This window comes from Simochromis diagramma, unplaced genomic scaffold (assembly GCF_900408965.1).
Source record: "Simochromis diagramma unplaced genomic scaffold, fSimDia1.1 OVJJ01000483.1, whole genome shotgun sequence".
NCBI lineage: Eukaryota > Metazoa > Chordata > Actinopteri > Cichliformes > Cichlidae > Simochromis > Simochromis diagramma.
The window spans coordinates 6,323,532-6,467,710 of NW_024386835.1; the positions used below are offsets into that span (position 1 = coordinate 6,323,532).

General features: G+C 40.1%; 5 protein-coding genes, 1 long non-coding RNA gene and 1 pseudogene across 11 annotated transcripts; 2 read left to right on the forward strand and 5 right to left on the reverse strand.

Moving 5' to 3' along the window:
- Positions 1-14,407: 14,407 nt before the first annotated feature.
- Positions 14,408-23,546, reverse strand: LOC120731795. Of its 2 annotated transcripts, XR_005695415.1 has the most exons (5): positions 22,917-23,109; positions 22,537-22,802; positions 22,334-22,420; positions 22,036-22,215; positions 14,408-16,156 (listed from the first exon to the last, which is right to left on the reverse strand). It is a non-coding gene; the product is annotated as an uncharacterized LOC120731795 (long non-coding RNA). The 2 variants fall into 2 exon arrangements; XR_005695414.1 differs by lacking the exon at positions 14,408-16,156 and having other exon boundaries at positions 20,948-22,215; positions 22,917-23,546.
- Positions 23,547-30,295: 6,749 nt separating this feature from the next.
- LOC120731788 (rac GTPase-activating protein 1-like) lies at positions 30,296-38,497 on the reverse strand. 3 transcript variants are annotated; one of them, XM_040029036.1, is made up of 17 exons: positions 38,278-38,497; positions 37,834-37,927; positions 36,488-36,690; positions 36,114-36,268; positions 35,793-35,862; positions 35,591-35,644; positions 35,356-35,433; positions 35,116-35,233; positions 34,818-34,969; positions 34,539-34,703; positions 34,337-34,432; positions 33,949-34,147; positions 33,654-33,759; positions 33,362-33,494; positions 33,066-33,174; positions 32,739-32,847; positions 30,296-31,786 (listed from the first exon to the last, which is right to left on the reverse strand). In XM_040029036.1, exons 2-17 carry the CDS (start codon positions 37,916-37,918, stop codon positions 31,711-31,713), a joined length of 1,908 nt encoding a protein of 635 aa, XP_039884970.1. In that variant the 5' UTR covers positions 37,919-37,927; positions 38,278-38,497; the 3' UTR covers positions 30,296-31,710. The 3 variants fall into 3 exon arrangements, with proteins under 3 accessions (XP_039884970.1, XP_039884969.1, XP_039884971.1); XM_040029035.1 differs by having other exon boundaries at positions 37,834-37,942; XM_040029037.1 differs by having other exon boundaries at positions 34,818-34,966; positions 37,834-37,942; positions 38,278-38,495.
- A 5,572-nt stretch (positions 38,498-44,069) lies between these two features.
- Positions 44,070-51,408, reverse strand: LOC120731787 (annotated as a pseudogene).
- A 181-nt stretch (positions 51,409-51,589) lies between these two features.
- On the reverse strand, positions 51,590-63,076 carry LOC120731786 (ellis-van Creveld syndrome protein). 2 transcript variants are annotated; one of them, XM_040029033.1, is made up of 20 exons: positions 62,593-63,076; positions 62,375-62,488; positions 62,062-62,148; positions 61,346-61,569; positions 61,166-61,250; positions 60,968-61,066; positions 60,757-60,885; positions 60,490-60,651; positions 60,151-60,367; positions 59,284-59,432; positions 58,999-59,097; positions 58,711-58,923; positions 56,701-56,810; positions 56,386-56,584; positions 56,077-56,289; positions 55,819-55,954; positions 54,738-54,828; positions 52,244-52,370; positions 52,052-52,148; positions 51,590-51,964 (listed from the first exon to the last, which is right to left on the reverse strand). In XM_040029033.1, the coding sequence occupies exons 1-20, from the start codon at positions 62,770-62,772 to the stop codon at positions 51,816-51,818; spliced, it is 2,880 nt and encodes a 959-aa protein (XP_039884967.1). In that variant the 5' UTR covers positions 62,773-63,076; the 3' UTR covers positions 51,590-51,815. The 2 variants fall into 2 exon arrangements, with proteins under 2 accessions (XP_039884967.1, XP_039884968.1); XM_040029034.1 differs by lacking the exons at positions 62,375-62,488; positions 62,593-63,076 and adding an exon at positions 62,314-62,337.
- Positions 63,077-63,314: 238 nt separating this feature from the next.
- On the forward strand, positions 63,315-80,718 carry LOC120731784 (limbin-like). 2 transcript variants are annotated; one of them, XM_040029025.1, is made up of 23 exons: positions 63,315-63,849; positions 64,543-64,615; positions 64,889-65,070; positions 65,182-65,238; positions 65,340-65,526; positions 65,624-65,724; positions 65,853-65,918; positions 66,063-66,197; positions 66,386-66,525; positions 66,699-67,023; positions 72,629-72,868; positions 73,047-73,222; positions 73,448-73,607; positions 73,728-73,904; positions 74,008-74,306; positions 74,595-74,769; positions 75,580-75,723; positions 75,940-76,167; positions 76,315-76,547; positions 76,626-76,713; positions 76,841-77,016; positions 79,837-79,938; positions 80,179-80,718. In XM_040029025.1, the coding sequence occupies exons 1-23, from the start codon at positions 63,625-63,627 to the stop codon at positions 80,573-80,575; spliced, it is 4,086 nt and encodes a 1,361-aa protein (XP_039884959.1). In that variant the 5' UTR covers positions 63,315-63,624; the 3' UTR covers positions 80,576-80,718. The 2 variants fall into 2 exon arrangements, with proteins under 2 accessions (XP_039884959.1, XP_039884960.1); XM_040029026.1 differs by lacking the exon at positions 66,063-66,197.
- Positions 80,719-81,168: 450 nt separating this feature from the next.
- Positions 81,169-83,870, forward strand: LOC120731794 (cytokine-like protein 1). Its single transcript, XM_040029045.1, has 4 exons — positions 81,169-81,522; positions 81,607-81,651; positions 81,976-82,122; positions 82,221-83,870. Exons 1-4 carry the CDS (start codon positions 81,376-81,378, stop codon positions 82,320-82,322), a joined length of 441 nt encoding a protein of 146 aa, XP_039884979.1. The 5' UTR covers positions 81,169-81,375; the 3' UTR covers positions 82,323-83,870.
- A 7,178-nt stretch (positions 83,871-91,048) lies between these two features.
- Positions 91,049-93,043, reverse strand: msx1a (muscle segment homeobox 1a). Its single transcript, XM_040029046.1, has 2 exons — positions 92,611-93,043; positions 91,049-92,405 (listed from the first exon to the last, which is right to left on the reverse strand). The coding sequence occupies exons 1-2, from the start codon at positions 93,041-93,043 to the stop codon at positions 91,987-91,989; spliced, it is 852 nt and encodes a 283-aa protein (XP_039884980.1). The 3' UTR covers positions 91,049-91,986.
- Between the last annotated feature and the right edge of the window lie 51,136 nt (positions 93,044-144,179).

The following is a 144,179-nucleotide window of genomic DNA, read 5'->3' on the forward strand; positions in this document are numbered from 1 at the left end:
TGACAGTGTCCTTTTCCCCCCCCTTTTTTTATGCAGTAGTGGTTGTGGTTTCGGGCATATCTTGATGACATGTATAGCTCCAATGAGACTTTGTACACTTTCAAAAGGTCTTTTGTGTGAGTGTGTGTGTTTCAGAACCTGGTTAAGGGTCTGACATTGTAAGACATGGAGAATAGACTTTTGTTATGGAAAGATCAAAGGCAGACTTGTCATTGTGAATTCTTACATCTCTGTTCTGCTGGAAGCTGCGGGCTTCTGAGTGCTTCTTAAAGCGCTACAAAAATTGTGTGTTTTGCATGTGGGAGTGAGCATGCTTTAAAGAAGAAGAAATCATCAACTGGATTCTTCAGAGAGCAAAAGTTTATATTCTCGTACAAGTTCGGCATGTCCAAAATCACTATCTGGTTCTCTGGCATACACGCAACATGGTCACATTGTTCTAAAACAGATGTGCCAATAACGGTAATGCATTACAACAGAGCAACAAGTGGAAAGAGGCTTCTCCAGGATAATATACGGTTATATATAATATACTCCACCATGTCGGCTTTTTATGTCCAAAATCATCTTAACTGGATGAGAGTGTGGAGTGTTAAGTTATCAGCCCATGCTGGTAAGCTTGCTACGATGCTGGAGCCATAAAATGTGCAGGTGGAAAGCTCTGACACTCATATCTGCTAATTAGTGCTAATGTAAGAGACTAATAAAACACTAACACTGGGGCACAAACTTCTTAGATAATCAGCACCCTGCAGTCAGCCATAATTTTAGTGAGATAATCCACTAAAATGCTCTAAAAGGCACCACAACCAACAATAACAACACACACACGCACACACACACACACACACACACACACACACACACACACACACACACACACACACACACACACACACACACACACACACAGTGAAGAGGTCCACTTTAATGACTTGAAATAGTGAAGGTGAGGCCAAGCAGATCCCTGTGTTAGGACCCTTATCTCCAGCATCCAGATGGATAAGTTTCAATAAATAATCTCAGTCAGATTTGTTATGATGGGGGAATCTATTCATGAAAGCCAAAACTGTTTTGGTACCAGAGTACATTTTTCATGGTTCACAGTTCGGCATTCTAATCCGCGAGTTTATGAGCATTGACTCTTTTTTTGGAGTCAGTCTCAAGTGGCACCAAGAGAAACTGCAGTCCTTGCCATTTCTGCCAGAATAGCTGGCCTTTAAGTAAAAGAGACCGGCTTTTAATAAACTTGTTCTAGAACGGTATCTCACATTGTCAACAGCCACAAAATAATTTAAGATTTGGTAAAGAAAACACAAACACAAAAAGATTTTTAGCTATCCAGTTTAATGCATGTAAACTGGATAGCTAGTCATTTGCATATTTATGAAAATGTTGCCTGCACTGTGACAGATGCATGTGTGCAGCAGCCTTTGGATCCCTTAAAGTAATAAAGGAGAAGCTGTATAAAGCAGTTTTGATTGATAGATATTTACAGATTCTACCAACAATTCTACATCAAACACAGAGTTTTTATTTTTTGAGTCATTGTCTGAGTCCGTCATTCCTGATCATATGAGTTTAGTGCATAGTTGATAATTGTGGCTGAGAGTAATGTAAATGGTAAATGAACTGATACTTGCAAAGCTCTGAGCTCTACTCTAACTGAGCACTCAAACCATCATTCAGCCAATCACACACATTCATACAAGTGTTTTATTCTATACCCAGCACCTTGTCTAACACACACATACACATTCCAATGGATGCATCAGGGGAAACTCAGGGTTCAGTATCTTGCCCGAAGATACTTTGACACGCTTTGACATTTGACACTAACTTTCTGATTGGTAGACGACCCACTCTACCTCCTGAGCCATAGCCAACCCATCTTCTGTGGCAGAACGCCACTTATCCCTCTAAAATGATTGACTTGGACCGCACAGGGTCGAGTAACTAGTTAGCATGTCACAATTTCATTCATTATCGGAATTAACCAGACAAATTGCTCCACCAACTAAGAACGGCCATTCATCGCCACCCACAGAATTGAGAAAGAGCTATCAATTTGTCAGTCCTTACTGTGTATGAGTCGGGTGAACTGCTAATATTTGTCCAAGTTAAAACACTGGAGAATCATGAACAATTGTTCCACTGGAGGGCATGATTCCTGCACCTTATTTCATGACAAGCATCATATATATACACTCATATATACCTCAGTCAAATGTCAGCCTCATTTTAGCAGTGAAAGGAACTTCGGGGACCAATGAAACCAGATGAATTCTTCTACAGATAACAAATGTACAGTACAATTTAGGTTTCCCTATCCATGGTTGTTGAGATATGTCAAATGATAGATCAACAAATATCAACATCAGATCAACAAAAAAGCATATAGTGCTAATAAAAGAGAATAAATTATTTTTGTGCTACACATTATCAGAGACAGTAGTCACAATTTGTCTTTTCATAGATGAAGGCTGTAGCAGCTGAGGAAAAAACATTGAAAAAGCTTGAGTATCTTAATGTGATGCTGCAAAAGAAGAGGCAGAGACAGACACCGAAGTAGCATTTGATAAACTGCACCAGAAATTAGCTTGTTAGACATTAATTTGCTCTCATAACTAATGTCCTCACAGCAGGACCGGTCTGTATGATCATTGCTTGTGTCAGGTCTATAACCTCAAGCCAAAGCATAACTTTTGCTCTATAGGTTCCCAGAACCAATTTAAAAATGGCCCAGATCTCCCCCTGGTAAGTCTATTCATTTGCACTATGCAAGCAGCATGGCAGACTTATGACATAACCATAATGGCTAATGTAATTAGTCTATAGTTATAAAAAGAATTGCGGTAATGAATTGTTTAATTCTGGAACCAGAGTAATCCGTTTTCCCGCTAAGTTCTAATATCTCATTGTAACACATCCTCTCTTAGAGGAAATACTTACTTGTTGAACACTGGAGGTATTTGTAGTGCCCAGTATGAAGGACAAATCCTATATTAACACATAAGCACACCGTGGTAATAACAGTCACACAATCATGCACAAATACACACATACAGAAGATAGCATCATAACTCCCTGTCTTGTTGGGCCTGTCTGTCTGATCTCCCCCTCAGGCGAGAAGAAGAGGGGGCAGAATGGAAGGACTCTGGGTGGGAGTGCCTCGGGTCTTTTACCAAGGGGCCCATATAGACTCTTCTGTCTGCTGGAGGGTGAAATGAGCCCAGGCAGAGCATACTGAGCAGTGGCTGGTGTAGCGAGACAAGACAGGAGGTTCTCCCACCTTTAGCCCTCCTGCATGTTTTCCAACTGATAAATTGCATATCTGGTCTAGGTGTGTGGAGCCGGGACGGTCCATCAGTTTTTTGAGTTGTGAGGCACTCAGCTGGTGAGTGTGTAGGATCGCCGTGATGCTATTGGTGGTGGCTGTGGACATACCAGCTGAAAATTCACTGATTCACTTGTGTTGCTCAACACCAATCAATAAAGCTCAGTAAACTAAAAGGAATGAAATATATCCTTTCCTCTACTGATAACAGATATTGGACATTCAGTATATTATGCTGCCGTAGAGCATGGATAAGCCTAGAATTGTGCAATTCGGTGGTAAATGTAACCTACAAGTAAATAGCTCTTTTAGAAATGTACAGAAATCTTACTGAGGCTATTTTATGCGGCACAATAAACTACAAAATCTAGTACTGTTAACAACCCAGTTCATCACCTCTCCCCAAGAGCAAAAAACCAACAACTTTCATCAGATTGATTTAGATGCAAATGGTGTACTCACACATGGTAGAAAATGACACTTGTTTCCTATTTTCTTATTTTTCCCCCCTCTGTGCACTGCTTTGCAAATTAAGTGGAGTGTTTGTGACAGCTTGATGCTGGCGGAAGCAACAGCAAGCAGAGCTTTGGATTGCAAATGTTCCCTGAGGGGGCCGGCCCCAGTTTGATATACTTAATAAACTTCAAATCCGACAGGCTGGCAGAGGCAGCACGCTTCTGCTTATTTCTCTCCCTTCCCATAGTGAGATATGGGGCCCTGTGGAAATGGGAATGGGAAAGTTTAGACAGTTTTTTAGAACAGATCAGCCAAGGAAAGTGTGTGTGTGTGTGTGTGTGTGTGTGTGTGTGTGTGTGTGTGTGTGTGTGTGTGTGTGTGTGTGTGTGTGTGTGTGTGTGTGTGTCCTTGTTATGGATTATTGAGCAATACACTGTAGAGGTAAGGGACACGATATTTACGCATTATTAGCAAAGTGTTAATAAAAGCATGCATGTACAGGGGATGAGCAATTATATATTATATAATATATAAAATATCTCCTCCTAAACTTTCATATTATATCGTTTGTCATCAGTTTGTCATATAATATTCAGGAAACTTTCAGGCAAGTGAGAGATGCTGATTAAACTGTAGCATTTTCTGATGGTATCATTTTATATTTGTTAAGGTTTTTGCATTAACCATCTGCACAGTAGCTCTACTGTCAGTTTGAACAGTTTGAACCCTAAAAAGATTAAGAATCACCACATTACTGGCTCTGTGAGGCTATAGTTAAGCACAATTAAGTGCAAATATTAGCATGCTAGAAAAAATGCCAACAGTGACAACTGCTTCAATGTGACTTTTTTGTAGTTATAATAAAGATAGTGAGAAGGTGAGGCAGGTTTTTACTTTATGGACAAAGTATTTTGTAGTGGGTGCAGTGGGGAAAAGAGTCATCATCATAATTTATGTCACAATGCCCTTTTGATAGATTTACACAATTGAATTCAACATAATATAAGCAGGTATTACACAAGCTATCATATCTGATTTTGAAACCTTACGGTGTAAAGGTAGAATTCAGTGAGTACGCATCAATTTAAATTTATATTTCTGTCTGCTACCCTTAATGTAACCAATCTCTGACCATCAGAGATTGGCAGTAACGCGTTACTGTAATCAGTATGTGAGAGTGCCTCATGACAATGTGCGACGTGCGTGGCAGCAACCAACGTGTGCAGATCAACAATGGATAACATGGAGTGCGGGAGAGAGTATGACCATGCAGCGTTTAAAGCGTGGACGTACTTACATTACTTTAAGCTTTAGTTACCATTAGCGTCCGCTGTACACTCTGCGTGGGAAGAAAACTTCTTTCTACAGCGAAAAATTAAACTTCAAATCTAAGTGAGCATCTAGCAAGCCGCCGCGGGAATGTGAAATTCACAGAGAAACCCCTGGATCCCCTCAGTGACATGACCGCTGCTGCACCGGGCAAACCTCCACCAGCCCCACTCCTGCTAAACAGGTGAAAATAGATTTAAGAGCGACAGGATTTAGTGCTGCTGAGTCTTTGATTTTATTTACTTTTTTGCTGTGTTTAACTGTCATCTATTTGAAAAAGTAAGTGTAAACACAAAACATTACTATATTTTATATGCTGGAATATGCTGAAAATAAGTTTAAATGTTAAAGAATTTCTTCAAGTTAAAGACAGTTTCATATAATTTAATTTTTGCTTAATGCAATTTGCATAAAATTAAAAGATTAAAACTCATAAAACAATTTTTAAAAAGAGGCTTTCCATTTGATTACATTTTATATGATGGATTATGCAGAAAAAATAGAATTGGGCTGAAAGGTCTATTGCTTTATTATGTATTCAGGTTGTGTATCATCTATTTATTTTTTTAAGCAACTAAGTAACTAATTACTTTTGAAAATAAGTAATCAGTAAGGTAACAGGATTACATTTTTGGAGAAATAATCAGTAATTAGTAACTAATGACCTTTTTCAAGTAACTTGACCATCACTGCTGACCATGAACACCACATCTGCTCTGTATCAGTCCATAAAGTATAAACTTAAGCACAATGTTGCAAAGTAACCTCTGTAGCCTGCTCTAAACTGTACTAAACTATCCAGCATTTTTATTTATTTATTTATTTTTGAACAAAATGTAAGCATATTTGAATTTATTTTGCAAGACATTTTCATTTTACAATATGAAAGAAACATAACATGAGTTTCACATCGTGTATACAGCAGATCCAATATCTTTTCAAAAAAACTAAAAAATAAATTATTACATTCCAAGTAGGCTTTTAATTTCTTGTTGGTCAAAGGTCACTGAGCAGTCCTTACCTTTAAAAATAACCTCATCTTCTTCTCACATCCTGTCTTTCTTACATCTTTAGTGTATCAGATCCCTATACACCACCTCCATTTAGTTTGATGTCTAGAAGGTGCCTAGTGAAATAACTCATCTCAAGCATTTGACCTCACACAATGCATGAGCTAGTATTATCAGTAAACCTTTATTAAAACTCCCATTCTTTACAAAGAAATCTGCTCACTTTAGGCACTCATGAAGTTGCATATGCATATATATATACAGCCCATACATAAAGTGTGTATTAACACGCTTGCCAAGCCTCCTCTACATCTGTAAGCACCACCACCATGGCCCATTCCAAAGTGAAAACTTACCAGCAGGAAAGTGCCATAACATAATCCTGCAACATCTCTCAGGAGTTCCTTTTAATCCCCTCCTACTAAATTAAAGTGAGAAATTGAATTAGAAGCTTTTCTTGTCCAATAATACAGATTTAGAACAAAGTATCTGATAGAGAGCAAATACGTAGTCCCCTCTATTCTGACATATCCTCAGAAGTCTAATCTCTCACGTACATGCTGTGTTTGATGTCCAATTAACCAGAATGCACACAACTGAATATCCCATTTAAACCCCATTATCTAGACAAGGGAAATGCTCACAGCTACCTCAGAGTCTCCTGTCAAAATGCCCATGTTCTGCATTTCCAATGATGCCAGCTATTTCCAGACTAAAAGAAGAGATAAAGGCAAGCAGTAAGGAAGGACAATGATGCTGCCAGTTGCAGTATAAATTAACCAATCAACAGATTGAACTCAGGCTTCACAGCTCATTATCCCAAATTCATGACGTCCCTAATTAGAGTCAGTGAACACAAACTATTTAGATGATAAGGGCTGATTTAGTGGTATATTGTACAAAGAAAGAAAGTTTAACAAACATGTTTCATGAGCTATGCATACAACCTTGTGAACCTTGAGAAACATCATCAGTCTTGTTGTGGAACAATTTTGACCAACTCTTCCTGATTGCTTCAAGTCATTGTGGTTCACAGGCATTCTTTATGCACAGCACTCTTGAGGTCAAATCAAAGCAGTTAAATCGGGTTGAGGTCTGGACTTCAACTGGGCAGTTGCAACCTTGTTTCTTTTCTTTTCTTTTTCAATCATTCTGTTCCAAATATGCTTCTGTGCTTGAGATCATTGTTGTGTCGCATGACTCAGTTTCAGCCAGATTTCAGCCAGATGACCTCACATTTAGAATACTTTTCTTATACAGAGGTGTTCATGGTCGATTCAATGATCGTGAGTTGCCCACGTCCTGTGAATGCAAAACATGCCGAAATCATCACCTCCGCTCAACTACCATTGTTGACAGCTGGTATGAGGTATTCATGCTGATATGCTGTGGTTTGTTTTCTCTAAAGGTGGCGCTGTGTGATATGGTCAAACAGTTCCATTGACCGAAATTCTTGATCCAGAAGTCTTGTGGTTTGTTCAGATGCGACTTTACAAATCTAAGGCATGTTATTGATGCTTTTATAGAGAAGAGGCTTTCTCCTGAAAACTCAGCCAAACATCCTATACTATCTGTCTTTTTGTCACTGTACTGTAAAATTTCACATTTAACATGGTAAGTGAGGCCTGTTGAGTGTGTCTTGAGTTTTCTGTGGTTTTTCTAAGAATTGTTTCTGTGAGCACTGAGAATTTGGGATGCCCATTCTTGGAAAGATTGTGTTATTGTGTTAGCACGAATGCTCCGGACCAGAAAACTGCTAAAGCTACTGGTTCCAAAGGAGTGTTCGCATCATCAATAACTTGACGATGAATTCATCAAGTTATTAGCTGTTACTTACCCTCTTAAGTAGGGATGGGTATCGTTTAGGTTTTATCCGATACCGGTGCCAAATCGGTACTTTTGAAACGGTGCCGGTGCTCAAACGGTGCTCAAACCAGTGCTTAAAGAATGGAGAACACAAAATTGGTCCAAAAACCTCTCATGTTCAGCTGGTTTTTGTAAAAAGATAACAATGTTAGCCTTTTCTGCAGCTATGGGGCATATATGGTATCACTCTTGGCTGGAAGCAGTGCTTAAACAATGGAAAAAACACAAACTTTGTCCAAAAACCTCTCATGTTTAGCTGTTTTCCACTTTTTCTTTGGTCATTTTAGCCTTTTTGGCCAGGGTGAAGGGCGTACCTGCCATCAAACAAGAAGACAGCCGCATGTAGCTATGATGATGTTTGCTAGTTCACCTTACATGCATTAATGTAATAACGTGGTTAGCCTACACAACGTAAATTACACACGAACAACATTAAGCTACTCACGCAGAGAAGAACGGCTGCTGCTGCCGTCATCATCCGTCATCATTTCTGCTACACTGGCAGGGCTAGGGGCCAGGACTCTCCTCTTCGGGTTTTTGGGGGATGTTGCTAACATGTTGCTCCGATAAAAGGCACCACACCCGCAGTAGATGTGCTCGGTGTGAGGTCTCACAGCAAGCTATGAAATACGGCGCATTTCTCGGCTTTTTAAAAAAAACGCTATGCGTCGCCAGGTGTTTCATCGGATTCGAGGTGTTACCTCCTTTGACAGTATCACAGTATCAGCTTAAATCACTTGTTGCAGGCTGCTGGGTTTGCATATTTTGCTGTGAAGTACAGCCAGACTTTTGACTGCTTCGGCTTGGGCATTTTGAATGTGTAGCTCTGCTCTAAAAGAACGTACGTACCTGGACCCGCCTACTATCCTCGGAAACGTAAAATGATTGGCTAGAAGTGTATCACAGCTCAGGAAAAAAAAGCACTGAAATAAAGCACCGAAATGTGCGCTGCTTTTCGGTCTGGTTACTACCGTTTATGTCAGAACTGGTGCCATCATGGCACCGGACACCAGTACCCATCCCTACTCTTAAGTCCTACAGAAGCAGTACATGTGTGCTTAGATTAGTGTGCTTAGTTTTTTGCAGGACTGCAGAGAGTCTTGTGTAAATTTTCTTTTTCATAAAATGTTTATAATGTACTGAAAACAAGTGTTTCACACAAAAAGGGCTAATGACAAGTAATTGTTCTTTTAATGTTTGCTGACAGAGATCAATTTTACACATTAGGGCTATAAGCCAATACTTTTACCATCCCTGTGGCCTTTCTTTGTGGGACCTTTTTTCATGTCATCCCACTTGTCTAGTCTCACCCTGTCAATCATTTCCTGTCAGTCTTTATTGTCATTTGTCAACTGATGCCAAAATTCCCTTGAAATCTGTTCTATTACTGATCTCCTTTTTTAACCATGACAGACATCCATAGTTTTTAGTTGTGACTGACAGATAGTGCTCTCTCCATATAGCCTTACACAGTTAAGAGAATGGAGGCCATGAATGTGTATTGCATTACCCGCTGTATGATTAGAATCTCTAAAAGCAGAATTTCAAGCATGCTAGTGACCTTTCTGCTTAATGCTGCAGAGCCAATGCAGTAAGTGTCTGAAGTCTGGGTGATGGGAGTTTGGTAATTGTGAACCTCTCTTCTCTTCTCTCTGCTGGCTGTTGTGAGGGGAAGCAGTGAGCGTGTGCAGAGGTTGTGAAAAGCCCTACCATTCCCTCTAATAAGCCCCCCTGGGACCTACATGAACACAGCTGCAAGTACGTGCGAGCCGTCTGTGAAGTGAGAACACCAGCTACTTTTAGGGGGACGCTTAGCGAGGCAAGTGTGAACATTCACGCTTATAGAATAATGACCTAATATCGCTCTCTGCTCTCTGACAGGTTATAGCCAAACGCAGCGAGGTTACAATAAGATGTCAGATTCGATGATGGTTCAGCACTCAGTGCAGTATAAAATGTTGCCTTCCACAATAGCTGGAGTGAGGAGATTTGAATGTCTAATGTGGTAATATTAGGGAAGATGCTGGTCTAGTGCAAAGCTTCATTCAGCTGCTGGGGAAATGTTCTCTAATTTAAGTTAAAAAGGATTTAAAACAACTTTTCCACTGGCTTGACAGAACAGTCCACTTCATCAGAGGTTTCATCAACGACTGACTTTAGTCTGCTGGTATATTGCATGTACGGCGTGTTGCTGAGATTGAGTGCCTTTTTATTTTTAGCATTAAATTATTATTCAAGTATAATTGATGAATCACAGAATGCCAGGAACAAAGTTGTCTTTAGAAGAAGAGCCGTGAGAAAGCTGAGTCACTGAGGTGCAATTTACTTCTACATCCTGTTGTGCAAGTTTCCAGTGACTTAAGTCCGCATGCATATGATTTCTACTTAACTCTGGCTGTTGACACACAATCCTTTACCACAGCTTGTTTTGGTTTCCAACCAAGGCAGCCAACAAAGGCGAGCAGAAAGTCAACATGTGTTGAAGACGGGTGTATGAGGGCATCAGTATAATTAATTTCCTGGGAGCCTTGGCCCCTGAGCTCCAGAGCCTCTTTCTCTCGTTTTATATCAGGTCCAAGTATCTTCCCCCTCAGAGCTGGTAGTTCTGCTGCAGGGGTCTCCTGTCTTATCGGTAGCCCCGTCTTATCTCGAACTTGTCCCTGCAACCTGACTGTAGGAAGATTAGCTCCCTGCCTCTTGTCAGCTCCCGATTTTTTCTTCAGTGAAAACAGAAAAGAACCCAACATAAGCCAAGATTAAGCTGGTACTATGGGTGTGCTAACTGTGTTTTCCTGTGAGTCTTTCAGAGCTCAGGTGGGTAGTTTAAAGGTTAAAACTGTTTAGTTTAAGCCTTCACTTTCACCAGGTAATTACATAGAGAAGACTAGACGGAAAGCTTTCTTGGGAATATGTGCTACTTTTCTATACACCTGCTTTCTGTTCAGATGACGATCGGGCCCTCCTAAATGTAGATTCAACTTGGATTCCTGATGTCAGACTCTAATAAAAAATACAAGACAGGGAAATGAGTTCGGCGTAAAGTTCACTTTTTACCAGCTGTACAGAACTGTTGATCGGGGTCAGCTGCTGCCTCTGAGCTGTCAAAATGAGAGGGCTAAAAGAAAGACACTGACTGGACATGAGATCACAAGCTCAGCCAATTAGCAGCTGAAAGGCTGGAGTTGAACTCTGACCCTGATTGCTGTAGTTTTATTCTGCAGAGACATCTCATTTTGTTCATTAAGCCGGGTGTGGTATATTCTCTTCCATCTACAGCTTACAATTACACAAGAATCAGAGGCAGGGCAAGGCTTAAAAAGGTCCAATCTGAATTTTACTTCAGGAGTTTGGCATTTAAAAGAAAGAAGGCTTTTTCCTGACCAAAAGTATGGCTGTATATTCTGCTGGAAGGCCTCTCTGACCCTTTAAAACCTTTAACTTCTTTGGTCTATCTGCACTTAGTCATCATGACATTGATATGTTGCAGAATTTACAGTTTTGTTTTGTTTTGTTTTTGGAGAATATGGGATTTTGTGATTTGGGAACAGTTTTTTTTAGCATATTGTTTCGCTAAAATTGACTTGAATTCAGCTTGTCAGTTGATGGGTTTGCGTTATAGCTGTGTAGAACTGCAGGTAACCCCCAAAACAAAGCATATAGACTTTCTAACTTTCTATACATGCCTTAATCACAGCTTAACTGTAACATAATAGCAACATAACCGCTCTAGGTATGCAAAGAAGGTGTCTTAGACTCCACTTTATAATAATGTCACACTATTAAGCATTATTAACCCTTTCATGCATGAATTATTTAATATAAGTATTTTTATTCATCTTTACGCATGAAAAGATTAATAAAAAAAATACTTGAGAAAAAAATCCTGGTTGAGGTTGTCGTAATTCATGCATGACAGGGTTAAATAACAATATTTATAATGAAACACATTATACATCTATAGTAACATTAAACAACCAGTGGGTGGCAGAGTATGGAGTGACACATCAGTGTCCAATTTAGTGGTTATGTGCAAGTATACCATCAACACTGACACAAATACAAGAAAACAGTCTTTGAATAGCTGTCCACTGTAGTGACCACTAGGCTTAAGGTATTAGTAATGTATTAGCAAATGCTTACTTCATTATTTATATAACATTATTCCTAGGCCTATCAGAAAGAAATGTATAAATACAGACTAAGATTATTACTAGCAGTGATGTAGCAGCAGTGATAGCTGTACATGGTGCAACAGTAACAGATGGATAAACATATCTATATTTATAAAAGGAGAAGTAATGATATATATAAATGATGAATTAAGCACTTGCTAATACCTTAGTAATGCCTTACTAATTCTTAATAGTTTAACATTTTTATAATGTGCTACCGATACATGGACTGTTTTATTGATCACTGCTTGTTTTTGTAGTACGGCCTTAGCTAAATTATTATGCTCTGACTTGGAGATCCAGGTAAATTTGCAGAAGCTATTGCTGTGAGTTTTTCAGAGTGAACAAGAAGTCAGGAAGTCAGGAAGAATGATGTTATTTTATTAGAATGCAAACTTTGAAAATGAAGAAAACTTTTACCGTCCCCTACCTTCAAATTCTTCTCTTTAACATCAGAAAGGAGATGGGGAATTGAAACTAAAACCCACTTAAAAAAAAAAAGTCCATCTGTCTCAAAGTGAGAAAAAAAAGACAGCCCTGTCCGAATTTGCTGATGTGCACGGAAATTTGGAATCACTGTGAATCTCATGCAAGTGTCTGTTTCCCCTAAATATAGCCTTGGTTTATTGACAATGTCAGTGGACAAAGCCAGCAGGGGTTTGGTTCAGCGGGATGACCGTTTGATGAGCATGTACAATGTTAGCAGACAAGTCATTTAATCTCAGGAAGGGTGGCTAAACCATGTAAAGTTAACACCAAATGTTCTATTTGAAGAAGGCATAACAAGGCAGCTGAATAATCACCAGCAAATAATCCATGTAATAGACATAAAAATACATGATTAGCTGGTTTCCCTGTTATTAGAGTCGAGTTATTTGATGAAATATCATTGGTTGTACAACAGTTTGATGAAAAGGGGTCAAACATATGCTATATCGACAAAGGTTCTTTTTTCTTTGTATATTGTAGGGTCTTTACCTTACAATGCAAAGCACATTAAACCAACTTTTGTTGTGATTTGGTGCTGTTCATATATATATAAATAAAATCAAATTTAATCAAAATTGAATTAAATTAAGATGTTTTCAGTCCTATTGCCATAGGTGTATAAAATCAAGCACCTACCCATGCAGACTCACTTTACAGAACAATAAGTCACTCTAAAAAACTCACTGAATTCAAAGGTGCTACTGTAATAGGAAACTGTTATTGCAGCATGTCAGTTTATGACATTTCTTCTGTGTTCTTCTTTCTTCTGTGTTGGAAACAACAGCAACTCAGCCACAAAGTAGCAGACCATGTAATGTTACAGAGCACAGTATGTAAAAGTCGCCAACGTTCTACTGACTCAGTAACGGACACTTACAAACCTTTACTGGCATTAACATCAGCACAAAAACTGTGTGCTCAAAACTTCATGACTTTACTTTCCTTGGCAGAGCAGCTCCTGTACGTGGCCCAGTACGTTTGTCCATATTGTATACTTTTGACACTGAAATGTCGTTCCCCTTCTGCACCTTCTCCTTGCCTACACATATCTTTATTTTGTGTTTAATTCTGCTCTTAACATCTCACATATGCAGCAGAGGCTTTCAAATTTGAACTGGTTGCGTCATTTTCAAATATTTTAGCCATCTGCAGGAATTCTCAACAACACAAGTGGGACTCGTACAGCACGGCAGTGGCTAACAGTCAGTCTGCTGTGTTTGCACAGGTAAACTGTTCGAAATCTTTCATGCTCTCTGTTTATACTTCGTCGTTTTCCCTTAGTTATTTTAATTTGTCCTCATACAAAACAAAAAAATAATATGGAAATTCAATTTACATTAAAATGAAAATTAATAATTAATAATAAGATGAATATCAATTAGATGAGATAATGAGATGGAAATTAAGATAAAAACATAAATTATTGGTTAGTAATTTAAAAAGAAAAAGAAAAAGACGCAATGGAAAAAAAATCACTTAACTTCTTCAAAATGATGTTTATATCCAAATTTCCAATATTAAATCGATATATCTAACAGTAATGCTATATAGCTGCATGTTAAATACTTTAGGAAATATTTTTCTTGCAGTCACATAAGTGAAGGTGAGTCAGGTGTTTACTGGACCAAAAACAACTGCTGTGTGAGCAGGTGGTACAGCTATCAAACCTCACACCACACAGTGTCTCATTTTGCCCACACTTCAAATCTAAGAAGCTGACAGAAACCATTCAAGCACAAAAGGAACTCTTAAAATGAATAAATCATTTTAATTTCAGACACACAGAAAATCGGGCCTATACAACATGAACTGGTAATTAATATTTTGCAATTCCCACATGAAGTTACTTGTTTGTTTGTTTTAATTGATGAGCTACATTTAAAAAGTCTTTTAGGTATTCTCACATTCACTTTTAGATATCGATTTAAGTTGGAAACAACATTTTGCGATTCCCAGCTAATTTTATGTTTGTTACGCTGGAATTTAAATATAACCGAACTGTCATCATTTAAATAACACAGGGACAAAGTATTGCTTCCTTAAGTAATAATTTTCAGTGTTTGTTGTCAATGAAGTGCATTCAAAGGTGAAAAAAAATGCTGGGAAAAAAAGAAAATAAAACATGTGTTGCTTGCTACCACATGCAAAGCTTTATACATGTGGTTCTATTTTGAGACAGAGACAAGAGACAACTTTGGGATGACTGACAAGTAGCAGCTGGAAGGGAGGATAATGTAAGCCTGGAATACAGCGTCACAGGAAGACTGGTGTCATTCAGAACAGCTAATTAAAACAAAGCCAGCAGTGTTAATGAGAAATGATTGGTGAATGCTCGGCAGCTCTCATTCCTGTCAGTTTAACTTTGACAAAGTTATCATCAAAGGAAGACTTGATGATCTCAAGAAAGTTTGTTGACGAAAGAGGCTTGCCAACCCGATTGGAAAGAATTTGAAAAGCTCAGTAAAATGTAAACAAAAACAGAATGTAATCATTTGCATAACCTCATATGTTATTCACAATAAAACAGTAAAATATATTCAGATGTTTAAATTGAGAAACTGTAAATGTAATTTAGTTATATATTTTTGCAAATTGGGTTTAAAATTGCATCATAAAAGAAAGTATTCTCATTCTTATTCCGACTATTGTCTACAGAGTGGCCAGTTTACCTAAAAATAAATAAATAAATAAATTAAAAAGTCATGATTTTTATTTCCCTCCTCATTTATATGCATGTATTTGGCTTGGACAACAACAAAAGACGTGCTTTTTTAAAATTAAAGTTTCTCTCCACTCCACTCATGCTATTTCCCAAGTGTGCAGGTTGCCTTTAATATATGAACAGAAGCACAAACCCTCATTTTATAATTCAAATTAAGCAATTAAAGCACAGTAACAAATTCTCTTTCAACTGTTTATGCAGGAGCTAGCAGGAAGAGCATGGCTTATAGAAACTTAGAAACTATTATGGATTAGACTCTCACATGCAATGAAAGGAAATATAGGAAGCCCATGCAGATATTAATACGATATTTTAAAACATCTCAAATCTTTTTTTTTTTTTTTAAATGTACATTGTACCATTGACAGTAGAACATTTCTAAAACCTACGCATACAACATGTTGCATTAAAGCCACTGAAATAAGAGGATGTGAGTCAACCGAAAACACCAGAAAATATCTTAGCTAGCTTTTTTTTCTGTCTCTTCGGGTTGTGGTAAAGACACGGCCCAATATTTCTCATAAATGAAACAAAAACAAATTTTGTACGACTTTTTATGAATTGCTTTAAATACATAGTATAAATAAATAGATATATTTATTGTATGTATATAAAGCATATTTATTTGTATATAGATAGATAGATAGCACCTGTTGTCACTAAAAGCGGCATCTTTCACATACACAGTCATTCAATATGTTTTATCATATCAGGTAGCATGTATTTTCCTCTTAGAAAAAGGAACCAGATCCAGAGATCTGCATATCTTCAAAACCTCTGCTAAACCGACTGATTTTGTCTTGCAAGAGGTCTCTTTCTCTCAGTAGGCTTTGCAGCAGGTTGTTGCAGCAGGAACATAAGTCTGTTGAATTCGACTGAAATTGCTCGGTCTGGCACATGTCTTCTATCACAGAGGTGTTGCAAGGAAACTGATTGATATCCTCTTTTGAATAAACTGGAAATAAGCATAATTTGTGGGTCATATTTGTTTTTAACTTTCCATCAGAAAACATGTTACAGTACTTATGATACATTTATTTTCCATTATAAATATATATTTGTGTTCACAACTTACCGGCAAGGCGCAGGGAGATATTGAGGATGGCTTGTAAGATACATAATACTCCTAAAGTTACAATCCCCATCCTCAGGAGTCTTCTTTCTGTAAACATACAGATAAATACATAGTACATTCACAATAGTGAGACAGCTTTCTGATTACTTCAAAATCGTGACTGTTTCTTTTTTAGTTTGCATTTTTCTCATATTCTTACCTGATTGAGCAGAGTTGATGCTGCTTGTTCCAGTTTTGACCTTTTTTCCTCCAAGGTCATGTATGGTGGAATACTCAGAAAGCTCTAATTCTTCTGCCATGAGGTTAACTTACAGTGAGATGGGTTAGTCGTGCCTCAGTTTCTGTGTCCTGGCATCTGTTGTAGAAAAAGAAAAAGCTGCTCTTGATTTGAGGAAGTGTTTTCATTGTGGTTTTATGTTGATGAGTCAGCCTCTTGAAAGATTAAATTCAGATTTAATTTTAGTTTCGAAAATTATGTTTCTGTACATAGTTGATTAATCACATTTATCTTTCTACTTAATTTATAATCCATTTGCATAAATACCCACCTGCCTTTTAAAGACTTCATTCTTTATGCATTTTAAAATGGTCACAAACTCAACAGAGAACCAATTTGTTAAGGTCTTGAACCAGGCTGGTCAAATTTGCTATAAATTGATCTGCAACAGCAAGCAGTTCATTTTGTTTGTCAATCAGTGTTGTCAGCAGATTTCAGTCTACAGTTATGATTTTGTAAAGGACAAAGGTAAAAATGTTTATTGCAAGAATTTTGATATTCAGGTAATATCACTTACACATACTTGTGATGTTATGATCTCACACTGTTCTGGTTGCAGAGACTTTTGCCGTTCAGTCATTTGGTCAGCTTCTCCTTCTGGACTGTGATCCAAACTAAGACTTTATCAACAAATACCCACATATCTCAGCAATGAAATTGGGAATGGAAAGCCAAGGGCCATGGGGAAGAGTCATAATGATTTGACTGATCACCTACTTCTCATCTACTGGAACCATCAGCAAAAAGAAGAAAGAAAAGAAACACATCACGCAAGAATGATCTTGATCAAAAGAATTCAACAGATTTATTGAGCACATTTACTTATACTCCCCTACAGCACAAATCCTTTTAATTTGGGTACTCAATATACTTTCTCCACGTTCCAGCCTCAAGCCAAGATTTTCATTTTATCATTGAAATGTTGCCATTTATACCACTGATGGAACAGATTTAACATTTCATAGTTTTGAAAAGCTCTAAAAAAAATTAGTTTCATACTATTTTTTTCAATATTCTTTTATTCTTTTTATAGCCATAACACAGATTTCTCTCATGATTGCATGCAATTCTTAAAGGTATACATGCATGCAAATTGTGTTTACATATGCAAATAATTCAAATTAACATACTCTAAATATGTTTTATAAATAAATGTAAAACTTATAACATAACCCTGTGCAAAAAAAAAAAGTCCTCATTTAAAAATTCTTAAATATTCTTAACAACTAAATGTAAAACAGATGTACAGTATAAGGTAAACACAACAGTTGGATAGTGTAAGCCAGGAACACAGTGTGACAGGAACACTGGTGTCATTCAGAACAGCTAATTAAAACAAAGCCAACAGTGTTAATGAAAAGTGATTAGCGAATGCTCTGTAGTTCTCATTGCTGTCAGTTTAACTGTGACCAAATTATCATCAAAGAAAGACTTGATGATTTCAAGAAGGTTTGTTGGCAAAAGAAGATTATCAACCCTATTCTGGAAAAAAAAGGGATGCCGAGTAAAATGTAAATAAAAACTGAATTTAAAGATTTGCAAATCTCACAACCCCAAATTTTATTCACAAAAACACCCATCAAAAACACACTTTACATACTTCACAAGTATGTAAAGTTTATTTATTAAGCGCAAGCAATCAGACAAGCAATCACAAAGTGGTGTACACAAAAGGCTAAAATAAACATGAACATTAAACTCCCAGGACCTGGCGTCCACATATGTGGACATCACATTTTGGGTTGTCTAGACCAAAATACTAATTTTGCTCTACAAGGGCCTGATATCCACTTACGAGGGTGTTGTACTTCCACTGTTCTATCAAAATGTAAAGCGAATGTCCTCATATATGGAAACAAAAATCAGGTTAAAAAAAACAAACATGTAATTTTTTTGTTTTTACATTCATCAGGTCCTAATCAGCCCAAATAGCAAAGAAAATTAAAAATGCATGCCATGAAAGAGTTTGGGTCTTAGGAGGTTAAGTGTGAAAAAAATGAAATAAGATATAGTAAAATAAACTGGTAGTTTCAAAATAAGTAAAACATAATTCAATAAAAAATTCTCAGGAAAAGGCCTGTTTGAAAAAAGTTTTAACTGCTTTTTAAAATAATGCACAGAGTCAACTAATTGTAGTTTTGATGGTAAAGTGCGCCACAGCTTTGGTGCCACAAGCTCAAAGGGTCTGTCGCCCTTAGTTATTAGTCAGGTATGGGGAACAACAAATTCAGAGTCTGTGAATGGAGACGACGAGAAGCAGTGTATTTTGTAAAAATCTGAGATAAATAATCTGTGACCTGGCCATTTAGTGCTCTGTATGTTTAAAACAAGAATTTTTAAACGAATCCTAAAATCTACTGGGAGCCAATAAAGAATATAAAATAGGAGTAATTTGAACTTGTTTGCTAGAACTTGTTAGTAGTCTGACTGCAGCATTTTGAATAGCTTTGAGGTGTGAAAGAGAGGATCTGTTCAAGCTGGTAAACAGAGCATTAAAATAATCTAAATGCGATGACATAAATGCAAGAACTATTTTTTCCAGTTCAGCTGAGGCGACAATATGTCGCAATTTTGAAATGTTCCTTAAATGAAAGAAACAGGAACAAGACAAAGATTTTATATGCAAGTCAAGGCCCAAAGAAGACTCAAATATTACTCCAAGATTTTGAATGTTGGTATTAGTAGTTGGACAAAAAGAAGCAAGAACCCGACTGATTTAAGAATGTAGTTCAGGAGGAGCTATAATCATGGTCTAAGGTTTGTTAGTGTTTGAAACAAGGTCATTGCTAGAGAGCCAATCAGTAACCTGAGTTACCCAGTGGACTAAGCTGGACAACCTATCCAGCTAATGAGGCTTAAAACACTGTCATCGGCATAGAAATGATAAGAAATGTCACTAAAAAATTGAAAAATGCCAGCTAGAAAGAAGAAGCACCTAGAAAGAAAATAATGCACGCAAACCTGAACCCTGTGGAACCCTGCAGGTTAGGGAGGCAATGATAGAGGTGAACTTGTTTGTTCTAACAGAGAAGGTCCTGTCAGATAAGTAAGAAGAAAACCAGTCTAAGGCAGAGCCAGATACACCAGCCAGAACATTCAGCATATTAAGTAGGATTTTATGATCAATTGTATCAAAGGCTGCACTGAGATCAAGCAATATGATTACAGAACAATTCCCTGCATCAGAAGCCATTAAAAGATTATTATAAACCTTCAAGAGGGCGATCTCAGTGGAGCGCTGCTTTTGAAAGCCAGATTGAAAAAGGTAACAAATCTTTAATTTGCATAGTAAAGATCTGAACTGATTTTCTACAAGTTTTTCTAATAATTTGCTTATAAGTGGCAATTTTGAAAATAGGCCAATAATTACCAGTAAAGTTGGGATGAACATTCGACATATTTAAAATACGATGGAACATGACTTTGCCTCAGTTCCACATGATAGACAGCAATGTGGGACCAATGCTGGTGAGTCCCAGACAGTAGAAAAGCAGGTAATGTATCTAAGGAGCATGACAAGAATTTCATTTTACCTATTACTGTAGTTAAGTCATTAAGTGTAATTGGAGGGAAAGAAAAGTAAATGACCCAGGGCACTGAGGACCATCATAAGGGAAGCTACTTGAGGAGATTTTGGATCTTAAACCCATCACCTTATTTACAAAGTGATTGAGAAATGTATTGCAATCATCGTCAGAAAAGAACATAGCATGCTGAGTTGGAGGGGAAACAATCCTGTTGATAATCTCAAATAATACCCTTGGATTATTCTTATGGAAATGTATGAGATTATTGAAATAAGAGGATCTAGCCTCTTTCACTGACTCATTATATATGTGAAGAAGCTCTACAAAGTATTTGTGATGGAAACTTAGACCCGTGGACTTCCACAGATGTTCTGCTCTTTGACGGGAATGTCGAAGATCACAAGTTTGATTATTTAACCAGGGTGTGCAGGAACTGACAGAGCAATGACTACTGTGGTTTTGTGAGGAGCGATCTGATTAAAAGTGGCTATCAGTGTTCAATACAAGACTTAACAAGGAGCTCAACATGGTCACAAAAAGTTATAAAATTAAAAAGAAAACTTAGAAATGATAGCTATCAATAAAGCGCCTGTACCTAATACAAACTTGGGAAAAAGTTTAAAAGTTTAAGAGTCCATAATGCTCAGGAAATTCCTAGTGGTACTATTTGATGGGTCCTCTGCACGAATGTTGAAGTCCCCAACAATGATGACCTTGCCCAACTTAATAGCAGAAGTCTGACAGAAAAGATGCTGCAGACCCAGGTGGACCATAAATTGAAATACCATACATGGGTTGATCTCTTCCAGTTTTGATCATAATCATCTCAAAAGAGCTGTAACAGCTCGAAGAGATCATCTGGCATAAAAATGTCTTTTTAAAAATCACAGCTGTTCCACCTTCTCGTCCAGAGATCTGAGGTTCACAGAAAAATGAACAGTCTGCAGTGCATAGCTCTAAAAGATGTGAGACTTCATGCTGCCATGTCTCAGAGATAAACATCAAATCAAGCTAAATATAAGCTAAATTATATCAAATATAAGACTGTTGTCAAATGAGCGGGCATTGAAAACTCATTATTATACAAAATTTCAGTTATGTGAAAACAAAAAAAATTTAATTATCATCATTCAGAGTAACAACAACATTTAAAGTTGATATAGCAAATTCCATTAAAAACACTTTCTAAATTCTGCTAGTACCAAATAGCCAACATTGTTTTTTGCTGTTATTTAGTGTGTTTGTTGGCCACACATACATGCAAATCCAATATTCTTTAACACAGCTTGGGTCGGGTCTCTACCACCTACTGGTAGAAGCATCTGTTCTTTGGGTTTCTGAATACACCACCAGCCAAAAACTAAACTGAGCACATGTTGTCACTAAAAACGTCATCTTTCACATACACAATCATTCAACACATTTTATCGTATTACTAAAGTGGCATGTCATTTTTTTTATCCATTAGCAAAGTATTAATATATGTACATAATAAATTTTGCATTAAATATGCAACAATGTAATAAAAGTATTTACCTGAGTGCAACTGTTAATCACTGCTTGACTCTTTCAAAATATATATCTAATTAAAATGTGGTTGGCTCTTGTTTTTGTACCAGAGATTTCAAAGTGTGTAAATGGATGTAGTCGTCTGACTTAAATGACTTGTTTCAAATTCCTGAATGTTGTCTGCGTTCATCTTCAAACTAACAAGAAATCTAAAGAATTGGAACCAGATCCAAAGATCTGCATATCGTCAACATCTCCAGGTTTACCTCTGCTAAACTGACTGATTTTGTCTTGCAAGAGGTCTCTTTCTCTCAGTAGGCTTTGCAGCAGGTTGTTGCAGCAGGAACATAAGTGGGTTGAATTCGACTGAAATTGCTCGGTCTGGCACATGTCTTCTATCACAGAGGTGTTGCAAGGAAACTGATTGATATCCTCTTTTGAATAAACTGGAAATAAACATAATTTTGGGGTCATATTTTTTATACTTTCCATCAGAAAACATGTTACAGTACTTATGATACATTTATTTTCCATTATAAATATATATTTGTGTTCACAACTTACCGGCAAGGTGCAGGGAGATATTGAGGATGGCTTGTAAGATACATAATACTCCTAAAGTTACAATCCCCATCCTCAGGAGTCTTCTTTCTGTAAACACAAAAACAGATAAATACATAGTACATTCACAATAGTGAGACAGCTTTCTGATTACTTCAAAATCGTGACTGTTTCTCTTTTAGTTTGCATTTTTCTCATATTCTTACCTGATTGAGCAGAGTTGATGCTGCTTGTTCCAGTTTTGACCTTTTTTCCCCCAAGGTCATGTATGGTGGAATACTCAGAAAGCTCTAATTCTTCTGCCATGAGGTTAACTTACAGTGAGATGGGTTAGTCGTGCCTCAGTTTCTGTGCTGTGGCATCTGTTGTTTCTCAAATGTGACGAGTTGCCTTCACGTTATTTTCTAAAGAAAAAGCTGCTCTTGATTTGAGGAAGTGTTTTCATTGTGGTTTTATGTTGATGAGTCAGCCTCTGGAAAGATTAAATTCAGATGTAATTTTAGTTTTGAAATATGTTTCTGTACATAGTTGATTAATCACATTTATCTTTCTACTTAATTTATAATCCATTTGCATAAATACCCACCCGCCTTTTAAAGACTTCATTCTTTATGCATTTTAAAATGGTCACAAACTCAACAGAGAACCAATTTGTTAAGGTCTTGAACCAGGCTGGTCAAATTTGCTATAAATTGATCTGCAACAGCAAGCAGTTCATTTTGTTTGTCAATCAGTGTTGTCAGCAGATTTCAGTCTACAGTTATGATTTTGTAAAGGACAAAGGTAAAAATGTTTATTGCAAGAATTTTGATATTCAGGTAATATCACTTACACATACTTGTGATGTTATGATCTCACACTGTTCTGGTTGCAGAGACTTTTGCCGTTCAGTCATTTGGTCAGCTTCTCCTTCTGGACTGTGATCCAAACTAAGACTTTATCAACAAATACCCACATATCTCAGCAATGAAATTGGGAATGGAAAGCCAAGGGCCATGGGGAAGAGTCATAATGATTTGACTGATCACCTACTTCTCATCTACTGGAACCATCAGCAAAAAGAAGAAAGAAAAGAAACACATCACGCAAGAATGATCTTGATCAAAAGAATTCAACAGATTTATTGAGCACATTTACTTATACTCCCCTACAGCACAAATCCTTTTAATTTGAGTACTCAATATACTTTCTCCAAGTTCCAGCCTCAAGCCAAGATGTCATTTTCATTTTATTATTGAAATGTTGCCATTTATATCACTGATGGAACAGATTTAATATTTCACAGTTTTGAAAAGCTCTAAAAATACAAAATTAGTTTTTATACTGTTTTGCCTGACACTAATACAGCTATAATGCTGCAGCCTTAAGGGATTTTTGTTTTCCTTCTGCAATCACTTGCATGCAATTCTTAAAAGTATGCTTGCATGCAAATCCAGACATATCTTCATCACTGCATTCAAAGCTAGTTGTGTTCAAAAGACTCCTTCATGGCTTTAAACGGAAGACAACTGACTTACCTCTGAATAAATAATGTGTGACTGTAGCAGAGTAATGCAGTAGTATTACTGCTCTATATAAATATACAATATCAAACCGAAACCAGCACTTTTTGCAACAAAAAAATGTCTTCAATGAAAAAAATCTTGTCCTGTCACTGAGGTAAACACACTCGCTACATAAGTCAACAATTTGAAGAGGGTGCGCGTGCTTCATAGTGGGTAGTAGAAAGAGGGAATATAGACTTTGCCCATCCTATTGTTATAATCTGTCTGCAATGCGATGGCAAGATTCAGGCAAAAGTTTTTGCAGAGCAGCATGCAGTATCACCTGGCATTAAGAACCCAGCCTGATATCCTTCAGCAGCTTTGTCACCAAATACACCTCCATCCATCGCATGTACAGTTAAAAAAAAAAAAAGAAAAAATGAAGAGAGTATGGAAAAGAAAAAAAATTGAACCGGTGCTTTTATTCCCAAAGACTTGATTGCCAATTGAAAAGCAACAGATGTTTGCCCATGTGAAACCAACTGATGGGTTGCATTCTCAATGGCAGTGATTTCCATGTAAACACATGAAACTCTTTGAGAGAAGAGATGGAGCACAGAAGTGTTTTGTTCATTGTGTTTCAAAGCCCAGTGTTAGGCTGCACAGCTGACAGACAGTGTAGCTGGTGTTTCACGGTCATTCTCTTTGAACGTACAGTATACAGTTTCCTAACAACACCAGGTGAATATGGAAAACGTTTTTAAAAAAAATCACAAACAGCACTAAATAATGGATAGAAAGATAAATTTCCCATGAGACATATTTTACCTAAGTCCTTTACACAGAGAAGAAGAAGCCTGTTATAATGTAATAATAAAATGAAATAAAGCTGTGGCAACAGTAACAGCTCTTGGAAATTAGGGACTGTGAAATGAAATTAAATACGTGCTAACATATTACTACAAGCTGAAACTAAATCGAAGATGCATTTCATAGATATGTTTTAATTAAAAGGAATTATGCATTTGTTGAGTGTTACAACATAGAATAGTCTGTGTAAAACACACACACACAGGAAATCCCACAAAAAACTGACAATAGAGACAACTGTCTGTTGAATATGCAGCTTTAAAGAATTTTCAATCATTTTTCCACCCAAAGTTTATTTTGTTTTAAAGGAGAAGGCAGCTTCTGACCAATCAGCATCTTCAGAGCTACCAGAGTCAGGGCACCTGGCTATCGTAGTGAGTCTATAGGTTGTATGATCTATTCTATACTGTTTAAATAACTGTATAAAACAAACTACGCACTGACTTGTATACAGTATGTTTTACATCATTAAGATGCTGAAAATCTGAAACCATTATTGGCACTAACAGGCCCTAAAGAGTGTGTGACTCACCCATGCAACATCCACAGTAATATCCACAGACTAACCAGTTAACAAGCTAACAAGCACTGACTTTACTGTCTGTCTCTCTATAAGCCCCGAGGCTCCAAAGCAGTCTGTTTGGTATTCTTTGTCATACATGCTGCAGTTTGGGATGAACAAGCTAGTATCAGCACCAATGGAGATAAGTTGAGTGTACAGTTTTGTACGGGTTTGTACTACTGAACCGCCTCAGCAGCAAGCAAATACAGGGAGCCAAAGAGGAAAACACGATTACGTTAGACACAACCTGTTCTCCTGTTAAAGTCTGTGATGTCTCCAATTTTAATTGCTGACAGTTAATTTTTTAACCGTAAAAAAACTAAGTAGGCATTAGACAGGTAACACTTTTGTAAGTAAAAGCATATCTGGTGTCCTATTGTACAAACTTAGATGATATATCAAACCTCCAGGTATACCAGTGGAAAAGATGTGGCTGAGTATAGCATTATCCATGTTGTCATCTAACCATGACTAATCACAGCACTCTTATATTTTGTCTTTCAAAATGTGGAAATGCTATCTCAGTGTTTTTAAGCTTACATAACAAAGATTGTACATTTGACTGGCATAACCTTCTACCCAAAATGTAGTGGTATGCAAAAACTTGTGTCATCATATGCAGGATCAGCCACCGCCTGTCAACCTCAGGGCGAAGCTGTAACAAGGTACATGTGAATTACACATGTGATGGGGCTCCTACATACACTGACGCCTGTTAAGCTTACATTTATGTATGAACTCTGATCCAGCCAATTTAATTTTCCCCAGAGGTGAAATGCTTGGGAGGAAAATGCTAATATATGTCACCTGAGTAGACTGCCACTGTCAAAGCAATACTTTATCATTTCAAATTAAAGCTTGAGTGCTGCAAATGATACAAATACTGACAATGCTGTACCACTCCCATATCCTCCTAACAACCACATGGGAGTCCTACATGATAGAGATGTGGAGATGGGTGAAATTAATGGGTGTGTTCAGACAGAGCAGCACTGCTTCGTGACATGCAAGTGGATTACAGGAGGCAACAGTGCATTCTAGTGGCCAAGAGGAACATAAGTTGCATTGGGTTGTAGTTAGTGCCAGAATTCTGGGGAAAAGACGCTTTTCAAATGACTAAAACAGTGATCCAATGTCTTTGTATTTTTGATATTACATGTTTACAGGTTTCCTTTTTAATCAAAAAATCATACCGTCATGCTGCTAAGGCTCAACTTTAACTAACCTGGCAAAACCAATTGGTGATTGGTAGTGCTCTCACTCATGACTAGAGTGAGAGCACTACCAAAAAAATAAATAAAAGATGATTTTGGGCTGTGTGGCTTTGAAAGATACAAGTATATCATACGGTATTTATAGCTGTGTCCATCCATGCAGAAAAAAACAATCCCAAAATCAGAGGCAGAGGCACACACACTGCACACATGGTCACTGCGCACATTCACTAGCAAACACTGAGCCTTTCATGCATACCGCCGTCTCCCAATATTCCATATCATGCACCTGTGCACACACACTTTCACATTCAGTTAAATGTATTCAGATGCACTGGTGCAGGAGGACACGCAGAAGGATCCAGCAGCACACGTACAGTTATTTTAGTGTGTGTTTGCACACAGAGCTGGTTTTTGAAAAACAATACATTTATCGTGGAAACAATAGAAACAGAAGTCATAGGTGTGCAGGTGTGTGTGTCTGGATGTATCCACTAGTGCTTACACTGTCATTCAGCTGGCAGGAACCACATATATCAATGTAGCAGGTATTTGAGGGACTGCTTGTAGCCAGCATACTAAACAGATGCCTCAGTATATTTAATATTATTTAGCCTAAAATGTTTCTCAGGGTTTTCAAAGCACTCTTGGCAACCAGCTCTATTTTTTGCAAACCATCGCCTACAATTTGGTTAGTGTGCAATGCCGACTTCAAATACAGAGTCTGCGTATATCATGTGCAACTTTGTCTACCATAAAATCGGTCAGGATGACCGACAATTCGTCTTCTGCGAAAGAAACGAGCCTGATGTGACATGTTATTTCTCATTAGTGGCGTGCAGCTCACTCCTTTCCCTCTTAAAACAAATATTCTGCCTTGAACATGTGCGTGACAGCTGGAGATGAGTACTCAGTTAAGTGGAAGAAAATAAATCAAAGCACAGTTGCCATCTTTTCGTGATGATTTGTCTAATTCTTGTGCGTCCACGCGGGGGAGGGGAGGAGAAGAGATGGAGAGGTAGCAAGGGAATGAGGAAGAAGAGGTGGTGTGTGTGTGTGGCATGGAGATTTGTGAGAGTGTAAGGTGGAAAAGATGGGCACAGAGCGAGTCAGAGAGACAGAGACAGAGAGAAAGTGTGTGTTTGGACCAGCTGCACAGCAAATCTGTTTATTCTGCACAATTTGGCATCAAACACAACAGACTGCTGAGTGCTTGCTACTGCTTGTGGTGCCCCATTAAAATGGAATTTATTGCTGCCTTAAGAGCAAGCCCGAATTACACATTTTTCCCTCTCTGCTCCGTTCTTCTTTCTCTCTCATTTGCACTTTTTTTTCTCCGGCTGTGGTGATGGCAGTGCCTCCAATTCTTGCACCACCTGTCAGACAAGTCAGAACGGCTCATTACAGACCCAAACAGGCAGGTATTGTAGGCATGCCCACCCATAAGTCAGCCATCACCACCATCTCCACTGTCACCTGAGTGAGTAGCACTGAGACATCACTGGAAAGAACCTGGAGTTTTCATGAATGCCATGATAATATTGCGGCATGCAAATGCTATATAATACTTGTGTTTCATTTTCCAGCACGTCTCCCGCTTATTTCGTTGAAAAATGTCATCAAAACGCGCAGGCCAGCTTATAATGATCAAATATTTGGTTGAACATCAGTCTGCGAACGTTTCCATTAACACTTGTAACCAGAACTTCTGCGGCAAAGCGAGCACGAACTCTGTGCCCACATCACGCAACATAAATCTCCTCAACCAATGATAAATTCATATTTAATGACCATTGCCATCGTCTGGGAAGGAGGTGCATTCTTTCATTATTGCCTCTTTCCCCTGCTGCTTGGTTGAGATAATTGATTTCTCTGTGGTAACAAGGTATCGACCACAAATGGTAGCCAGCTAAGACAGCGGTTCGATTCAAAGGAGGGGTGGAGAGGGAGTGGAGTTTAAAAAAAAAAGAGAACAAGGGATGGAGCTGAAGACGAGAGCGCAAGAGTTCTGAAAGTCAAAAAGCCACACAATTATTTGCAGTTAAGCAAACACGGGTGGGTGTAAATTGGACAATGATTCTTGTCCTGTTTTCAGGCTTTTTAAAGGCAGAACATAGTTTGGTATTTCAGCTGTTCGCAGTGCTGTGCATTTAATCCGCCAAATGGAAAGCATATTGATCACACAATCTGTCACATAATTCATTAAAAAGAGTGTCAGAAACAAATCTGGAGGACCACTTTTCAAGCACATGCTTAGCCTGCTAAAGAAGCAGTTTATTGGCCCCGTTTACGAATATGCACGACCGTACCTTTGCTCGGCAAAACACCTGAATTAACAGCTGGTTCAGCCCAGCTCCTTTTCTTGATATGATTTTAAAAGTATACCTCAATGATGCCTTGCCTAATTCACAAACAGGTTTTCCACTCTGAAGATCAAGTTCTCAAAACACAGAATTAACGTGTACAGAGCATTTCTCTGGTGCTTTACTTGACTTTTTTTCCTTCAGAGATGTATTGATTAGATGCGTTATTAGATGTTCGGATTTGACAGTCATCCATTTCTTTGACATCAGCCTGACCTTAAGCAGACAATGGTGTAGACGGCGTGTACATGCCACACGGCCGAAAGGTTGACACGTACACTTTATTTTCACTCAATAACGGCAATAAGTAAACCTTGTGAATTGGGTAATTTATTGATTACATTCAGTTTCCAGAGACGGTGGTGGTAGTATTGTTGTTCCCTTTGCCATCACTGCCTGCAATTCACTGTATAAATAGAGGAATTAAACAGTGTTGTTGTTATGTGTTTACCAGCTTACACTGTAATTTATTTAAGAGCTCTTAATTGGACTACTTACTCATTTGGCCCTCGCTGGTCCCATAGCAGAACGGAGCTCTATCACTGCACACTGGGGCATGCTGGAATATGGAGCTACAGAGACACACTGCACACAGCCAGCTGTTTGATGTCTGCAACCGTCGAGCGTATGCTGCACCGTACAGCATAAATAAACACACAATCCCCCGATGAGAGGACAGATCGACACACAGGAGACCTTATTTCAGGCTAATGAACTATTAATGCTGATTTGAAATTCAAACATTTTTGGAGGGTCTTTTTTTTGCAGTCATTCGAGGCTCGCTGTGTGTGAGACAGAGAATGAAAGGAAGAGAGAACAAACCAATTTGGATGAACTATGCGCACACTATTTTCACACGCACGCACGCACACACTCGACACAGCTGGGCTTAGATCTCTGAGGGGCTGATGTGTTGCTGAAGCTCTGTATTAAATGAGGCCATAGAAAATCTATGTCAATGGGTTCAGCCTGGCTTAGCACTCTCCACAGTAACTGTTAATGGAATAACTATAAGATGTATAAATGATCACTGCTTTAATTCATAATAATGTTGGACCTCATCGCCTGCCCATTCAGCCCAACAGATTATGGAAATAGCTGTAATGACTATTGGAACAATGAGCCAAATTGCATTATCATTCAGTGCCACGTCAGCTTTGGAATAGCTGGTACGGTGCTTTTGCCCTTTCACTGAAGATCTTCAATAGCAATGGCCAGCATTCAATTTACACCAGGAAAAATTAAGCATTAAACATGAAAGGTTTTAGGCTGTGCATTAATAACCTGCTGATTTAATAGGGTAATACTAATCCATGTTCAAGTATAAGAGGGTTTTGTTTAGACTGAATTACCAGTAACAAAATCATATCCTACACGTCTGGTCTTACATGCTCTACAGTCTTCTTTCAGCCGGGGTTCCTCAACCCACATGTCTAACCTCTTACACAAATACCACCTACCAACGCAAAAGAAACACTCTTTGCGTTTTATTTTTAATTCAGGCATTGACTTCCACGTTATATGAGCAAAGACAAAGGGATAAATGTTAAGATTCACAGGCTCTCTGATGAATGACAATCGTTTACACGTTATTTCATTAGAGAAAAAGAACCACATGAAGGAATACATGTACAAGGATGTATCAAATATGCATAAAATAATGCAGTATTACAGGATTCTTACAACCACAAACAGCAGGATGTAGTTTTCATAAGTCAAAATGTTTCAGTTTTTATCCAAATGAATATCTCACCCCAAATGCCTTTATTTGAACCGGTACCATCACACAGAGATTTGCTACAGGTGATGATGAGAGCAGAAGACTGACTTTTCTTATCGTTAGTCTAATGGTGCAAGAAAACTACAAATACTTCACTGTGCATACATGCAAATGAGTTTTCACAGTAATACATTAAAACAGCTGAAGCTTTATTTTGTTATGACCGCATAAATGTGAGTCACAGATCTCTTGACTTAATCATCCCACATTAGTAGAGTAACTTCTAAATATCTGCTGATATATTAAATGAAAGGAGTGCCAGGATTTCTGACTGATTACGTACATAGTATACAGTATGGTGTCTTTATAGGTTACGATTGCATATGGAAAGTGGTGCAACAGCAGCCTCTAGTGGTAAATGTTACCATGTAGAAAATACACTTTGGTTTTTACAGTGTGCAAAAAGCATTCTAATTTCCCAGCGGGTATCAGTGTTTACACAGAATATATTTTTTAAGTATTTGAAAGTTTTTCTCAAAAAAAATGCCATGATTGGTAAAGATCAGAGCGTGTCAACATGAATATATAAAACAAAACATAAAATCATTAAAACAAATGTTTAAATGATACAGCAACCAATGCTCTCAACAAGCCAATATTAGTGATTCTCACCTCTTTGTTCATTCTAGCTCTGTGTGCTTTTCATGTGTGCTGATGCATACCAATGACTTTCTTATGGTCTATGATGCATCCATGTAACTGTGGTTACAACCACATGTTCAGGGAGGGGGGGGGCAGCATTGAAAACAGCATTAAACATCACATGAAGTAGGAAATCTCAATCCCTAAATTAGTGTGAGTATGGTTGCTCGGTCATTAAAAACTCTTATAATCAGAGACGGAGCCGATAATAAAACATTAGTGATTAAAGATACAAAAAAAACAAAAAAAAACAAATCCTACATTCTCTCCATCTTTTAAAAAGAACAAAAATCTTGTTAGAAAGCTTTCTTAAAAAATATCTTCAGTAATTAAATTGGTAAAGTTATTGTGCTAAATTTGCATAGTCATATTCCAACATGATTATATAAATATACATATATATTCATTTACTGCAGTAAGTAACCTAGAAGCATAATGTAGTGAGGGGTTTTTCTTTCGTTACCATTACTTCAGCTGGGGGGAAGCAAAGAAGCTTCCCTGGCGATTACAGGCAGATGTCGCTTTGCTCTTGCTCCCAAATCTAAGGATGAAGAGGTCGGGGTTGAAGGGAGCACACAGAATTAAAAGGTTAGTAAAAGTCATGTCAGACAAACAACTGAATCACTATTAAGATTATTGTTTTCAGGGAAAACCAGGAATCAATTCCTTATATGTGGACAACTGAGTTAACTTCATTTGATTATTGACTGCTCTCTAGGCAGTCATGTTACCTACACGTGGCTTTTAGCGCCCTGAAAAACTTTCACAATCCAACATTTTCCAATTCTCTCTACCTAAAATATTGAGAGACAAATTTCTGCATATCCAATCTGAAGCCTTTAGTTAATATCATAAATGCATAGGAATATCCACAAGATGTTTTATGTCCCGCTGATTAAATGACAAGAACAGCAATGGATCTGCTCTAGTCCAGAGTCTCAGTAAGTACTGCTAGTGGCACAGCATGTTGTCGTACTTTTTACAATGTGACAAATTGAAATGTGTCATGTCTCTTGGAACCTATGAGGGAAGAAACAGCTTCACTTTTTTTAGACAAGTATGTGGATTTTGAATGCTGAAGTTCCAAAATCCTGAAGTCTCTACATGATGTTGCTCACAGGATGAGATGTGAGGTCAAATATGTCCAATATTCTGTTGTTTTGCCAGTTGATGCATCATATACAGTACCAAATAAATTATAGCCAGAATCCTTTTATTTATGTATTTTCTTGATTACTTATCCACCTCAGGGTCTTTGTAATAGTATACAGAAAAATAAACTGGAAATTTAAAATTTGTCTGTCTTTAGCTCAGAATTAAAGTGTGTGTTTTGGAACTTCCTGAAGCTTGTTATGTTGAGGGCAGAGATGTGAAAAAACTAAACCATCAGGTGCAAATTTGACTGATTTAAATTGATAACATTTCAGTCTGGATAAGATGTATGTTCAATCTTGTTTACTGTGAAAAGAATTGGAAAAAGAGAGTGAACTCACAAGGTGGTACTGGAGAGGGTGTGCTTCATGCGCTGAGACAGTGAACTGGAGGAAGGTGTTTTGGCCATCATCTGGTGCTCTGGAGTAGTTACTGGCCCCAGTATGCTCACTACAGATAAACCCATAAATCAACAGAACCTCAATTTAACAAGACAATATTATCAAATCTGTTGAGTATAAATGCTGAAAAAAAGGATTAAGGTTGGTTGATTTGATTCGATTTTTATCGTATGCCCATTTGCTCCACCAGTTCTAAAATCTAATCAAACCCACTTTTATCAGGGTATTCATTTTAGAGGAGCCTTAATGTACCTTTCATTGATTTACCTTTGTGGTTTGGAGTGTCAGTGTTGTGAGCATTGTCAATGCTTGCATTATCTGGATAAGCAAACTGGCTCCAATAGCTGTCTGGAATACTGAGCAAGCGCTCTATAACCTAAGAAGACAGGAAATAAATCCATTATTTATAGTCGAACACACTGAAGGACAAACACTGATCACTGAGGTACAACCATATACACCCACACACACACACACACACTATGTGCTACTTTATAAGACATGCATTAGAGTTCTAAACATAATGCCTATGCTGAGAAGCCAGTCCTTATTCTTCACTTTACCCTTGGTTGCCTGTTGGTGTCGTGCAGGATGGTCATAGGGTCTGGGTTAGGAACAGCATGACCTACAAGGGTGGGGCCAAACACCCTGGCCAGGTTATTTACATCCATCTTGGTGTCCACACTTCGAGACACCCTGATAATAGAAAGAAATTCAGTCTTCTTGAGCTGACCTTATGAAATCTCTTGAATCTGCATTATAATTACAAACTGTAAATCTTGTGTATTAAGCAGAGTAAATTAAAAATAAGATAAAAGGATTCTTAACACGACTAAAGAAAGGAATGAAAATTACTTCTGCAGATGGATCATCACACAGGCCAGTGTGTCTCGGTTTGGTTGAGGCAGCTCACTCATCGTCTGATACAACATAGCAAGACTGTTGTCATCATCCTGGATTTCTACAACATCCAAAAAAATAAATTAATAAATAATAAGTACATAAGATATTTTATATTCATGGATACTCTTCCCTCTATCCCAGGCAGGAAATTCAACCACTCAGTGCAAATTCAGCTCTCTTAAAATAAAAGCGTCAAACATTCAAACACATAAGAATTCCTGCAGGTCCTGCAGTCTCACAAACTCACCCGCTGCTTCCATGAAGGCTTTGTTGAGGTGGAAGGTGAGCAGTGGCTCCGGAAGGTTTCTGAGGAAGTCTTTGAGGACGCCTGCAATGACATTGATGTCTTCGACTTTGTTAAGAGGAGGTAGAGTCTTTCCTCTAATGAGCTTTTCCTTCAGCTCTTTCACCACACGCTCATGGCCAGAGACTCTGTACAGGCCAACCTGGGGTAAGGAGGAAAAAAAGAAACTAGAGCTCAGCTCTCATTGTCCAGCCTTACTGTGACTCTGCTTTACTTTGAAGTAAAATACCTAATTAGATGGAAACAATCTACTGTAATCACTTAACGGAAAGGATTGAACTGTTAACATGCAAACAACAAGTAAACAGGGCTTCAATAATGCCTTTCCCACCTCATGTAGGCCTCTTTTTTCAATCTCCTTAATGCAGTAGATAACCAAAGCAGGGATCATTGGAGCAGTGAGTGGAGCAAAGTCAGCCAGAGTAGACTACACAAGAATTATATCAATTAATTACTATGTAGGTGTGGAAAAAAAAAACAAATCATGCAAAATATATGGAATAGAAGCGATGAGACCAATAAGAACAATGTACCTCTGTGTTCTTGACAGGAGTATTAAGAGCAGTAGGATTACAGGGCATGGGACACAGGTCCCGACACTCAGGATGGGCCACAGCCCTGCAATCCTGGCAGCGAAGATACAGCTTGCCAAACTTTGTTCTTCTTCCACATGACACACAAAACTCTGACCGGATCACCTTAGTGATAGAGGGAACACAACTCAATTAAACAGGCCGGTAGGGATTAAGAAGATAGAAATATAATCTCAGTTATTTACAGTGAATTCATTTTAGTCAAGAATTTAGCCGTACTGTTTTGGAGATGAAGTGATGTTTCTTTCCTCCTTCATTAGTTTTGGGAGTCTGGAGTTGGGCTGGAAATTCTGAGACAGGTGTTCTGGGAGCCTCGCTGACAGTTTCAGAGTTGTCAGTAGTTGGTGTATCAATCCAAGATGGAGCAACTGCACATGTAAATCAAACCCCAAAACACTGAGGAAACTCACCAGTCCAAATCACTTATTTCAAGCGTACATTGGTTGTTTGGTATGATCATGTTGCTTTCAAGTGTGTTCGTAAGAGGCTATAAATAAAAGATGAAGAAAATTCTTACCGCTCTTCTTTCTGCTGCGCGTCCAGTAAGGCACGGTCTCAATGGTGGAGACAGCCTCAACAGCGCCACCATTTACAGGTACAGTGATGGTTGTTTTGGCCACAATGGATTCATTCATCTGAAGTGTAAGGAAGGAGATATTTCATACTAATTCATAGATACAATCACCTAAACTTAGGCTTTCAGATCCAGACTTTTTTAATGTTATTTAGCACATCCAGCTGCAGAGGTCAGTATTACCCTATCTGATGGGCATCCAGTAGAGCGAGGCTTCTTCACTGCCTGCAAGTGACCTTCTGAAGGTTTTCTGGAGGAACGCTGTGGATTGAAATTGAATTTTCAGAACCAAAGTAAATATCAAGAGACATCTGATGTCCCTTCTGACACTGAAACATGTCAAGATGACAGAAAATAAAAAAAAATCAATGCAAGAAAAGACTCATGTGTGCAAAATGTGATTTAAGGCATGACTCACTCGTTTCTGTCGTCTGCGCAATCTAACATTCTTCATCACAGATGAATCCCAGTCCTGCAGAAAACCACAGCATTTTACATTCACTTGGCCAATTTACTATTGATGTTTCTCAAAAACAAACAAACAAAAAAAAAAACCAACTATGCTGTCACACCATTTGATCAGCAGTTCTCATAAGATAAACCTTTAAGGATCATTTTACCAAAGAGTCATCCGTATGGTCGTAGCTGATGTCTGACAGCAAAGAAGCCGATTCATCAATAGTAGTCAGTCTGTAAGACAGATCAAGTTAGTTGTCTGTGTATATGCCAAGTTTAAGAATAACACTGTTTTAATCATGCATATGAAATTCTCTCCCTTAAAGCGTTCATGCATATGTGCTAACCTGCTACATGCAATAAAAGTTTAGCTTGTCTTTGCTCAGAGTATAGCCATTTCTTCTCAGCTTGTTTTTGTCCCTCTCCCATGCAAAGAAAAAAAGGAGAAGAAGAAGAAGAAAGAAACAGAAGTGTCTCCTTCTGACCTTCGGCTGGAGTTGAGGTTGCTATTTGCAGCTTGTGCTGCCTGGGAGTGGGCACTGAGGAAGGCCAGGGCTGAACGTTGTTCCTCACTGAGGAGGACGCTGCCACCGTTGTTCTCTGAAACCAGCAGCTCTCGGATCAGCTGTAGCTGCCGCTCCTTTTATACGCAAGGTTGAAAGAAACATGTTCATTTAGAAAAATGAATAACTGTCAGTTAGCAACAAATTAATATTGTAATCTACACAGTGAAATGGGCATCGTCATTATCTGAATATGAATCTTCATCTATTCTTTCTCCATCTAATTTCACATCAGCAATCCTGCTGGTTACATAAAGAAAGAGTAGAAAGAAAAAAAAAAACAGAGTAGCACTGACTAGCTTCTCATATACGGCCTCAGCTTTCTGCCGCCGGCGGATCTCCACGTCCACCTGGTTTCGAGCGTGTTTTAGTTTGACCTCCAAGGCTCCCTTTTCCGTCTCCGCTTTAGCCAGCATCTCCTTACTGGAAACTAACTCCTCGCCTGCCTGCAGCCATTTCTTGCGGCAATCCTCAAAGTTCACTGCCATCTGGAGGAACTCTGGAAAACAAGACAAGGGGATTGCTGTATTGCTGCTGTGCACACTATACAGTTCATTATTTTTATTACAAAATGTATGTATAAGTTCAACAAGGAAGATCTGTATCTCCTCATCTGTCCATTTTTGCAGTGTTGGCTGTTAGTCTATTTATTACATCACTTCTACTTTCCCACGCTGCAAAGCTCAATGCTAACACCATTGCTGTAGTCCAATCATCTTTCTTCAAACCAATTACCCTCAACTCTTCTTTAAATAGTACTGCTTATCTTTCATTCTCTCTTCCAGACTCCTTTGTGCAACCCACCTCCTCCCCATCCTTGCTTCATCCAAGCCTCCATCTTATCTTCAACGCCACAATCAGCATCTACACTCAAGGGGATCATGTCTTAATTCCCATCATCGCTGGGATTTTGTTCTGTTGTGATGGATCATTGGATTGTAATCGTCAAATAGCATAACTGAATTCTCTGTTACAATAAATCATGTTCAATTGCTTCTAATGATGCCTCCTAATTGAGATTTAGATCTGTTATTTATAATCTATACTATTTAGAAAGAGGACAAAAACATAAGATTGTTTGTAGTAAGTGAATAAATAAAAAATAAATGGAGATGATTGTGACTTTCTATTTATTTTACTAGATTCCAAATAGTTATTTCAATTTCTTATCTTCTTATTCTTATTTTTATATCTATTTAAGCGTTTATGACAGTATGTTTGCACTAAGCACCGCAGCAATTTCCTAATGTTGTAAACCTGCTCAACATTTGGCAATAAAACCCTTTCTGATTCTGATTTCTGATTCTGATTTGTATCATCAGGTGCGTTATCAATATTCACTAGCCTTCTATAACCCTGGCTGAGTGAACCTTTAAGTTACTAATGCAGAGGCTCTATAATCAGTGCTGCTTCTGTGTCCATACAATTCATCACACCCTCTAACAAGTACTCGGATGGGAGGAGCAGGTTGGTGTTAATAAGTTGGCTGAAATACATCCACCTTAGTACAGCTACCAAGTATAACACAATTCCAGAGCAGATGCGCTTAATGCTGTTACTTAATGCTTACAAACACAGCAGTTTCACTGAAAGGCTTCTACAAAGGTGACTAATACCAAAGCTACGTAAGAAATTAACTTACGTGGTTCAATGCTCTCATTCAGGCCGTCGACCTGGGCTCTGAGACTCTCAAACTGGTTGTACAGGTTCAATGCTGACAGCTCCATGGTGTCTTTCTGTAGATGTGTTAGCTGAAGATTAGTGAGACAATGTTCCTTTCACTTTAATTACACTTCACACTCTCAGTAATGAATCAAGTCAAAATGGGCAGTCACGTTAGACAAAAGGTTTATCGTATGACAAATAAATACTAGGTTTGTTTCCTTGTTGTTTAAGCACTAATATTGGCATTATCGTCAGTTTATTCAAACACTCGCAAGCGGCTAAGCTAACTCAATGCTAGGTTTATCATTACGATGAAGTCACTGGCATGCTGGCGCTAACTTTAGCAGGCTTGAGGTCAGCTGACTGTGCAGCCTATCGTTAAAGTAACCGAAAGAACACTGAAACAACAAAAACAACGTACCTATGCAATAAAGATGTTGTAACAGTGTGACGGGCAATGTAATGTAACACAATCCGATGCTAAGAGCGACGCTTATCCCCACAGTAACAACAAAGCCACACCTGCCCGATTAAGTTTACACATTCTTCTCCAAAGTTCAAAATCAGCGCCGCTTTTCTTCCTCGTCTATTGAAACCGGAAGTTTGTGCGCTCTGGCACCCCCATGGAACCGGAGTTGTAACTGCACCATAAATGTGCGGCTCTTTATGTCCGATACACATATGCAGGTGTTACAATCTGTAATATCCATTATATATATCGTTAAAATACATCAAATGCAGTACATAGACACATGTTTCATATAAATATACTCTATAAATTTCTTATTTTCTTTAGCCCACATAATTAAACATTTCAGTTACATAAAACATGCAAATTTTGATTTTATGTACTGTATAGCCTATATAATAAGTATGTAGTCCAATAAGTATAAAATCCAGAAAGCTACACAACATAGGGGGGGGTTCATTTACAAACACAAGTCTAACTTAGTTTCACACCCTTTTTTTCTTAGAAACAATCAATGCTTACATGCTTAAATTTACACAAAATGCCAGAAATCTGCAGTCATGAACACATTTTTCACCAACATCTCAAAAACTATTAAAGATTAAAGGTGAGTGGATGGAATGACCGCTATATTAAACAGTTTAAAGGTAATGTTTGAAAAGCACATGCCAACTCAGAGTGTAATGAAAGAAACAAAACCTTAAACAAACACTGCATTCTTGATGGATTTTAACTGACTTAGTGCAAGCAATCGTTGCCAGTACGATTGTTTATTATGTTATTATGTACTCTATGTGTTAATGTGTTGCATCATCTATTATAGGTTTCCCGTTCATTTTCAGTTGTGTTAAATACATAAATAAAAAATACAGTGAAACAATAAAACTGGGGTTTCTGACAGTATTCATCTTTGCTGAAGCTCCACATAACTGCACTGGACCACACCCACACATACAGATGTCACATTGCATATGGACAAAAATCAAGCCATGAAGTCACAGCTAAACCTCAATTTCCTCTGTATCTCATTGTAAATGTGTATAGTGAAAATAAAATGCATGCTGTTCTATCTGTAAACCTTAATAATGTGGTCTGGGTGTTCTATGAATGTTCCAAGAACCAATAAACACAAAATAGTTTGAACTGGCCCTCATCTTCCAAGATGGAGTGGCACATTCCCTCTATGTCTGATTTCCTTCCAACCTTGACCCATTCCCTCTATGTCTGGTTAAACCCTTAAAATTGTGCATTCATATCAGTGTAGCAATGTGAAGAAAATACAGGCAGAACTAAGAAGATCCAGTTTTTCTATGAAAAATTCACTATGTGTATGGAAACATTGTTATCCTTTGCAAAAAAAACAAGCTCACAAACAAAAATGCAGAAAACCTGTGCAAATTTAGTTCTTACCACTGTGTGTTTTTAGTCAACAACAATCCATATACTGCCATGCCTCTGCTTCTCTTTGCAAATAAACAAGTTTACCTCAAGCTGAAGTGGAGAAAGTGATGATGGTGTACGAAAGACGCCTGCATGAAAACAGGAGGAGATGTGATGAAAGAAATTGAATCAATCAGGACGGTTCCTCAGGTTTGTGATGATCATTTGACATAAACTGACTGGACTGACCAACTCAGCTACAAGAAAACAAAAAGGTCACCTATGTTAATCATGACATAATCAGAGAAATTAAGGGTTTAAATCTCAAGACATGTACAGATCATAGTAAAGAACAACTTTGCATGTTCTTGGTGACTGTGAACAAAGTTTTATGATAAATGAATGCAATCTATAATATTTGTGAATCATGAACACATTGCCATTAAGCTTGCATAGAGTTTCAGTGATGTTTAATAATGAATTCGTGTTCAGCACTTAGGTTTTCATATTTGTATTTCGGTTAAATATCAGTCTATTGAAAATAAAACAGCTAAAGTCAGGTGAGAAACCTCAAGCCTGCTAATTGTATGCACACAATTTAAATTTATCACCCATAACATACATCTGGACACCTGTATAGACGGCAATACTAAAGTAAATCTCACATAATGCACTCACATAATTATGATATATTTATTTAGATCAGCATCTCGCAGTAGCCATAACTTATTTTGCACACTATGCTTACAAGATCAAATTTGGCCACATCTCCCTCAACATTAGTTAAAAATAATTTGTTCATTAGATGTACAGTTTTCACAGCACTTGTAGAAAAAGCTCCTGGTAGCGCTCACACGTGAAAACCAAATTCGATTGTTGGCTCCTGCCCCCTCAACACGTAAACCTTAGCACCTTGACTCCCAGTGTCACCCAAGCGAGGTGAAGGGATAAACATGTCGGCTTTATTTATTCAGAATAAGTTTCCCATAGTTATCATATTTTAAAAAAAATAAATTTCTCATTTAGTTTCACAGTTTCGATAAGTATTTTAATAATTGTAATATTGCAATATGTAATGTATTGTAATCGTCGATTCATCACAAAATATTTAAAGAAAATAAATCATCTTCGTGCGGAAAAAATAAATAATTAAACAAAAAAAAACCCGTGTACAATAAAATTGGTGTACTGTGAAATATTGTCCGAGCGTTTAACTGCGCCTTTGATGAAGACGTTTCGCCCTTTTTCCCTACAGAATAAAATTTACCTGAAATGTATAACAAACGCCTGTTTATAATGATTTATGCCCAACTTTTAACTTTAAACTATTTTACAAACGCAAATTTCAAATTTAAAAAATAGCTATCCGTTACGCTTTTACAATAGCCTATGAAGGTTAGAATTTAAACTAAATAAGCTGCTGCATTTGTCATTTTTTATTGAAAATATCTCTCCGTAAATGTTGTAAAGTCAAATAAAACTGGCAAATTAAAGTAAATCTCTACACCGCACCAGCCTTTTTTACACAGTATAGCCTCATAAAATCGATACAGCTGTGACATTAACCAAAAACACCAAGATGTACCAGAATCCTCTTGCTATACCATGACCTGGTTACAGGGTCCAAGGAGTTTCCTTATATTGCATTCAGGGGATTCATTGACCCCAGACCCACTGCAGCTGACGACACCTTTTACGTGCTGCAGAGTCCGAGGGAGAACACCATTCCACCTCCTCACCGGACTCACCAGCTGGTATGATGGTGCTGCCTGCTGGGTCAAGCCTCCATTCTCAGGGCAGTGGAATCAGGACACTGGTTCCCTTCAGATAATGCCACTGCTGATAGAAGCAGCAGGATGAATTCATAACTGCGCAGTGCAGTACTATAATCTCTCCTCAAATTTGTCTGACGTCGGTTGATTGGACTGCTTTTAACAGTGGAACTCCATAAGGACCCAAAATATGCTGCAAAAACAACTCAAAATTATGTTCTTAATTGTTTTTTTATTGCAGAGCTCCTCCTTTCCTTTGGAAGACTTTCATTAGCAGCAAGGAATGGTGATCTAGCTGCTGCATGAATTTGGATGTCAGTGGGACAGTGGTGGTGCAGGCAAACTCTGCTTACACCTGCAAACATTTAATAATTACAAAGTAAAATGTAAAAAAAAAAGTGTTCTGTGGACCCCAACAATATGATATAGGATAAGGTTAGGCGATTGGACGAATATATCGACCACCGACGATAGTCTGAGGCTTTCACCGATCATTTTTACAAGAGCGATTTATTTATTTGCCCATGAGTATGTTTGGTAATAATGTTGGTGGAAGCTAAGAGAAGCAGTCAACAGAAAAAAATAATAGGGTTGTTTTAACAGCACCCTCTTCCAGCTGCGAACAAATTCATTCATTCATTTACTCAAACTCATAACAAAATAAATGGACTTGTGCCTGCCCAGCTTTCAAGCTTGGAGATGCTTTTCAAAAAAACATGTCCTGTAATAACACATAAAGCAAACCTGTGGCTATAAAATATAAAATGTAAAACAAGCCCAATCTTAGCTTTACAGTACTAACTACTCTAAAACATGACAATAATAGCTGATTCATGACATGTCAAACTCAGGACTTGGTGTGGGCCTGAGGACCATCACAGTATTTATTTGCAGACTGATGAAAGAGTAAATGAGTTTATTCACCTTTGTTCACTCAAGTCTGGTTTATTTAAGATAGCCCTGGTCACAAGTTGTTAAATGTAAGAATGATACACAAGTCTTTTCACTGTATAATGCTTTTAAAGCCTTAAGATGAAATTCAATTCTAAAGCACGATGCCTTGAGCACCAATGATCACTTCAGTCAAAATAAATGCCCTGCATGATTGCATATGAAAGCGGTTAAAAAATATCTGAAATTTCTAAAACTAAGAATCATTTCGAAAACGAATATTACTAGTTCAAAACTGCCTTAGACCTTTGCTGTTCTTCATGCTATGGAAGAATGTCTGTCCATGACCAATTTAAACTTAAGTGCCACAAAAACACAGCCCTATATCAGTAGTCCTGTGCATATTCTCTATAGTTACAAATGACATTTGCACATTAACATCACACACAGAGAGTAAATGCTTTTTATTATGTGTGATAAACAGGACACTAACATGATTGGCCAAAAGTTGGAGAAAAGCCACAGTTGTCCTTCCCAAAAGGTTGATTCTGTCCATCTGGACGTAACGTTTTCAGTGGGAGAAACGTTTCGTCACTCAACCAAGTGACTTCTTTAGTCTCAGCTGACTGCAGGTTTCCCCAAACTTATAAACAGTACATTCGCACAATGACTGAAACCAGCCCACTACTTACTAGATGATTGAGCATACACACAGTTGTCTGTATTTGGCTGAGATTCAGCACTTCAGCACACGTCTTCTTTTGCAGCTTTCTGAGCATCTCCTTCTGTGGACACGCCACTTCACCCATCACCACAGCAACCACCTCTTGTCCTCCACCAAGCCTCTAAAAACATACTGTTACCAACTTCACATATTATGTTAGAAAAACATACGTACACAGATAACGGTTCAGATGTTTCCTCACAGAGGAGTGGAGTCTTGCCTAGGATTTTCATCAGTTTTAAAAATATCATTGCTCGGCACAATCAAAGACATTGGTTACTACTGACAACAAGAAATAACCATTTTTTAGTAGTGGGGAGGGAGGGTAACAGTATGCAATATATTCAGTTTTAGGTATTCAGTGTTAACTGTAGCTAGGCTCAAAGTGTTAATGCTAGCTTATTTTAAAAAACAACATTGGCATATGCAAAAACCTAGGGTGGCACCACGGGTGGCAAGAGATTATTTTAGGGTGGCACATAACACCCTTGTTGATCCGCCCCTGAGTATAAGGCGGCTGTGGCACTACAAAGTGCTGTTTCTTTGTTATTTATTGTAGACTGTACTATTTTTTATTCTTTATCATGCTGTTGCAACACAACAGTTTCACTTGTGGTATCAAGAAAGTATCTATTTATCTATCTATCTATTTATTTAAACAAACAAATAATCATCATGGGCATTTTTAATATTCCTGAAATGTATAGAACAAAAGTATTAAATGTTTTTATTTTTTTAAGATTTTCACATGAGGCCACTTAGTTTGACATGCCTACCTTACTGACTGTGAGTAAATATTAGTCAGTGATATCAGTAACTTTTACATGTAGACTATGCAGTTTTCACTATAAGTTAAAAAGGCAGTTTTATTCAGAGTAAGCCACCACAATATATATACTTCTTGCTCTTTCTGTGTATATTATTGAATGCAATACAGCAATGGGAAATTATGTGTGAAATTATAAAGTTGTGAAACAGTGAGTAATTGTGCCTTGTGTCTCGTTGCCATCATCGTGCCAACTGGGATGCAACCAACAGCATCATTAATCAGCAGCGGATGGCATATCCGGGTGTAGCAGGAGCTCTTTGTGCAAGATTTAATGACAACAACACACACACACGCTTTCAACTGCACAACTTACATGTAAGTGTCCATATTAGAACAGTTTACAATTCAAAAAAAGGTTTTAGCTGGTTTATTTATTTATTTATTTTAAATGAGCATTACTTCAGAACTGTCTGAGTACTTCAAGCCCACTATAGCTGATTTGAGATAATCAGATTTGTCAGTCGATGCGTCCTTTATGTCTTTATCAATTATTCATCTTTATTTGTACATTTCCTCTAGTCATGGATCATTTGACTGCCAGAATATCTCTTTTCCCCTCTAATCAGCAGCTCTTTCTTAAATTGGATGGACTTGTTCTGTCTGCAAGTGTAACCACACACTTGAGGAAAAATGAGACATAATTAAATTTGCAGTGCAGTTCTTTTCTGCAGGATTTCCCCCATTCTCTGTGTTGCTATAAGTGCATGATTATGATATATTACATTTAGGTTTGCATTTAGAGTTTATTCAATCAGACAAACTGCTGTAAAAGGCACACACCCCTTTTAATGAGTTTATGCAGACAGGCAAGTCAACAAACATCCTTGCATCATTGAAGCATTGCACACCAGAAAACTGTATGGTGACATGTTTTTCTTACATTCGCGATCAAGTTTTCTTTTTTAGGCATTGTTTACTCGAATAACAAGTTTACAGATTTCCTCTGTCTGTCTAAAAGTTGCATGGATACTACAAAAACAATATCGACATTACAAACAAAAGTGTTATGTGCATTTCAAGACTAAAAAAGTATAAGGATGGTCTAATGCACAGAAGTTTGAAAGGAAGCACCCTGCAGATTGTGCTGAGTTAAGTCTTCTCACTGGCACCATTGGAAAGGTAATGGATCCACAAACAGCCTCATGGGGAGCACTTGGCAGGTATATAGTGCATCTACTTAGGCCCATACACTGAAGCACGACCCACTCTCTCTATACATCCTGTGTAAAGTGAAGTTTTTATGGCATGACAACTGTCCAATCCACATCAGAGGAAAATGTGCACCTAAAAGATGCAATGCAATCCAATTAGTCCTGAAAAATACTGAAGTTGAGCAGCTTACAATGTTACATTTTTGTTGAGGTGGTGTATTTAATTCAATTATCTGGTCATTGAAAGGCTGTGGTTTCCGATGAGGATGTATTAGATTACAGTCTACTGTAAGTGTGCTTTATATTTTAACCACAATAAAGGGAACTCTGCACATTACATCACAGCCTTACTTTGGAGTTCAAGCAACAGCACTCTGACAGCAAAAGCTGAAAGATAGAAGCTTTACACAGGTAGTTTTGTTGCAGAGATATATTGTTGTATCCCACTATAGATGAACAGATTTGACATCAGCCGTAATGTATTCTTTAGTCAGGGACAAAAAGTTAGCATACTTAGTTCACAGGACGTTTTCAAAGGACAGCAGAGGAATCTGCTAAGTGAGTCTGCAAAAATGTGGAAAAGCTATTGGCAAGTGAGTACTGTGAAAAGATAATGTGCATAGGTGGACTCCAAACATCCCATCAATTAAATTACAAGTGGAATCATCCACTCAGAGAGTGGTTACTGGAAAGGGCTCCCTCCTTTTTTCACTGCTCCAGAGCCAAAGCATCACGAACGACAACAAAAACAACAACAACTTTCATTTCGTGAAACCTGACGCTTGGTAAACACTCTGCTCCACAAGTCAGACACATTCAAAAATGGATTAGACAGTTTGAAAATGGGCGAAAACTCTATAAAAATATTATTTTTTTAATAACTTAACATTTTATGAGCAGTATATCTTTTAAAGTACAAGAAGAAATGTTGAAACTAAACTTAATTATAAAAAGAAATCCAACTCTATTTATAAATTACAGATGTTAAACTCTGATTTACTAATGAAACAATTATCTTACATAGAGGTGAAATAAGCCCTAGTTTGTTCTCAGGGGAACAGCAAGAACAAGTCAGGCAGTGTTCAGTGCTCAAGCATATTCACAATGCATTTTTTAACAGTGCTGTTTCTCAGAAAAGTGGAGACGAAAGGAGGGAATAAAAATAAAAAGTCCCTTTTGCATTGGCTCAGTATTACTAGTTTCAACATATGCTATCAGTTACTGTAGAACTGTTTAAAACCTTTAAAGTTAGTTACTTCCTTTGCAGTCGCTTCAGTTTAGTAGGAACATAAGTCATGAAATAAATCATAGCAAATGGGAGAAAAAAATGGCACGGGAGATGATTTACAGTGTGTATGTAACTGTACGAGGGAATGACTATATGTAATTTCCAGTAACAGTTAAAATCCTCCTGTATTTCTGAAGTAATAAATAATGATGGTGCATGCAGAGAAATAAAAGGAGGTATTGATCATTCGCAGATCATCAAACCCGCTCAAGAGTCACAGTCTCTCCTCCACTAATCTCAATAAGAATCCCATATATGGTCCTAGGCACAGCTCATAGCTGCTGAAAATAAATATATTAACAAATTAAATGAAATCAGGCAAGAAAGTGAGTTTTCTGGAAGAGGCTTCACTGGCCCATGGTGCAAATGGGAATGACGATGATGAGAATGATAGTCACTGCAGTGGCTATGAGTGCAATCAGCTTGCAGATCTTGGCCCGGCGGAGATCAGCTTCTTTACGCCTGAGTAGAGCATCGTAGCCTGGATTGTAGATGTCGTCCATCCAGAACTCCATGTTGTTCGGGTTCAGAGACTCAGGAGCCTGAGGGACATAATTCCATTTAGTTTCTATACATATTTATTATTTCACACTCGTTCCATGTTTTTATTGGCTGACCATTCATTTCCTTTTGCACTAAGACATTAAATGTGCAACACATAAATATAAATAAAGTTTGACTGATCGATATGGATGTCAGCTGACTCTGCATTAGGCACTGATATTAGGCAATCAAAAAAAAAAATCATACAACATATTTGCTTGTGTCATTTCCACACTGCTTGTGTCGCTTTAAAAGTCAGAAATTCTTGCCTGTAAGTCCAATGGTGAGATTCGTGCTTCTCTGTCATCTACAGTCCATATTGGTCTTCCCCTTCCCTCGGCCAATCTGGGGTCCAGGACCTTTCCAGAGCTTAGCCCCCCTGTGAGGCTGCTGTCTTTGTGGTGGAACAGGGATGAGTTAAACACTTGTTCCACCAGGCTGGCAGGCTTTTGGGAGAGTAGGTTAGTGGTGCTGCCCGACTGATCTGCCTAGAATAAATATGCACCAAACACAGATTGTATGTATGCTGTTTAGATGACAACACATCTTTAAAGTATTTAAAATTCCGCAAGTCGATAATGTTAGTTATGCTAAATACCACAATGTATATACATTTCAATATACTTCTTTTCAGTCTTGACCAAATCTTAGTCATCCTAAAAGTTTAAACCAATAGCTCACTTGTCAAACAACCACATAATCACAGATGTCTAGTCGGCAAAATACAGAGTTAAAAACATGCCTTTTTGAGGCTGAACATCATGTTTATACTCATGGCTGAAACTGTTATGTACATTTAAGGGCGATAAATTATATGCTTCTGAACTAATCTCTAATCTAACATTTATTTTTTGTATCATAGAAAATATAGGATCAAATACTATGTGGAATTACTCTACCTGCCCGGTTTTTCTTTGTGAAGCTTTGCCATCTTTACTTTTCGAGAATGACACAGTCCAGTCTCTTGCAGAGTTAGACACATTCAGTTGTTTGGAGTCAGAGACACTTTTCTCTTCAGGCTGGGTTTTACAGGCACGACTAGATGATGCATCCTTCTTCCCTTCTTTCACGCCCTTTGAATCTGCCTGACCTTTGCTGCTTTCTGTTTGATCTCCTGGAGTATTCCAACGGCTCCAGTCCAGACTACTGGAGCTGGTAGCGGGAAACAGATGTCCAGATGCAGACAAAGGTTGAGGTTCTGATGATTCTGAAGGAGTTAAAGGGTGGCTCATGAAAGAGGAGACACCACTAAGAGGTTCAAGCCATCTCCCACCTGTAACTTGTCCGCCACCTCCGGGTGGCTGCTGGATCTTTTCATCTAATCGCTGTAAAGCAGAAAGTACCTGGGAAATCTCAGACTTCACATCATTCAGCGATTCTAGTTGTCTTTCTATCTGGCTCATACGAAGCAGTAACTTACAGACACTGGCTTTCAGCCCATCGTCACTGCTTTCTAGAGAGTGAAAGAGCCTCTGGAGCTGACCTAACCGGCCACGTCTAGCCTCAGGGGTGTCCTGGTTAGCGGTGCTATCACTGGGGTGCAGGACTCCTGTGGAACCACACATACTAATGTCATCTAAGAAACGAAAGATAGCACTGATGTCATCTTCCCCAAACTCAGGGTCATCTAATGAGGCCATAAAAGAGAGGCGATCAGCATGAACAAGGCTACGGAGTCGCCGAGGGTCCGGTGGGTCTGTCTGTGTTGCCTGAGCTTTGAATCCATCAGCTCCACCTGGCAATCCACTATCTCCACTCTCTCCTCCTGAAGACCCCCCAAAGCCCCTACTGATAGCAGGGGTTGAACGTCTTGGAAGTTGCCCCCCTTGTGATTCTATGCCCATCCCAATGCTGTCTAGGCCTAGCCGATCCTCTAGACTGTGACTTTTACTGCTCCATGCATGCTTTTTTGTCCTAGGAGGTTGAAGGTGCCGTGGGGATGGCTCCGGGATAGAGCCGGGTCCGAAATACGTTGAGTCCTGTAGGTCATCCAAGCTTTCATGTTTAACTCGCTGCTCTGGAGTCTGGTAAACTGCTGTTGGTGATGGGTAAGGATTAGGGATCATATCAAAGCTGAGATTGTCGAATCCTTTCTGCCCTTTGTTGGGACTGGGAGACTCACTGCTAACAGTGACCTGGGGTATTAAAGGTGGCTGGTTGTGGAAGTCTTTCCTGAAGATGTTTCTCTTCTGGTCAACCGATGTTCCCTGTTCAGCTTCAAACACCTCCACGGTGGCAGAATCTCCACTAGACTCACTGTCTGTTTCCAAAGGTAGGTAGATATTCTTCATTGCGTTGTCAGAGATTTGACTGCTAGGATACAGAAGGGTGGTGTGAGGCAAGTCGAAAGACACAGCCCTCGCTCTTATTGGGGGGGAGGACACAAGTGAGATAGGATCCGGGGGAAGACTTGCTCGTTTCCGCGCTGAGTAATTTGATTTTGGAAAAAGCAAGTGCTGGTCAATAGGCTGGCCACTGGAGTCAGAGTGGGTGCGTACTCGTTCATCGACCAGGGATATTCAGCTGGTGGATCCCAGGCAGACTGGGGCCTGGGGACTGGTCAACAGGCAGGACAGTGGGAGCTCTCATTGGTTGGCTCCCTTCAGAGACCCCACCCGTCATCTGAATAAGATTGAAGATAGTTACTATGTCAGCAGCGACACCTATGGGTGATAGCCCCTGGCCTCTGGTAGAAACTCTGTCCCTGAACAGAGTGGCTGGGAAACAGGGATCCCTGCTAGCTGCAGCAAAGAGCAAACTCCTGAGCTCAATAAGGTGCTCGAGGTCAAAGCGGCTGCTGACCATACGACAAAGATCCTGGAACGTAAGCCACTGGCGCATATTGGCCAGTTCCTCCAGGATCCCCAGAAGAACTCCAGGGTATTCCTGCTGCAGGTTAGCCATGGTTGCTCACCTGACAAGCAGAAGAAAGCAGTTAGGATAGGCAAAGTTTGCTACAATTTAAATATAGCAATTCTCAAATGCAAGACAATGCCACAAAACTACTAAGTATTAAAGCCACTTAAACATGATTGCAAAGGGAATTGAAGTCCTATATTTGACCAGTCAAAAAGTGAGTGAAGATAAAATAGTTTCCCCAGGAAAGCACGTTTGTTGAATTACTTAAATCAGAATAATATACATGCTGTGTATAAATAACAAAAAACAATAGTGATGTAAGTGAAGTTATTGTAGCCTAGGCATTACTACTACTACACATTTCTTTTGTATTATTATTATAAAAAATATAGTTTACCGGTTCTAAATGATGTCTTACTCATTTTACAGTCACATTTATTATGCTGAGGTTCTTATATTAGCTTACAAGTTTCTGTTAGTTACAGAAGTGATTCAGACACCTTCCTGTACAGAGGATACTTTTTCCAGTTTTGGAAAGCGACCTTATTCTGGGGTCCTAAAATAAACGATCATCTGATCTGATGACGGCGTCACACTGCGCACACTTACCTCACTGGACATTTTTAATCCACCTTTTCTATTAACAGCTTCAGGGCATTTACTGAACAAATGAAGACCATATGGATGAACATACTGACGTGCATTTGGAAACTCCAATTGTTGCATTTGTAAATGATCTAAATATACAAACAGTATGGACCGCTGTCTTTCTTTTGTTTTTAAAGAAAAAAAAAAAAAAGACCATGACCTCTTTTGGATTAGTGTGTCAGATGGGATAAAACCAATTACAGAAAAATGCTGCAAATATGCAATTTAGGTTGTAAACACGTCGGTAACAGTGAAGCATATCCCAAGGCAAACCTAAGTGTATTTCCACTTACCTGAATCTACCAGTGCAGAATTACAGCCACGCCTGTATCCATCAACCAAACATCCAGATTTACACTGACAGAGAAACCGTATTCCAAATAGGTTTGGTGTAGCATCGTTTTAGTCACTCTTCTCACGGGCTTCTCTGCGTTTGAATCAGTGTCGAGCCCACAGCCCAGGCAGGAGAGGAGAAAATTAGAAATCAGGTCATCTTCCCACAAGTCCCTGCAGTCCCCTAAGGGACCTCAAAATACATCCAAACGGTTTCCCTTCACCACAGATCAGCGACGACACTTGTAAAGTCAACAGTACACCGACATTTCTAACTGACACAGTGCAGGAGAGACACTCTTGGCAGGGCACTGTGATGTGCAAGAGTGGGTCAGGACCTGGAGCATATTTTCTCAGGCTGCCATGGCAATAATTGGCTATGTGTGCAAGATGAGCATGAAAATAAAGGGCAGATTAAAAATTGATGTTTGCTAATTGACACTCCTTCAACTTCAAACCGACAGTGAACCATAAGGTGCAGGCTAAATTGCCTGCTGGATTGCTGTGCACACACAAAAGTGTCTGCCAGACTCCAGCCCTCCCAGAGTTTTCACCATTACTCTGCATTATCATCCATAAAGGGTTGTACTTAAAACCCCATTAGACCAAGAGAGATGCGAGGCTTTCATCGCTGAGTAGTAGCACTCTGCTACAATGAGGATGGACATCTCTAATTCATCCAACAACTCACTAGAAAAGCATCCATCATCCTGTGTACTCAGGAATCAATACAGAGAATGAGCAGTGGTATGAAAAGCAGTGTGGGTGTAGGCAGCAAATGCTTTACTGACAGGGCCAGTTGAGTAGCAGCTCTCATAGTCGGGTATGAAAGAAAGACACAATTCATCACTTTCAGTGAGTTGTTATGTCACGATACACTTAAAAATACAGAAAAGCTGAGGGAAACATTTCAGAATAACAGTATTTAAACTCTGACTTAAAACCTTTTTATGACAATACTAGTATCAACAGAGACATTTTGGCTTTATAAGAGGAAAACTATAACAACAACAAAAGAGTCAACCTTTTACAGAATATTACTGCAAGAAAATGTAAACGCTGTGAAATGATGTCAACTCTGGTGAGATTCTCGTTTTCTTTCCTTCTTCTGTTTTGAACTCTTCACTGGTGTTACTACAGTCGGGGTGAGTGAAGGGTTCAAAGCTGGATCTAATGCTGGATTGAGGGCCAGCAGGTCCAGTATCGGGGCACTCTGATCACCTGTTCAAACGCAAACAAATTAAAAAGGACATGAAAGAGTGAAATGGGAATATACACAATTTAATTGTCTGGGGTAAGGGTGGTTACCAATGTCGTCCTCTTCACTGCTGTGTTCTGGATCATGGCTCTGGACAGAAATCCGGGCCAAAGCTGCAAGCTCAGTTATGAAGCTTTCTTCTGCCTCCTAATGGACAAAGCATCACAATGTTAACACAACACATCTAAAGGATGTAAATGCACCTACTATCAAAAAGTACAGTGCAGACGAAGCATACTAACCAGTAACTCTTCTTTGACCCTTTGCATGGTTTGATCCTGGGCTATTTTCTTTTGCCTAAGCTGCTCGTAAGTCATCTCCTGATCCAGATCATATTGCTCCAGCACCTTTCTTTTGTGAAGTTCAACCCTAATACATTTGAAAACAAAGATAAATTGAAAATTATATACAGTGGTCCCTCGTTTATCGCGCGAGTTACGTTCTAAAAATAACCCGCGAAGTAGCGCGCTGGGCCATTTATATGGATACATCATAATAACATGGGAATGGTTGGTGATATTAAAGTCCTGTTTGTGGCACATTAGTATATGTGAGGGGGCAAACTCCTCAAGATGGGTGGTGACCATGGTGGCCATTTAGAAGTCGGCCATCTTGGATACAACTTTTTCAATAGGAAGAGGGCCATGTGACACATCAAACTTATTGGTAATGTCACAAGAAAAAAAATGGTGTGCTTGGTTTCAACGTAACTTTATTCTTTCATGAGTTATTTACAAGTTTCTCTTTGTTCACAGCCATTGACATGTTACCCCCCCCCCCCCCCCCAGCATGTTTACACTGAGTAGGAGATGCTCTGTATCTCATTGTACAACTGTATAGTGACAATAAAGGCATTCTATTCTATTCTATTCTAACACGTGAGGAGCGGATTAAAATTGTGTTGATATCTGGTGAACGCAGTAACCGGGTCATTGCAGCAGATTTCAATCCAAGACGCCCTACGAGACCACCCATCTCCCATGCTACAGTTAATAAACTGCTTGCTAAGTTTCGTGAAACTGGTTCAGTGTTGGATTTGCCAAAATGTGGACGCAAGAAAACTGTCACTAATGAAGAAACATCAGTGGCTGTCCTAGCTTCATTCAGCAAGAGCTCACAGCGTAGCACTCGCCGCATGTCACTGGAGTGGCATTAGTCGAACATCCCTTCGGCGGATATTAGCTACTCACAAATGGCACCCTTACAAACTCCAGCTACTGCAGCATCTCAACGAGGATGACCCAGATTGGCGCACAGAATTTGCAGAATGGGCAAAGCAAAAATTGGAACAGGACCCTCAGTTCACGCAGAAGATTTTGTTCAGTGATGAGGCAAACTTTTATGTGAATGGTGAAGTTAACAAACAAAACCACCGCTATTGGTCTGACACTAACCCACATTGGATGGATCCCTCCAAGACTGTTGGAACAACAAAAGTGATGGTTTGGTGTGTTACAACGATAGTGGGTCCATTCTTCATCAATGGAAACCTCAAGGCCACTGGATATTTGAAATTACTACATGATGATGTGTTTCCCTCTTCATGCACTGAAGCTGGCACGTTCCCTGAGTTTTTCCAGCAAGATGGTGCACCACCACATTATGGGTGCCAGGTCCGAGCATTCCTAGATGAACAGTTTCCTGGAAAGTGGACTGGTCGTCGTGGGCCAGTTGAATGGCCCCCAAGGTCTCCCAATCTGACCCCCTTAGACTTTTATCTTTGGGGTCATCTGAAGGCAATTGTCTATGGTGTGAAGATACGAGATGTGCAGCACCTGAAACTACGGATACTGGATGCCTGTGCTGGCATTTCTCCTGCGGTGTTGCTATCAGTGTTTGAAGAGTGGGAGAAGAGGGTTGCATTGACAATCCAACACAATGGGCAGCACATTGAACACATTTTTTAAGTGGTGAGAAACTTGTAAATAACTCATGAAAGAATAAAGTTACGTTGAAACCAAGCACACCATTGTTTTTCTTGTGACATTACCAATAAGTTTGATGTGTCACATGGCCCTCTTCCTATTGAAAAAACAAAAGTTGTATCTAAGATGGCCGACTTCTAAATGGCCACCATGGTCACCACCCATCTTGAGGAGTTTGCCCCCTCACATATACTAATGTGCCACAAACAGGACTTTAATATCACCAACCATTCCCATGTTATTATGATGTATCCATATAAATGGCCCACCCTGTATAATCCGGTGCGCCTTATAATCCGTTGTGCCATATGGTCTGAAAACCCCCCTGGTAACTTCTGCCTTCCTTTAGCATGTCCAGAAGTCCAACTTTTTGTGCGATGGTTAGCATCTTCCTCTGCCTTTTGGGTGCTAGGGCAGGTACCTTCTACGGTGCAAAACGTTTCGTCGACATTGTTGTGTTTGTTGGGGAGAAAACTTACAAACATACAGTACAGCACTTCGAGTCACAATGCTAGCGATCGAAATTTGACAAGCTGAACGCATTCTGTACTGTACAGGAGACACAGCACGGAGGAGACTGATTGACAATGGTCTCCAGCTGATCAGGACACAGAACACAATGTGCTGTAAAAAAATAAATAAATAAAAAAAAGCATGCAAGACTGCACGCCAAAAAAAATCGTCGAAACAGTGAGGGTACGAAAGGTGAACCGTATTATACCAAGGGACCACTGTACATGTTTTGTAAGAATTAATTTACAATAAAGTACCACTGAAAAAAAAAAACCCCAGCTCTACCAGTTTTATGTACCTCTGTTGGAATTCAGCAGATCCGGGTTTCTTGCTCCAGTTCATTAGCTCTCTCAGCAAGGCCCTGCTGCTCACTTGCCCCTCATTCACCTCTGAAGGATTGAAGGAAATGTTTACAAGAGTAAAAAGAGTAAGGTGGATTTTCTGTCTACTGACTACTAGCTGCCGTACAATTTTAAATGTAAAATTTGCCATTTATTATGCTCATTTCAGCTCTATTATGTTATTTTCTGACTCTAATAGAACACCTCTTCTTGATTCACAGATCAAAAGAAGCTTCAGTTATCTCACATTGGAAAATGGTGAACTCTATTCGATCATGCACTTCTGAACCAAGTCATTTCAGCTTCTCCATCCTCCTTACAGGAAATCATTCATAGCTTAAGCAATAACAACACATCTGACTAGCATCATCTGCTCTCTTCTGTTAACAGTTTATTTCAACCCTGTACTATCACAGCTCTTACAGTAACACACGCTACGTGTTCACAGTCAGTGCTGTGTACTGGGAGAAAATGCCTAGAGTATTGCCTCCTTTTGAGGGAAATCAAATAACCACTTTATATATGAGTTACCTATCACCTTGAAGTAGTTTATAGGTAACAAGTCCTATTCTTCATACCTTGTTACAACTAAGGTATACCAAAGAGCATCTCTGAGCACACAACACATCAACCTTAAAGTAGATTGGCTACAGCAGCAGAAGACCACAATGAGTGGCACACCTGTCAGCTAAGAACAGGAAACTGAGGCTAGGCTCACCAAAACATTGGAAATACAAATCGAGTGTAACCAACATGAAAGCACCAATCCATCCTTCCTCTTCAACCATTTTGCATTAAATAGCTCAAAGTGGTTTGTTGACAATAAGTTCATTGTACTTAATTGTCCTCCAGTCACCAGATTTCAAACCGAAAGAACTCCTTTGGGATTATTTGGAAGGGGACATTTGTAACAAATGAGAAAATTATTTTACAAATAAGAAGGCAGCTCCTTCAAGATTTCTGAGTACTCAGTAATGAATACAGGGTTACTCTGGTTACTTTAGTTTAAAAACTAAACTCGTGCTGGGTCTGTCTCACCCTGGTTTATTTTTGAATCATCCTGGCGCAGTTTTCTGGTGATATCCTGTAGGTGGGAATAGTAGCTTCGGACCAGCGAAGTAAGAGAATCTTTGGTCAAGTAAACGCTCTCTGCAGCAGCTTCCGTCAGGTGGTGCTAGTGGAATAAAAAGGTTTTAGCCTGCAACCTAATGAAAACCAACCACTGGAAGCTAATTCTCAGTTTATTAGGCATTTATAAAAATAAGTGAAATTAAATAACTTTCACCCAGGTCTTACCTTCAGGCTAGAAGCGGTCTGTAACTCTGTAGGCGGGTCTTCCCTCATTTGTTGAATGGCATAGCTTAGGGTGTTGCCTAGTACCAGCTGTGCATGGCTCTGAAGGAGCTCTGTTCCCGTTTCCAGTTCAGACAGGAACTCCTGCTGGAAGCTATTCCCCAAGAGCTGACTCTCTGGGCCCAGATGTCTCTCTGCTAGGCTGGGCCTGCCATTCTGTGACCGTTAGCAGATAACAGTGTTCAACAGAAGAATTATTAAAACACTGAATAAATTAAAAACAACTGTGTTTATATGTGTGAATTTTCCCACCTTGAGAGTTAAATTGACACACAGCGGGGTACTGGGATCTTCTATTAGTAGAGCTCTGAAATCAGTCTGAGATAGTGCCTTCAGCTTGGACAGCCTCATCTCTTTCAGCATATGTAGACAAAAGTGCCTGACCACAAAGTGCCTCTGCACCACCAGCAGAAAGTGCTCATGTTTCTTCTCTATCAGCTTTCCCATTTCACTAAGAGAAATATTACATTCCATTACTTCCTATTAACTCATAAGTGGATTTGGCCACAGTGCAGACCTAGTTTTTTTATACACTCAATATGTCATAAATATTTTTTACGATTTTACCTGTTGAGAGTGTAGCTCTGTTTGGCTACCATGTCTTGGATGATCTTCATCTGTTGTTCCCTCAGGTGTTGCAGACAGGACTGCCCTAAAGCAATCCCTTCAGTCCATACCTACACAAAGAGAAGCTCAGTTTAAAACAAGGAAAAGCAATTTTGTAAGATTCTCATGTAATTAGATCACTTGGCAGGGTTTAAAAATCGGAAGAAATTACTGTATTTTCCGCACTATAAGGCGCATGTAAAATCCTGAAATCTTCACAAAAATCGACAGTGCGCCTTATAATCTAGTGCGCCTTATGTATGAATTTTGGTTTATGCTTACTGACCTCAAGCTGATTTTATGTGGTACACGATGCTCAAAAATCTGTCAAAAACATTTTTTAGTACCACTTTTCGGAGCATTACGGTTACCGTTGCCAGGAGCCTTCAATATAACATTACCGTGTTGTGTGTGTGTATATAACGACTCCAAAATGGCACCCCTCGAAGAGACATGCTTACGAAGCGGATTTTAAACTCTGAGCAATCAGTTATGCAGTAGAAAATGGAAATAGAGCAGCTACGAGACAATTCGGCATTAATGAGTCCATGGTGCGCAAGTGGAGGAAGCAAGAAGATGACCTAAAACACGTAAAGAAGACCAAAAGGAGTTTCCGAAGGGAACAAGGCGCGATTGCCGCAGTTAGAGGACAAAATTGAACAGTGGGTTATTGAACAGAGAACAGCAGGTAGAAGTGTCTCTACAGTCTCTATTCGACTCAAGGCAACAGCGGTAGCACGTGACATGCAGATCAACGACTTTCGAGGGGGACCCTCTTGGTGCTTCCGTTTTATGAAAAGGCATAATCTCTCAATCCGCACAAGAACTACCATCTCACAGCAACTACCAAACGATTACAAAGAAAAGCTGGCCATTTTCCGCACCTACTGCCAGAATAAGATCACTGAAAAGAAGACCCGGCCAGAACTCATCACTAACATGGACGAGGTCCCCCTCACCTTTGACATCCCCGTGAACCGTACTGTCGAGAAAACAGGGACCAGTACGGTATCTATACGCACCACAGAGAAGGAGAAGTCATCCTTCACTGTAGTTCTGGGCTGCCAAGCTAATGGCCAGAAACTACCACCCATGGTCATTTTCAAGGGGAAGACTTTGCCAAAGGAAAAGTTTCAGGCCGGCGTCATCGTCAAGGCTAACTCAAAGGGATGGATGGACGAGAAGATGAGCGAGTGGCTGAGGGAAGTTTATGTCAAGAGACCGGATGGCTTTTTCCACAAATCTCCGTCTCTTTTGATCTACAACTCCATGCGCGCCCATCTCACCGAGGCTGTCAAAACCCAGGTGAATCATACGAATTCGGAGCTTGCCGTCATTTCAGGTGGATTAACCAAAGAACTCCAACCACTAGATATTGGTATCAACAGGTCGTTCAAAGTTAAATTAGGAGCATTGGATGACAGAAGGCGAACACACATTCACCAAGACAGGGAGGCAACGCCGAGCGAGTTACGCCACTATCTGTCAATGGATCGTGGATGCTTAGGCTAAGGTATCAGTCAAGTGTTGTCCGAGCTTTCACAAAGGCTGGAATAATCACTGAACAGCTAAGTAACAGCAACGAGACTGATTCGGATAATGATGAGAGGGATCCGGGCATGCTTAATGCCAAAATTGCCCAGATGTTTAACTCAGACACTGAAGGTGAAGAATCTGATGGAATTGTGGAAGTTGAATGGACTGAAAAAGTAAGTGTATTTTTCAATATTTAATGTGTTACAGCTTAACAATGTTAAGAGTTACTGTGAATGAGCTTAATAAAGGTCGAGTTATCTGACTGTTTTGTTTGTCTTAATGCGCCTTATAATATGGTGCGCCTTATGTATGAAAACAGACCCACTCTTCAACAGTGCGCCTTATAGTGTGGAAAAAACGGTACAGGGAAAAAAAATTCATTAAATTTGAAATGTGAAATGAAACAATGACACAGATTCAACACAAGTTTTCTACCTGTTCATATGTATCCAGCTCAGCCCTAATGTCATCCAGTTGCTGCCTGGTAGTGCACTCCACCTGCTGCAGCTGAGCAGACAGCTCCTGCTCCAGATCCAGCCACAGTTTCTCACAGTGTTCAGCAGAGAGCTTTGTCTGAGCAGGAACAGAGGAGAGAAAAACATCCTTGGCCAGCTCCCCGAGCCTCTTGGACCAAGAGGTACGAAGTTTCTGAAGACACAGAAACTACATAAGAAAAACAGACGAGCTCTGTAAGCAGACAGAATTTAGCGATTGATCATTTACCTTCCAGAGGTCACAGAGGCCGTCAACCACCCTTCTGTCCTGCTGCTGCTCCAAGTCCCAAATCTGTTGTCTGTGCTTCATCAGCAACTCATGATATACCTGGAGGGCACATAAGCTCAGACTTACTTGCATACTTTCCATGGTCTCTTTTGCCTAGTTATTGTAACTACAGTGACTAAAACTGACAAGAGGAAAATTCCTCAAGTACCAACAGATAATCATATTCTTTAAAGCTCTTTCACACAATCCCATTTCAACAGTAATCCTTAAGGTATTGGACCTGACCTTGGTAAGCTCCTGTAGGTCACTGGGACTCTGTTTCAGTTCTAAGGCACGGCTCTTCTCCTTGGTGTGACTCCTCTGAAGCTTCTTCCTCTTGGACACCTTTTTGCTGCACTTCTCATTCACCAGCTCATTTGTCTTTTTCATGCAATCTGCAGCATAGAGGAATCTGTCAAGCTCAGGATTATCAAGACAACTGCATTTGTTTTATTGCAGTGCAAAGATAGTTTGATGAATATAGAATAAAAGTTAAGTAATATGCTTTACTTGGTGTATTTAGCAAGTAGTCATGACAGAACAATGTCTCCTAACTGCATAGCTCCATAGTTTACTTAGGTTTCTCACAATTATTAAAATCTCGAGCACAAAAGGAAATAAAAGTACCAATAAGTCCAAAAAGAAAAGATTCTTTGGCTGAAAATTGTAGGCACAGTTAACGTCTAAACAGCATTGTCCTGTTTTTGTTGTCTATGACAACAGTGAGGGATATGTAGAAAGAGGCTGAGAGACTGGGATGCACTAGTACATACAGTATGATGATACTCTCTGCTGTCCTGAAAGAAATTGACCTTATTTAAGGAGCTAAAGAGGATTCCCAGAAAATGGCCTATTTTCAGAGTCCACCACTTAAATTTAAGAACTAGGCTAGATATTACAGATTGCCATTTGTCTCTGGGAACCATTTGAGTATATTAGAAGATAACTCCACACACATTTGGTCAATCACTGTAAAACTGTCATTACATATTTTTTTTCCTGTTTAGTAAATATATGACTTAAGAAACATACATCTTACTGTCAAATATAATTCTCTTATTTGGTAGAACCACACAATAATTTCATGAGATTCAACTAAAACTATTTACTTACCGTCAGTGCACTGCTGAAGGCCTTCAATCAGTGTAGCCTGAATTTTTGAAAGTATCTTTTCCATTTGGCTAAATTTCAACATGTTATCGCTTGTCAGCTGTTCCAGAGTTGTAGCCATCAAGCCTTGCCTTAGAGTCACCTCCTGTCTTAGCAAGGCAGGCTGGGATTGAATGAGACCTGTCAGCTCCTCCCACCACAACAACTTCTGTTGCATTTTCTAAGAAATGGAAAATAACAGAAATACTCAGAAGCATATTTTCAGTCAGTAGGTCTTAAAATGATGACAAAAGTGATGAGAATCAAAATAAATGCTACTCCAAATGACGAGTGTTCGTTAACCTTTAGATCTACTTCTTGAGCCTTCAGCAGATGCTTCTCTACTAACAGAAGTGTCTGAATCAGAGACTGAATCACATTCTGAGCTTCATCTGGAGAGAAAGAGCTGGTCTTCTTAAGTAGCTGTTTGCACAAGTCCTCCACCTGTTTGCTGAAACTTTTGGACTATGAAGAGAAACAAACATTGTGCAGCCATGTTTATTCATGGAAGGACAGCATAAATAGATGGAGTCTAAAAGATGTGAAACAGCTGTTACTCTCGACTTTTACCATTTGAAGGCCACGTTCAAGAAAATCTTTCTGACTTCTCTCAATTTCTTCCAATGTGCACGGATCATCTTGACTCTTCTCACTCACAGCTTGGCCTGCAGTCAACTGTTTCCTCAACTCATTCAGTTCCTTAAATGATAAAAACTGATGCTTACATTAAAATTTTTAAAAGTCAGTGATTCTAAATAGAGTACTAGTAATTGACTCCTACCTTTTCTTGCATCTGAAGAATATTCTTGGAAAAGGAAGCATCATTTTTGTCTTTTGGAAACCGATAGTTCAATATTATTTTCACCATCTGTAGAAAAATCTAAAATATGAATAAAAAATATATATTAGTATGACAACATTCTTTAAAGGATATCTACAAGAAATCTAGTACATTATAAGACAGATGATTAAAGCTCACCAGATATTTTTCGTCTTGAAGCTGAGAGCAGTGATGTTGTATGTCCTGCAGGGCCAAACAGTAAAGGCTGATCCTACTTCCAAAACTGTGTAAACAAATGGGTGAGTGTTGTTACTTGGATCTGTGCAATGTGCCATGATTAATTGGTGGTTATAATGTGTGTGTACAGTTATTTTTTACCCTGTTTGTGTCAGTGTGTGAGGATAGTGGGAAACCCTGTTAAATCTCTGGTTCTGTAAGCTCTTGGGGAACAGCGAAGAGAAAATGAACTGACTGCTGCCATCGTTGTCCTGCTCTTGGCTCACAGACTCTCCATCCATGAAGGAGGACGACTCTTCATTAGGCATCACTGGCAACTTTGAGTGCTCATGTAGAGACGGATTGGATGCTCCATCTGCTAAAGGCTGACAGGTACAGTGAAACATAAAGCGGAATCAGTAGCCAAGTAGGCCATGTTTCCTTCTTGTCATTGTAAAACACAACTTATACATATTCTTTATATCAATTGTATTTCTAACTAGCATTGTGCATATTGTAGTTAATGACATATGCAGTTAATGGAAGAATGCAACTACTACTTATTAGTGTATGTCAATCGAAGCCAAACTTCCATCAGTTAATTTGCATCAAGTTAATATTCAGTCAACTTTGATCACATGCACTTAACAATACTGTGGGTATATTTGGCAAAATATTTTTCAACTGCAATGTTAGTTAATCATGTGGATTCGTCTGCATATGTAAATTCATTCACATTCTACTGATATTTGTGGTAAACAGACAAAATTAACAGCTTTAGCCCCCCAAAAAGGAAACACTTTAGCATATCTGGAATAAAACACTGTTTAGTTGTGTATGTGTAATTCTGCCACATGTTCTAGAGATGGTGGACTTACTCTGTATTTTTGGTTGATGGGATAAACCACTTTTGCTCTGGATGCAAAAGCAGCCACATCGCTGTTCACGGGTGGCTGCTTCTTCTCCTGCTCAATAAGTAAACAGAGTAAACTATTAAAGAGAAGTCTTAACCATCAAAAACTTTGTGACACTGAATAAAAATCCAAGTTTATGTATGTACAGTTTTGGTCAGAAGTTTACAAGCAGTCATCATGGGCATGAATGTTGTGGTAATTTTGGACTTGATTTACCTCATTCATGTACCTGTGCAAAACAACACTAACTTTCAGTAATTGAGTCTTAGAGTAATACTTTGTCATGAGTGGTTGCACTTGGAGCCTCCTCCTTGCATTTGCTGACATAGTCCCTTTGGTTGTTGTCTAATTCAGCATCATCAGGTTCAAGCAGTCTACTTGCATTGTAACCCTGATGGGACAAAAGAGAAAACAAACATCTCAAATATGGAATGTAAAGTGTAAGGAATCAATACAGTGGATTCAGCGGATGTGGAAGAGACCATTTATGCTTACTTGTCTTGTCAACAGCAAAGGCTTCAGACAGAAGACATACAAAAGAGCAGCAGCTAATATTCCCGACAGCCCTCCGCACACTGTAGTTACTGTCAGCAGTCCTGTGTACAGATGCAGCGACTCGGGGAAACTGACCAAAACGTCGGTGGCGCATTCCGCCATCACTTCCCTCTCTTCCATCTTTGCTTTGCTTCAAACTGTAGAAATAATACGGAGCATTTTGTAGGACTCATCGAGTAAACAATAACATCTGACGCTAGCTAAAAAACAAACAAAAAAAACCCAATCTCTACACTAAACTTATCTGCTCGAGAATGATTTCAAAGGTTTTCGTGTTTCGTTAAAAAATACGGTTCTAAACTTGAGCAAGCTACGATTTCCAGCAACTTATTTGAGCCAAAACCTTGTCCTAAAACGACTAACTAAGAAAAAAGAGGGCTGGAAGGAGATTTTCAGAGTGAGTCAAGACCGTGCTGCTAGATCGGAAATGAAATACGTTTGCTTTCAATGTTAAAGCACGATGAATTATCTCTGCATAAAAATAAGGAAGTCAATGTCTATAAGAACACTGACACAAGTAAGAGAAAAAAAGATTTCCAACAAACTTAGAGTTTCTTAACATATGTGGTATTTTTCTAGCGCTATAAAAGTATTTGATTTTAGGCTGATATTTTCTTTTATTTTGAAACCACAGACCGGAAACTATCCAGTGTACTTTGTTCCTCTTGACTTTCTTGGAGTTAAACAGTTCTTCCCAAGTTTTGGAGATGTTTTCCGAAGTTTTTCCGCAGTAGCGGTTATTATGAAGCTTGACTTTGTTTAGGTCTATAAATCGTTGAAACGGCGTAAGCCGTTTCTCCGTATATGTTGAAGTTCAAGGACGACGGTCTTGAGCACCGGAGACGCTGTTACATTAGGTGTTTCTCAAGAAAAGCTAGAGAAATGTTTTCGTCGCCACAGCACAGTGAAGTGCAGACACAATGCAGACAGTTAGCTAGCGGCTTCCCTCGGTGGTAGCACACCAAGTCACGAATGCTTCGGGTACACTTTACCGTGGAGAGGGTCGCAATATGTATATATTTCTTAAATATCGAAGTATCGTGTTTTTCTCCAGCCTTTTTATATTCACGTTGCGGTCCCGATGTAACAAGGCGCACCGGTGTTTTGGAGGACACAACTGGAAACCCGTCTTGTTATAACGGCACTGCCCTGAGTACATCATGGCACACAACATCTTCTTTCCCTGTGAAACATAGGGTGAGTTGCTCAGTGGTAAAAAAAAAAAAAAAAGTCAATGGTATTTGTTTAGCTGTCAGCTAGAAATTAAATTTAGCAACCAATAGATTGATTCACATCATCTAAATAAATTAACCTTTCTTTCGTAACAAACCCTTGTTTTTGTTTGTTTGTTGTTGTTGTTGTTTTGTTTTTACAGTTGCAGTCATAAGTTTACATCCACTCATCACGAGCTTGACTTTCATGGTAATTTGGGGGCTTTTAATGATTTCTATGAACTGGTGGAATGATGGTACCGCTCCATCTTCAATGGCTCTAAAAAAAACAAGAACTGTGTGCACAAGTTTGAATTTATGTTGGATTTTCTCTAATCCTTCTCCTTGGTGATCATGACTGACTACAACTGTTAGTTTCTTTTTAACACCATAAAAAGGATTTGTTTGATACCACTCATGGATTGATCAGTGCTCAGAACAATGGGAAAGTCCAAGGAACTCAGTGAAGATCTGAAAAGGAGAATTCTACCAAATCATTAAATATGTATGCAAGTATTCCACCCTTTAAAAAGAGCAGTGAAAATAAATAATTCAAAATTACCATGACAATCACTATCATGATGAGTGCATGTCAACCTCTGACCATAACTGCTGGCCATAACATAATTACATATTTAATATAATAGATGTGTACCTCTTAATGCTCTTATCCCATCAGATCCTTGCCAGTATGGATTCAATACAACATGACCCAGGCGGACAATCAGCAGACCCATTACTTAGAAAGGATGGTTTGTGCTTTTTCTTAGCCAATAACACAGAAAATAACTTTTAAAATAATGAAATAATATGCTGATTCAACTGTACATTACTCCATGATGTGAAAAATAATGTTTGGTTGTGCTTTTTTTGCCCACTTGTGTTGTTCATTTGAGTGTAAATTTCCATAATGAACGCTGTAATAGTTTTGCTTGGGGAATGTGTGATATACAGGCTCTCTTTCAGCTTTTGTAGTTGCTTTTTTCAAGCTGTTCAAGCACCATGTGTACACATTTACCTGACAGGTACAGTGGAAATTGGTGAGGCTAAAGCATTTTTCGGGAGGGGCCCTCTCGCATCTTCAGCTCCTGCTGGTCCGTGGGGACACTCTTTTTACTCTTCATTTCCCTATGTATCAAATGGCTTGCACCTCAGGAACAGCAGAAGCACCCTCACCCGATATAACCTGGGCCACTCGCTGCCTCAGGTATGTTTCTACATGATTATTACTAAACTATTCCAAAAAAATTATTGTGTTGGAAGAAACTAAATATATATTGTTTTTTTTTGTTTTTTTTTCTTTTTTATAATCCTGCAGGTTCAGAGTGTAGTGCCTCCAGCTGCATTTGGAGTAAAATTTCACAAGTGTGCACAGGTACATCAACAATATTGAAAGAATTTAAAACCCTTTGATAAATGCACATTTAATGAACCAATTAACCTGATATAAATTTATTTTTCAATCATGTGACCAAGGTGAAGCTTGACACTGATCCCCCTCAGTTGACGTTCTTTCTGCTGGTTCGCAACGTGGGCCCTGTGGGTGGCACCAACCTATCTCAGGTGGCTATCCGGGACTCGATTTCAGGATTAGTACCTCTAAAATCTGAAGGCAGGGTTGTGGAAAGAGGCTACCAGACATTTGCCATTGAGTCGTTGTTGGGTATGTTTGGGAATGAGGATGTTTAAGAAGATTATTTTTAGCCAGACTATGTCTGCATGCTGCTTCGGCAGTTGATATGTTTATTTTGCTCACTTAGCTGGATCTCAAGTTGTTCTCAATTATACTGCTCACGTAAGGAGTCAAAAGAGCGAAGTCCTTGACCTTCCAGCTTTTCTCACCTTCTCTAATGCCTCACAGGTACTTTTTTCAATCTTCCTAATTGGCAACACTGTCAAACCAAAGCTTTCTAGATCCTAATTTGCAGGATAATAAGGTCATTTCCAGTCCTGTTAGCCTGGTTGTTTATTTCTTTCTTGGTTCCACAGAATGATGTCAGCATGTTTGGCCCATTAAGGGCTAATCTAACGCTGAGGATGAATTCCACAGACAGGGTAAGTTTGGGGCAGCACCTTAATTTGTAACAAAATCTACATGACAGCATAAGTTGTTTATTGTTGTCATTTCTTCAGTGTTATATTTAGCGTGTTCATAAAAGGGACTTAATTGTAAGTGTGACATATAGGTCTCTCTTTTAGATCTATCCTAACCACGGTGTTCATTTTGCTGGATTTGTTGCTGGGTTCTTTGTCACCATGGTGCTGCTGCTGCTGGGGTTTCTGGCCATAAACGTGATAGGACTCAGAACTAGACTGAATCTTCTTCAAAAAAGGGTATCACAAGTTCATCTCTTAAACCTAAGGATAAAGTATAATATTGACCATGAACAATTTAAATGCAGTTGCTATAACAATGCTTAATGCTTATTGCAATATATTTCATTTGCATAGTAATGTCTGTATATGTTCTTTTGTTTTGTTCTTCATCTTCATTCTGCCGTATGGTGTTTCTTTTGCTTCAGAGAAACAGAAGTGATTCAGACCCTGAGTTTGCAGACTCCAACTTGAGTGAGACAGTCAAGGATGAGGCAACATTTGAAGACAAGATTGTGGACACCATGGTTCTGGAGGATCCACAGAACATGTACAGGGCTTTGGAAAAGTGAGTAGATCAGCCCAGCATGACTTAATTTCCATTAATGGAACAATACCAAAAAACAATTAGTACAAAAATGAATCGTTAATTGTGTTACTGTAAAGTTGTTCCTTTTTCTACATTATGTCAAAATCAATACCTGCACCTTATTCTGTTTATTGTGCGTTTTATCTCTTTAGTCTTGAAATGTCTTCACTGCTACATGCCACCAATAACCTGGAAGCCATCCGGATTCAGATTTACAAGGACGTGATGTCCTCCTTGCTTGCCAGACTTCAATTTCAGGGCCAGGCCAGTGCTCAAGCCCAGGAGAGGCTGCTTAGTGTGCTTCACGGGCAGCTGCTAGGCATGGAGGGACGGCTCAAGGAGGAGCGAGGGGCTCGCATGGTTGCCTTGGCTGGTCAGTGTAACCTGGAGACTCGGGAAGAAATGGAAGCAGAGCACTGCAGAGAGGCTGCTGAGAAGGCCCAGGCTGAACTTCTGTGTCAACATGCAGATCAACAGGTAGTAACAATCTGTTTTTGCATTGTTAACTCTGCCAAGGATGTTAGCATTTTGGAATTACACAAAAACTACTAGGTCAGTGTTTATGATATTGGACAAAGGAAGAAATCTGTTCTGAATCAAGGTGTGTATACTAGTTTTGTTTTTAACAGTTCAGTCACACTGGCAGCTCGTAGTGTAGTAGGGTGTAGGGCATCTGCCGTAAAACTGCCAACTTAAACATGTAGAGCTATCTGCTGTGATGGGGGACCCCAGCCATCAAGGGCTGACTGAAATGTAATCGTTAAACCACTATGGCAGAGGCACCGCAAGTACAACAGCTGTTTTGGAATATGAAGGATTCTATGAATAAAATAAATATAAACATTAGGGGTGCAACGATACACAAAATTCACGGTTCGGTTCGATACTTTGGTGTCACGGTTCGATATTTTTTCGATACAAAAAAATGTTCATGCCTTTTTAATTCGTCATTTATTAAAATTATAAATATATATTTTAACTCAAAAGTACAGTTTTTAAATTTAATGTTGCTGAAACAAAAGTAATTAAAAAAATAAATATGTCTCAGGGCTCTCAAAATTTCAAAATCCCTGGTAGCCCTTTGGGCAGGGACTCTTCAGTTTTTGGTAGCCCAAAATAAATGTAAGTAGCCCGAATAAAAAAAGAGAGCAATTTTTTGATTGATGTTTTGTTTCCTGTTTTGTTTCCTTTACAATATTATACATTAAAGTATAATATTGTAAAGGAAACAAAACATTAATCAAAAAAATGTTGAAAAACAAATTACAACATTGTATAAAAATTACAATCATCAACTCAAATACTTGGTTCTAATTGAACAGAAAGTTCTATGAACTTGTAAGAACTGTGTAGGACATGAATCAGTCTGTGTCAGATCCTGAATTTGAAATTTCCGCTGAAGTCACGGGTAAGAGACAAGTGGAACCAAGATCTAGGACATTTGCTTTTTGAAGTTTGCAAAGACTGCTAAATTTTGCCAGTGGTATATCACTCTTTGCAACATAGTACGCTGTTCTAAACAGATTTTTCAGGTTTATTTTTAGTATGTTATTTGCAATTGGTGTTTGTTCTGGGAAAGATATTGCAGACTGAGCAATAATGCATTTCTTGCATTTCTCATGGGTTCTAATGGGGGCCTTTCTTAAAATGACTGGTCCCAGTAACAAAGGCGCTTGTCGACTCAGAAATCGAGAGAAAACCAACAACACACCCGGCAGAACATTATGTTATTTACACGGGTGCACATGTGCGCATTCGCTGTCAAAATAAAAGTCGCGCACCAGATAAGAAGTCGCAGCGCGCGTTTGCGTCCATATAAAAAGCACTGTTTTTGTCCGCTAGAGTGGGATTTTCACGGCACATTCTGCACCACATCTCTGTGCGTTCATCATTTGTTTGAAGCCAGCTCACCTCCTGCAACCACTTTTCCGAGAATACGTGCTTCTTTTGTGGTTCGGATTCCTTCTGACATTTCTTTGGAGGTAGAGGAACACCAAAGTAATTGCTTAAAGGAGCTTCTTCGACATCTTTAAGAGTTTTAAACAAATGTCTGTCCTCCTCCAGAAAATCTTATGTATGCAAACACGCGTTGCAACTTTATATCTTGTGCGCGTTTTTTGTTTGTTTTTTTGACAGCGAATGCGCACCTGCGGACCACTTATGTGCAGCCCCGGTTATATAGCTCGTCATATTGCAGCCACAGAAATTCTTTTGTCCATGAAACCATAAAGCTGCACTTTCTTTTTGCCTTATAGTCTGATTTGTCATAACTTTTCCGTTTTGTGGTAAGCTTTTCTTTGGCTGTCACTTCTTCACCCTGACCTGTCTTATTTGGCTCAGCAGAACTAAAATATATATCCTGCTGCTTTTACACACACACACACACACACACACACATAATGCTCAGCGATTCTCTGCGCGATCAACCTCTCATATGTTTAAGCTTGCTGCGGGAGATTTCACTTGTCATGTTTGCATAGTAAGCTAACGACTGATAAGACGATGTCAGAGGAATTGGTGCGCAAATTATCATCACTCACCAATCAGTACTGTCGCTCTCTGTACACAGTTCGCGCGATTGCAAAGTGAAAGCAAAAAACAAGCGCAAATTCAAACGCGATTTCAATATGTCACATATTGACAGTGGCTCACCGATGCCAATGACATAATTACCCAGCTACATTTCTGAAAGAATGCAAAAGCATTGACATATATTTTTCCTTCCTACAATAGCCCAACGGGCAGGGCAGAGATAGATTTTGGTAGCCTGACTGGAAAAATCGCTAGCCCCAGGACGTCGGGCTAGCGATTTTGCGAGCCCTGTATCTGATTGAGGAATCACTCATCTTTGGAAAAGAGAGTTTATTACAGAGAAATGGCTCTTTCCAAAATAAAAGCTATACTATCTGCTTCTTCTGGGCTATATTCTCAGCAGCATATTGTAGCGGGTCAGGGCTGTTCGGGGTTCTGTTTGTACAGTTATGTTTTGTTTATGTTGCCATAGTGACGGGTGACGCCCTCTCGCTGCGACGGTGTGTCCTTCCGGGGTCAGAGGGCGCCCTGTGTGTTGTTGTTGTTGTTGCTGTGCGGTTGCCACGCTGAGCAGTTAGCTAGTGGCAGTGTTCTTCTGCAGATGTCAATAAATGGCTGTGCTCCCTGGCTAGCTCACGGGAAGCAAGACCAAACGACACCTCCGTCTCCTCGTTGTCTGAGCTCGCCACATTGGTGTCAGAAGTGGGATGATGGTGGCACCCCATGTTCTGACCCGAGTGACTTTTCCCCCGCCGGTCGTGACCGGCCGGTGTGCCAAAAGAAGGCACCTGGACATTTGCAAAGTGAAAGCAAAAAACAAGCGCAAATTCAAACGCGATTTCAATATGTCACATATTGACAGTGGCTCACCGATGCCAATGACATAATTACCCAGCTACATTTCCGAAAGAATGCAAAAGCATTGACATATATTTTTCCTTCCTACAATAGCCCGACGGGCAGGGCAGAGATAGATTTTGGTAGCCCGACTGGAAAAATCGCTAGCCCCAGGACGTCGGGCTAGCGATTTTGCAAGCCCTGTGTTACAGGCATGGCCCTTTAAGGATGAAGCCTGATGGGAAATGTATTCGGGATGTGTGTAGCGGGACTGCCTGGTGTGTGTGTGAAGAGAGAGAGTGGAGAAGGGGAAAAAGTAACGGTTAGCTACAGAAGAGACGAAAAGAAAATAAATAAAAGGAATATAATAACTCCCTCGACAGCCAGAGTTGTGTCGGCGATGCTCGCTGTGAGTAAACTGTTTCAGCCCACTGTACGCGGTGTTCGTGCCTTAGAGAAGAAATAAAGTTCGGTGAAGCAGTTTCCTACGCCTCCTTCGATCTTTTTGCTAGCGGAGTTGACCTGTATAGTAAGCTGTTGCCGGCTACGAGTCAGTTACGGAACCTTCAAGTAACTGCCAGAGGTTTCCTTACTACGGTTCGGGGCCGCGGATCTGGCGCGGTAACACCTGTATCTGATTGAGGAATCACTCATCTTTGGAAAAGAGAGTTTATTACAGAGAAATGGCTCTTTCCAAAATAAAAGCTATACTATACGCTTCTTCTGGGCTATATTCTCAGCAGCATATTGTAGCGGGTCAGGGCTGTTCGGGGTTCTGTTTGTACAGTTATGTTTTGTTTATGTTGCCATAGTGACGGGTGACGCCCTCTCGCTGCGACGGTGTGTCCTTCCGGGGTCAGAGGGCGCCCTGTGTGTTGTTGTTGCTGTGCGGTTGCCGCGCTGAGCAGTTAGCTAGCGGCAGTGTTCTTCTGCAGATGTCAATAAATGGCTGTGCTCCCTGGCTAGCTCACGGGAAGCAAGACCAAACGACACCTCCGTCTCCTCGTTGTCTGAGCTCGCCACATTGGTGTCAGAAGTGGGATGATGGTGGCACCCCATGTTCTGACCCGAGTGACTTTTCCCCCGCCGGTCGTGACCGGCCGGTGCGCCAAAAGAAGGCACCTGAACATTTGCAGGACTTTGTGTGGGGTAATGGGGTCGTCGGGGACGACTGACCCCTTAGGTGGGGGCTATGTAGCGGGTCAGGGCTGTTCGGGGTTGTGTTTGTACAGTTATGTTTTGTTTATGTTGCCATAGTGACGGGTGACGCCCTCTCGCTGCGACGGTGTGTCCTTCCGGGGTCAGAGGGCGCCCTGTGTGTTGTTGTTGCTGTGCGGTTGCCGCGCTGAGCAGTTAGCTAGCGGCAGTGTTCTTCTGCAGATGTCAATAAATGGCTGTGCTCCCTGGCTAGCTCACGGGAAGCAAGACCAAACGACACCTCCGTCTCCTCGTTGTCTGAGCTCGCCACATTGGTGTCAGAAGTGGGATGATGGTGGCACCCCATGTTCTGACCCGAGTGACTTTTCCCCCGCCAGTCGTGACCGGCCGGTGCGCCAAAAGAAGGCACCTGAACATTTGCAGGACTTTGTGTGGGGTAATGGGGTCGTCGGGGACGACTGACCCCTTAGGTGGGGGCTATGTAGCGGGTCAGGGCTGTTCGGGGTTGTGTTTGTACAGTTATGTTTTGTTTATGTTGCCATAGTGACGGGTGATGCCCTCTCGCTGCGACGGTGTGTCCTTCCGGGGTCAGAGGGCGCCCTGTGTGTTGTTGTTGTTGCTGTGCGGTTGCCGCGCTGAGCAGTTAGCTAGCGGCAGTGTTCTTCTGCAGATGTCAATAAACGGCTGTGCTTCCTGGCTAGCTCACGGGAAGCAAGACCAAACGATACCTCTGTCTCCTCCTTGTCTGAGCTCGCCACAATATTAAACATATCAGGTCCCCATAAGGAGAATCATGTGCTAACGGCTGTCTAAATGACTCGGGTAAAGTTTGTAGCATGCATGCTTGTTGTTTTTGTCTGCTTCCACTTGTCTTTGCACTAGGATGATGTCGGCGTAAATGTGCAGTCATATTCGTTGTGTTCCCACTAGTGCTGTCAGCGTTAATCTTGTTGAAATGACGTCAACGCCACAACACGGCAAAAAATCCTTTAACGAGCTACCCCTGCATGGGGCTAGACGGCCAACACGTTAACGAGCTAACTGCGCTAACACACTAGTTCCCACCCATGTAATTGAGCATTGCGTGGCACATCCAACATACTGTTTTACTTTAGTCCATGACGCGCTTACCTTCAGGGTCATACGTCACATGAAAACCAAAATAATTCCAAACGCCAGATCTGAATGAGGGTGGGGGAGGTTCAATTTGCCATGTTGCAAGGAGAGCTTAACTTCTGTCTCGCTAGCTTGCCCTGCGCTCTTCCTTCTGACAATGCTGTCTGTGTTGAACGCTCAGTGGATCTGCGCTCGACAGTGCAGCCTAGGCGGAGTAGTCGAACGCAGATTCACTGAGCGCTCAACACAGACAGCATGTCAGAAGGAAAGTTGATAAAATAAATTACAAATTTTGTATTGTTCGATACATATGCGTACCGAACCGAAAGCACTGTATCGAACGGTTCAATATCGATACGAGTATCGTTGCACCCCTAATAAACATGAAAGATTTCATTTTCACAACTTTAAGATTAATTTTGAAATCTTGAAATCTCAGGAACTTCTTCAGTGTAGTGTCCTCCTGGAGAAGCTGCACAAGTTGAGCCAGAGTCAGCTTCAACGCATCTTATTGGTTCGTCATGAAGAGGCCTCAGCGAAGCTCCAGAGGCAGATCATTGAGTGGCGACGGGTGGAGCTGCACAAGATTTTCTCAGAGGAACTGGAGGAGGCCACCAGGATGGGAGAGCTGGAGAAGAGCACAGCCAAGAATCTTCAGCACGAATACTTTACTTGTCAGGTGAACAGTCAGAGCCTTTTGAGTTGGGTTATCATTTAATTGTCATGCCTGTTTAAAGAAAAATGTTGTGATATGCATACATCTACACTTGTGGTGAAACATTAACATGAAACACAAAGAACGTAAATAGTGATGACTTCATAAAGTTGTTGTTTTGTTTTTGTTTGTTTTTATCCAGGATCAGCTAGAGGAGGTGCTGGATGTAGTCCTTGCCAATCTGCGCTATGTGCTAGCTGAACGCAGCGCACAGAGGAAGTTTCTGGTGCACAGCCTCCACAGCCTTAACAGCCTGATTTCTGACACTTTCTCCAGCACCTCCAGCAACTTGGACAGCTGGTTCACTTACATCAGGGGGTTGGTGCCAATTTAAAAAAAACACAAATGTTCCTGCGTCTTAATAAAAAAATAACTGAAACATGTCTGGTAATCATGTGATATATACAAAACAAAATATGCAGTATCTAAAAGTTCAGGGACATAAATGCTCTAGTGTTTTTAAAAATCTTGTTGATATCTACAAATACAAGTACACTATGCTAGAGTTGTTTCACTGTGGTACTCTGCTCCCTTCTCCACCAGAGGGAGCAAACTGCCTGCAGTGCAGGTCGACCACCTGCAGGAGAAGGCTCAGAAAGAGCTGGTGATGCTGAGACAGAGACTGGATGAGGCACTGAAGCAGGAGAGGAGAGCCATGCATTGCGGACTAATTAAGAAGAGGAGGGAGCTCATATCTGACATGGTGAGCAGAAGTGGATATACACAGGTCTCTGCATTTATTCATTGTAACTGATGTCAAAAATATCTGTTTTGCAAGGTATTTCCGTTTGAAAAATGAAATCCTTTTTTTTGCCTTGTCCAGGTGACGGTCCACAAACAGAGACAGAAGGACCTGTCGAACATGTGCAAGGGTCTGGAGGGAGGGATAGAGGTAGGACAGCATCTGCACTGTTGGCAGAATTTACTGACAGCTCACAGCTTGGAGCTAGCAGAGCTTATCAACAACCTGGATGAGGAAGCTGCTGCAGACATCCGCAAGGTGCCACACTCAGACTTCACATCACTTTGTGTGTCAATTTTCTCCTGTGAGACATGAAGTTGTATAAATATGAAGTGAGGTTGATCTCATACCTGTTCTTTAGGTCACCATGCGTGTGATCCAGGGTGCCATAGCAGACATCAAAGCCATCCAGCCTTCTGCAGCTCAGGCTGTATTAGCCCTCTTGCCTCCAGGAGAGCAAGACTTTCCACTGCAGATGGAACCAGGGCAAGGATCAGGACAGGGAGCGAGTGCTCTCCTGGTGGGTCAGGAAAGACTGCACCAGGAAGGCAAGGCAGCCTTGCGTATCCTCAGCTCCACCAGGGAGGCTCTGAAGGAAGACATGGAGAAAGAGCTACAGGAGCAGAAGGCACTTAGGACACGCTGCAAAGATTTCTTCAGGTCAGTGAGGCAATTTTACTGATTTCAGAAACTAAATATTGTGTATGCAGTCCCAGTAGAAGATGGAAAATCAAAGAAAGAAACACCAAACTGGTTCCACAAGTTTAGGATGATAGCAGGTGGGAATTCTTAAAGCAGCTGCAATGGTAGCAGATGCCACACACTGTTTACTTCCAAGGAACTTTTTATCTTTTATAAATAATATATACTTTGGATAATGCTACCCAGTAAGTTTAGAAGAGTCAAGCTGGTTCACCTGTCACATTTCTCTTTTCCTTTCTATCATAGGTGTTTGTGTTTGTCCCAGCTAACTCTGTCTGAAGATGACAGGCTAAAGATGAAACTGGAGTTTCAGAAATGTCTCTCTGTGATAGATCGCTGTCTGGTGATGCCACACGCTGTCGCCAGAACTAAACTTCTGTGTGCTCTGGCAGCTTGGAGGAAGGAGAGCGAGAAACAGATGGTGCGTATATAATCACATGTTACTCAGTTCATTTTAAATGCTCCTAAAATGTTGCTGTATAGAATTGCATATTGTACTGATTGTCATTCATTTCATAGTTTGAAAAAAAGTTCGTGCTACCCTGAATTGGAAAGTGGATGGATTGGGTGGGGGGCTTTTTCCTGCCTTATTCACTAAACTTAAAATTAAATCAACAATGCCGTCATAGATTTCTCCCCCACTTCTTTTAAAAGGCATTAGCTAAAGTAGTATGGCTAAACAATTTAGCTTCTTTGCACTGCAGTTTTTCAACTGCTGGCAATGCTCTGAATTAAATTTCCCTGGGAAACGCTGATCAAAGCATGCATCGTTTTATGGAGGCATGTAATGTGGTGGTAAAGCAAGTACTCATCTCATTTTCATCACCAGGCCTTTATGCATTCTGGTATATATAAGTTCTTTTGAGTCAGTTCGTGGCATTTTTCCCATGGGAAATTTTTTTTTCTATGTTTATTCAGTATGCATTAATATCTTCTTGTTTTTGAATCTCTTTATAATATTCTTAAGGTAACCCAAAGTAAGAAACTGACCCCCATTAAGCTACAACTAGAGATAATGATGCTTTTAATGTTTTCTCATATGAATAAGAGAAAACGGCCAGTGGAAAACCACACTGCTGTAATCCTCAATTGTGTGGCTGCTGGATGAGTGTACATTGTTATTGAGAAAATATAAAGGGGATCCACAGAGTGGCTTCATTTCTGATCATGTCATGACAGTGAGCTTGGAGTTCTTTCCCAACCACCTTCCGGATACTGTGGCTTTTTGCAGATGAATACACAATCCAAGGGGAAAACCAGTGAGGCCAGACAGAAAGCAGACACATCCGACCTGCAACTTTTCCAGAAAAAGCTTAAGGATAGGATTCAACTATATGAGAGGGAGAAGGAGATGGAGAGCAGTATAATGACCAAGGTATAGCTGTTTCTTAAAACCTTGATGATAATTTATTTTTAAGTTTATTTATTATCATCCTGTATTTTTACAGCATGTTAAAGTGATCCTGGAAATTCACAGAGCAAAGAAAACCAGAAGTCTTGAAGACAGTTTGAGTTTAACATCACAATTGTGCATCAGTAGGTTTTGAGTTTATACCAGATGACTGAAAATCATCCGTTCTCAATATGGCAGGTGTTGGAGGAGATGAAGCATGAGAGAGAAGATGATCTGCACTCTCAGGCAGACAGCCTGGCTGTGCAAATGGCTATCGTCCATTACCAGAAGGCTGAGAGGCGAACCAAAGTTTTGGAGACCTGCAGAGCAATGCTGACTCTCCATAGCCTGCTTGTTCAACAGCTCAAAGAAAGGAAACATTTGGAGAGACAAGACATGGCTCAGAGTATACAAAGCCACTGCTTGGTAGGTAGTATCTGACTTGTGTGCGGTAGCTGCTTCTCTCCTGAAGCCTATAAATTTTCATTCTGTGAAATTTTTCATTTTTATCTTTAATTATTGGGTTTCTTCTGAGACATGCCTATTTGAAGGTCACTTTGACTTTTGCCACAGGGCCTAGAGGAAGCAGAGCAACAGCTTCAGGAGGAAAGAACAAAGTTGGACAGCCTGCAAATGTCTCAGCCCACTATAAAGTCAAGTAAAACACATCAGGAGGACTCTGGTGTGGGAGATGAGAACTGTGAGCAAGAAACTGTGTTTCAGTTGCAGACAGATTGCAGGATGGGGGCCATCCTTCAGGATGCACTTTATAAGCGTGAGCAGGTTACTTCACTGATGGCTGAGAGGTAAGCTGTTATTCAGCATTATTTAGAGAGCAGTGAGGATTTTGGGGGTATTGATATAAGCCATTCTGATGTTTTCAGGTTTCACTTAATGACTGCCAAGAGTCAAAGCATGGAAGATTTAAAAGAACAAATGGAGCTGAAGAGACTGTATGCAAACTGTGACCAGGTCTCAGTTTTTTTTTTCCATGATAAGTGTTTGGATAATATGTGTAATAAAAGCAATCAAAACTTTGTACCAGTTAGTTCAGACAAAATGTGGGCTAACGAATACTCTGCACTGCTCTTCGTTACAGGATCTGGACTTTGCATCTCAGCTGGTCAAGCAGTGTCATGTGTCTACCGAGGTTCTCCTGGAGGCCCTACGTCTCCTTCTCCCAACCCTGCCTGAAAGTGAACTCCTTTCAATCAGTGATGCCCTGTGCCCCAAGCAGCACCCTCCCTCAGGGTCTGCAGAACAGGAACACCCAGGGTAAGAACCAGGTTCTGAGTTTCTATCCTTTTATAAGAATCTGGAGGTTCATACGTCATCTGTCAACAGTGTTCAGTGCGTTTGACTTATGAGAGTGAATCTTATTATATTGTAACAGTAAATAGAGTTCTGTCAAAGAGATAATCAACTTTTTTTTTCCTGAAGGAACATCTGAACAGAATAACATGACCACTACAGTTTGCTAGGGGAAAGGGAAGTAATGTAAATGAGCCGGTAGAAATGGTTGACAACAAAATTGCAATCTTTAATGAGTGAAATTAATACATATGCTAAGAACAAACGGAGCAGAAAACACAATGAAAGAACTTTTGTGTTTTCATTGATTTTGGAAATGGTGTCTTTCCAGCAGCCTTATAGATTTATTCATTACTTCATACGATTTTTCATGAAGTCATCCTTCACTGACTTGTTGCAGTTCTGTGCCTGGGCATGGTTAGTGATCACACTATGGGTATTCTGCATCAGGGCATGCTACACTTAACCGTTATCAGGCACTGTACACAGCAATCACTGCACACAGCTGGACTTTGGAGGTCAAACGTGCTCAGGCTTTGTAGGATACCTATAATGAGTACATCCTAAGAGCATGGGGGCTCTCTTAAGCAGGTGAGTAAATTACAGATTCAGTCTGATTCACACATGAGGCTGGGACACTGGTTCAGTCCAGCACAAGGGCCAATGGAGTAGATGACTCACAAGAAAGCAACAGAATATCAAGTGCAGCCACTAATCTTGATTGAGCAATAAAACGTATAAATTTTTTATCAGGGCAATAACATTAGACGGTGAAGTTCTTTGAGGAAATTGAAATTGGACATATTGGAGCATAATGCTATTAGTTTGACTCTTGGCTTAATCTATTATAGCTGTGCAGTATTTAATGTGTGTCATGCTCTTTTACTGAAACTCTAAAGATTGTTTGTTCCTTGTTTAGCTGAGTGATTTAATGAAGTTAAATGAAGTTAGATGAAATTACTTCTCATCATTTAAAATCCTCAGTTTTAAGTTGGGTCTCTAGCATACATAACCTACATGCAACAACAAGTTGGTCTAGTCTTGCTAAGGAAATGATAATGTTTTGTTTTTCTTTTTTTCTTTCTGCTAGTACACAGCCAGTCTCAACAGTTCAAGTTCTGTTTTTTAAGAAAATATATTTGAAGTCTCTTATTTGAGAAGAAACAAAACTCTGTTTTCCCAGCAGCCAGTTGAAACACAACCATCTCTGCGTATTGTCTTAAATGTAAATAACAAAAGCTGTTTTCCCTGAGCCAAGATGGAGAGATAAATGATTTTACTCATCATTTAATTTCCCCTCTTGTCCTGGTGCACTGGAACAGTTTTGTCTGCACCCCGCTGAGTCTGGATTATTTTACTGATGAATGATGCCTCATGCTTTGGATCTGAGCTTCTGGCCAAAGGACAAGGGAGTGAAAAGTTTGGAACAATATGCAAGACATGTGTTTTTCTTTTCATTAGTTCTTTTGTTTCTGCTTTTTGTTTGGAGAATGGAGTTCACCAATTCTTAACAGCTGTTTTAGTTTTATTGAAAAGATAATTCATGTATATAGTATTGTTTAATTTTAACAGTGACTATTATATTCATTTTTAGCTCCCTATTTTATTCACTGGACTGTGCTACAGTTCAAAATAATTCTTGCTGGGCCTTTAGTGCTGCCCCTCTGTCTGAAAGAAGCCCTTTCAGCTCTTCTCCCTTTAAGACCATCATCCAAGAAGCCAGCGCTCTTTCTATTGGCTGCCCCTCATAAACACGGCAGATAGGCGGGGCTTGTGTGCTCCAAGCCAAAACTGTGTTCTTGAGAGCCATATTAGAAATATATGCTCACACTAACATCATTCAGAGTGCCAAAAATGATCTGAAATCTGATCTTTTGACTCATATTTAAACATTATTTATACACACATATAGTCAATGAACTCCTGTGTTGAAGATTTGGTAGTTATGTCTGCTGTTCTGAGGACAAATGTCTCCCTTGATTTGTCAGTGTCGTTTGCTAATTTGGACACTAATATAAAGCAATGAGGTTGCTCCAAAGGGGTCAGGCTTTAAATTTCCCTCTATCCAATACCACAGTTTGCTTTAATACACTGCAAATGCAAACACAAAGCAAATGTTGACAAAACTCAAAATACTGAGGCAGCTTGGTTCAATGGCTATTTGAGTTTTCTTGGCTTTTCACTGTTCACTGAAACAGCAGTTTTGGCAACTTGAAAATCACCTTATTCATCATAATATACCTACAGTGTAGGAGAATTATTTGAGCCCACATGGACTTTACATAGCATGCTGTATTAAATCCATAGGTAGGTGTTCAGAGGTTCTGTCCATGCCATCTGCTCGCTGCATAGCTAATGTACCACATATAGTCCCCCCATTACAAAACACTGTTGATGACTCATTTGCATTTTGACAGATATTGTCCATGAAGTGTCACAAGTACAGAGAAACCAGAAGACTTGCACTGTTTACTGTCAAAATAAAGACTGGCTACTTAAGACTGACCTTGTGTTTTGAAGGCAATCTTAAAAATATAGTAATTCTCCTAAAGGTTTTTCAGTTAGACTTATCCGGATTTATTAATTAAACTTCCCAGCTTAACATGTTGTACCCTACTACGAAGGAGATAAAATATTTAATCATTTTTCTCTAAATGTGAGATCACAAAACTAATGAATTATTGCAGTGTGTGAATAGTTAGGAATTGTTTTATTAAACCAGTTGTCTGCAGACTTTGTAAAGCAGCTGACAGTTTTGTATTCTGTTGGTGACTTTTTGTTTAGGTGTGCTGAGGAGCTGAACAGAGTTCTTCCTGTCAAACTGAGAGAAGATGTGGTGCATAAAAATATGCTGAATATTCCAAGTTGTGCTGTGGATAAAGAGGGGTGAGTTAAACACATTTCTTTGTTCTTCTACCAACCACCATATAAAGACTTCATGTTGCACCACAGCCAAGGCTAATTTGTAGTTTAGTGGTCACCAGATATTACTGTCAGATCCTTAAATTGAAGTGAAATGTGCCTGTCGGATTGCATGGTTTGGCTGCGGTGACCACACGCATGAGGTAAGCGCGTTAACACTCTAGTCCTGCTAACAAAAGCTCCTTTGTCCTCCAAATCTCACAGACTCCAGGAAAAGAGGCAAAGTCTGATGGAAAAACTGCTCCCCAGGTCCGGTCTTGTGCTTCAAGGGGATACTGCACCGCTGCTGACTAAGGAGAAGGGAAAGAAGAACAGCTGTAGCAAAGCACAGCAGCCGGTTTATAAATCTGGGCTGCCTGTTAAAGAGCAGCAGAGCGACAGTGGAAGAGAAGAAGTTGTGGACACGGTAAAGGAAGCAGAGGAACACACGACTTCAGCCTCTGCTTGCTGTGCGCCGGGGAGCCCAGCAACCGGGGAAAAGCTGTTTGTTTTCCGGGATCCACCTGAATCATGTAACAGTGTAGATGTCCCAAATAAAAAAAGGAAGAGGAATTTCCTCAATCTGAAGAAAGGTTCAGTGGCCCCAACAAACCTACCTTGAAATTTGTCTTGCCTTTTGTATTATTTTTTTTTAATGAGGATGGTATTTTATATATGATCATGCTCCAAAAAAAATCTGGTACTTCACAAAGTGTTTATATGATCTGACTTTGTTTTATTTTTTAATAAAATCAGCTGGCTTAAGTTGTTTCCAGTCATTTCTCCCTGTCTTCTCAATAATTCAGATTGCTAATAAGCTGGTCAGAAATGACTGGTTGAGTAATAAATTGTTATGTTGTCCTAAACATCTTCCCAAAAGGCAAAACTTCACTAATCAATAATAGGAGAAAGGAACATGCCAAAGTGAAACCTTGTAGCTGTGTGTTAATGAGAAAGCTGCTACTTTCAAACATCTGTGTTAAAAACCCTACATTGGACAAACGGATACAAAGTTTCCAAACACGCTCACACCTGTGATTTCTACTAATGAACTTCGTGACTGCAGGTCAGATGATTTAACGTACAAAGTGGCTGACTTTCGTCTTTGATTAATAGCTCTCCTTAATATCTTGCTTTTACGTAATGACGGGCAGTAGGACAGAAAACACCGCAAAATCCGTCCGCCCATTGTCAGCAGGGAGAAATCAGTCACCGCTGCTATTTAGACATGGCTGATTTGCTCTCCACAACGCAGAAGATCCCAAATGTCTTTTTGGGGTTTTTTTTGTGTGAGCTGTGCTGCTCCTCCACGTCATCCTACGTGTTTTTTTTTCTTCCACTCTATCCTTAAAACAGCAGCCGGCCCTCCTCTGTACTACTTGACAGGCTCTACCAGTCCAGTCCTGCAGAGCGTTATCCGACATGAAGCTGGGACTCGCAGCTCTCCTGTGCCTCTCCAGCCTCGTGTGGCTGTCGGAGTGCACACCTCCGACCTGCTACTCCAGAGCTCTCGACCTGAGCAAAGAAATCATGACGCTGCTGGATAAAATACACACTTCTCATCGCACGGTAAGAGAGTCTACGTTTGTGGCGTTTTTGGCATCTTGATGCCACCAGTTATTTAACTCAACGCTCATGTTTGCTGGGTTGCAGAAAACATGTGCTGAGATTCTGCCTACCATCTTCCTGGACGTGCATGTAAGTTGTTAATTTTTTTAAATGTTCAATTTTCTCTTACTGTATAATTTCCCAGTAAATGAAGCGCTAAATGTATCAATTTAATACAAAATCAACTGACTAATTTAGCTGTCGCCCACTCTGTTAAACTGGCACACGACAAATATTTCCTGTGGCAAATTTGTACAGTTTGGATATGTGCATTGAGAATGCCCAAGGCACAAAATCTTAAGCTTTGATTTGACCTGATGTGCAGATGTTTGCAGTTTGACAGCTGCGCTGTGCAAAAGAAAAAAAAGTATTTCTCTTGGAGATTGAATGTAAATACTTGTTTCATGACTGCAGAACTCCTGCATCACTACCAAGCTCCGTGACTTCCTATACGTGGTGTTGAACCATCCCAACCAGTACTGCAGAGAGAAACCCAGAATGGTTCTGCTGAAGCGCAAAATCGAGAACCTTTACAGCATCATCACCAGAATCTGTTATCGGGTAAGCACTCCGCAGTGTGTGTGGGTTTCTTTTTTAGCTTTTATGTTTTCAAGTAGAGCAGCTACACCACATGTTTCTTGTTTCTTGTTTCTTGGCAGGACTTGGTGTTTTTCACAGACGACTGCCAGGCTATTGATACTGGAAACACCAGTCCTTACTATGCAGAGGACAGGCTTCAGCTGCTCCAAGAGGACAGATGATCAACAAAAACACAGATATCCGGGCATACGCTGGGCTGTTACATTCATATAAATACCACAGTAACAACACGTAGAATGGTAGAACATGCACCATAAACACCACATACTAAAGTGTATCAGATGCAGCATAAACACATCATAAGGCTTTGGTAGTGCACGCAGTGCTGCTTCACACTGTACCCAGTTGGGTACACACTCATGTTATTGGACATGCATGGCTACATTCCAGCAAGGAGTGCAGAACTTTCCACAGGAAATTTGCTGAATGCCAACCATGCCGATGAAAACCTTGAAATAACAAACCAAGGGAGCCAGCCTTAACCGCTGCTTACTTACCAGGGCTGATCAAAGCTCCGCGTGTCATTAAGAGAAATATATCGTTGTTGTCGCAACCTGTAGCCTGACAAACATGTATTTGAGGGAGCACTGTAACGCATTTTGTAAACATCTGAAGACCTGAACATGGTGGGGGAAGTGTTATGCAAGAAATAGATATCTAAGCCATGCTTGTACAGTATTTTCCTTCTGATAGGGTTTGAAAGAGTTGTGTCAGTTCTGCTGCTTGTACTCACGCTGAATGAATATCATGGATCAACGGCCTTAAGCAGACTGAATGTAAAATAATAGATGTATCACTGTCAGAGAGAGAAACTCACTGCCTTTTATGAGTACTTACCCATGATTACCCACATATGCAATAAACCCTCTCTTTATCTGTCAGAGTTCATGCCCTTGTTGATTTGTTCTTCAGAGTTATTAAAAAAATGTCTGCCAGTTGTTTTTGGAAAGAAGGGATTATAAAAACAAAAAGAAAAGAACTGGAGGGTGAGTCAGCAGAGGAGCCCTCCCTGAAAACATTATTCATACTCTTAACTTATTTTTCATTCAGCTCTAATTGATTAATTTAACTTAATTAGAAAGCTTTTTGTTTTTGATTTAAAGCTGTTCTGTATTGAGTTACCACTGTGTCATTTGTCTCTTCAGTAAGCGGTGGATGTGTTTTGAAATGTGACCCATTAACTGTGACTGAAAGAAATCCACAGACAAAATGACTTTTTATTTAATTTTGGCGTTTTGGCCACACAAGGTTACTTGGACAAATAATTATGCTGAAATCTTGGATTTTCAAGACTGTTCTTCCCAGATGTGAGTTGTGGCCTTTGCTGCCCTCTGTTGCTGAAACCACACAACCAACCTACGGAAAATTTCCTACTTTTGTTAATTTATACAGACAGAAAAGAATTCTGGGATTTGTTGACCTTTCAAAGCTAAAATATACAAGAAAAAGTTGTCCTCTTTTCACATACATTTTTCAAAGTGTGAAACTGTTTTCTCGTCACAGGCTGAAATTTTGCTTTTTATGTATACAGCACTTTTCTCAGCACCCTGTATTACTGCTTGGATGTCATTCAAACAATTATAAATAGATCTGCTTTATGAGTCATTTTGGATGAGGTCATGGTGTTTTGAATGCCGGCCTCTGTGGCGATGCAAGTCCTTGGTTTCTGTTCATATCAGTGTAAAAATAAAATGGAGTGCTTGAAATTACCTGTAAGGTACAGCATTACCTATTAGACATTCTCATTTTAAAAGACAAGAGGCTTAATTATTTTTACATGACAAAGTTGCTCTTTTCTTTCACTGTCAAGTCATAAAAGAATGGCCAAAACAGCAACATGGTTCATGAAAGAAACCAGTTGAAAATTCTAGTGAATTACTTATCTCTTGAATTTTCCATTTGACATCAATACATCAATACTATTCCAAAGGAGTCTGAAATTCTGATCTAGCTTTGCTTTTTTGTTTATTTTTTAGAGTAATTGATGTATCTGATGTTGCAAGTGTAAAGTATTATGTTTTAAATTTGTCCCAAGTTTACTGATGCCTGATGCCACCCCAGCTTGTTGTTAGATTTGCATTTTTAAACATTACAGACTGAGATAATGTGTTCAGTGTATTGTTGAGCTCTAAAACAGCTGGTCATAAGTACATCTAGACTGTGTTGTCTCTCTCTCTTTTTTCTTTATTTTTTTTACTTTTTATTCAGCAATTTATAACAAGAAAAACAGAACAGGTGAGATACTGCATTGCACTTCATTCTTACAAAAAGCTTCCTCTTCAGCTTACATAAAAGCGACCCATTTCTTCAACTTTCTTTAGAAAGGTGTCTCCTTTAGAGTTTGGCAAGAAAGTCAACCTCTCCATTATAAAGATTCCCCTAACAGTGTCAATCTATTCATTAAGACTTGGAGGGACTTTGGTTTTAATATTCAGATACTGGATTTATCCTTGATAGGTAGTTCTCATTTGTTTCATAATCAAGTCTCAGCTTTAGAAGGATTTTGACAGTGCTCTGATCTGTCACAAGGTGGTGCTGATTGACCTATAATTTTACATCTTATATCATTCTACATGTTGTACATCTGCAACAGAAGTGCATTTTAAACCTACCCTTTGAATGAAAGTAATACTAGAAAAAACACTTTTAAAGGGTCTTACGCTGTTTATCTTTCAATTGCAGTATTTTTTAAGCAATCATCACCCTCTGACTCATTTTGTTCAGAAGCCATCACTTGACCTATCCGTCTTAGGTAATTATAAGCCATTTTCCATCCTTGCATTTATTTCAAAAATTCTTAAAAGAGTAGTTGTAAAACATCTAACTGAACATATGCGGTGGAATTGTTTATTTGAAGAGTTTCAATCCGGTTTCAGAGCTTTAGTGAAGGTTACAAGTGATCTTCTTTCAGCCTCTGACAGTGGACTCATCTCTGTGCTTGTCCTGGTAGATTTCAGTGCAGCGTTCAATACTGTTGACAATAACATTTTATTACTGCGATTAGAACATGCTGTAGATATTAAAGGTACTGTGCTGCAGTGGTCTGAATCATATCTATTTAGTAGACTCCAGTTTGCTCATGTAAACGGAGAGTCCTCTTCACACACTAAGATTAATTATGGAGTTCCACAGGGTTCTGTGCGAGGACCAGTTCTGTTTACATTATACATGCTTCCCTTAGGCAGTATCAGTAGTAACTATGCAGATGACACCCAACTTTATCTGTCCATGAAGTCAGATAACACACACCAATTAGTTAACTACAATAATGTCTTAAAGACCTGGATGACCTCAAATTTTCTGCTTTTAAATTAAGATAAAACTGAGGCCCTGAAAATCTTAGAAATGCAGTTTCTAGCCAAATGCTTTCTCTGGATGGCATTACTCTGGCCTCCAGTAACACTGTTAGGAATCTTGGAGTCCTTTTTGATGAGGACATGTCCTTAAATGCACATTTTGAACAAATATCTAGGACTGCTTTCTTCCATTTGCACAATATCTATAAAATTATTTTTGAGTGTCGCTGAAAAACTAGTTCAGTGCAGCATTTATTACTTCTAGGCTGGACTAAAAACTCCCTGAAAACCCTTCGGTTAATCTAAAATGCTGCAGCAAGAGTGCTGACAGGGACTAGAAATAGAGCATATTACTCCTGTATTGGCTTCCCTTCATTGGCTCCCTGTTAAATCTAGAATCGAAATTAAAATCCTGCTACTCAAATACAAGTTCTTTAATAATCAGTCTCATTGTATCTTAATGACATCAGAGTACCACATCACCCCATTAGAGTTCTTCACTCTCAGACTGCAGGTTTACTTGTGGTTCCTAGAGTATTTAAAAGTAGAATGAGAGACAGAGCCTTCAGATTTCAGGCCACTCTTCTTCTTCTGTTTCCGCTTTTAAGATTAGGCTTAAAACTTTCCTTTTTGATACGGTATATTGATAGGGTTGGATCAGGTGACCCTGAATACACCCTTAGTTGCACTGCAATAGGTGTAGGCTGCTGGGGGATTCCTATGTTGCATTGAATGTTTCTTCTTCAGTCACTCAGTCACTGGCTATGTGTTTATACACCTCTCTGCATTTAATTATTTTTTATTATTAATCTCTGGTTCTCTTTGGGTTTAACAAAAATACTCAGTCTCTTTTTAATAAATATATAAATGACTCGTACATTTATATATTTTATAGTTTGGATCATGTTGCATAAGCATTTTATTTGATCAATTTTCTGCATTCGGAATCATCAGGTCTGAACTCTTCACAGCTAATTAACCTACCCTGCAGAGACGAAAAAGTTAGCAGCAAACGGCTCTTTAAGAAATCCGCCTGCAGTGCGCTAATAAAGCTTAATTTCTGAGCTTATTAATCATCATTCTAGGGCCTCAGAATCCACCTTCTTTTAAGGCAAACGAGAACAGATCATTTAAACCACATGCGGCCAAGTTATTAAACAATTTTATGTCCTGTGACACTGCACCAAAAATGTTAAATGCTGCACAATAAAAGCACAACTTTGCCGAAGGGTGACAGAAATCATTGTCTGCCTTGCTAAAATAAATGTCCTTATAAATGACAGATCATAAACTTATTTACATGAAAGGATCTCTGATGCAGTTTGTGATTTCGTTTGGTTTACGGGGTTTTCAGGCAATTTTCCATCACATTTAGCACTTTTATTGCACTTTAAAAGAAAACGCTGCCTCATTAGAGCGCATAAGAAAATGTTTCCCCCTTGTTTTCCACTAGATGACTGGCGCACTCAACGCGATAGTTACAATAATTACGCTGTTTGGCAAATGTGGCTGTGTAGTGTTCGGGCTGCATGGCGATTCAAAACTCTCATACTGCAGAGCCACGTTTCTCCCACGCCTGCAGTAAAGGCACCTTTTAAACGCACAGTTCAGATTATGAGCTCGCTCGCTCGGGTCAGCAGGGCACCGATGCAGTTCAACAAACGTGGTTGTAAACGAATCATTTAACAGTTCCACTCCTGATGGCCTCTTTGTTGTCCCCGTGGTTAACGACCTGAGCCACATGCAAAGTCAGGTCACGGGCACAGGCCATTGAGGGCCTGTGTGACACGTAACGGAGCCAAAACGGTACTGCCCCCTCCGGTGGGCCTTACCGTCCACGTAAACGCGAGAAGGACAGTAATCCAGTAATCTACACATTCTGCATGCAACATTTGTAATACCATATATATATATTTGACAAACAGATGACAGTGGATACTAATTGATAAACTATTGGTTTAAAATAAATATATTTAAATGAAACTGATATAAAATCTGATCCTGTGAGCGCATACACGCCCACCGTCATATATGCCAAACTACTACTGAGAGATTATTGAACTTTTAAAAAAATATTCTCTTTTGTAAATTCATTTTATTCCCATAAATTCCCGCAAATTTGGGTTGAATAGTCGTCTTTTTTACGAGCTTTCTAACATTAATATTGTCCTAATCTTTTAGTTTTCACTGAAGGGTTTCACACTATTGCTGAGGCCTTTATTCGTGGGTTAATTAATAGCTATATGTTTGTTAGCTTCACTCTAATGGGGAAATAGGTTAAAAAAGACAGGGCAGGAGAGAGAAAGTGTTTTCAAAATGTAAGAACTTATCAGCAAATGATATTTGCCAAAGATGAAATTTATTTTCTCTGTTTTTCCTATTTGACACTGGATCTGTAGATATTTTTGTTTTTTGTTTTTTTAAAGAAATTAAATACTTTAACTTAAAGTAGGAAAAGCATGCTAAGTTACAGTACCGTTTACAGTGATTTTTCCTGGTGCAGGACAGGCTGCGGTGTCCATGGTCACTATTAGATTAGGTTGAAGGTAGCAATCTGATGATGCTCTGTATAGTTTCTATTGCCAAATTCCGCCTTTATACTGAACTGAAACTGGTTAAGGAGTGGAACCCAGTCATGATCGTATGATAGCTCATATAATAGGTGCTAATATATCGCAGACTCCAGTTGGCTAAATCCATGAAAACAGTTGAACACAGTCTGTGCACAAAGAAAAACAAAAATCTACTGGCGCTCACATCAGAGCGGATGTTAGGGTTCCATCTCCTTTCATGTTACATTCCACTTTAAATCCTGCCTTTAGTTACAGAGCATGGATGCGTATTTGACATTACTCAGAGTTCAATTAATTATTTTTAAGAAAAAAAAATCACATAATTTACATTAACTTATTAATATGGGAGTTAAATGCTTTAAAAGTTTATCTAATGTTACTACAATCAATCCTCAACAAGCGCCCACGAAATGTTTCTTTTAACAGTTTTAACAGAAGTATTTCGAAAATAGCTTTAATATATTATTGTTATTCATAATAATAATAATAATATTAATAATAATTTATTTTGCTCACTAAGAAAATAAACGTTTAAGTTGAAAAGAACCAAAGTCTTACCACTAAACAAAATATGAATAATCGCATTGTGTATTAAGCCTTAGTAATTCATGCGTTTTAAATGGATGGTTTTGGTTAGGTCAAACTTTGCAGTTATTATTATTATTACTGGAACAAACCAGGCTGTGTTATGTTACTCTGCGAACAGTAGATGGTGTTGTGGTACCTGAAAAAAGTTGGGGGGGGGGGGGTTTCAGATTTTATGGATTTTGGCTTTAAAAAGGTGTAAGGTCAAAATGTCTCCGTATTTATTTATTTTTTAAGTAATAACAATAGCCGATTGTGAGCATCGTTCTTTACACTTGTTGTTTATAACATTTGCAATATTGCATATCTTGGTAACACTCTAACTTTTTGTATTTAAAAATATATGGTCTTTTTAAATAAAAATCGATACCCTTAATGTGCAGATATTTTCAAATCATTTACACAGTTGTACCATAATTGTATTTATTTAGAAAACAACATCAAATTACAGTAACAAATTTCCGAACTTTCTTTAACTCAGATGTAAGTGCTTTCATAATCTCTACTTGGTTTTATTCTCTAAGCTTCTTTAATGATCAAGTAGCATACGGGTAAAATAATGAATTGTATCGTTTTGAAAATTAAAGAGAACAACCAGTTTAACCCATATTCATGGCTTAATACGCTTCAACGAAAGGCCAGTCGGCGTTTTTTCAGTTAGCTGTTTCCTAAAACTACAAATTCACACTGATCATCGTAATTGATCAGGACTAACACGAATTGTGTGATATGAATTTTTTTTCTGAGATACTTCATTTAATAATTCAGCCCAAAGAGCCACATAACGCAGGCCTATCCCACATGAAAAATTAATGCAGAGTAAAGGGCCCATTCCTTAATCATTTATCCAGGCTGCTTTGACGGCATCTAATAACCCATTTTTCTTTCGTGAGGATCAAGAGGTTTTACTACGGAGTCAAACAGCCTCCTGTGATCTTTTGGATGATCTAAACAAGTGACTTTTGTTTTCTGTTTGGCTCCTGGCAAGATAGAGTGCTGGAGACAAAAGAATGAAAGAGTTTCAAAGAATCGGCCGATCCCCTTAGGCTCTTTTGTGTCAAGTTTCTCTTCTTTTTCAGATAGAGCGTTCATCCGTGTGATTTGAACCTATTGTCGGGGATTATGTATTAATTCATCCCTCATGGATGGACTGGACTGGAGATTATCTGAGAAAAATAGATGAAATTTAAAAAACGGGTATAAATCAAATCGAAAGAAAAAAACACTTTACCTTAAACTCAGACTGAAAGCTGTAATATTGCAAAAACTTCGGAGCCGAAGGAGAAACGTGTCTTTGAGAGTGCCTGAATAAATGGGAAACTCTTTGGGAACACTTTCCAGGACAGAAACCTTTCAGAACTGAGGAGGAGGAAATCACGGCGCACTGAGGAGTGTTGCCTGTCCCAGTCCCCCGTTGACATTTTAGGAATGATAAAAGTTCCGCCTTGCCTGGAGCTACAGCCACGCTGGAGCCGGCCTCTGTCTGTGGCAGATTGCCTTTGCTCATTACAGCAATTATTTTACTCGAGTTTAACCCCTGCTTGAATGGCAGGGAAGTCAAGAGAAAGCCTTTAAAACTGCTGTGGAGTGGCCTGTAATCCCCCCCACCCCTTCTCCACCTCCTCCTCCTTTATCTGATCCGCAGTTTTGTTATTTAATTCCTCCTGATGGCAGAAAATGACTCCGGTGTTCAAATTCAGGTTAAGGTGTTTTCTTTATGTGCCACATGGCTCCTGACACCCTGTCTTCCCCCTCAAAACGAGGTGTCACCTGGCTCGTTTTACACCCTAAATGCACATAATGACACTCAAGCGGATAGTTTACGAGGAGTTTAGCCCCGGAGAAGCAATCTCCCAATATTTATCGGCGTGTTTTGAAGTCAGCACAACTGGTTGTCTCACCCCCTTCTCTTTCTCTTTCTTCCTCTCCCGCAATCTCCACCCCCTCTAAACTCTTCTGGCGCCAACAAAATCTAGGTTAGTTGTTTCAAAGCGAGAGGCGACAGCTGTAGCAATACATTCCACCAAATACCATGTGACAAGTTTAAATTCACAGCGCACACCAGCCGGAGCGCACAGTGAGTGTGACAGGCTCAACTGCAAGGAAAACTAAAGCAAATGTGGGGCTTTCTATTGTCATTCTGTCAGTATGGGTCACGTGAAGCCTTTAATCGTCCCTGTGACGTTTTAAAATAAAAATAATAATTAAATGTTGAAGTCATCGAGCTCATTGGAAGCCTGTTTTTAATTTCTACTCCTTAATAGACCTGATAGAGATTTTTTTAAGTAGAAGAAATTTTTTTTTTTCTGTTCATTAAGGCGTTAAAAAGATTAAATACTGACTAAAGTTTTCAGTTAGATTTTTTTCCTTACAGTAATTCGCCTCACCGTCGGCGCAACAGTGTGCATCCTGTCAGTCAAAACGAGCAACCTCTCAGTGAAAAAAGAATAAACAATTTATTGTTAAGTTATGTCACAAATATATTCATAATATAAATGAGGATATTCTTCAAATATACATTATTTTACAGTACAATTATCCCTTCCGAAGGGAATCAATCCGACAACAGACAGTGCTGTCATAAGAAAATAATAAAAATAACAATAAAAAAAATGCTGTGGTTTTCAAAATTCACAAAAGAGCACTCACCGATACTGGATTTATTAACCCACTATAGTTACGCATTGATATGAATGCAATAAAAAGAAAGAAAGAAAATGAAAAGTATGGATGTTGTGGTGTGGCAGCAGCCTACAGATGCAATTAAAAAAAAGCCCAGCCTAAAGTTTTTTTTTGGTGCATAGTCTCTGATGTGCAGCCCTTTCGCCTTTTCACCTGGCTGTAAGCACTCGCGAAGGAGTGAGCTGTGTGGCCACAGCACTACAGTCCATACTTAAAAGTCCATTAGTGATATACCATAGGGCTACAGGTTTAAGCTGTTTTCTACCTCCGCGCCGCAAAAATGTCCACCTTAAAGTCATTTAAAGTCTCATCCTATTTATTCAAATAAGATTTTACATTGTTTATGTTCTCCTTCGTTCAAATTCATTTCGGCACAACACAGTTGACATTAAATGACGAATTAAAGTTGGATTATTTTTGCAGTGTGGGAACTTACTGGCGAGGTCTAGAGAAGTGCCTAAACTTCAAGAGCCTCAGAAGGGGGGGGGGGGGGGGGGGGGGGTCTGTGAAGAAGCCTCGCCCTCACCTGACAAGGTGTGACACTGACCTCGGCACCAGGATGCTTCTTTATGTGGTGCAGTGTCACCTCACTGGTCCAAAGGGGTCCCCTCTCAATAGGGGCCCTCACAAAACATCCTTAACCCCCCCCTTTGCGTCCCGCTGCTCGCTGCCCTCGTCCTCCGTCCTTGTCAAGCGAGGTGATACATACTGTATCCGACGTGAGCGGCGTACAGTCCAACCGGAGAAACCGGCAGCGAGTGCCTCTGGAACGGATGCGACCCTGCATAGGACGCGGGGACGTGCGTACCAAGAGGAAAGGAAATCCCGAAAGCCGGAGGCAGCATAGGCTTTGCTGCCATTTTCAGTTTTTCAAGTTCTGCCTCTTGCAGGCGTTTGGCCTTAGCTCTTCTGTTCTGAAACCAGATTTTAACCTGGGTCTCCGTCAGGTTGAGAGAACTGGAGAACTCTGCGCGCTCGGCGATAGAAAGGTACTGCTTCTGGCGGAACTTCCTCTCTAGGGCGAGCAGCTGGGATGTGGTGAAGGGGGTCCGGGGCTTTCTGTTCGTCTTGTGTTTTCGCAGTGGACAGGCAGGAGGACTCAGCCTTCCTATGGGAAGACAGAACGATTTAATTCAAAACTCTGGTGTCGACGCGCAATGCCAGATCAACACAAGACCAACAGAAAGTATTACAGACATGTAAAACACAATACCAAGAGAGAAAAAACTAGATATTCTCGCTTACATATGCTTATATCGTTAAGAGACATTTTTAAATTCTAATTTAGTAACTTAACTGAAACTTAAACTTACTTGGAGATGTGGGAGAAAAGCGTGGACTCTGTATCCACGAAGTCCTGTCTTTACTGTCCGGGCTCTCGGGTTTAATCAGCACGTCTTCGGGCATGTTCATGATCTCCCCCACTGAAAATGTAGAGCTCATAGGTAAAGTCGAGACTGGTGTATCCAGGCTACCAAAAGAACCCATCCGCGCCCCCTTTCCCAGCACTTGGGACGTCCCGGCTACAGAAGCAGGATCCGGCGATGGCACCTCTTTGCTGGGTTTCCTGTCAGCCATCAGCGCCTCTACGCTGAAGGGCAGAATAGGGACTTTTGGCTTCCCGGTCTCCCCCGTGGGACTCAAGCTGGTCTGCATTTCGCCTCTGCTGACGAGAACCGAGCGGGGAGAAATATCTTCAGCCTTCAAACCAGCAGCCAGAGCGGACATGGATATCGATGGGGCCATACAGGGCCGACCGGCACCGCTGAAACGACTCGTTACAAAGCAGTGTCGTGGAGAAGAGATGCTATTGAGTTGGTGCGGTGCTGCCCTAATGTGACGGTATCCTCATGTTTGTGTGGCCAAATTGGAGCGCAGCTCCTATAATAAAGCAGACGTGGACAGAGAGGCAGCCAATCAGGGAAGACGTGGGCTGGACCCGGAGTGAAAGGGGGCTGAAGAAAGTTTCTTTTTTTCTTCTTCTTTTTTTGCAACAGCCAATGTCAGATAAACATAAACACGACAAAACTCTTGATGGAGTGTGGTTTCATCAACCCCACCCCCTCGCCCCCAATCCCTCCACCACCACTACCATTCTAGTGAGTAAAGCTCCAACCATGAAAAGCCAAGGGTGGTTTAAAGGCGTGTGGGTTCCTTCTATTATTGCCCCTACTCGTTTGCCATGTTTGATAACACAACTATACAGTCTCAAACATTTTGACTGGGTCGACCCATTTTCCACTTTGGCCTCGCAGTGCTTTAGGTAAGTCCTGACTGTTGCACAACAATTTCCTCCCTCTTCCTCTGTGCCACGCACCCCTCTTGGAGTGCGCAGTTTATTGATGGCTGCGGGGGCTCTAATCAGATTGAAACACACAGGCCTTCGCAGTCATTTAGGGGTAATTATCGGGCTTGAGGGGGGGTGTCAGAGGGATTTTTTTCCCCTTCTTTTACTCCATCCCTTAAAGTAAAAAAAACCACAAAAAACCCTGAAAACTGATGATGAGTGGGAGCCAGGGAGAGATATTTTAATCCCGGACTGTCATTGATTTCACTGGATGTAGCTCGCATACCCTCTCATTTTCTGGCCACTCCACGAAGAGGGTTTTTTTTTATATAAACCCACTAAAGCTATCTATTCCCCCTGCATTTAAAAAAAAAAAAAGGGGGGGGGGGGGGAGCACAGCCCTGCCTCACTGGATGCACGCATTTCTAAATATAATATTCAAAAAGAAATCCCAGAAATTCACAAACCTTTGGAGTAAAGACAGGCAAGAGATTACCTTTTTTAATCGATTTATTTAGTGATTGATTTTGAGCGCAGTCAGTTCTCGTGATGGCTCCTGCGTTGCTAACTGCCAGGCATAAACAATCTGTCACGATTTGTCAGTCTTCCTAATGGGCAGACAACTTATGTTGTTTTTAGGCGCCAGCAGCGGCGCGGATCAAAGCGCCCCACGTTTTAGGGAGACTATTGAAAAAGTTGAACCCGCACCGAGAGCGCGGCACCGCCTCCTCCTTCTATCCGCCCTATAGCCCGGGGACACTGAGCCATTCAGCCTGAAAAATTAGTTTTCTCTCAGCCGATCGCACGCTATTTCCATCCATTCAAATGAGAGCTATAGTCGTGTAATAGCAGGCTTCTCAGAAGAAAAGGTCAGCGCCCACGGAAGGTTACTTGTGAGCGCGTATCCTCGCTGAAAGGGATTCCATGGTGCAAGTGTTTCCCAAGATACGCGTCAGACCGCGGATCCCTGAGGAGACCAGTTGTCATGACTCGGTGCGGGACTGTGTGGGGTGCTGAGACCTCGAAACAGTCTCAGGGAGGGAAATCCGGAAAATCCATGTTGTGCTGTAGTCATGGTTAAAAATGCAAATGTTTCCTTCGCATGAACGGTGCAAATAACATTCATCAGCGATTTGCCAGCTACCTGTTAAAGACAAAGTAAAGCCGATGAGTTAATAATTTGCTGTTCACTGAGGCTTGCCGTCAGTACATATCAAGGAGCCCACGCTGTGTGAATGATAGTTTCAGAGAAATGATGGATCCTGAAAAACAATATAAAATCATTCAAATGATCAGTTAAACTTCAGGTCTGTCTCGACTGATTTCCGGTTGTCACTTTCATTTTTAAAGCCTGGTTGCTGTTTTGGGGTTTAGAGCATATAAAATGGAAACGCGTAACGCGCACGTCACCATTTATCATCACCTCAGCTGCACATCCTGTGTGTCAGTCAGTGTGTGCGTGTCTGTGCAGGTAGGAGTCTCCACGTGGAGCTGTTGTGTGTTTGGAAACACTTCAAACCTCAAACCTGAAGCGAGTGGCATCGTTTTTGAAAGCTTTTGAAGTCACACCGGGGTCTCCTATATCCGACTGAGGTCCCCTCTGCTTGGGGCTCAAACACTTAAACCGCACCCTTAAACAGCGAGTCCTCAAATGAGTGTGCGCAAACACAAATAGGCACACAATAAAGTTAAAGTGAACAGCATTGAGGCTCAACCTGCTTTTTTCCCGGTGATGTCCACTATGAAAGTAACGGATGTTTTGTTTTTAATAACACAGGTCTGTGATCAGGGAGTGTGTTTTTTTTTTTTTTTGCTTTAGTGACCACAATCACGCGATAATAACGATCTTCTGATATCCATCAGCTATTGGGCCTAATTGCGCGCTTCGCACACCAGACACTATTTCCTCACATATCTCAGAAAACGATGATTTTAATAAAGTCACAATTAACCTCCGCGGTGCCTGAACGCTGCAGTGTCATTGTTTCCGATTAATTTGCCTTGTGAACAGAGGGCCGGCGGTGCTGGCAAACAATGTTGATGCAATTAGCATCCCAAACAGTGACCTTAAAAAAAGAAAAAAAGAAAGAAAGACCGATATGCCGTGGAGAAGACGATTACCATAGCGTTTCATTTAAATCCCGAGGCAACAAATGAGGGTTGAGTTACAAAAAACTGTAAGGCTCATCGGGCCTTTATTTAACTTTATAAACTACCTCTGATTCCCAGTGAGGAGGCAGGGACTCCCGACAAAGGCCTATTGTTGCCCGCTCTGAAAGTTGTCTTAACCCTTTTCATGCAAGGTCTGTCCGTTTAGACTGTAAAGACATAAAAGACAGAGTCCACGTCAAAAGGCATTTTGAGGCAAAAAAAGTTTGCTCGACCTTCATCTGGGGATCGTGAAATCTCGCGCGTGAGTATAACTGCTAAAATCTTGATTTTTTTGGAAACGAACAGGTTCCATCAGCGACGATGAAGTCCGGATAAATATTATCAGAACGCCTGACCTGTGAGGAATTTGATGAAGCTCTTTGAGCAACATTAAGTGGCTTTGAGTTAATTGGATGGCGACTTCGTGATGCACCTAAGAGAGATGAAAGGAACAGCCGGCAGTCCCGCCCAAGGTCTCCGTAATGATATGTAATGTATCCCATTTCAAAGCAATTAGCGCAATCAGGCGGATCGGAGCACTTTGCTGCCGCTAAGTAACAATGCCTCACGGCCATTTAAGCTTAAGATGCAATTGACACTCTGCAGACTGGTGGTTCAGTCGCTTTAGCAGGTGTACTCATCCAAAGTTCGCAAGTCTCCTTTTTCTGAAGACGGTTTTTAATTCTGTCAAACCTCGCTCACCCATCCAAGCTAAGGCTTCTAACATAATAGTCTGATTAAATCTTAAAGCTTACATGTTTTAAGCTTAAACATGTAAGCTTATATAACTTTGAACAGGAAATAAATAACATAACAAAGACTGCCTCGATCATGATTTTAAAAAAGTAAAATTGACTAAAAGTAAGAAGAAGAGTGTGGTCCCCATCAAAACATGCATTTGGAAAAATTACGCAAATTCAGCATTTTGGAAAACATGAACGTTGAATAGTCATGCATTTCGTGTCATTGTATTTTAGTTATTTTAGTGTGTGTGTGTGTGTGTGTGTGTGTGTGTGTGTGTGTGTTTACAGTGTAAGTCAGGGTGAAAAATTAAACAATAAACAGGATGATTATATATCCTGTAATCATCGTGCGCTGGTGTCTCAGAGAATCACAAAGGGCTCGTCTTTAAAGCAGCCATGCTAGCCCCGTGGAATAGCGTGGAAAAGAGAGCACAGAGAAATCAGATCAGATCCAAATGTGAAGCCGTGCCGAGCTGACGGCGATAGGTGCGTTTGCAGCTTGGCAGCGATTTCAACGACTGCGTGCGGGTTATGGAGAAGAAATAAAGACAATTGTTGTTTCTGTCACATGCCTGTTTCTCCGTGTCCATCAGATGCACAGCTTACTGAACTCTGTTCCCCATTCATCTCCCTCACCTTTCCCCGGCTGACAGGCAGGATGAATGCGTCCCCGCGGTGTTGATGAAAACCTTCTTGCGGTTCAGGACAAAAAACGGAGAGTGGGGTTTTCAGTCCCGGTTGTCGCCTCCATCCCCGGGGAGGAGGAGGAAGCATGTTGTTAAAAGAGACTCTCTAAAAAGAAATATCAGGATTTATGATGATTCAAGCTTGTCTGCTTAGCACTGATACCCCCGCAACCAAACTGCAAGTAGCCTACTGCAAATGACAGTCGCACCCCTCCCTCTCATATGATCGTATGATGTAGAAAAAAACGGCACGCTTCGGTCGGCACTTGTTTTTCTCATACAGGCATATCAGAGGATTGTAAAACAGCTTGGGTGTTTGGCTCAAACGGCCCTATTTGTGTTAAAACCACAGCAGCAGCACTAAGTAAACGCACCTGTGACCGCGTCACGATCTGTTAAAATATTCATGCGCTAATTAAAAACCAGCACCGCGACGGCGCTGTCACTGAGGTTATTTAAGACCTGCGGGCCCCACAGCTACCGAGGGAAGAACACCGTTTAGAGTAACACGCTTACTAATGAGTTTGATTGTAAAACAATAAACGGTGCTAGACTTTGGGCACTTTTTTCAGTGATGGAGTATCAGAATTTAGGGCTAACATTTAAATACGATAACTTTTGATTGATGATTATCAGAAAGCAATATCGGCTTAATTTCACCGCCTCGGTGTGGCACGGTGGGCAAAATGTAGTACTTCTGGAACTGTTTAGTGAGTTTCACTTTTATTTTTAAGTACTTTTGATTGTTCTTTTAAAAAAAATCAATACTGAAGTTTAAGGGATAAATTCCAACATGGGCCAGTGTGTATCATTATTATTATTATTATAAACTATAATTCGTTTATAATAAGTATAATCATATATATATATATATATATATATATATATATATATATATATATATATATATATATATATATATATATATGTGTGTGTATATATATACGTATATATATATACGTGTGTGTGTGTTCTCTCCCTGACAATTACTGATACATACGCCTTGGGGCAGATAGCCTCTCTGTGTCTCACACCATGACCTCCGCATGACTTTAAAATCACACTGATAGCACGGCGCTATCAGTGACCGTCCATGGCGTTCATCGCTCTGTAAAACTTAGATAAAACTGCGGCTTTTTAAATTTACAGCGTTTCATCGTTCAGTCAAAGACATCTCAATTACCCGAGGTACTGGTGTGAAATTGAATTATCGCCCCTTTATTTCTTTCACGCCATTAAACAGGAAGCATACTAAAAATCATTTGCAAATCACTGGCCTGGGTAATATGATATCTATATGGATTGATTAACTAATGGCAAATCGTGGGATTTGTTTTGATAAGTCCGTCATTTGGGCTTTTCAAACGCTGAGCCTCTTGTTGATTAGAAAGTGAATAGAGTCTTAAATGAAATGCTTAATAAGCGCATAACAAGCAGTAGTTTAAGCAACAAATCGTTCCTGTAATCGGAAATGAAGAAAAAAAAACCTTTATAATGAAGTAAATGATGTAGAGCATTTAAACACTGTCACCCTTAATTCACAACGCTCAAAACAAACTGATTTATTATTATTATTATTATTATTATTATTATTATTATTATTATTACACTTTTTATAATACTAGAATATAAATACAGTAATTGTTTTTGTAATTTATTTTTGGTAACCACACATGATCTTTAGTAATCTTTTTATACTATTTTAAATAAACAAATTGCCTCACTGTGATCATTATCTAATCACTCATTTCACTTACTCCTGTTTTTTTTTTAATGGCACTTATTATTATTTCCTCTGTGGACATCATCACTAATTTGCTCCTCCAACACATATCACATCACAATCATTTTCAATTTTCATCAAGATAAGGAAGAAAAGTGGTCATAGTTATTTGTTTTGAAAATTAATTCTGTGTGAACTGACATGAGATACAAATCGGTTTTGAAATGCAATCATGGGATTTATACAGTGGTGTGTGTGGTTCGGCCTTTTTAAAAATATCACTGCAAAAATCTCTGCCTTGTCCTTCCAGTGACACCACGTACATAAACCAATGCTCACAAAAACCTTAAGCCCATCATTTTGGGTTGTTCTCTGCCGCTTTATAGAGCTGGCCAAAGAAAAGCAAACCTAAACAAATAAAGGAAGGGGCAGAAGCAGGGGGTTTGTCTGGGAAGTTGTGCTGTAGATGGCGAGCCGCTGTGTGCCCTGTCCTTCAGATCACAGCGTAGCAGACTTGGCTCCATCCTAATCTCACAAGTCTCAACAGTCTGAAACTCAAGTTTATCCAGAGGGGGTTGAGCCTCTCGGAGCTCCCCATCACCATCACATCTAACCCACCCCAGCCTTCCGCTTGCCTCCACCCAGAGGAACACACTGTCAGTGACCCTTTACTGACTCTGGCTGCCTAATCCTTTAAATTTGGGCAAAGCCTGAAATGATGAGGAGTTTGGCTTTTTTTTATATACAGGTGATGTCTTTTGCCTCTCTGACTTCTCCTGTGGCCGGCAGGCTCAAATTAAAGAACAAAAGACACAACAGATCCGTGTGTTGTAGCGGGGAGCAAAAAGACCATGTGAGCTGTAGGAATGCAGGAGGATGTTTTACAAATTCAGCTAATATGGACACGAGGGAGGAAAAATAATGGACAAATCAGAAGTTTTAGGCAGATTTGTTCACACTGAACACACTATAAGGTCACAAGCAAGCAAAAGGATGACAGACACTTAGAAAAGTACAAGAGTGCGGTCTGATTGGTTGGAAATATTTGAATAAACTATACAAGACCGTTTAATATAGTATGTTCAAGTTGTTGTCGAGATGTTGAACTTCAGCAGTGTTTTAAAGCCACCAAAATCACACTGAAGATTTAAGACTAAGTTGCTTTTTTTTTTACAGTAAAATACTGAATAACTGACACCAGCGATACACAGTAAATCCCTCCTAAAGGTCTTAAAGATGGCTCATCCTGTTCAATTATTGTAGCATAACTGCAAACATTGTGTGATTTTTTAAAAATTACAGATCAAGGATATTAAGAGTTTTCTTTTTTTAATGTTTGGAAATTGAGCTCTGAAAGGATTTTTTAAAAAGGTGTTTATAAAAAAAAGACATCTCCACCAGGGCACCACCATTGCCTCTGCCTTTCTGTCTGTTTTATGATGTCAAACCATGTTAGCTTTCTAAATAAGGTTGTCACATACTCCATGATGCCCCTGGAGTCACAGCTTCTCAGTGAGTGAGCTCATTCGAGCGGCAGCGCTTGCACCCACCTCCTTCCACAGGCCCACCCCTCTCCTATGGGAGACATATTTAATTTAATCAAGGCCTGTCAACACATTGATTTTGGCACTTTCAATTATGGCCCAGCCATTTACGGGCTTCATGGGCTGTGGATCTACTGATCTGTGATGAGGGAGGCCCTATCAGTGCAGGACCACATGGACGAGGAGCCTCTTTGTCTTCCTTATGGCCCTGCGCTGTCTGCAGGAGACACTGACACATGGCTGGTGCTTCGGTTTCACTCCCCTCCTGCTACCCATAATTAATCCCTCATTAGACAGGTCTTTATTGTTTAATTTGTGCCTTTCCTAATCAAATTGGGCAGATTAATTGCTACAGAATTTAGAAACGGTGGTGAAAAATCACCGCTTTTAATTGCCTTCAGGTTTTATGACGCCCAAGGCTCTTTTACTGAGCCATCACTGGACACGGGAGAAATATCTCACATTCTAAAGAATGTTCTCTGCACCAGTGATGATGCATTACTGGGTTGCTTTTTTTTTTTTTTTTTCAGAAGGCACAGCTACTTAGCTGAAGCTCATTAAAATGTTTCTCTGAGATATATTTTCCCTTGCAGTCCTAATTGCAAAAGTCAACCTTACAAATTCTTGTGTTTATTTATGGTCTTGGCCTTTTATTTGTGTTCTTTTTGGACTTTATAGGCAGGGTTGTGTATATATGTGTGTGTGTGTATGTGTGTGTGTGTGTGTGTGTGTGTGGATGGGTGTGGGTGGGGTCTAAGAAAACAAGAGTAAGTTTAGGTTTCCAAAGAGGTCTAGGTGTGCGTGAAAGTGACACAGCATATGTGAGCATATGTAAGAAAATGCTTTTAATCATTAAATAATCTTTTCTGTTGGATGTGTTGAAGGGCTCTGGAATTATTAGTGCCTCTCATATTGTTTGAGTGCAGTGGAGAAAAGTGAGTTGGATGAATGGTGTTAGGTGTGACAATAAAAACTGTAACAAGCTATTTGCTTGACACATTTTTACAGCGTATATTTAAGTGGTGAATAAAACGCCAGTAGCTTCTAACACTTAATAAAGAAATGCTTTTGCACGCTTTGCACGGGCACCTTGTAAATGCAGTTCTAAGCCATATTTAAGTGAAAACAGAAATGAATATTGCAGTCACTCTGTAAGGGTAAAGGTTCACACAGCTCAGTGAAGAAGTAAAGGTCAACTTTTGTTCGAAGTGCCGAAAGAAACTTTGTGATCATTGCGAATTAGGTAAATACAATAAATAAAATAATAATTTTTAAAAAATCTGTAATGATCATAATAAATTATTACTACCCCAAAATTCAACAACAAACCAGACAGTTTCAGGCCCTCCTTTAACAGTTTTGGAAAAAATATTAATGGTTTGCAGAAATATTTTAAATGTGCATATGCAGTAATCATGATTGTACTTCACACAAAAAATAACTGCTGATTATAACTTTACTGCAATGATGATGTGTGCACAAAGCACAACAAAATTATTAAAAAATAATACATAACCTACAATCTTTTGTTGCAAGTGCAACATACCTGTAAACTTTTGCATAGACTCTGATATCTGTGTGCAAATGTGTGAAAAAAAAGAGCTGTCCTGGCTGGTTGTGCGTGTGTGTGTATGCAAAGCATCATGTTTCAATGACATCATTTAATGAGAGCACTGATGTCAAAAGTAAGGTAATTGCGTCGGCTGTCGTGTCACCATACACCTTGGCAATTATAGCGTCACTCAGCGATTATGGATCATTATCTTTTTAAACGACGAGCAGTCCAAACAATGGACTTGCACAAACCGATCTACTAATTGCTAGCAGATATAAGTAGGCATTTGGAGCCATATATATACATATATATATGTATGGCTCCACATGCCTACTTATCTCTCTCTCTGTATATATATATACATATATATATCCAGCTTCTGTTGAGTGTATGCAAATTATGAGGTTGAGTTGTACAATATAATTATTAAATTTCACTTGATGGACAGATGAGCACAGCGAGAAGTACATGTGTGGTATTTAGTGATGGATCACTTCTTCACTGTTGATTAATTACACCATTATTCGAATAAGTCAAGGAAATACATTTCACTTCTTCACTGTTAAATACAGTGAAGAAGGACAAGGCTGGATGGTCTTGTGGGGAAATGAGCCATTTACCATTCGCCAGAGGTTACTGAGCCATCTTTTACAAAAAAAGAAGAAAGAAAAAAAGAAAAAGAAAAGGTGGAAAAGTTGGAGAAAACTCCAAGGTGAGTCATTAAATCCATTAAGACAGCAGTGATCTACTAACAAAGGAATTTGTTTTGACTGTAATATTATTTATTAATTTTCACTTTGTTCCACGTTTGCAGATGAAGTGTTTTCCTCATGGATTAGCTGGTGCTGTCCCCAATTGTTTTGCCCTCACTAACCCCTTTTGCCCTCTCTGCACCAGTTGAGACCTTATAAGGCAGCGTAGATTCCTCTGGCTTGTATGCTTCATATTATCTTCACATCCCCCTTATTCAATATCTCTGATGATTATCTCTGGTGAAGCTGAGGCCCACGACCGTGCAGGAGCCTCGGCCCTTTTATGCACAACTGGATCACGGTTCGTTCTTTTTGTGTGTCATACTGTAACAGTTGTGTAATTGGTTTTGTTTCCAACAGATGGTTGTCCACTGTTGCTGTGAAACATTACAGACTCTGAAGTGATTGTTTGGAAACAGATTTAGTTCAATTTATTGTATTTTTTTTTCAGCAAGTGCAGATGTTTTACAGGAAGACATGTTTTCAAGATTAAGACTGTTGATGACAATGAAAATCATTTATATTTTAACCGCTTTTAGTCCAGTATCATAGAAAGCAGCTCACGTGGCCTTGAGTTCATTTTAATAGGTGTTAGCAAACACAAGTGCTCTGACCCAGAAAATTTATTGGATTAAGTCTGCTCTCTTCTCTCTAATTTCCCTTCTATTTGTTATACCAGTGGTTACTGACAATCTAATACTACAGACAAATTAAGCAAAAGCGTACACAAAAAAAAAAAAATGTTTGTATTTTCCCTTACCTTAACCATCTCCTAAATCCACCCAATCTGTTTCTAGTTCTGGTTATATCTCCAACTTCATAGCTAATTAGCACTACCGCTCATCTGTGGAGGATGCTATAAATGTTCACTTCCTGTCATGCTACAAAAGCAGTTGTGGGCATAGACTGTATATAAACGATGGCTGGAACTACAGACCCCAACAGGAAAACATATCCCTCAGCTCCCTTGTTCTCAGTAAACAGTTTTCGAAAGGCGGCATGAGCTCAGTTGCTAATTTTAACTTATGCTAAAAAAGAGTGGGTGATATCACGGTGACTATGTCCATCATTCATACGGTCTTTGGTACAGGTAAAACAGTTTGGTGAATGTTGGCAAAAAGAAAATGGTCAATGAAATTGTTCACAGCAAAGATTATGGATTTATTTGACTGTTTTCATTTACAGAGAGATCAGATTATAATGTACCGGTTTTTTGGCACAACGAGACAAGGAAAAGTAGGCATCTATACAGCTGGTAACTCTAAAAAGTAACCAAATAAAACCAAAAACACTCAGTTTGGATAAATAGCACTATAGGCCCGAATGGAAACATGCTTGATTAATTTTGACCTACTTTTAACAAAGCTCTGATGTGGTTGAGTTAATGTGGACAGCACGGGCATAGTGGACCCTTCACTAACTACAGATCCATAAAAATCTAAATACTAAATGTATTTAGACCAAATATATACTCCAGAAGAAGTCCTGTAATGAAAATCTTAAGGATTACACAAACACAAACTTGACGTATGAATGGAGGCTCATTATGAGCTGAGGTTCCACAGCTAATTATATCTGTGCTGGGCTGTGATGGTGAGGTTAGCTACTTGCTGTGTGGCGGAGCCACAGAGGCTGCACAAACATCTCCTCAGAGGCCTCGGCTCCTTGTTTAATGAAACATTGCAGGGGCCTCTGTGAATGCACACAGAGAGGCACGGCACAATCTGACGGACAGTGTCACCGAGGCCATACCAATTATGTTTTCAGCAAAAGCCCACCAACCCCCTCCCTTTTCATCCCGGCCCCCATCCCACACCTCATGCTCCCTGCTGAGACATAGAATAACAGGACAGAGATATGATTACTAATCTGCCCCCACCCCACACACACACACACCAGACACTGAACACTCAAAATGATGGGATTTGTTTGTTCAGTCATCAAGAAGTGTTTCAAACTGAAGGAGAGGTCAGGAGGGAGGATGGCATAATGAGAGTTTGCAGCCTCAGATGTTTGTTTTTGTTCTGATTGGATTGCGTGAGGCTTGATGTGTCTTTGAGTGCTCGCTGGTTTCATCTTGGGTGTAGCAATCTACTTTTAATGGCAGCAATTTGTTGGGTCTACCAGGACTGGTGTCATGGACTGTACACTGCATCACAAAGAGACGCTTAGTTTTGAATAAAGTAGCACATTAACCGTGTTTTGCCAGCTTTGTGATAAACTCTAGGTCACGTCTCCTCTCTCGTGAGCCTTTGCGTGCGATTGTCCTCTCTTTCTCCTGTTGCGATTTTCTGCTCCGAGGTGCCTCTGCCGCTCTTTTCACATGTATGAGGAGGTGATTAAGTACTCTTCTTATGGGTTCATTCAAATTTTCTGGCAAAGATGTTTCATCCACCTGACAAAGAGGGATGGATATTTCATTTGTCAAATTCTGTAATTGTGTGGGAGTCAGTCATCACATATGTAACTGAAGAGAGAGCAAGGGGCAGGGGAATAGAAGAGGAATTACGTACAGAGAGTGCTCTTTGAGGGTGATTTAGCTCCTGGTTTCAATGTGAATATGATCAGAAGAATAGGTACCGCTGCCTATTGTCTTGTGGAAAAAGATTTTTCTCTTTGTCACCAAGAGCCCCACTCTCTCTGAAATCATTAACTCTGCTTTCACGACGCATTTGCACTTTCATAAAAATTATTCAAAAACTTAAATGTGTGTTTTATTCATTTGCTCTATTGATCTGTCATACAGTTGAATTTAAGTATTTTGACACTAATGTATTATTGATCTTCAAGCTGTTTGCTTCAGCACATTCAATCATGTATGTCCTTAGATCCATTTTCTTCCGCTTCAGTTCAGTGTGGTGGCGGGTCTGGACCCTATCACAGCTGCTAGTAGACATATTTATGATGTAGCTAATTTAACACACACAGTATTCACACTGCGAGGGCTAAAAAGTTATTAAACACATGTCTAAACACTGAAATGAATGGGCAGCTATGTGTCATCCAACAATTTAATGTCATTTAATAAGTGCATATTTGTCTCAGAGTTAAGGGTTTATCAGAGCAACCTGGGATCATTTAGCTCTGAATGTTTGGGTGTATCTACTTATTAAATGATCAAATAAACACATCAGAACAATTAGATTTCATTTTTGAGCCTACATGATCTTTACCTGCGCATGACATCTTCTTCTGGCTGAATAAATGAAAAGGTTTTGCATGGATAAAGAAGATTTACACAAAAGTGCACGGTTACACATTAAAGGTTTGCAGCTGAACGTCGAACTGTTTGTGGGCGGAAAATGTTGAAAGAGATCTAGGCTTTATGTGAAGCCCGAGTTTACAGGTGAGGGGTTAATCTGCAAGTTTTTCTCCGACATTTGAGAGAGAGACATTCATACAAAGTCACAGAAAAGTGGTTTAATCTCAGTGGTATCAAGTACATTAGTGAGAAATGAGAGCATCTGTTCTTTGATGTGGTAGACTGTTCTGTTTGATGATGGCATTGCACTTTCAAATGGAAATAAATGTCTGTACTGTACAACATTTGGAACGTGTGTGTTGATGTCTGTAATTTGTAAAAACACAACACTGGTACTATAATGTAAGTTAACAAATTCTAAGCATGACCAAGCATTTTCCCGGCAGATTTAATAAACAAATAAATAAAATGAAATAAAAAAGCTCACAATCTGGCCTCAACAACTATTTCCTGTGCCATCCTCTATAGCAAAATGTACCATATTCACCATGAAAGTAAGCTTATACCTTCAAATTTCTGTCTTTTCTCTGGTTTAGTGCAGCAGGGGAGCCACTCAGTGGGGGATGATTATACAGACAAAAAGGCCTGTAAATGAACAGCGCAAAGGCTCAGAGTATAAGATACGGCCATGTCTTTATTTCTGCGTAACAGGATTAGCAAGCCCATGAAAGGCACACAAAGTGACCGGATTATGGGCAGTGTCAGTTCACTTTGAGGAGTTCCTAAATCTAGGCGAGGAAGCTCAGCTCTGCCCTAGAGCTGAGATCACCCCAGCCCTTACGGTGTGGCTTGTGTAACACGAATGCCTCCTTGACTCCTCCGCCCCCTGCAGTACACACTTCATTAGGCATAAGAAACACAATTAAAATCAGTTAAAGAAAGACCACTGACTGTTCGACTGTTGCTTAATAGGCTTAAGAGGCTAAAATAAATCTAATTGCATGTTATTGGTTGGAAGTTAATCCCCCATGGCTTGACACTGGGGTGAGTTTTGGCAGATTTGTGCTATGTGGTTCTGCACCAGCTAAAGATTGGCTCAATGAGAGGAGCTTTCATGGTTACAAAACCAAAGGAGTGCACTTGACTCCTGACAGGGGCTGAAAACCACTAAAAAGCTTGCTAAGTGGTCTCAAGTCGTGTCGAGTGCGCGCTCTTGTATGACGAGAGCACCCTGTGAGTCCACACACAAGTGAAACGATGATGGCAGGATCATGGTGCCAAGTGATATAAGGTTTCAGTTTCTTGTGCATTTTCATTTGCGGAGAGAGGATTATGAAAGTTTGCAGGCGCAGGAACTAAGAGGCAGCGTCATGGATTCGTTGTTTCATTACACAGTTTTGCAAGATATTACGTGGAATTAATATGCAATTACTCCGTCTGCCAGAGACACCTGAGCTGATTTCAAAGCGCCACATTAAATGAACCAAAGCAAAATCAAACACTTAACTCGCTGTTTGGTTTCTGGAATTGTTTCCAGTCGTGTAACAATCCTGCAAACAGATTGTATTTTTCTCCAGTCCCACCATAATTGGAACCTCACTTTTGCCCTTTTGTACATATTATTAAGTTGTTAAAGCTATCAAGTCAGAGGTTGGGCATTTAACCGGATAGCCACACGCATTGTTAAACCTTTTTTTTTGTTATTTCAACTAGACAAGATTTGCCCTCTCAAGGTTTTTCCTTATGCATACAATACCTTTCATCTGTGCATATGGTCATGAATGTGTTGGTGCATGATGACTAAATAGCTTATGGTGTAAATAGGAGCCAGGCAACTGAGCTCCAAAGTGGATGGAAACAGTTTTCTATCTTATTTACTTTGGAACGAACAGGAAAACCACCTATTTACTTCCAAGCCCTTCTTCTCTAGGAGGTTTAAGTCTGCCTTTAATTTAGTAAGCAATTCGACAACTCACTTTTCACAATAAGTACTAATGGTTCTCCCTTGGATGGCAGCCTGTGGGATGTAAGATTAATTACATTGTGATGGCCTCCTTTGCTGCATGCAAATGCCAAACAGACAAGTCAGCCAACCTCAGATGACACAGATTCAGCTCAAAGCACAATGGCCTTTCCTTGTTGCATCTGCTGTTTATGTGCCACTGGTGGCCACTGTAACGCCCAACCAAGCCTAACGGTAACTTTTAAACAGTAAACCAAGTGGTGGTTTGCGGTCACTTCTAGTATGGCTTAAGCTTAGTGTGCAGAGACATGAAACTGACTAATCAGAGCCTTAAAAGAAACAGTCGAAGGTTATGTGATGGATAAAGTAAAAAAAATTGGACAAACTCAGCAAACAAAATATACATTTTTGAGCTTGGCGCAAATGCTACTCATGCCACAGACATTTGAATAAAGAGATAGTACTCGACCCTATTAAGTGACAAATCTATTTCAACATAAATCAGCTTATGTTATGACGAATTTAAGTTCTGCAGAAAGCGGCGTAGCTACAGTTTGTATAGTCACTACCAATCACTGTAGATGGCATCTGACAACTCTCTGCCTCCCCTCACAAACATGCAGATACCAATAGGTGCTTATCACGTGGAATGGCAGTTGCCAGTCAATAATTAGCACAATCCATTATGTTATTTTGAAGAAAAGAATCTCTTTGAAAGTAACTTTGAGCCTTTGATCACAGCCTGATCACCTGTTTACTTATCTGGCTTGAGGCGTCTGTTTAGCGTTAGGTGCTTCTGCCTTCACGTGGCCGAGCACAGAGCAGAATGGTAAAAGGAAAAAAAGTAAAACATCGAGACGACTTTAGGGAATCCTCCAAATGTTGATGAATCCTGCAAAGCACATCAGAATATTCCTCAATACTCTAACACAGGTTTAACGCTGCTTGTAAAACACAAGGCAAATTGTGAACATACAGCAATCTGCTTAAAAACCTGGTAATAGAAAATAAATTTCTTAAACACCGATGCCAGCAGAGATTTATTTTTTTACCCTTTTAATTATGTACGTGGAAGGAAGTTTCATATTCTTCTACCCAATAAACTATATTAAGCTCTTTTTTAAATGTATTTGTTTGTAGAAGAAAATAGAAGCATAAAGAGTTCTATTATTGGTGCATTTTTAAAATACTGAAAATATAATGTTGATCTTTGTAGGAGTTCCACATTATCTCTGTTATTAAAAAAAATTCCCCATAGGCTTTAATACACTGACATACTTTAAGATCAAAATCTGCAAGCTAAGCAGTAATAAGTGTTATCATTGGATTAGCTGGCTCATAAGTCTGCTTTCCGCTTTCATAGGTCTGGAAAAAAAAGTCCTTTCACACACAATTTAACCTCAAGTTCATATCCTTATGCATTACACCAGTTATCTCAATATCTGGTTATATGCAGCATTAAAGCTTTTACATAATGGAAAAATCTGAATCTACAATTGTTAAAAATAAAGTTATAGCATGAAATTATGTGAAAGGTTATTTACATATCCTAAATGTTAACTGTGGCAAGCAGGTTAAAAAAATGTGACAATTTCATAAAGATCTATTAGAAAAATCAACACTATAATTCATATTCTACTTATTTAGCAGTCGAAGATTGTTGACCTGCACAAGCCTGGAATGGGGTTCAAGACCATCCGCAAGAACCTTGGTGAGAAGGTGGTCAAGGACCGAGTTTTGGTAAAATGAGCATAAAATGAGCCTCAATTGCCCTCGGTCTGAGGTTATGAGAAAGGTGGCGGATCAGCCCAGAACTGCACAGGAGGAGCTTGTTAGTGGCAACTGAAGGCAGCTGGGACCACAGTCACCAAGAACACCATTGGTAACCAGGGATGGGAATCGAAGGTTTAGTCTGCTTGTCTACTAGTCCTGCTTATTGGTTCCACATCTACTTGCGAGATTTCAGTTTGTGTGTTGGAGGTGAAAAAATATCAGCATAATCTACAGCATGATATGGTCAGTACCTTTATTTTTATAGCACAAATAGACAAGAGTGCAAGGACAAAGAGAAAACTGCATCTATGACAGAAAGAGATGGATTAACACAACTTCAGCTCTTTGCAAGCATCTACACAGATGGCATGCTAATGCTAAACTAGCCAAGAACCCAGAGTGAAGGCTGAGTGAATGCTGACCCCATCCCGGCAGCCCACCCTAAACCGCAAAAGATAACACACTGACGAGCAGACAGGCCTCAGCGTATCTGTTCATGTTTCTACAGTAGAATCACTGTGGCGATCGCTTCAAAGTCTCTCTGCGCTGGTTTTCATCTTTGCTTTATGTTGCTGGCTTTGTGTTCATGTCCTCAGTAGGATAGGCATTTGTGTTGGTGTGCTTGGCTGTAGCCTTAGGTTTATATTGTTAAATAGTAACTATGAGACAGTGTGTTTCAGCAACGTTTCAGAGTAATAAGAAAGTAATTTAATGAGTAGTATGAATAGTTACTTTCTCCTTTTAAGAAAAGTTAAATAGTTAAAAATATCCCTACAATAGACTGAAATATTGCAGTCCCCAAAAGCCCCACCTGTTCAAGAAGTCACATGTACAGGCCCGTCAAGTTTGCCAGCAGACATCTAAATGATTGAGCGAAGGTTTGGGAGAAAGCGCTGTGGTCAGATGAAACCAAAATTGAGTGTTTTGGCATCAACCTGTCATGAGAAATGCTGGGTATGACCCAAAGAACAACATACCCACAGTCAAAGCACAGAGGTGGAAACATTATGCTGTGGAGCTGTTTTCGGTTAAGGGTGCAGGACAACTTCACCACATTGGGGGGCTAATGGATGGAGACATGTGCTGTAAAATACTGGATGAGAACCTCCTTCCTTCAGAAAACTGATGATGAGTTATGGATGGGTCTTCCAGCATGGCAGTGACCTAAAACATAGGAATGGCTGAAAAAGAAGCATATTAAGGTCATGGAGCGGCCTAGCCAGTCTCCAGAATTCAGGCCCATAGAAAATCTGTGGATTTTCTGAAGCTTTAAGTTGCCAAGCAGCAATCAAGAAAATTAAAGGGTTTAGAGAGTTTCTGCAGAGAAGCCGACCAAAATCCCTCCTGAGATGTGTGCAAACTTTGTGACAAACTACAAGAAACATCGCACTGCTGTGCTCACTAACAAGGTCTTCCAAGTACCAAGTCATGCGTTGTTTGGGCATCAAATACTTATTTCACTCAGTGGCATGCAAATCAATGAATAACTTTCTTTTTCTGGATTATTGGTTGATATTCTATCACTTTCCATTAAAATGAAACCACCATAAAAAATCAGACAATGTTAATTTCTTAATTTAGCAGCAGATCGAGTAATTATTTCTGTATGCATGTGCAATAGTTCAACAGTAGCTCAAGAACTCATTTGATGGATTATTGAAAGAAGGAAGAGAAAAGACAGCTGTGCTTCCTGCATTTCCATATGAAGCCCCAAATTAAATCAACCTTTCACCGTTTCACTCAACAAGTGTTTGGATTTGCCTTTTACATCTCAGAAATCATTTTCTTCTCCCTCCCCCCCCCCTCTGTTTCTTTTCCTCGCTCTGTCTTCTTTCAAAAGAATAAGTGGAAACAAGAATATTATCACAAGTAGTCAAGCGAGTAACAGCAGCCACGTTTTTTGAACTATAATGATTACAGTGCCTTGGCTTGAAAATGGTTTGCAGTAAAAGGAAAAGTGGGGGAGGAGGGAGGTAAATGCCAAGGGAGGGATTTTTACATGTGTGTAAAATATACACATGCATGTAAATATATCACTTTATGTATTTATCATTCTAGGGAGAAACAGGACTACAGAGACCAGGGGGAGTAACAGAACGGAGCGGAGTGAGAGAGAGCAGGAACCTCTTCTGGTATCTAAATGATTACAATGAGACCCTTTCAAGCCATAGCGGCCATTGCTGTGACTTGATATGATTTTTATCAGATGCTGAAATGCTACATTACCAAGTGGCCAGTAAATTATGTCTAAACCAATTACAGTGGGACCCTGTGCGGCCCAGCAGTCGCAGAGGGCCAAGTAGGACGGCTGGGGAGAGGCGGGTGGCGGCAGAAATGAGAGGAGGATATGATAGGGTGGGTTTTGGCGGGGGGAGGTGGGGGCATGGCTGGAGTTTGTCTTGATTAGTGGAGTCTGGGGGCGCATGAGAGTCTGGCGATAAGGCTGCTTCCAGGCCCTGTGTGTGTATGCGTGTGCGAGAGAGAATTACAGAAGTAGTACATATAAACAAAGGTAAGCAAGGGTGTTTTATTTGTACGTGTGTGTGTGCGCATGTGTGCATTTGGGGAAGGTGTGAGTCTGTCAGAGGTCAGAGAAATCAAAGCAGAGAGGCATGGGAAAACGTGTTTCAAAGCCGCCCCCTATAAATGAGAAAGCAATAAATTAGCCACAGTTTCTTAACGCCTGTCGAATGAAACTGATGAACTGGATTTATACATCTGGTCAAAGAATCAGTGTGTGTAATAGACTGCTGAAAATGGTTGTTTTATCACAGCCTGTTTTTATCATAAAAATAGAGTATTTAATATAGAAAAAGCTCTATTGTGTTACATCAACCACAGCAGTTTGTTTAAAGTAACTGCACAATATTTGGAAAATGAAAGCGTGAGCTGATGCTACCTAGACCCAGATTCTTTCTTAATTTTCCAGGTTAATATAAATGTATTAACTGGGCAAGTCCTCCAAATTGTTGTTGTGGACAGATGTTGTAGCTGCTAGCAGTGAATAATCTTTAATAACCTTTATCTCTGTGTCTGACTTTGGCAATGCTAGGTATGTGCAGGCATCTTCAAAATACTGACATAAACTGGTTACAGTCTTAAATGAAGCACTGAGGTTTATTCATTTTAACGCTCCATGGTACAGAGTACTATACTGGCCTGCATTCCCGACCTGTCACTCACTGACTGTGTTTGTCACATTACTGAAGGCAGAACAATGATGAGAGGGGTTGAAACCCTTTACCAAGTAAGAACCTGATGCAAAAGAGAGGATATGTAGCACACCCTGGCATTTTATAACATGTAGTTGACATCAAATTCAAAATGAACCGATAATTTCAGAAAAAAGAAGCAAAAACCCAAACACATTTTATTAGTTTAATCATTTGATATGTTGCTTTTGTACTATTTTAATAGTAGTTTTTCATACTTCTGATGCATCGTGGTAAAAACTTCACCTCTCTGAATGAAGTTAACCTTTCAACCAGTCAGCTTTCAACCCACATTATCGTAGGGTGACACATTTTCTTGTCGGAGCACTGCACAAAACCACGTCCTTATATCATAGCCTCTACTTTGGTTAAATTCCCACAATCCTCCTCTCAACATAGACGGAGAGCTACACAAACGAACATCAACGCGGGACTTCAAATTGGCCATTATCCTGTCCATCTGAGCTAATTTGTTTATCCCCATGCTTTTCATAAACACCATTATAGGGCAAATAGGTGATCATAAAGTGTAATGGCTCTCCCTCCTATTTACTCTGACAATTAAGATAAACTAAAGAGATTCAGCTGAACATCTTTATTGGCCTCTCCTTTGAGGACAACTGGAATAACTTTGCCTTGTCGTCTTTGCGCAGAGTTATGCAATGTGACTGACAGATTTATTTATTCATTGATATTAGCCGTCATACAGGAAGCCATTAAAATCTCTATCAGGGGAAAGATAACTGGCAACAATAAAAGAATGTTTTTATGCAAGTGCACAAGTAATAATGAGCAATAAATAAGCATCAGAAAGCTGAAAATTGAACTCGGCATAGCGTCCACGCTAAAGTGCATGTGCCTGATGTGATACATTGTTCCCTTCATGCTTTTATCCCTGTTTATAAATTTTCTATTTGTGCACTTCATTTGTTCCACTAACATACTATTGGCTTGTCATGTTAAATTCCATGTTTTGTATGTGATGAAATCCAGTTTCCAGTTGACCCTGCCGCTGGCAGAGAACGCTAAATAGGAACAGAAAAAATGAATCACTTTGTTGTAGAAAAACCACCTGAGCCATGACGCAGAAACGAACTCTTGCATCCCACACTCAAGATTTGCCCTTTTCTCCATTTTTGTGCCCGTTTTATTGTTTAAAAAAAAAAACGGGACTTTAAAACTGAAATGAAAATCCCCTTTCTTTGTAATGTTTATACTGCCTTTTCCCACATCCGCTCCCGCTCTGTCTGTAGCCTCCCACCCCTATTCAGCATATTCCCGGATGCAAGCGGCTTAGAGCCAGCGATAGACTGCAGATGAAAGGGGAGAAAGAAGGGGGAAGATGGTAATGAAGCAGAGGGAAGAGACAAGAGGTCCCTGCAGGGACTCAGATGCCTCGCGGGACTTGTTTTGCTGTCAGACCACGCTAGCCCCCACGTCCACAGCTCCCCGTGGAGAAGATGTGTCAGAGGATGTTCTGGGTCAGCCATGGGAAGAGACAATGTCTGAGCAGATAAGGGCTTTCTGCCAAATTACCACTGATGTGTTTGATCTTCGGTAGAGTAAATAAAAACGAGTTGGCTCGAGCTAACAACTGGAAACTGCTGAAATGGTCTGAATGCAAGTGGCTCCAATGCCTACGTGCAAGTTACGGAATGAACTTGCTCGCACACAAACACACGGGGCCTTTCCAATGGCAGCAAAATATGTAGAATATCTCTCCAAAAGCCATCAGGTCTTTTTTTTCTTCTTCTTCTTTTTCTTTTTAAATGCTGTTAGCCTGATATCAACTGTGAGTGGCAGGCAGCACCGTGCGACGTCATCCTGTGTGCAGTTCTGCTTTTGCTCAACAATTTACCACTTTAAAAGGCCCAATGGCCAATCTGCAGACAATCGTCCCCTGTAACACTATCTGGGCCCTGTTGATAAAATGCAGATGTAGCTCCTCTCAATGTGAATTTGTGACCCATTAAGTAGAGCCCCTCCTCTTCCTTCACCACTCCATCCCTCCTCTTGGCAGAGACTCCAGACCACCTTTTCACATGCATTCCCCAAAAGCAGGTATGTGGATAGTATCAGGCTAACGAGTCACAATGGTGAATTTGTTCAACAAGGAACACCGTATTACTTAAATCCAAGTGTGGCTCTCCCTCTCTTTGAGATCTGCCGACCAGATTGGCACGGTCTCCCCAGCGTCTCATTTAGGGACGAACAAAAGGTGAATTCAAACGCTGCCTTTGAGGTTCACAAGACCTGACTCCAGTCTATTGATCTCAAGTCTCCCCTCAGTCTCCCAAAATGTCTTCATTGGTTAATCACAAGTTGCCTGTTTGTTTTTTTGTGTTAGGTAAGTTGTGCACAGACCAGTGTTACTTTTAAGTGATTCAACATGTGCTAACTTCCCTGCCATTATCTGCCTTCATTAATTTGTTCTTGCTCATGATTTCCAGTTTGTGCTTAACAACATGTATGCTGTTTGTTTGTTTTGGCTAATAGAATATTTTTATTGCAGACGGGTATTGTAGACTTTAATTGCAGTTTGTAGAGCCAACAATGCAACTAGTTTTTCAAGGTCACATTATGAGGCGTGTGCTGTTACCACAGAACTGAGAAGTCTGGGCTTTAAACAGATAGATTTGAATAGATAGAATAATGCAAAGTGGGATGAAAAAGTTCCACACATTCGCTGTGAAAAAACTAAAACCCATACCTGATTTAAATGTCTCCAACAACCTCTTCAAAGTTGTCCCCTTGTGCACCTCTAGACTGCCTCTAGTGTCATGGTTCATTTTTTTTAGCATTTTAACACACTGGAGCAGATCCAGCATTTGTCATAGTCAGAATGGGATGGAATGAAAAGTAGCAGCCAAACTGGAAGCAGTTTAGTGCACTTCGGTAACAACTATATGGGCAGGTTTACAATGTAAGTCAAGCACAAAAATAAATGTATTTAGGCCTATGGGTCGGAGCCTGTAAAAAGAACATATATGCCAAATTTGACTGGTGCAGTTTCACTTTAATTTCAAATCCTATCAGTCTGAAACATCGACGGTAAGAACAGAGAGAAATTCTTTGCTTCCCAAACTCTTCTTTGGGACAAGGGAGTTGGCTTCTGTCTAATTGCATTTCAATGGTTGCTTTTTCTGACGCAACAGTATCTATGACTTGACTTTCAATTTAAAAGGAGCCCTGCGTGTTCCAGGTACCAATTAGACTATTAATAAGTCTGTTTTTAATTACTCACGGAAATAACTCAAGAGAAAGTTTGTCTTCCACCAAAAGTATTTGATCCATTCTCTCTGTGTGTATACATCAGTACATAATTAATTCTTTTGAAGTGAAATGAGTAGAAAAAATTGCACATATATTATACATATACTTTTTATAATAGGCACTAAAAAGAAGTACAGATATTGTGCTTGAATGTCAGAGTTTTAAATTGCATTTTATATTTCCATATCATTGCAGTAAATTTCATTTTGATCGCTCTGACCACGTCTCATTTGAAAGCAGCCAAATAACAGTGTCCCAAACTGTTTATACTGACCTCATTGTTCAACTTGTAAAGATCCCCCCCACCCCTACCCCCCCTCATCTGTGGTTTGGCCCAGTAGTGCCTCTGGCTATGCTTTTACATACTCTATGATCTAGCTCATTGCACCACTTCACTGTGAATGGAGAGAGTTAAGTCAAAGCCAGGCTAACAGAGGACAGCATTATGGATGAGCAGCTTGTGAAAAAGGCCCATTCAAAAAAAGGCCAGTGACAGTTTAATTGGCCGAATTAGTCACAATATTCAAATCGTCTCTGTTGACCAGCCAGTGACTGAAGTGTGTACTACTGCAGACTGGGCCAACCACAAAACTCTGTCCAGATTGCAAATGAGACACATTAGGCTTTCCCTTCCTGCCAGCAAACCCCAGTCCAGTGGCACAGCACTTTTGCCAGTTCAGCTCCTTGAAAAAGTTTCATTGCTACTTTCTGGCTACGTGGAAAACATTGAAAACTCCTTTATAATGTCTGTCAGCTCCTCCAGCCTCCAACATAAACAGGTGTTCCACCCAGGCCAGTGTATTTACTTATGTCAAGGCTGTGCTTACATATACCAACATTCAACACACTTTTAACATTCTCCTCAATGCTACAGTCGGGCTCCATTTGGCATCAGTGTCTGAGGCGCGCTACACTGTTTCATGAAGACAAATTAAAGCCATCTAATTTGCCTGCTGAAAGACTTGCTGTGTAATGCAGGTGTCAGGGCCCAACGCAGGCGTTAACTCCCACCAGACCCCCAAACACACACACACAGACACGCAGACACATAAAATGAATGCTCACACTAACGTGTACGTACCTCAGAAACAAAAAATATCTCAAGCTGTCACTTAAGTCCCCACAGCATGGTTAACACGGTTGTAAAACCGTGCCGCTCCAGCCTGTAATAACTGGTGATGACAGTAATATGACTGTATGTGTGTGTGTGTGCAAATGCAGAAGTTTTGTGTGACTGTGAAAAATGAAAACTGTATATGAACTTGTTTGTGCAACGAGAACAATTGCTTGGGATTAGCTGAAGGATCAATTTAACATTTTTTGGAAACTTTTTGTCCAACAGGGAAAAAAATCAGATCAGCGTCAGAGATTCTGTTCAAAGCTGAGGACAATGTTTACGAAGAGCAATGAACTTCACTGGTTAACACTTTTTATTCAGTGATGTTCCATGACGGACAACAATTGTTTTCTTCAGCACATGTACATATGCACATTGCCCAAAAAATATGCTTCACTTATTGCTACCTCGCTTTTGCGGTTGCTCTGTGGAGATATAAATGTGCAGAGGTTGACACATGATGGTTGTTTGGACATCCCTTTGCTTATTGGGCTTTCTGTTTAATAGTGTGCAAACAAATCACATGGCTAGTGACCTCTTCACCCTTGCTTTGGTGCCAGGTACACTGGCCTGAACTGCCAATAAACATTTGCTTTGAATGTAAATTGTTGGGTCCATCATCAGTGAATGTGACTCCTGAAGCTTTGATGTATAAAGCCCACTTATGTTCACACCGATTGCTATCATGTGTGCTGCAGAATTTTCTTTTAAGAAATAGCTGCAGTATTCAATCAACATTTTTGCAAATCAAGTCTATGGAGTTGTTTAACTTAGCATAGCTAGCACCCCCCTGCTCCCGCTCTTGTCTTGGTCTCTCTCTACCACACACTTAAAAGATAAAAAAAAAACCACCAATCTTCTCATCCTATTCACACAAAAAATGTGAAACACCTCCAAAGAAGATGAATATTTAAAAAAGTTCAGCTCTCTTCCGAAAGAAGAGAGGATGAGATTATATGAGAGAGGGAGGGAAAGCGATATTGCATATTGAAATGCCTGAAGTAATAATCCTTATGAGACACAAAGACGTGCACTCCCTAGTGTTTGTATGTGTGATGATGTGGCTTGGCCTTCAGCCACTTCCAACAGTTAAAGAAAGCACTTTGAGAAGAGAACAGAGGCTGTCCCTTCCACTTACCTCCCCCCCACCTTCCTCTCTTAGTCTCTCTATATAAATGCTTGGCAGTTTTACGCATGGCTGGGAGCAATTTCCCACAATGTGTAAATTAGTCAATCTCCCAAGTCAGTAAAGTGGCCTTTGATGGGGAGGACATTAATGAAGTGTACCATTAGGCCTCACATTTGTATTCTTAGGGGCTCTCCAAGCTTTTGATGTCGCGGGGCCCCATGGCTGATTATCCACATGCCAGCGCTGCATGCCTCTGTTACTTAGACGGGAGGGAGGGAGGGAAAGAGGGAGAAAGCAAGGATGCTGGACATTTAATGTTCTCTCTCTTCACTCGCTGCCCTGCTGGACTGTCCATGCAATCCTGCTGGCCGTTTGAGTTTGGCAAGAGAAAGGAAGAAAACGAGGGAAGGAGAGTTGAGAGGGTGATCGGCCCAAGCAGTGCAGTTTAGAAGCTGGACTTCTCTCTGACACTTCAAAGCGCTGTCTGGAGTAAATTGCTGTGGACTGCTTCATTCAGAGTGTAAGGGCTTTCCCCTCGCAGATGACAGTTGCATGGTGACAAAGTTCAATTGGCATTGGTTAGACTGGAGAAGAGGGAGGGGGGCAGATCAAAGCAGGACCATTGTAATGGTTTTGTTCCGTGGAAAATCGCTTTTTGTCCCCGGCCTTTTCAAGCCAACTCCTGGCTCCAGTCAGAGTAAATGGGATTTTTAACTCCCTTGTGTGGGTGGAAGGGTGAGGGGAGGGGGAGGACTAGAGGGAGGAGAGATTCTTTGCCTCAGGGTAAGGAACTCACCCCCTTCCTACCCTCTGACAATGCAAGGCCAACTATGTTGATGTTATTGGGCCTTTCATCTGAACCCGGCATCATAATCGTCACAGAGAAAGTTTAGCAGAGCAATTGCGCAATTACATTTATTGTAATTACCAGAACGTGATGTGGCGATGACTTAGTCCTTAAAAGGTCCTTAAAATGCTCTGTGATGTGCTCTCATCGGCACTTGTACAGTCACACAAAAACAAATCCTTTCTGTCTGTTTTTATATTTGTTTCTTCATGTTTGTCTTCGTTTGGCCTCTTTGTTTCACTGTCATTCTCAGTTTCACACATGACACCTCAGTTTAAAACCTGGAGCGCTTCAACATCTATCATCTGCTCAACTGCCAGCTCTAGAGTATGGTTTGTTTATATCAATGTTGTCTTGAGACAGCCCTGGAATAGGTGCACTAAAATATGCACAAACACACATACAAATAGAATATATATGACAAAAAACAGAGTTTGTACAAATCAAATAAACTTGGTATTTGGAATGAGTTTGATATAATTTGAAGTAAACTTCAAGAGTAGTTTTCTGACTTCTTGAAGGGCATTCTCCTGACACCCAGCCTAAATAAAGACAACCATTTGAACCAAAAATTTTCAAATGTAGATTCATCGCTTTATCAGACCTGTTGCCACACACTGAAGTTCTTGTGTAATTTGGCCTTTTCTCCCTGTTTTCTTTCCTTTAAAAATAGCTTCTTGACAGCTGCAATTCCTGATGAGGCTTCAATGAACAGTAGATGGATCAGCTAAAGAAACAGCTCTCTTTCAGGTCCTGTGATGGTCTTTGCTTGATTTATTTCCCCCTGTTTCTTAATGACTTTCCAATACCGTCATCTGCTGTAGGTTTATAAGCAATCCACATCTTTTACCTGCAAATTTCCTCATTTTTTTGATGACATGCTGCACACCATGCCAGCATATGCCAGCTTTTTGGCTAATAACTCTTTGACAAGCACCTTGTTGGAGCAAAAAAAAATATTTTAAACATGTAAAATTGTATATTTGGTATTTTTTCATAGATTCATCTAAAGAAATGGGAACAAAGGCTGCTCATAACAAAGTGCCTTAAGATGCAATTTAAATTAAAGTTCTTTGCTAAGTTGTCTGTTACACAGCACCGGTTCATCCCTTGAGTTATGTGCCTTTTTATGCTTGAATGTGTCACAGGTCAGTTTTAATGGCTTAAAAAACAAATAACTTCCATTGAAAATGGTCAGTTACAAGGACTGGGCTGAAAATGAGTGAGAAAGCCACCAAAGAAAAACTTTAAAAGACCTTCAGAACGCCTGACCAAGACCACTTTAAAATACAAGCAATATATAAAGAAATGAGGGGTAGATCCAGACTCCGTTCACAGTACTGCATGTCTAGTTGTGCACAGATTAATCTGAAGACTTGACAAAATTATAGTAAGATAACCCAAAAGTATGTCTCACATCCAGCATTGATGTTATTTGTTATACTACTTCACCCTGTTTCTCCTTACCTGATCCTTACTAAGGATCAATGCATCATAATTGAAGTTTTTATAGTAAAGTCTCCTCCACGCTTTCATTTCTCCATGTGCCATAAAACAGACCAAAACCAATATCAATCAAATGTTATTCAAGTAAATTTGTGATGTCTTTTTAAATTAACAGATTGTGTTTTCATTTATTTTTAAGATAGATCTGGCCAGTAAATGCTCACCATTACAAAGTTACAAACTTACTTGAAAACCAAAAAGGGAACTATAGGCACATAACAGAAAGTCTAATTTAGGAGTAGCTATCATGCTTCTTCAAATTTCATATAATACTTGGGTGTAAAGTATCAAAGAAAGGATTCAGCACAATCAGAACATAAAGCGCTATTTTTGCTTTCTCAAAAAAGCTAAACTTCTCTCCCTTCAGCAAAAGGAAAGATTACAGCACTCTCCCCGTCTTCCCTCTCCCTGATAATTTGACCAAAGTCCCTAAATTACAACAATTCCCAGCTTTTGCATCAAATCTTCTCATTCCATAACAGCTCATTTGTCACACAGAGCTTCTGACTGACTCTAAACTGAGCATCAAAAGGCATGTGTGCGCGTCTGTATGTCTCCACTCACACAAGGTATGAGGACATTTTAGTAGCCAAGTGCGTCAGACAGAGCTCGAGCTTGGTCTGTGTGATTGACTGTATGAGCTGCTGGCCAAATGTCTCCATTTTTTCCCTCGAGCTCGGGGAGAAAAGTGTTATTTCTTCAAAAGCCCCATTTGAGAAACCCCGCAAGCCTGTAATTGCTAGGGAAAAGGCCGGACAACCTGCCAAGGCAAACACTTGAGAGGGAATTTGAAATATTGTAAACAGTAGAGTAACCCACTCGCTGTCGAGACCGAGACCGGTGAGGTGGGGTGGGACGGGGGGTGTTGGAGGGCTGCAGATGAAACATGGGGTGTGTGAAAGAGAAATGCTTTTAGATTTATAAGCACGAGTGATGACAACAGTTCGCTGTCTCCTCCGAAGCTCCATCAAAGGAGTAGCTCTGTTTAGCCCCCAAAAAAGGCCTTCTGTTTTATTTTTACCTACGCGCTCAAGATGAATACAAGATCACACCTTCAGCAAAACCTGCCACAACTTCAACAACTTATACACTGAAGTTGTCGATCCAGCAACACCTCCCACTCAAGTCTCGAACAGTGAATGTAGTTTATGATCACCAGTAACCTCCTTTATGTGTTGACACAATATTTTTCTTGTGCTGTCAAATAAAAGCAGGGGGATTATTTTCCTAGCGCGACCCCATTTTCCTGTCTTAATGACCCGAGCCATGCTCTCCCGGAGTAGGAACCATTAGAACCCAGTTTGGGTTCAGTGCAACTCTGCAGTTTTGTAGGCTACAGCAGCAGCCCAGCCTCCCCCCTGCACCCGCACCGCTCAACTATCCTCACTTGCTTTTTTCTTTTTTTTTTCTGTTACCCTCCCCTCTTAAAAACCAAAATCCCCCAACACCAATTAGAAGGCAAAAACGGAAATCTTCGACCAAACATGACATTTACAGGCGAGAGCTTAAGACTTTTGATAGCCCCCCCGCTCTTAGCACAACCATCACCCTTGCTCTCCTACACATAATACGCAGGCGCTCTCGTGGATGCAAATGGCCCATACACACCTTGATTTTGCTGTAATTCACAAGCTTATCCAATTGTTCTCAAGGTCTGCTTCAGATGTTTGGTGACCTGTGAGAAAAACTGGCTTGCTTCCTTTCATACGTTTCATGTCACGATAGACCGCCACCCTGAGCGTCAATCTCTGCCAGTCTCCACAAAATTACATCTGAATGTGCTTGTATGGCTGCACTTTAACCAGACTGGACCACAGCATTAATTAAGATGGAAACACATCATTAACTTAGACCCTGCCCCCCCCCCCCCCCCCCCCTTTCCCTCACTACTACACAGCATACACACAACCAGTTGGGCAATTACTGATAATTAAATGAATTACAGGCAGTCTCTGCCTCGCCAGCTCTGGATGGTGGCAGCTGTGTCAGGGCGCAACAAATATTTGAACAGCACAATCCAAATACTCTCTGTGAGCTGTTTTTACTTCAGAGCAAATCATCCCCCGAGCCCGCTCTGACAGCAGCAGTCGGCGTGGCCATGTGGGCAGTGCCAGCAGGCGGCACGATCCTGATGAGCCTGAGCATTAATGACGAGGTGATTAGTCAGCTTTTCCTTCCTGCGGAAGAGGCTCAGCAATTTCATCCCAATCATAGTTTGCTTTGAAAAGTTTTGGATGACTGTAAAAAAAAAAAATTGCAGGGGCAATTAAATTGTTTTTACTCCCCCCCCCCTCAAGATTACTATCTCATGCTCTTGGAGTCATGGTTGACAGAAAAGAGATAAAATGGACCATTTACTGCCTCCTTAGGGGTGGGCTCAGGCAGTGAAAGAGAGAGCAAGAGAGACACTGCAGGCCTGGGGAACAGAAACCTCTGCTTCTCCTTTTCACTGCTTTTATGGGTCAGTACCACTCACAGCAGTATTGACCCATTTTTTTTCACATTTTCTACCGCCTTTGCACTTTTTTCTCTTTGAAAAAATGAGAAAAAAAATCATTTTGCAGACCTGAAGAGATAAGTAGACACACAAGGCAATGTCTCTGCAGGCATCGCCTTACTTTGTTTTTCTTAAATGCTATTTACAATGTAAGAGATTCGTGGGAGTGTAAAAACGCTGTGATTTATGTTTCGACATCAGTAACAAGTCGTGCACTGTTAAGGTTTCCTTGAGGCTACGCCAGCATAAGCAGCCTTTTACTTTCCCACCAGGTTTTGTGTGGCATTATTAAATGTGTCTGATGTGAAGCAGTGGGGTACAGGAGGGGGGTTATCAGATGCAGATTTGGTGGTATAGGCAACCACAGTTGGGAGTGGCCACAAATGTCTCTGTGTGGTTTTGATAAAGATAGAGATTTATGCTCTTCCACTATTTATTGGTCTGGGCCATTGTGGCGATGCCTACTTAGACCTGCCGCCACCTCTGTCTCGACAAGCTGGAAGGAAGGCGGATATCGTTGTGCAACCCCTCCCCTCCCACATCCACCTCTGCCACTCTGTCACCCCCATCCATTGGCGTAGCTTTGTGCTGAACATTGAGGGGGTCAAGAGCTCTGTCTAAATAAATAAATAAATCTGGGTAAATTCACAGATGATTAAACATGCAACTATTTTGTTGGTAATACCTGAAATGAGTTAAGAAAATCAACAACCTATTTATGCAAGATAATAATTAATAATTCTATCGGGCGGGTTATATTGGTTGGCTCTGTTTATCGGGGGGGGGGGGGGGGGGGGGGTGTTTACGCAGGGGCGGAAGTTACGCCCCTGCCCCCACCATCATGCCAACTGGAGAACAAACACTGATAGACAGGTGAATAGATGAGCTGTCACTTGAATACAGTGACCTGCCTGATGGAGTGTTTATCATAAAGAGGTAACAATGTGACAGCTGCAAAGAAGATTTCTCCAGGGAGTCAGTGGTGGTTGAACCACTGTCTTTTTCAGAGATCAAACACAGACATTAATATCAGGTTTAGCTACAAAGGCCTAAATTCACATTATAAATGAATTTGGAATAATGTTGAAAAAAGTAAAACCACAGGCCAATCGCGGCTCTTCATTTTGAATTAGAGGGAAAATTTCTGATTTAAGGAAACAGCTAAACATATTTTTAACAATTATTAGACACACTGAAAAATAAAACAAAATGAAACATACCTTTATTTCATCTAACTAACCACTAATATAAAATCACATTAATGTCATTTTGAAGCTCAAAATATCAACATGCAGCAGCTCCTAATACCAGTTACTTGCTTAGCGGAAGCTCCCTCCGCCACAGACTGACATGTGTTGCAGATAGTCCACAGAGGCTTCATTCGGAAGAGCGAGGGCGCAGAGAGCAGGAGGGGGAAGCGGTGCGTTGCAGAGCCTGTCCCCCCTGGCTTATTGAATTACCTAAATGAGCAGTGGAGACCAGGCTGGGGCTCTTAGTCTTTTGAAGTTTACAAATCATCCTGACTGCTCTGGGCCTTCGGGGGGGGTGGGCAGACGACGTGAGGGAGGGAGCGGGCGGGGGGTATCGTTTGATGCTTTAAATAAAAACATCAGGGAAACAAACAAACAAGGGAGAAAAAAGGGGGGATAAGGATGAAAATGGCGAAGAGGTGGTAAGGAAACACCACGTTACCCATGGCAACTTGGGAATGGTGATGGTTGAGAAAAACCACTTCCTGTGAATGATGGGAAAATTGCATACGTTCACTGTTGTTGCTGTCGTCCGGATAGACTTGTATGTGTGTGTGTAAAGTGAACCTACATTCAGCAAAAACACTTAGTTTAGCTTAGGACAAAGACAGGAAACAAAAGGGACATAGCTAGACAAACCTGACTAGCACCACTAAAGTTAATTTACTCACCCAATAAGTGATTTATTCACTGCATACTAGAAAAGATGCCCTAAAAATCACCTTGTGGGATTACATCACAGACTATTTTATCCTCACGGGCATTTTTAGGATTCTCTTCTGTTGCGGGATACTTTTCTGTCTCACTAAGGAAAATAATTCAGTTACCTGCTCTATTCTTAGTTAGGCTCAACTGGACTTTGCAGAAACTAGAGAACTGGCAGCTCAAACACCACTGAATGACTGAACAGACCATTTGGACATTTGTTTTCTCACATGCCACTCAGCTGAGCACAATGTTCAGTCCTGCAGTACATGTGTAAAAATGGGTTTGTTACCAAACCAAACATCATCATCCGAAGCCTTTCTGAACACCACCTTCTGCAGTGGAATATTTATTATAAATTAGTAGCTGTTCCCTGTTTACATCATTTACACTAATTAATGGCTAGCAGCTTTTTCTTTACATTGCAGAAATGCTGAGAATGCCATTAATTTTTAAAACCCTCAACAAGAAAGCAAATGCATACAAAATATGGATATAAGCAAGCATAGACAAACTTTGGTGTCCTTTCTGCACATTTGCGATATCCTCTTAATATACGAAGAGGAAACATGAATCTTGAATTTAATCTGGAAGACTTTGCTCTGAAATCAGCTCATTTCATTCCTTTCAACGTGCAATTAAAGAAAGTTTTTTTTTGTCAAATTATGGCAGTAGATCAAGATTAAATGAAGAAAATATCTATAAAATGATTTGTCTCTACTATAATAGATTCAACATTTTGAAATAAAACTGGATTTTTACCCCCACACAGAAGAATTCTTCCGTAAAGACCAATCTGTAATTGATTGTGTCTGGATATGATGGGGAAGCGATAGCATGTTGTTTGTACAATCAGGGGCTTTTTCCAAGCTATTAAGTGGAACTAATTAATTATGGCATGGAAATGCGTTAAAATGTCTCTCCCCCATTGAAGACAACATCCATTTTCAGAATGGAAAAGCAAGAAATGTAATTAGTTACATGACGGTAAAATGAGGGTGACTTGATTCAAACCATATTGTTCGCGTTGCATGCCCCCATTTCCCATTTCCATTCCTCAAAGCACCCGTAATACTGTATTTTGTTTTCAAAAGATATTCGCCATTCTCTCTGGCTGTCCCATTTGCAGTTGATTGTTGAGATTCATGAGGCCGGCTCATTTACTGTATGTGAAACACATGCATACAAGCTCACAACTCAACAAATGACAATGGGGAAAGAGTGATTTCAGCATGCAAATTACCAGGGCCTCAATCAGCAACTATCTGGGGACAGTAGGAATCCGTTTCAACTCTGTGACCCACTGGCTCTGTGTCTCTGTAACCACGCGACTCCGCTCTAATTGGACGGCGCAGCGTCTGGGTGTTTTGAAGCTGGACAGAGCTCACGGCAAATTACCGCTCACTTCCTGTTCAATCTGAGTGGGCACTTGAGATGTTTAGGGAGCTGCTGGACTTTGAAAAGTACTTGCTTAGCTTGGCATCTCTGGTAACCATGAGGCTGTTGTTATGAAGAATCATTTACCATTTTGGAAAGTTAATTTTTGTGCATGCCTTATTTACAACGGCAACATCCCAGCGGTGCATGGAACACATCCAGTCGTGGGAACGGGTGAACTAAAATGGCATTTTGGTTAGGAAAATGATTTTCCTTGATTTGACAGAAATAAGTATTTAATGTTCCTGCATTTATGCAAAACATATACTTATAATCTGTGCTGGAAAATTATTTGGAAGGAAGGAAAGAAACTGTTATGCTGTGGTTAGAGTGGATTCTCTTAATGTATTTGCTTTTTATTTACTTGTTTTTTGTGTTTTTACTGAGGCAATACAAATAAAGTGTGTTCCATGGGGGGGAAATCCAACTTTCAATATTTTTGTTACCCTATTCACACCCTGATCAAGCCTTTTTAGAGTAAAACAGCCAAATAAATTCATCAACAACACTGGCTAAATGTGTCACTCTTTTTGCATAATTGCTTATGAATTAAGTATACTCTGAATGCTGTGTTTTCAGAGTAGTCAGGAACAAAATAATTTTTGTGTTAATAACTTTGGAAAGTGTACTAATACAAAGGTTACAGGTAACGACTACGCCCTTCCTTTAGGTCTGTGTCCTTGTCACCACACCGGCTCCAGCAGGCGTCACGTCTCCGTGCTCCTGCCTAGTGAAAGCAGCGTCCAGTGGAAGAGGATTGGTAGTGACATCTGGCAGTTTGATAAAGTGGATTTGGTTTCTTAGGGGCAATTCCAGGCTGCTCTCCCCAGGCGCCAGGCCTACTCTGGTTAGTATATGACTTACATGTGTAGGCTGCTGTGAGGGAGGAGTGGTGTGTGTTTGTGTGTGCACATGAGAGAGAGAGAAAGTGTGTCATGCACAGCACATATCTGAGCAGGTATACTGTATGTGTGCTTGTGTGTGTTTGCGGTCTGCTGCATTGAGCTGAGGGGAAGCGGTCGCTTCAAATGAAAAACAGGAGTCCATCCACCATGTACATTGATGCAAGCCTTTCATCACCGGCTCCCCTAAAGCACGGCTTCTCCCCTTCTAATTTACTTTAAACACACACATTAGTATCATCAATAAGCGCTAATGGCTCTTTATGAGAAAGAGGGCCATTTCTCATTTTTCTAATGAAGGCCCCATGTCCTCGCAGAGCCTCCGAGTCCGCTCTAATCCGTGGCGAGATGGCTGATCCGGCCTTCCGTAACATCTTGTGCCACCACAGCCAAGTGAAGACACCAAACAACATGCAGACATGTCCAAATACAGAGGCCAGTGCTCGCTAACATGTAGCCCTGATTTCCCATTTATTCCTTCACAACACACACGGCATAACATACTGACTTCCATATTCTCTTCACACTGTAAAAATCTTCAAGTATTGATTTTAGACATAAACAATAATAACTTAAAATGACGGTCACATCATTCCTAAATGATATTATTTAATTTTCCATTGAGTGCATGAAGCAGCCCTCAAAAGATTTGTCTAAACAGGCAAAAAGGCTTTTGAAACGCAGCCATAAGAGTTAGCAAAATAACTCAGAAGATTAAAGTTGGTCTGAAAATGATACTTAAATGCAGCACTCAACAAAACAATATTTAGAGAAGAGAAGGCGGAGAGAGGAAGAAATAAAAGATTCAACATCACAGTGCAACTTATTTAAATTGAAAGTCAGCTAGGAGTAAGTTTTTATTTTTTTTAAATTTTGCAGTATTTTGTTTTTTCATGCCGCTTCAAAACAGAATAATTATTGCTCCATCTGTGCTGAGCGACTGATTTACGAACGTGTTGCGGGTTTTGAGGTGCGCCTAAGGATTCCACCACATGAAAAGTGGACTGAAAGTTAATAGCACAGGCTCACTGTGGCTATGAAAACATCTTGGGTGTTTTCTTGCCAAGGCTCACACGGACACATTGGGCTTAAAGACAGACTGTGCATTCTGCAGTGCCACCATCAAAAGGAGCGCTTACCCAAAAATGTAAATAGGATTTTTCATCGCCAGGCAATTTAAAGTGCACCTTTAAACAGAAGTGCAAGCAAGGAGATGACTGTGTGTCTTTCACACACTGCAGTCGATGAAAGAAAGAGATTAGAAATGTTTTATCAGTTAATGCTTTGTCGTTGTATCCCTGTCTTGGTTATTGTTTACAGTAAAAGAACCATAATGTGACAATACAAATTTACAGCTTTACTTAAGAAAAATACAGACACGCTCTTATCATATAATAGAATGTACTATTCTCAGATGTTTTACATACGTATGGTGCTGTTATTTTTGTGCAGCATTTTATTTCTGTCAGGGTTTTGCTGACAACTTTTGAGAGCATGTCTATTTTTATCAATTTTATCCAAATTTGTACATAACAGCCAAGTCTTCAAATTGACTAATCATGACAGCAACATACACTGGAGTAAATCTAATATTTATTTGCATGACACTGATATGTAGTAATGTTTAAAAAGTGTTTTTAAAAGTGGCATAAACTGGAAACGCTGTTGTGCAAGACGTGCAAGTAACGACCAATTGCCTCAAATGTACTTGCACGTGTGTGTGTGTGTTTGTTTGAAAAAATTTAAATGCAATATTTAATTGATTGACCTCAGACTAAAACAAATACGATCACATCATGAGTGTCTTTTTGACATTTACATTAAACCTACTTGCAAAAACAGCTCTGACATTATTCATATTAAGCTTTTATTAATTGTTGTGTATCATTTACATGGGTGACAAATTGAAGGGAAAAATGCCAAACCCATGACCCCTGCAGTGGGAAATTGTGTTATACTGTGTCTGGAATTTTGCAGGCATGGTTTCAATCCATTTGTCTCCTTAAAAAAAATTACTGCATGTGTAAAACTGCGATATACATTTATCCTGTGATGAAACATTTCTCTCCCGGTGGGAGTGTTGTCCTCCGGAGCCTGAAGATGATATGCTACAGCCCTCGTGCTCATCAGCCTTCAGCCCAACTGAACACATGCTACGGGAGACTTTAGATTGATCGTGTTAGACAGTGCTCTCCACCACCATCATCAAAACGAAGAAGAGTATCTTTTGGATGTTCCAGCACTCCAGTAAAGCTCAAGAAACTTGCACAATCAGTGCCAAAGTGCATTAAAACTCTTCTGAATCACCCATCTGTGAATTCCTTTTGAAAACATTACAAAAAGAGATTTCAAAGTAAAGGAAAAAATGCATCAGACCGACACAGCGTGCTACAGCCACTGTTAAATATTTTTTTGCCATTTACAGGTTTTTGTTTTCCACTGATCCATGTCCTTGAATCCTTCTTCTCCGACTGTCTTTCTTTTCTAAGGCTGTATGAGGAACTTCTCGGGAGGTAAAGGATCTCCAGTGAGTGACCTCACCCGTGGCACTGAAGGGGAATTACAGGGCTTAGTTCTCTCAACTTGACCCTGCTCCTAATTACTTGTCGAATAAGTCTTTTTGCTCCTAGCGCAGTGTTGTGCTAACCTCCACTTGTCTGTTGTGTGTCCAAACACGGAGAAAGAAAAACACGTCCCAGGGAGCTTAGCCTCCACGTCACATTCTCACAGAGTCAAACGGCCCACCACCGGCTCTCCGGGACCCAAACAGGTACGCTTCTACTCGCCTGTTTTTTTCAATGAATGACTGGTGAGAAACACACGCGCACAATGAAACCTAAGATTTTTGCATTTTTTTGTAACTCATAAATGTAGGAAATGAGTAATAGGATGCAACCTTGAGATAATTTGTCTTAATCACCTCATATTGTCTCAGACATCTTTAAACTTTTTTTTGGCAGATTCCCCTGTAATTATGGTTTCTTCAAAGACAATGATCAGTGCAACAACTTTGTGCGTAATAGACACTAATGATGGATAATAACACGGCTATACAGTGAGACAGAGGACTCATCATAACCAAGTACTTGTGATGTGACTCTGCGCTCAGCAGGAATGCGTTGCGTTTTCGTCCCTCTAAAGAAGCATTTACAACAGTGATGGTTGACTGAGAAACACATCCACTGTCTTCTCTTTGCAGTGACTCACACGCCACTTTCCCCATGAATTCAAACACAAACATGCAGCAAATATAATTATACAAAGCATAGGGCGGTAATCATTTCTACCAGCAGTGAAAATTAAAAAGTTAAAGTACAACATCCTCTTAGTTTGGTTACTGATCATATCTGCTCCCTTCACCCCGGCCCTCACCCTGGGAAAGCACTTTCTGAGATTACCAAACTTTGCATCATAACTCCAAACAAGGATTATCCGACTCAGAGATTAGCTTTAAAATGAGAGCTCCCCAAACTCTTTACGGTATGTCATCAATTTTGTCTAAATACTGAGCGATAAGGGACTTCAGTGGAAAAAAAAAAAGAAGACAATCCTCCAGGGGCCAAATAAGTTAAAGGGGGCGAGTTTATTCCATTATTGTCTAATAGCTTCCATAACCATCACCCTTTACCCCCAATAAAGTCTCATTGCCCTGAGGATTGGGTCTGGATTACATGGTAGCTCTGCTAATAATGTCAAACACATGAAGAGGCCTGACCCCGAAACTCACCCATCACTATGGCAAGCGGGAGGCTACATTTTAACCAGAGTGTATCACACTGTGGTATTGGGGATAAACATAATATAAGGATGCAGCTCTCCAGGTTCTTAAAAAGTATTATATGTCTGTAGTACATTATTTGCAGTATGTGAAACGTTTATTTGCAGCATGTAAATACAGTATTCGGTTTTACAGCCTGGTGCTGCGGTGAAACAGACATGATAAACTGAAAGAAAGCGCACTCTGAACAGCTGCTGCCTTTTCTTGACTGTGTGTGTGTGTGCGTGCATACCGCAGTTTGCAGGCAGCAGCACTGTACAATTCCCCCCCAGGGCTGCATTGAGAGGCTGGTGCCAGAAAGTCTCACCTAGTCAGGTTAGCCTGGGAACGTACTCACACTACAGGCATTTCTTCCTCTCTCTCTCTCTTTCTGTCTCTGTCTCTCTCACGCACACACTCACATGCATGCACACAATACTACCCACATCATAAGCTAATGAGCCATTATATTGTCATTAGTGTTGTATTTGCACCACCCTGTCTCTCAACAATCTGTCATACTCTTCACATGGGGATGACTCACAAACTAAAAAGTTGTTGCAGATTTCAGCGTGAGGGTTTCCATGCCTGCATGCACACAAACACACACACATTACACGCACACACACTTTTGTGCAGGTTTGCATTCTGTGTGTACATCGTCCTGATTGAGGGCTTCTGTCTTTGCTTTTTTCTTTTTTGTTTTTGCGTGCTTTTGACAAGTCATTCATTTCCGCACGTCAAGAGAAGGCAAACTCTGAATCCATCTTGATATCCACTGTGAATCTTGATCACAATGCTGTTTCCCGCAGGGGGGCCTCAGAAAGACCATGTGATTTAAGTAGACTTGAAATTTGTTTGGGGGAACGTCCGCAGCATAAAGCATGTGTTTATGTATGTAGCAAGTCATTATCTTTGCATCTTGATTAGATTTTCCAACATTTCTCATGTTTGTACACCTAAAATAGAGAGCATGATGGCAGGACCACCCAAACCGGGTGATCACACATGTAAAATAAGAAAAGGGATGCTCATTATGCAGCAGACAGTTTGTCTTGCTCTCTGGCGTGGCCTCTACGTGGATTGTTTTTGGGGTGTTTTTTCTGGGTTTTTTGTCCAAAAAGACCCACACAGAGAAAAAGTGACTGACTGTGAATAAAGTAAAAGACTGATGGACAGCTTGTGTCTCATTTGTTCCTTTAAATTATTTACCTTTTCTCATGCAACAGTTGATAATGAGGCAACAGATTTGAACATCTGTCAAAATCTTCTCCTGCCCTGCTACTGTTGCATTAATTGTCTCATGACGCCGCAGGTGTTTATTTCCAAATGATCCCACATTTATAAAGTGTGATTTTGTAAGTTAATACTCTTGTCAAAACAAACTGATGAAACCGCAACGTGGAGCAGAGCGATTGCTGTTGCACCTAGAAGGGAGAGCACAGAGAGGCAGGCGTGCTGCGAGCAGACGGGCTCTCCCCAGTGTTCACCCTGAGAAATGCAGCTTTTCCTGCATGGTTTTGGCAAGTGCATTCAGTATAGCGTCAGAGTCCTTCACATGCCAAACACATTCATTGCTGTCAATCATAAAAATAAAAATAAAAAACTGACCATGCACAACTAACTTTACACTTAAGCTGTTAAACTGATAGATAGTTTGGGGAGAACTGGCACAACAGCATGCAGTGGTTTATATAAAGCACTGGAAAGTGCAATGCATTAAAAAAGGATACCAATATGCCTCATTGGCTGATCTAAATTCGGCAGCAAACTGGAAAAAAATAAGCCCAGAGGATGATATTTAGATCTGTAGTGCAGTAATTTTAACATCTAATGAAAAAAAGGCTTCGAGATAACCTGTTTGAACTCAGTCACAAATTAATAAAACATTAGTGCCAAAAAATAATTGTAATTTTTTCTTTAATGACACATTTGTTGGTAATTGCTGAGCGCTGATATTAATCCTGCAGTGATTATGGTGTCATGGATAACCATCCAGAGTTGTTATGGAGTGACTCAGCACTGAAAAGCAAGGTAAAAGGGCCTCTTTCGTGCCAAAGAGGCGCTCCATGCTATATTACTCAGTGCTGCTTTTTGTGACAATAGTAAAGCAATAATTATGAGACCAACACTGTATTTTCACCATTAAAGCTCAGCTATGATGGATGTGGCTGTTTCAGGATTTGTGCTTAGCCTTTAATTTACCTTTGAGTGATTGCCTTCCTTGCACAAAGCACAATTCTTCAAGGAAGACATAATTAAACACCAATTCTAATTGCAAACAGCAAAAAAACAGAACATGGAAATCTGTGCCTGCCTTGAAAGGTTCATTAAGTAGCATCAGCTTGTATAACAAATCCCAGGAAGCATTTATGAATATGGTATATATTTAGCTCCATTCAAATCTGGCTTTGCTCACATAGCCTGCACCCCTGTGAGTCAGAGTTTCAGCATTACCTGAAGAAAACTTGGCACAGCCACTGAGTGAGCGATGGAAAATTAAAAAGCTCAGTTAGTGCCTATGGGTGAGAAACAATTATGGGTTTGTGTTCATTACAATGGTGTACAAAGGGAATGAAAATTCCTAAGCTAAATGTTCTACCATCAAAATGCCAAGCGTAAAATGAATGTAATTAAGCCCACAAATACCTCCGGCTTTTGTAAAAAAGCTGTTTTACTGCCTTCAGCAGCATGCGAGCACTTTGCTTAGCCATAAGTAGTCAGTACAAGCGCACTGGCAGGGAATGAACCCTGAATCATTCATGCGCGATGCAACATGTCATTGTGTCCTGTGGTGTATTTGTTTAAAATCTCTGAAATATTGTTAATTTGGATAATACAATGAATTGAAGTCTCCATAAACAGCAAATTTGCGCTTGCGTAGCTCTTGCATTACTCAGCAGGGTTGTGTCCCTCTGTAAAAATCAGTTTCCTGTGGCATCCTTTGCCATCACTTTCTCTCTGAGCAGAATACTGAAAGAAATAGCTAACAGTCGCATTGCTACACTAAGAGAGACAAAGTTAGCACCTGACAAAGCGGAGAGTACCGCTAAATCAAACTTAAACAGGGAGTTTAAATTGTGTTGCTTTGTGCGCTTGGGAACAAATGTTGCCATGATGTACTCCTCTAATGGACAGTTAAAGTATGGGATCTGTGTGTGCAGAAAAAGGTTATTTCACAAAATATCTGAAAAGTGTGACAGCTTTGGTGGTTTGAGAATTCATTTTTGAACTACTATGAGAAAATTAGTAGTTCAGTGTAGTTTAGGCTTACTGTATTATTGGCCTGTTATTCTGTACAAAAAAAACCACATACAACAAAGCTGAATGTATTTAAGATCTACAAACTAGAAATACATTGTTTTAATTGACAAGGCTAAGCATTTTAATCCAGTGTTTTCCTTATGAAAACAGTTTGGAAACAGGTTTGGTGTGCTGGTAGCACCTAATTCTCAACACTGATACCCTCATACATTTTTTCCGATAAATTTTAGTTTTCTTTTCTCTTACTTTACTTACTTTTGCTTGATTTGAGGGATTCATCGGATGTCTCTTAAAGATGCTCCTCGGATCAGGTAAGCCCTTCTCAATCCTGTGGAATGTACCATGGGCAAAAAAGTATTAGTGTTAGTATAGTTGGTATGACATTCAATTGCTGTTAGGAAGTACAAACGTCTGAGTGGTTAAGTACTGTTTCTTCTAAACTTTAAGTAAGGAGGCTATGTAGCATTAGCTTGCACTGCCAATAGCAACTAACGTCACTGAAAGTTTGCTAACTTCCATGTTTTAGCAAACTCTTCAGGCCTGTAGGTGTAGGAGACTATCAATAAGATCATTATATGAATATCTATCAAAATGAGACCATTTTATGTAGCCAGCAAATCAGGTCAGGGCAGCTGTGGTTATTTACTTGTTCCTTTGGTCTTGCAGGAAACTAAGCTAAGCAAGCTACAAGCACTGGCCAAGACTGCCTGGAAAGATTACAAGATTGCAGGGCTAATCATGACTGGCAGTAAAGGTGAACAACAACTTTCTGATAATTTGCTGGCCCTAGGTTTTAATTAAATTTCTAATTCTTGCAAAGCTACCCTCTGACGCCTCAAAATTCCTTCTTTAAATGAGAAATGTGCCGCAAGAGACGTTATCTACATTCTTTTCTGTTGTTCTGTTAAGATTAAGCTCATATGATCTAAAGCTGAACTATTCCTTGCATTTTGCTTTATTATGTCAAAAATTGCTGTTGTTGACATTGTGGGAAAAAGTAACTCACTTCAATTAATGAAACTGAAAATCAAAATGCTAAGTACAGAGAGTCTGGGTATGTGTTTAGGCTTGCCAGTTTCATATGAGTGTGCATGGTGTGCATTTCTGAGTGAAGATTACAGAGCATTTTGTATTCTCTGACATGGACTAATAATAAGCACATTTTTGAGCTGAAGTAATACTGAATAAAAACATTTGAGTGAGTTCAAGAGGAACAATCAAACTCTCTAAGGCGGCAGTAGTTTGACACTGCATGTTTTACTTCATGTGGACTTTGTTATTCCATCAAACCCATACTCCTGCATGCCCTTATATTGGAGCTCTACATTTCCTCCAATTGAAAACATCTTCATTGAGATACATAAACAGATTTTAAAGTCATATTTTGCCCCACGTTTTAGGTCCTGCCTGAGATCTGATTTTCCTTTCTTTGATGTTATGTTCATATTCTACCCTTTTCCCTGGAAAACACATGTCCCTCATTACATCGCGTCATGCCAGTGAACAATCAGTTTGTCAAAACACATCTCTGGGCTGAGAGAGAAGGGATGAGAAAGCTAGTAAGTGGAAGAATGGCCGACAACAAAAGGGACTGTCAAGGGAATTATTTAAGCAGTAACAGATACCTGCTCTTAGCACCACACGGCCAGCGGCTCTGGGGCCTTGCCCCTAGCACCTTCTCCTGGATGTGTGCACTGGGTCTCCCTGCAACCAGTTTGTGACGGCCGGTTGAGTGACAGTTTCAATAAGAGTAATTACAGTGGGCTGCGGGGCCCAGTTATGTTGTCTGGCGACTCCACCCATTGTGGAGCCACAGTAACTGTGTTAACTATGGTGTTAGACTAAGGTAGGAATCAGTCAGTCTCTGCTGGACCTCACAGTAGCAAACACACACATAAGTACAGAAAAGTATGCAAAACAAGAGCACACACTTTATTAAAGTATAACTGAGACAAAGCATTTCAACATAAACAAATTTGTCTAACATAAAGTGTTTTTACTTTCATGTATGTTGATTTGTCAATGACTGAGGTAACTTGATAATAATAGTGGCAGTGTGCATTATTATGCCAGCAGTTGTAGTAGATTTTAGCTAAGAATATTTGCTGAAATCCTGTACTAAAGTGCAAATATGTGTACTTTCCTTGATTATTTAGGATTCAGGTAACTTTATTCTCCTGCTTAATGGCATGCCAGAGAGAAATGGATACGATTTTGCAAAACTTCTTATCACTGATTTCATCCTGAGAGGGGGGTCAGAGAGGTTAGGCTGTTTTACATAATGATCATTGTGTGCATGTGTGCTTGTCAGGCCAAACAACGAGTGTCAAGATGTTGATATACTCTATGCTCTCTGAATGTCACGGGTTTGGCATGTTTAAATTGTTTTTGTTACAAAGTTTGAGAAAACTTTACAGTCCTCTTAACATAATGAATTTGATGACTTCCCTAAACAGTCTAAAGAATTCTCATATATGTTGTATCATTTTTAGAGACATTTTTCAAAATAAAATAAAAGAACTCATTTGGCTTCCCTAGTCAGAACCAACAGCTAAACAGCTTTAATTCCCATAAATTGTGAATCAGATGCAGTCTTGCCCATTCATTGCTGTGTATTTTAATCTTTTTTTTTTAAATCAAAATGAAGGTACCACCAGCTCTTTTCATTCATTACTACACTATTTAAAATCATGATTTTAAACCACATGAAGCAAAGGCTTACAACACTTTACTATTGCATCCATGCAAGATATTTGTATATCAGGATATAATCTATCCTAGGATATAACACATAGACCTTGTCAGCCAACTTGGCAACCCGTAGGATGTGTTTGGGAAGCAGGTAGGTTGGTGTGGGAAGCTCATTCCACAGTGGAGCCAGAAGTGTTTAGAGGCCTGTTGTGTCTAGAATCTCTGAGGTCACTTTAATACAAGCCCGAGGTCTTCAATCTGCCCCCATGTCGCTTCAGCAATTACACGAGGATCCCTCTCATCCTTCTTCCCCTTCCCTGTACCAGTCTTCCTCATCACATTGCTCCTGTCTGCCACTGTGGCCTCTCGCATTCCTCTGCTTTCACGTTGTTCTCTACTTCTACCCTTATTTAATATTAAGCATAACTTTTGCTGTGCAACACAATATAGGACCTTCCTGCGCAAAATCATTATTTACCATCCTCCAAATGTTTCACTGTTACAGTTGAACAGGAGAATTAAGCGAGAGCCGTTAACCCGTCATCAGCCTGACTCAGTGTTTACTCAATCACTGATCTGCCACTAAACCAAGTTCCTGTCTGTGTATTTGTGTTTGAAAGTCATCCCCACGAGCTTGCGTGTGGACAATAATGCTTTTAGGGGATTGGGTCATGTGTTGGGCCTTTTAACTTCAGTCAGTGCTGCATCCTGATATCCTGGTGTGACTGGTTTCAGGGGGTAATTCGCTCCACCAGAAACACTGGCTTTTTAGAGGTTCCACATGTGCCCTGGCACCAGACAGAAGAGAGGCTGGTAGGTTCCATTAATTGAGGCAACATTCCTGTAGCGTTGTCAGGGGGTTTTATTGGTATTAGCTTTGCCCACAGGCTGTCATTATGCCTCATTTAGAGCCTGCGTGGGTGTCAGGTTGTAACTGTTTGAGAATATATTTAACCACTAACAAGCTAATCGTCAAATCAATCGAGGCAGTTTGAATATATGGACTAATTGATCCAGTCAGCCAAACTTGAAACAAACCAATAAAAAAAAAGCAACATCGCTTTTAAAACTATACGATTCTTATCCAAAATAAAGAGGAAATGTCTCAGAGTCTTTGGGAAAGAGGATCGACAGCCATACTGTGTTTTCATAATGTGTGTGTGTGTGTGTTTTTATAGAAGTGGCGTGACAACATATTTGCAGGGTTCCCTTGTCCAGCATCCCAGAAGAAATGTCAAATGTGCCTTTAATCCAGACGGCTCACAGGGTGGATTCACCGGAGCAAACACACTAATAACAGTAAATCCTCAAAAATTGACATGTCCAAATTGCTTGCAAAAATTGACTCGTTTTTTTTCCTCCTTTGACGGAGACTTTTAAACAGACCGAGATGATTCAGCAGGTTGAAAATGAAAAGCAGATTGATTGGACCAGCAGGCATTAACCCTACCTATGGTTTGATCTCCTCAGGTCAGACGGGACTTCTGACACCGTCGTGCTCCTGACTGGTTTGATTCGAGCTTGTTGACAAGGTCAGCGGTAACTTGCTGAGAGCGTGTCATGACGGACTGCAAAGTTGCTCCTGACGCATCTGTGCAATCGTTTGTCAGCATGTCATGGTGCAAGAATGTGAGTTTGTTTTGCAAAAGGACAAAAGCAAAAAATAATTATGACTTCAATCATATTTGAAGGTCTTTTGTGGGCAAACAAAAGCACACTTCTCTACTCCTCCACTTTTACACTAACAAGTGTTTTTTAGACTTGCTGAACCGAGTGCACTTTCTTAAGAATTTTAATTTCTTGCTTGATTAAAGACTGGATCTGCAGTTTAGACATACGGAAACTCATCTTTCACTTTTTTAAAAAATTTTTCTCAGTGCTTGGATTTTCCTTTTAACCAGCTCCATGTGACTATTAGCTGTGCTTATTGTGATCGTCTGGACATGATTTGTTTGCACCCATAAAAGTGCACAGGAATTGCTTGTTTTTAATGGCCATGTTATCCACCGTGGAAGCATGAAATTTAATGTCTTTTTTTCCACTGAAACATCCAAAATCCCCACAGAACAGCATAGCGAAACTAAATTTGAAATATTCATTGTTGTTTCAGTCCGTGAGTAGAAATTTGACTTTGATCACGCTTAATAACGTTCAGATGGCATGCAAACAGAGAGAAAGCTGTTGTTGTATTTATTAGTGCGGATATTTAAAGACATGAAATCCTTTATTAATCCTTTCTTTATGACTCAGTCAGAGGATGACCACATCAGGCAGCACGCTGTAAGTGTCTGCTAATTCACATTTTATCAGAGTGCGAGTGAGCCCAGGCTCCCTCCTTGCCCAGTGGTTGGCTGTCTCTCCGCGTGGAGCCGAGATGTGAAGAGTGAACGAAAAGTGCTGCTGCCATTCGACTGCAAATCAAATACACATCAGGCGGCGTGGGGGTGACAAACAGTCAAAACAGAACCTGATCTCAGGGGCAATTACCAGTGTTTGCTTAATCTTTGGAACGTGCTGTCGAAAAGCAGGGTTAGTTACACCGCTTGACTCTCCCTTTTTAGCCAGGGTGGTAATAGGGATTATTACTCATTAGAACTTCACAGTTTGGTGTTTAGAGATGTGGGGGTGGGGAGGGGAGTCTCATTTGTCCTCTCCATGAAAGAGACAGAAGAGAGCAGGCTGGGTTTACTGCGCACATGTGAGAACCCCCCAAACTAGGTAGACTGAATCTTTATAATAGGATCGTATTAAAGATTAAGTAGGAAAACTGATAATAAAGAGAAAACAGGGCTCTTAAGCTTGCGCAGGGCTTGGTACGGTCTTTTGACATCGACACTCATTCACCATTTTTCATCGCTGACCCTCTGGCAGTAGTTTCCCAATGATTCTGTTACCTGTTTGTTACCTCAGCATCAATTAAAGCTATTTGAAACCTCAACTCCCTACAGGCTCCTTCCACTATACAATTTAAGTGGCGTGAGACCTGGATTGCTTCACACTAATTCCATACTGCAATTAAATGACAGTGTCAGAGGCCCTTGAGGGCTGTGTGAATGGTTTTATTAAACACAATGATAATTACCAGAAAAGGTAATTGCAACTAATTCCACCCAGCCCTCGGGACGTTACATGGTAATCAGAGCTAAGGAGTTCAGGCTCTCACACATAAAAATATGTGAATAGCCAAGTTTCCACTAATGTTTATTTCAACTTGTGTTTGACATGTGAAACAAATAGTCACATGGATATGTTATTTGGTGAATAGGACTTTATACAGAGACATATGCTTTGTGCCGAAAACAAGTTATCTGATTTTCATTTTGAAATCACCCAAAATTCATTAAAGGAAAATAATGTGAGGTCACGCAAAATGTGTTATAAAACAGGCAAAGCTCTGTAACCAGAAAGTAAAATTAACTTGTGTGTGTAGGTTACCCTTGTTTTCTCCTTTATGTAGCCTATATTGAGTTTGCTACAACCACACTAGGGGAAAACAGGGGTTGGAGAATGCAGAATGACCAGCTATCCTGTTGCCTTTGAAGATGGTGACCATGTCTCCAACCCCACTGCGGGTGAATAGAGTTAAGTTGGCAATGATATGCAATCTATAATACAGAGAGTAAGTGTAATAAATTGGTGAAAATCACAAAGTCTGTACAAACAAAAAAACTCACATTCACATTTAAAGTCCAACCTGAACCTCAGAGTCTAACCTTGCTTTTGTTTAGGAATATAACCAGAAATCAGCCAGCTGGCAATGAGCTGAGTCGAGTCACCTACTGAAAAAAGAATTATTGCAGATGAGTTGATTGCAACGTGTCTGTTCATAAATTAGAAGGCAGCTATTTGTTAACTGTCACCAATCTGTCTTACAGCGATTTCCCAGTTGGACCACAGGTTTTTGGAAACAGTGACTCCCATTGGAGAGCCTTTTCAATCGCTTCGCAATCAAGTGGTTGCAGTATCGATGTCAGACACCAAAAATAAATAAATAAAACCTGAGTAAAACTTGTGTTTTTTGCTTCGTTGGCATTTAGATGTCATTGGATTTCCAGGCCTTAGCAAATAGCTTCCTGAAGACCGGGAATAACAACCAAAAACATTCTTGTGTCACCTCCTAGCTGTCATTTTTTGGGAATTTTTTCTCATAGTCAATCTATATTCATATTCTAAGATACAATAGCAGAACTCATGCGTTTAAAAATTTGGTATTGGAACAATTGTAAGTCATCAGTGTCTGTCAACACTCGGGCACGTACTTAGCTGTAATAGTGTACCTAATATCTAAAATGCACTACTGCACTGAGTCATCTTTGTGCTGCTTTTATTGAACCAGGGATGGGCATTTCAAGCAAAATTACTATTCAGTATTCAATTAGAAGTACTTGACTAATTTTCAACGGTTCCCAAAACCACTCCTTTAAAGTTTCTCGTTTTATCAGGTAGGTTTTTTTGTTGTTGTTTAATGGGAGTCATCATGTTCATTGCTTTCACCTTTTGCTGGTAGAAATGTGTTTTACTCTAACGAATCCAGTTTGACCAAGCAGCAGCTTATGGATTTGACTTGTCAAGCTGGAAACTTTGTCAGAATCCCATTTAAAATAAGATGTATGTTGTATGTCAGATGTACGTGCAAAGTGCAAAGAACTGAATAAGCTTCTCAGATGAGAGGTGAAACGTCTTCAAGAAACTTAAAGAAGTCCAGACGCTTTTCTTTCCAAGCTCCTTAGACTACAATGACCAGAATGACTGAAAACCTTCACAGACTTCGTGCAATGCGTAACTTTTTCTTCAATGTGTAGTCAGTGTTGCTTTTCTTTTTATGTAGGAAGCTTTTGCCTCTCTCTCTCCCTCCCACACTCACTCTCTCTCTCTCACACACACACACACACACACACGCAAATGCAAACATCTTGTGGTCATGTAGTGACTAACCCGAGGGATGAGAAGAGGTTTCATGCTGACAGGATGTCACTGCTCAGCAGGAGGCGGCTAACTAAAAGAGAGCATCAAAGAACAGCTAAATCAGCTCCCCAAACCACAGTCCCTGCATTCATCTAAGGTGCATATATGAAAGCATGTGATGTTGCATATAGGAAAAGATCAGATCTTTTGAAGTAAAGGTTTATAAGTTCATATTAACGTTTATATTTTTTAGTTTTTGTTTTTCTTCTTGAATTAATCCACGAATCTCTAATTTATCAGCCCTTGAAACATTCTGTAAAACATACATCCAGACTGGGTTGTACATACAGCTGCATTCACTTTGTTCTTTACTGTTGGCTCTTTTCATTACTTTGGCAGCAATAACACAGTAACCGCCATCCTTTAAAAAAAACATATACTACTCAACACACACACACACCCACAGAGGCCCTGTGCATGTATAGTTCGACCATTGTGAAGCAGTAAAAGTTGTTGCGCAGACTAAAGGGAATATAATGAGACATTTATTTGGTGACAGCTTCACTCACTGTGCCTCTGTTTCACACTCATATAAAGAGATGCCATAAATGACAAAATGGAAGTCATAAACATGGACAGAATTTTCATTTTCGAGGTAATAACTCTAGGAAATGGGCCCTCTGTGGGGGCGGATGTGGGTTAAGATCTATTTCTTTCTTCTTAAGAAGTAGTTCATGTTTGTTTGCTTAAGACTGGCCTCATACATGTAAGCAATGGGTCATTTTTACAGCTTTCTCACCCCTTTCACTCCACGCATATTCTGAAAACCAGATTGACTGTAGGCGAGTAAACACTGACTTTATTTAATCCAGAGTGGGTTTTTCCCCTTCTGCGCTCCATAGCCTCACTATTGTCTCCCTGCTATTCTCATTCATCTCTCCAAACTACTGCCTCCACCCCAGCTCTCCACTGTCAAGCCTGTCACACACCCAAACAGGACCTGCTTTGACTGCCACTTAATTACACACCATTTTACTCTGCAGTTTACCAGTCAAAAGGAGGGGCCATCTGGGGTGTGTGTGAAGGGGTGAGGGATAGTTGTGCTGGGGGGGGGTACCGGGGCCTCCGTATCCTCTCCATCAATGTCGCCAGCCCCTAACAAAAGCCCTCATGACAGGGGATGAGTAGTAATAATGCAGTGGCTGTGCCTGCTGCTCAAAGTCACCCCATTCCTAATTGCCCTCAGAGATGGCAGATAATGGAGAGGCTTTGAAGTGAAAATGACCCGTAATGAGCGAGAGAGAGGGAGAGAGAAAGCAGAGAGAGAGGTGAGGAGGACTGGGGATAGCAAGGGTGTGTATGTGCGAGGACTGGGTGTCGACCTGTTTATGCGAAGGGAAAAGGAGAGGAGAAAATATAAGAGAGATGTTAAATAAAACAGGGTGTCTGATGTGGCGTTACTGCCGTCTTCATTCTCTCTTTCTATGCTCACAGGAGCGCAGAGGGTTCCAAGACGGGAGACGGACACTCAGCAGCGGTCCTCTTCATCCATCTTCCTGCCCCGCCTCTCCCTTACCCCTCTGTCTCCAGCAGAACCTCTAGACACCTGTCTCCCCCTGATGGTGTGCCTTTGCAGCTCCACTCTGAGTTTTTCCTCTCCTTAGATTCTTGCATCCTGTCATTATATGCTTTTCTTATCCTGTCTGTGCACCCATCCCTGTACTTTTGTTCCTTTCTCTGCTTTTCTTGTGGACAAATTGACAGTGGCTCCACCACTCAGTCTGGCGTCAGGGTCTTCCCCTACCAGCAGCATGTTTGAGATTCTTTGCACTGTCTTGCATACTTTCACATGATGCCAAGGAAACTCCAGCAATTTACATACAAAGCGCTGTTCTTTTTACTGCATGCTCCTTTTGCCGTGCTGTTTGGTATTGTCTCTTGATTACCTGTCTTTGTTATTGGTTTAACACACTCTTCTTTAGCTCAGCAGGCTATAAAGGACTGTAGTACC

Coding starts and splice junctions, on each gene's coding strand:
- LOC120731784 (XM_040029025.1), top strand. CDS start 63,625: ATGCTTCGGGTACACTTTACCGTGGAGAGGGTCGCAATATGTATATAT. Junction 73,223..73,447: donor TGGTTCACTTACATCAGGGG/GTTGGTGCCAAT, acceptor CTTCTCCACCAG/AGGGAGCAAACTGCCTGCAG. Junction 76,168..76,314: donor GTATACAAAGCCACTGCTTG/GTAGGTAGTATC, acceptor CTTTTGCCACAG/GGCCTAGAGGAAGCAGAGCA.
- LOC120731788 (XM_040029036.1), bottom strand. CDS start 37,918: ATGGAGCTGTCAGCATTGAACCTGTACAACCAGTTTGAGAGTCTCAGA. Junction 35,863..36,113: donor AACCTCAACTCCAGCCGAAG/GTCAGAAGGAGA, acceptor TCTGTCTTACAG/ACTGACTACTATTGATGAAT. Junction 34,704..34,817: donor ATCACTTCATCTCCAAAACA/GTACGGCTAAAT, acceptor TCTATCACTAAG/GTGATCCGGTCAGAGTTTTG.
- msx1a (XM_040029046.1), bottom strand. CDS start 93,043: ATGGCCCCATCGATATCCATGTCCGCTCTGGCTGCTGGTTTGAAGGCT. Junction 92,406..92,610: donor CTTTTCTCCCACATCTCCAA/GTAAGTTTAAGT, acceptor GTCTTCCCATAG/GAAGGCTGAGTCCTCCTGCC.
- LOC120731794 (XM_040029045.1), top strand. CDS start 81,376: ATGAAGCTGGGACTCGCAGCTCTCCTGTGCCTCTCCAGCCTCGTGTGG. Junction 81,523..81,606: donor TACACACTTCTCATCGCACG/GTAAGAGAGTCT, acceptor GCTGGGTTGCAG/AAAACATGTGCTGAGATTCT. Junction 81,652..81,975: donor CCATCTTCCTGGACGTGCAT/GTAAGTTGTTAA, acceptor TCATGACTGCAG/AACTCCTGCATCACTACCAA.
- LOC120731786 (XM_040029033.1), bottom strand. CDS start 62,772: ATGGAAGAGAGGGAAGTGATGGCGGAATGCGCCACCGACGTTTTGGTC. Junction 55,955..56,076: donor AGACCGCTTCTAGCCTGAAG/GTAAGACCTGGG, acceptor TTATTCCACTAG/CACCACCTGACGGAAGCTGC. Junction 51,965..52,051: donor CAGTGAAGAGGACGACATTG/GTAACCACCCTT, acceptor GCGTTTGAACAG/GTGATCAGAGTGCCCCGATA.